The 143,547-nt window shown below is 38.9% G+C and overlaps 10 protein-coding genes across 11 annotated transcripts; 5 read left to right on the forward strand and 5 right to left on the reverse strand.

Moving 5' to 3' along the window:
• Window positions 1-13,178: 13,178 nt before the first annotated feature.
• glipr2 (GLI pathogenesis-related 2) lies at window positions 13,179-20,616 on the forward strand. The gene is made up of 13 exons (XM_079480558.1): window positions 13,179-13,289; window positions 16,615-16,641; window positions 16,962-17,171; window positions 17,419-17,496; window positions 17,575-17,757; window positions 17,860-17,988; window positions 18,406-18,615; window positions 18,697-18,774; window positions 18,850-19,032; window positions 19,210-19,335; window positions 19,520-19,738; window positions 19,850-19,927; window positions 20,107-20,616. The coding sequence occupies exons 2-13, from the start codon at window positions 16,635-16,637 to the stop codon at window positions 20,262-20,264; spliced, it is 1,659 nt and encodes a 552-aa protein (XP_079336684.1). The 5' UTR covers window positions 13,179-13,289; window positions 16,615-16,634; the 3' UTR covers window positions 20,265-20,616.
• Window positions 20,617-24,104: 3,488 nt separating this feature from the next.
• On the forward strand, window positions 24,105-26,108 carry LOC306889950 (tubulin beta-4B chain). The gene is made up of 4 exons (XM_079449351.1): window positions 24,105-24,251; window positions 24,492-24,600; window positions 24,678-24,788; window positions 24,897-26,108. Exons 1-4 carry the CDS (start codon window positions 24,195-24,197, stop codon window positions 25,955-25,957), a joined length of 1,338 nt encoding a protein of 445 aa, XP_079305477.1. The 5' UTR covers window positions 24,105-24,194; the 3' UTR covers window positions 25,958-26,108.
• Window positions 26,109-54,249: 28,141 nt separating this feature from the next.
• Window positions 54,250-68,902, reverse strand: lmo4a (LIM domain only 4a). Of its 2 annotated transcripts, XM_079451100.1 has the most exons (6): window positions 68,506-68,552; window positions 67,473-67,532; window positions 64,049-64,294; window positions 59,828-59,924; window positions 57,041-57,199; window positions 54,528-56,669 (listed from the first exon to the last, which is right to left on the reverse strand). In XM_079451100.1, exons 3-6 carry the CDS (start codon window positions 64,285-64,287, stop codon window positions 56,661-56,663), a joined length of 504 nt encoding a protein of 167 aa, XP_079307226.1. In that variant the 5' UTR covers window positions 64,288-64,294; window positions 67,473-67,532; window positions 68,506-68,552; the 3' UTR covers window positions 54,528-56,660. The 2 variants fall into 2 exon arrangements, with proteins under 2 accessions (XP_079307225.1, XP_079307226.1); XM_079451099.1 differs by lacking the exon at window positions 67,473-67,532 and having other exon boundaries at window positions 54,250-56,669; window positions 68,506-68,902.
• Window positions 68,903-70,792: 1,890 nt separating this feature from the next.
• ccn1l1 (cellular communication network factor 1, like 1) lies at window positions 70,793-75,097 on the reverse strand. The gene is made up of 5 exons (XM_079450992.1): window positions 74,825-75,097; window positions 74,016-74,229; window positions 73,522-73,869; window positions 72,507-72,709; window positions 70,793-72,412 (listed from the first exon to the last, which is right to left on the reverse strand). The coding sequence occupies exons 1-5, from the start codon at window positions 74,897-74,899 to the stop codon at window positions 72,101-72,103; spliced, it is 1,152 nt and encodes a 383-aa protein (XP_079307118.1). The 5' UTR covers window positions 74,900-75,097; the 3' UTR covers window positions 70,793-72,100.
• Window positions 75,098-84,048: 8,951 nt separating this feature from the next.
• pole3 (polymerase (DNA directed), epsilon 3 (p17 subunit)) lies at window positions 84,049-86,090 on the forward strand. Its single transcript, XM_079478362.1, has 4 exons — window positions 84,049-84,503; window positions 84,852-84,937; window positions 85,006-85,124; window positions 85,265-86,090. Exons 1-4 carry the CDS (start codon window positions 84,438-84,440, stop codon window positions 85,435-85,437), a joined length of 444 nt encoding a protein of 147 aa, XP_079334488.1. The 5' UTR covers window positions 84,049-84,437; the 3' UTR covers window positions 85,438-86,090.
• On the reverse strand, window positions 85,978-88,934 carry rpl12 (ribosomal protein L12). The gene is made up of 7 exons (XM_079478351.1): window positions 88,745-88,934; window positions 87,505-87,578; window positions 87,154-87,252; window positions 86,988-87,069; window positions 86,578-86,664; window positions 86,093-86,205; window positions 85,978-86,019 (listed from the first exon to the last, which is right to left on the reverse strand). The coding sequence occupies exons 1-7, from the start codon at window positions 88,779-88,781 to the stop codon at window positions 86,014-86,016; spliced, it is 498 nt and encodes a 165-aa protein (XP_079334477.1). The 5' UTR covers window positions 88,782-88,934; the 3' UTR covers window positions 85,978-86,013.
• A 94-nt stretch (window positions 88,935-89,028) lies between these two features.
• Window positions 89,029-99,937, forward strand: lrsam1 (leucine rich repeat and sterile alpha motif containing 1). The gene is made up of 24 exons (XM_079475067.1): window positions 89,029-89,510; window positions 89,653-89,709; window positions 89,832-89,876; window positions 90,220-90,297; window positions 90,386-90,454; window positions 90,897-90,981; window positions 91,664-91,785; window positions 91,902-91,992; window positions 92,103-92,218; window positions 92,585-92,614; window positions 92,693-92,815; window positions 92,975-93,114; window positions 93,234-93,278; window positions 93,888-93,958; window positions 94,259-94,358; window positions 94,479-94,566; window positions 95,289-95,363; window positions 95,835-95,915; window positions 96,219-96,314; window positions 96,673-96,771; window positions 96,865-96,996; window positions 97,100-97,169; window positions 97,337-97,509; window positions 98,125-99,937. The coding sequence occupies exons 1-24, from the start codon at window positions 89,439-89,441 to the stop codon at window positions 98,245-98,247; spliced, it is 2,181 nt and encodes a 726-aa protein (XP_079331193.1). The 5' UTR covers window positions 89,029-89,438; the 3' UTR covers window positions 98,248-99,937.
• A 587-nt stretch (window positions 99,938-100,524) lies between these two features.
• On the reverse strand, window positions 100,525-108,910 carry crata (carnitine O-acetyltransferase a). Its single transcript, XM_079483232.1, has 14 exons — window positions 108,729-108,910; window positions 107,818-108,096; window positions 107,538-107,656; window positions 106,860-106,913; window positions 106,606-106,771; window positions 105,299-105,473; window positions 104,946-105,124; window positions 104,554-104,654; window positions 104,333-104,452; window positions 103,411-103,533; window positions 103,196-103,331; window positions 102,904-102,966; window positions 102,643-102,780; window positions 100,525-101,759 (listed from the first exon to the last, which is right to left on the reverse strand). The coding sequence occupies exons 1-14, from the start codon at window positions 108,753-108,755 to the stop codon at window positions 101,544-101,546; spliced, it is 1,896 nt and encodes a 631-aa protein (XP_079339358.1). The 5' UTR covers window positions 108,756-108,910; the 3' UTR covers window positions 100,525-101,543.
• Window positions 108,911-109,173: 263 nt separating this feature from the next.
• On the forward strand, window positions 109,174-116,583 carry ptpa (protein phosphatase 2 phosphatase activator). The gene is made up of 10 exons (XM_079475849.1): window positions 109,174-109,366; window positions 109,925-110,034; window positions 110,137-110,223; window positions 110,346-110,471; window positions 110,876-110,993; window positions 111,393-111,492; window positions 111,740-111,864; window positions 112,126-112,226; window positions 113,856-113,963; window positions 115,061-116,583. The coding sequence occupies exons 1-10, from the start codon at window positions 109,342-109,344 to the stop codon at window positions 115,133-115,135; spliced, it is 975 nt and encodes a 324-aa protein (XP_079331975.1). The 5' UTR covers window positions 109,174-109,341; the 3' UTR covers window positions 115,136-116,583.
• A 2,270-nt stretch (window positions 116,584-118,853) lies between these two features.
• Window positions 118,854-121,142, reverse strand: ier5l (immediate early response 5-like). Its single transcript, XM_079451170.1, has one exon. The coding sequence runs from the start codon at window positions 120,941-120,943 to the stop codon at window positions 120,038-120,040; it is 906 nt and encodes a 301-aa protein (XP_079307296.1). The 5' UTR covers window positions 120,944-121,142; the 3' UTR covers window positions 118,854-120,037.
• Window positions 121,143-143,547: the final 22,405 nt, after the last annotated feature.

Raw genomic sequence — 143,547 nt, forward strand, 5'->3', positions numbered from 1 at the left:
TTCTCAAATGTAGAATAAAAGATGTATTGGCTTTAATGCCAATTTGACGACATTGAATATTAATACTCATATTAATTGAGCGAGAAAATCGTTAAGGGGTGGTTTCCTTTAGCTTCTATTTTATTCCAAGTTTAACAGAAATACAGTGGTTTGTCTGATAAAATAACCTTCGCGTGTATTTCTGGATGAGTCATCTGTAAATGTTACTTCAAGTTGGTGGTGTTTTTCCCAGCGATTTTTGTTTCACACGGTTTACATACGGTCTTGTTGTCATATGTGAAGTGTGACGAGATGTCAATTCTTGGTTTTTGTCCTAGACCTAGCTCTGACATGTCTGTTGTTCGTGAGACATGGCATTGCCCTCGGACCGGGTGCACTGCAAAACATGTGAAACTGAAATCAGCCACATCTGTGTAACTCAGACTGTGCAACTGAATATAATGTAAAAAGCCTGACTGTTGTGAAAACGTCCTCGAAACTGCGCAAAGTTTAGCAAACTCGTCTTTGTTCTCCTCTTGTGTAATTGCAGCTGTGTTTGTTAAGCTGTTGCGCCTGCATTTGCCACGGCTTTTTAAAATGGCTCTGCTGCTTCTGCATAGATCAATCTACCCTCAAAGATTCCCTCTGATTGGATTTCTTCCCAACTTGTCCCACAAAAAGAGTAGTTCTGATTGGATCTCTTCTCCATTTGTCCCTCTCTAACATATATTTTGAGTCTATGTAGGAGTGTGCTGTGGTCAATGGTGTTGAAACCAGTCTCTGTACTGTGATGTGCTCTAAATCCAGATCATATATTTTGTTGTTTAAATGCGAATTGTGAAGTCTCTCTTAGTTTTTTTCCTTTGTCAGATATAAGGGAATTGTCACATCCATAACAGATTGTCACATCCATAACAGACTGTATCTCTTTTAAATGGGCACATACCCGTAAATCTAAAGTGTAACTTGATGAAGAGCCATCCTTTCTCCATTTGTTGGGTATTATTGCTTCTGGTTTGGATATTTTAATTTTCAGAAATCCTACAAAGTATGCTGTTTCTTAAGACCACGCAGGGTCCTTTTTTGTCACATCCGTAACGCATGAATTTTTCCGTCTTTCAAAACTTGGGCATTCTCTGATGACTGCATTTAGGAAAATATAAACAGATGGTTTAATATGGTTAACAAAGACATTAAAAAAATAACACATGCTGCTGGAACTCTATTTTAATTGTAATATAGCCTTTCCTACTATTATCAGCATGATTAGAACAAAAATAAAAATAAATTGCTATGTGTGATGCAGGCTGGATGCCTGACAGCAGAGCAGTTCGTAATGGTTGGTACATTTTGCTCAGCAGGTAATGTAAGACTGCACCAGGTGTGCCGGCAGTGGTCTGTTTGAAGGCCATGCAGGACGGGCTATTGACAGCTGTCTCAATGGGGAATTTAATTTCCTCAGCTTGTGGTAAAGTAGATAGACGTTATCTGCTTTACTGCTTTACTAAAATACACTGGAATGTCTATCCAAATACATATGATTACAAGACGCAGCTGTTTAAACTTGGATAATGGAACTATACATACTCCAACAAAGTAACATTACATTTGGCTGAAGATTTTATCCAAAGTGACTTGCATTTCATTCAAGGTATACATTTTGTGTTCCCATGACCTTTGTGCTGCTAACACAATCCTCTAATAACTGAGCATCAGAACACTATGAAATATCTGTTCTTTGTCTGATGTGTGCATAGAAATATATCTCTGGATTGAATATGACTATATTTCCTGGCCTTTGTAAAGAATGAAATAGTTTAAACTGTGATATGTTTGTTTTACCCTTCCTTGAACCGCCACCTTAACGTGGTGGAGGGGTTTGCGTACCCGAGTGACCCTAGGGGCTATGTTGTCGGGGGCTATATGCCCCTGGTAGGGTCTCCCAAGGCAAACAGGTCCTAGGCGACGGGTCAGACTAAGAGTGGTTCAAAAACCCTTTATGATGTTTAAAATTACAAGGACCGTGACGTCGCCCGGTATGGCGCAACCGGGGCACCACCCTGGAGCCAGGCCCGGGGTCGGTGCTCGTATGCGAGCGTCTGGTGGCCGGGCCTTTCCCCACGGGGTCCGGCCGGGCTCAGCCCGAAGGAGCGACGTGGGGCCGCCTTCCCGTGGGCTCACCACGTGCGGGAGGGACCATAGGGGGTCGGTGCGTAGTGGATCGGGCGGCAGTCGGAGGAGAGTGCCTCGACAGCCCGATCCCTGGACACGGAAGCTAGCTCTAGGGACGTGGAACGTCACCTCGCTGGCGGGGAAGGAGCCTGAGATGGTGCGTGAGGTTGATAGGTTCCGACTAGAGATAGTCGGGATCACCTCTACGCATGGCTTGGGCTCTGGAACCACACTCCTCGAGAGAGGATGGACACTTCATCACTCTGGAGTTGCCCATGGGGAGAGGCGGCGGGCTGGTGTGGGTCTGCTTATAGCCCCCCAGCTCTCCCGCCATGTGTTGGAGTTTACCCCGGTGAACGAGAGGGTCGTTTCCCTGCGCCTACGGGTCGGGGTTAGGTCTCTCACTGTTGTTTGTGCCTACGGGCCGAACGGCAGTGCAGAGTACCCGACCTTCTTGGAGTCTCTGGGAGGGGTGCTGGAAAGTACTCCGACTGGGGACTCCGTCGTCCTACTGGGGGACTTCAACGCCCATGTCGGCAACGACAGTGACACCTGGAGGGGCGTGATTGGGAGGAACGGCCCCCCTGATCTGAACCCGAGCGGTGTTCAGTTATTGGACTTCTGTGCTAGCCACAGTTTGTCTATAACGAACACCATGTTCAAGCATAAGGGTGTCCATCAGTGCACGTGGCACCAGGACACCCTAGGCCGCAGGTCAATGATCGACTTTGTGGTCGTTTCATCTGACCTGCGACCATATGTTTTGGACACTCGGGTTAAGAGAGGGGCGGAGCTGTCAACTGATCACCACCTGGTGGTGAGTTGGATCCGATGGCAGGAGAGGAAGCTGGACAGACTCGGCAGACCCAAACGTACTGTAAGGGTCTGCTGGGAACACCTGGCCGAGTCTCCTGTCAGAGAGATCTTTAACTCCCACCTCCGACAGAGCTTCAATCAGATCCCGAGGGAGGCTGGAGACATTGAGTCCGAGTGGACCATGTTCTCCGCCTCCATTGTCGAAGCGGCCACTCGGAGCTGTGGCCGTAAGGTCTCCGGTGCCTGTCGAGGCGGGAATCCCCGAACCCGGTGGTGGACACCGGAAGTAAGGGAGACCGTCAAGCTGAAGAAGGAGTCTTATCGGGCCTGGTTGGCTTGTGGGACTCCTGAGGCAGCTGACAGGTACCGGCAGGCCAAGCGGACTGCTGCCCGGGTGGTTGTGGAGGCAAAAACTCGGGCCTGGGAGGAGTTTGGTGAGGCCATGGAGAAGGACTATCGACTGGCCTCGAAGAGATTCTGGCAAACCGTCCGGCGCCTCAGGAGAGGGAAACAGTGCCCTACCAACGCTGTTTACAGTGGAGGTGGGAGGCTGTTGACCTCAACTGGGGATGTCGTCGGACGGTGGAAGGAGTACTTCGAGGATCTCCTCAATCCCACCGTCACGTCCTCCATTGAGGAAGCAGAGGTTGAGGGCTCAGAGGAGGACTCGTCCATCACCCAAGCTGAAGTCACTGAGGTAGTCAAGAAACTCCTCAGTGGCAAGGCACCGGGGGTGGATGAGATTCGCCCTGAGTACCTCAAGTCTCTGGATGTTGTGGGGCTGTCTTGGCTGACACGCCTCTGCAGCATCGCGTGGCGGTCGGGGACAGTGCCTTTGGGATGGCAGACCGGGGTGGTGGTCCCTCTTTTTAAGAAGGGGGACCGGAGGGTGTGTTCCAACTACAGGGGGATCACACTTCTCAGCCTTCCCGGGAAAGTCTATGCCAGGGTACTGGAGAGGAGAATACGGCCGATAGTAGAACCTCGGATTCAGGAGGAACAGTGTGGTTTTCGTCCAGGCCGTGGAACGCTGGACCAGCTCTACACCCTCTACAGGGTGCTGGAGGGTTCATGGGAGTTTGCACAACCAATCCACATGTGTTTTGTGGATTTGGAGAAGGCATTCGACTGTGTCCCTCGTGGCATCCTGTGGAGGGTGCTTCGGGAGTATGGGGTCTGTGGTCCTTTACTAAGGGCTGTCAGGTCCCTGTACGGCCGAAGCAGGAGCTTGGTTCGCATTGCCGGCAGTGAGTCGGACTTGTTCCCAGTGCATGTCGGACTCCGGCAGGGCTGCCCTTTGTCACCGGTTCTGTTCGTAATTTTTATGGACAGAATTTCTAGGCGGAGCTGGGGGCCGGAGGGTGTCAGGTTTGGGGACCACACGATCTCGTCTCTGCTATTTGCGGATGATGTTGTCGTGTTGGCCCCTTCAAACCAGGACCTTCAGCATGCACTGGGACGGTTTACAGCGGAGTGTGAAGCGGCTGGAATGAAAATCAGTACCTCCAAATCCGAGGCCATGGTCCTCAGTCGGAAAAGGGTGGCTTGCCCACTTCAGGTTGGTGGAGAGTTCCTTCCTCAAGTGGAGGAGTTTAAGTATCTCGGGGTCTTGTTCACGAGTGAGGGAAGGATGGAACGGGAGATTGACAGACGGATCGGTGCAGCTTCTGCAGTAATGCGGTCGATGTACCGGTCCGTCGTGGTGAAGAAAGAGCTGAGCCGCAAGGCGAAGCTCTCAATTTACCGGTCAATCTACGTTCCTACTCTCACCTATGGTCATGAGCTTTGGGTCATGACCGAAAGGACAAGATCCCGGATACAGGCGGCTGAAATGAGCTTCCTCCGCAGGGTGGCTGGGCGATCCCTTAGAGATAGGGTGAGAAGCTCGGTCACCCGGGAGGAGCTCGGAGTAGAGCCGCTGCTCCTCCACATCGAGAGGGGTCAGCTGAGGTGGCTTGGGCATCTGTTACGGATGCCTACTGGACGCCTTCCCCGGAAGGTGCTCTGGGCCCGTCCGACCGGGAGGAGACCCCGGGGAAGACCTAGGACACGCTGGTGGGACTATGTCTCCCGGCTGGCCTGGGAACGCCTCGGTGTCCCCCCGGAAGAGCTGGAGGAAGTGTCTAGGGTGAGGGATGTCTGGGCATCTCTGCTTAGACTGCTGCCCCCGCGACCCGGCCCCGGATAAAGCGGTAGAAAATGAATGAATGAATGAATGTTTGTTTTAAGCAGTCTAGCACACTGCAAATTGCCAGTCAATTAGCACAAGCGTGTTCAAGCGCCCACAGCCTTGTTACTGTTATATGTGAACCAAATGGTTTAATGAATCATGTGTGCTCACAAGGGATACACGAGTGAATTGATTATAAGACTACTTAAAAGACACAGGGAAAACATCTTTTGATTTCGGTTACTCTCTCAATACGGGGAGAGATTCACAGAGAAGTCCTTATCTTTACTATATTACAGATCAAGCAGACAGCGGGTTAGGGGTTAACAAGACATTTATTAACAAAAGAAAAAAAAAACCCCACAAGGGTTCAACATAACAAAACCGGGACCTAGACTAGACTAGACTAGACTAGACTAGACTCAGGAACTCACCATATAATCACAATGAACCAGCACAGGACAGAAAACACAGGGGCATTATAAAGGGATCAAATCAAGAGGGGAACAGGTGTTGAGCATGAAATCGATAAAAAGTAATAACGAGGAGATGAGAGGGCGGAAACAGAGAGGAGACCGGAGAGAGTGTATGTAAAGCCATAAAGGCCATAATTGCCTCTCTCCACATAAAATCTTTGGAATATGTATTCATAAAAGGTTCCCAAGTATCAGTCTACAATAATTTTGTTATGCCATCCAAACTGTACTGTTTGTGAAACTCTCAGAATAATATTTTCTGAAGGGAAATAAAGATTTCTACATTTCCCAAAATATAAAACCAATAAAGTTAGGGGTCTTGGTGAATATTGTTTACCATGAGGATGCTCTAAAGTGATATGTGTTATTTTGAAACAGGTGCTCCCAAAACAAACAGAAACAGAATATTGCAATAGGGAGAGTTCAATTTTGGAAGTAAATTTTTAGGTTTATTATAGGGATATGAAAGAAGCAATCTATGAATATAACATTGTGGAAAAGATCAAGAAATCAAACAATTTTCAGAGAGCTGTGAAAGTCATCTAAATAAACTCTGAATTGCAAATAGACACAATAAACATAAGCTGTCTGTGCTAATACTGCTGTTTACTGCTCTGTAACCCAACAAAAACTTTAGAAACTTTAACTCCCAGACAGGTGTACACCTTACAGCTGTTAAAAATATTTTTATTCCATCTGCTCATTAAAGATATTGCAGTACATCCTGCAAACTTAAGCAAAACTCCTTGTTTTTGCTTTTGCAAAAATGTATTTGATTGGTATTGATCACAAGAAAAATATGGCACAAATTTGGCTCTTATTTTTGTGGTTCCTCTGTATTTCATCAAATAGCAGTTTATTTTTTGTTTTACCATGAAGATCAGAATGGAAGCCACATTAGTGCATCTTATCTGAGGGTAACTGGAATATAAAAGAAGGAAGAAACATTACTCGTAAATATTTTTTGCTTTACACAACGGTCACGCTCAAAGCTGCTGGGAGTACAAGGGTGTGCTGATGTTTTCAAACGTGTGACAGCCTATAAATTCTACAGTAATGTGCATATCTATATAAATTCACCACAATATGCAGTTTGGAAATTAGCTAAAATGAATTTGGTGTAAGAACCAATATATTGTGATAATTTAGTAATAAAACAATATTGCATATCTAGCAATTCCAGTAGCTCAAACAGTGGAGCATTGCACTGAACTTGGTTTGATTCCCAGGTATGACACTAACTGGTAAGGTGCATATTTGCATGCAACGTAAGTGGTGTAGGTGCGAATGCATTTACAGTACAATCCGAGCACTGGTCTATGACAAAGAAGTTTTGGAAAGCATCAGTCTGCAGAATAATGGGGGTCTAGTTTGGCGAGTACTGTACAAAACACGTGTGGTCAACATATTCCTAAGCCTAAACCATGTTGTCTCTTATTTGATAGCCAGAATTTAGATGATGTCAGTGTGACCAATGTGTGTTGCTCCAGTTTTTTGTTTCATCCTCTTCAAACACTAGCACAGTCTGGGATATTATTTTATAGTGGATAACCCTTGAGTTTCTCCAGTCAATTAGCTACAGGCATGGATTCCTTAACCCTCAAAGCACATTTGAGAGAAAAAGAAAGGCGCATTAAACTTAAAGTTAAACTTAAATAAACTTTTCAAGTTGAAATTGACTGTAAGAGATACATTTCAAATCTTTTCATTGCCAAGTCAATATGTTTATAATATCAAATAATTTTATTTATAATAGCATTTTATATAATTTAACACCACCATTAAACTAGTCATCATGATGCTGTCTCCAGGCTCTTATATATCTATTCACAAAATACTTTCACCTGCAAAACTAGCAGCTAGCAGATATCCTGGGTGGGCATACCCCAACCACAACTATGTAGCCGCAGAAAAAATTAAGAGACCATTTCAAACGTTAAAAGAATGTGTTTTGGTAAAATAATAATTTTAGTTTATTTCTGTGAACCTCTTAGTATTTATTTGCAGAAAATGAACTGGAGAAAACAGGTCAAAACAACAGAAAATATGATCTGCATTTTTAAAACTGAGACAACTGAGCAAAAAACTACTCGTATTTCCGGCACACCCCACGGTGCAACACGATCTCACCATCCAACTTGGCAATACCACAATCACTCCTTCCACAACCACCAGGAACCTCAGAGTCATATTTGAAGAACAGCTGTCCTTTAATGATCACATTGCAAAGACAAACGTGGTCATGTCGATATGCCTTATTTAACAACAGAAAGGTTAGACCCTACCTCGCTGAGCATGAGGCACAACTCCTTGTCCAGGCTCTTTTAATCTCAAGGTTGGACTACTGCAATGCTCTCCTTGCTGGTCTTCCTGCAAAGGCTATCAAACCACTCCAGCTGGTTCAGAATGCAGAATGCATGCTGACTAAATGTCAATGTAAATGTAAACAAGTTCATATTTAATATTAAGCTTCACAAAACACTGGTGTTTGTACATGTTTTCTGTAGCAATAAAGTGTCATCGCTTAACAGATGTACCAGATTTTGCATTGTAAGTAAAATCCAAATTTCTCAGTGCTTCTCCAGTTTGACAAAGCAAAATTATGACCATGATGTGTTGGCATCAAGTAATAAAAACCTTATTTGTATTAGCAGCCAGTACAACCTTCTTTCTAGTTGTTCCTTACAACTGAGTTCTATAGAGTATGTCTCCTATTGTGGTGCTCTCCAAGGTTCCAATCTCCCATTGCTACTGGTGCTGATTTATTTTTTATAAATGCTCTCACAGAATGCTGCCGACAATTTCTTCTTTCACACCTGAAATATCCCACACAAATATCCCGCAGTCTTGTGGCAGGATCATGACAGACCCACGTGTCCAGTGTATAGAGAGAGACATGGCATTGTTTGTTTTTTACACGTCTTGCACTCTCTCTGGGGCCTGTACCATTAAGCTGGTTTAGGTGGCTAGCCAGCTATGTTTCAGTTTAGTTTGTGCCGACCCTGGGTTTTAGGTACCATGAAAGTAGCTCTGCTTTCTTCGGTGTTCGTCACCATGGTATCTTACGCTGCACGGCTAACCTGCTCCGGGGCAGGCTATGTTCTGGATTCGAGATCTCAGACTGAAGTTTGACCAATCAGCTGTGAGCAAAGAAACATAGAGGTGACGTAACTGACTCACAGTGCGTGTTAGAATGGCTAGTTATTTTTTATACGGTTTAATCAAATAAAAATACTAATATAAAAATATATATTACAAATATTAATATATCAAATATTGTTTACTATATAGGTAAAATCTGATTTTCCCTTACAATCACATGAAATTCAATTTACTTACTTATATTCCACTTTTATTGTATCACATGTATTTGCATTGCATTTTTTACATTCTTGTCTGTGGTGCAGAACATCTAGGAACACTTCCAGTTTCACTGTATTAGGACATTTTTCCTTGTCCTGAACCGTAGTTTTTATTAAGGCTTCAATGAAATGACTGACCCTGGTTAATGGCACAAAGACTAGTCTATTAAAGGTAGAGGCTTATGCATTCTGTTGTAAAAGCAGGCCGTTTTATTAAGTGTAATTCTTATATTTTCTTCCGCTTCTCTGTGTTGCAGAACACACCGCTATTTTATAATTCTGAGCTCTGTTGTAGATGTAAGGGGTACTTTCTTGCTTCTGCTGCCAGAATGGATGTTTTTTGTCCGCACGCAGGTTAAAATTGCAATATGCGTGAGCTTCAATGAACATTGTTGTAATATTTCTGTACCCATGCCATACATAAAAAAAGTTGCCCGCAAGGACACGGACCCCTTGTAGTTCCACCGAGGACCCCGCGGATCCTGTTTGCCCTACAGCACTACAGTGAATGTGTGTACTATATAGTCGTTTAACTTGCACATTTACGCAATCAGCAGTGTTTCCGAAACACTTCTCTCTTGCGTAGACAGCAGAAACATATCAGTCCATGGCTGAAATTCATTTTTGTGTTCATATTGTGGAAATCGCTTTATCCATTTATAATGCGATTGGTTTAGCCATGCTGACGTCACTCGTTCATGTGCACGCGCGCGCAAACTAATCTTAGCTTCAGGATCAAAGCTTGAGTTGACAAAGAAACTCCATGAGCTGCTTCATGGTACCAACAAAGCTTGATCACGTTGGTTTGGTTTTGTCAACCCAAAACTAATCCAACTACCCTGAGTTTGTTCAGCTACGTTCATGGTACAGGCCCCTGGTCTCGTCTTAGTCCCCGCCCTCTCGTTTCCTCATTATTGATTGTTAATTATTTCATGCCTAACACCTGTTCAGACAGACAAATAACACACTTTTTAGAACAAATAACTATTCCACTATACACAATTGCCAGAATCAATAAGCATGACAATGTATACAAGATAAGGTTTTAAGTTTTACAAGTTAAAACTAAATTCATTGAGCAAGGACTACAGCTTTTCAAACAAGACATACAGTACATGCAGCATATGAAGCAAGTTACCACTCATTGCCTACCATTTTGTTAATACCTTATTATAGCTTCACCAGGTGTATCAAATAAATAATTTCAGTTGAACCCACTATATGTACTTATTCCTTCTAAATTAAAGTTGTTTTAATAAATAAAAGTGAGAATTATTGATCACTCATAATCTTAAACATGACAGGAGGTAGGAAGAATTAGCCAATACCAGCTTAATTGTGTGTATAACCAAAATAAAATATAAAACGTTATAATGTCAGATTTATTTTTATTGCAACTGTGTCAGATTGCCCACACAAACTTGTTTACAGTTTAATTTCATGTCATTTCTTCAGCATGTTGTGACAAACCCTTCTGATTCATTTGAAGTGAGATATCAAAATGTGTTGCCATTCCTGTACACCAGAAAAGCTTTGACAATAAATATTCTGTATCTATGTCTAAGGCACACTGTGCGCATGTATTTACGTTTTCAAAGTTAAGTGGCATCAATGTAACTTATTCTAAAACCATAATGAATTTATCTGAAATGATCAGTTCTCTCAGTAAACCAAAAATACTGTTTTAAAAAATAAAAAAACACTTCGCAGACTTAGACAATTAAATGAAAAGAGGAATAGGCTTCTCCTCTGAGACGCTAGATGAGACATCTGTTCAATGATAAAAAAAATCCCATAACAGAAAGCAGTTCTAGACTGAACGCTGTACTGTACAGTTTATTCTCTCGAAAAGGAAGGATAAAAGCCAAAGCTGCTTATATATCCTCTTCTAACAATGATTCAGTCTGTCAGTCACAAATTAAATTAAGACTAAACTAAAGCCTAATTAATTTCCAAACCACCCAATTACACAATTGTTCTGCTAGCAGATTAAAAAAAGATTGGAAGCAAACATACAGTACACTGTATTATTAACCTCGTAGACATCGTGTTATGTCACCCCAAAAATCTCTCATATCAGATATTATAAAATATCCACAATTAAATGGGGTTCAGACACCGACCTTATTCAGTTTGCCAAAATGTAACACTAATTGGGCTCATTTAAATGACACGGCCTGTCAGGATCCTGGTTATTTGGGATTTTTCTATTGCCTCACATCAAATTACCACAACACAAGAGGAGTTATTCTCTCATCAGCACTTTGGATAATGTGACATCAGTGACATTCGGCATTCATTAAAGCGTATGTGTCTGTGTGAGAGAGAATCGCAAATATAGAAGAGAACATAATGAAGGTATAAGAAGAAACTGGTTAAAAATAGACATACAATTTATTAGAGAGCTATTTAAAACACTGCCTGATAATGATTTAGCCTTTGTAAACATCACATCAACTTCTGTTTGACAACAAAACCCTTAATATTAAATATAAAATATCCTGCTGTAATCTACCTAGTTGACAGTTTACCGTTGACAGTAAACAGTTACCCTACCGGCTATATTAAAACAAATCCAATGCAGACGCATAACCCCTATGCAACCCAATAGTGTTTGCTGTCCACACAAGTGTGTTTTCCTAGAAACCAGTCCGTGTAATTATATCTGGATCTGTGCTGCCCACTATTGGTTTCACTATGTCATTGTCTTTACTTTATTTTAATTGTAAGTAATTGTAATATTAATCATTAATACTTATTATTAACCTCCAAAATCCTAGCTCTGTATACTGTGGTGGGCTATATGAGACCAGTTTTATTGCACTAACGCTTTTTGTTGTCCTTATGTTGTTCCAATCGCTTCTATTGTTAATCTCATCTGTATATCGCTTCGGATAAAAACGTCTGTTAAATGACTTAATGTAAATGTAAATGCATTACTAATTCAATGACATATTTTACATTTGTGTTGCAAACTGATATTTAAAGCCATAATACAAAAAGATTTATAATTTCTATAGAGAATTTCAATATAAAAAACGAAATATATTTTAAAATAAGGAATGAGAGTATCAATATTCACTGGTACTTATAGGAAAAGTCAAGTCCTTATATAAATGTTAAAAAAAGAAATTCTTTGGAAACAAGCAGTGATGTGTATTTAAAAGCACATTATGCATGTTAAAACATGTTTTAGGTCTGTCAAAGATCTGAGAGATTTTCTAAGCTGGTTTTAGGCTGCTAGACTTATTCACAAGTTCACACATATAATGGATAGGATATGAGTATTTGGTATGCTGTACGGGGGAGGGCTCCGAGCTCGGGACTTTGCCTGAACCCAGAGAACCCCCCCTGAATAGAAATTGTTAGAAGTGTGGAAAAGGGGTGGAGGAGGGATGCTAGAAAACTGTTGAGGAACAGAGGTAAGGGCTTTATATTATTACCTCTTGAGAGGAATAATTTATTATATGCTCCTCCCATGTAGTTAGGCTGATTATCTGACCTGTTCCTCCCAAACTTGGTTTATAAAACATAATTTTGTAGCAAAGTTGAAGTAATGAACCAGGACATTACACAAACTGCTCGATAATGCTTTCCTTTTTATTTTTTTCAAGCATATTATATTATTTGCTCTCCATTTTTGTCATTTGTACAAGCCACAAGGCGTTATGTTTTTTTTTGTGTTCAAATGTTTGCGTGAACTTTCTAAAACCTTTCATTTTTGTAAATTTTGTTGTGTGTTTGACATTGGTGAGTAAAAAGGAACAAAATTGTCAGTAACAACCACACAGACAGGAAGTGTTAGTGCAATAGAGTTTGGAAAGAACATTGACAAAGAGAGAAGAGGAAACATAAATGGAACAAATATATTTTACAAGATGGAAAATTGTCTATGTGTATTTCATAGCATTTGAATCACTTTGTTACGTTGGCTTTAGATCAGTTAGATAATTTTTTATAGTCCTCATAAATATAGTGAAACAGTCATAAACCGACTTGTGAGCACATTTAAATTATGGTTCTACTAAAAAGGCCAAGTCATGTTTTACTTTACAGGACATCTAATAATGTGAACAGGTTTGCTTGAGGTTTAGATGTAAAGGATTATCATTAACCTGAAAGTCTTGCCTCACTAATACAGTGAAACAAACCAGTGTATGATGGTGTGTTTGTGGTTTCATCAGCATTCTCTTTCCTGGTCTTGAGGGCGTAGCTTTTGGCAGATATACAGCACGTACATTTCAAGTCAGCAAGTCAGTCAGCAAGACAGAGAAAGGAAATAGCATTTAAAGAAGACAAATTCCTTCTAGACAGGTATGTGGAAAGAAATATTGTAACTGTGTATGCATGTGTGTGCACATTGCAGTAAAACAACATTGCCTCTTGTGTCTTTGCATTTGCAAATAGCATTAAATAGAACATCAGTTGTGACAGATTCTAGTGATAGATTTGTTTGACAACAATTGTATTTGTCGCAGCAGTTTTAACAACTTTATTTCCCTGCAACAATTTCTGTAAGAATGTTGCCAATTGTGGGTGGATGTGTTTTGTTTACAATATGCAGAAAACAATATGGGTTAAGTGTAACTCTCCTGTTCCCTTTCTATCTGTCTCATGACGCTGTGTTGAGACTGACAGAATGGGGTTTGACTTGAGAACCTATTATCTCTGATTATACTTTTGCAAAAGGCCAATGAACTTGCGAATTTTGTCCTGGCGTTTGGGACATCCCCTGGGCATTTCGTTAGTTGGTCAGAGGTGACTTTAAAGAGCATATTTCTAAAAGAGCAAATTCTCCTACAGTGTGCACATGTCGCCAGGCATGTCTCGGCGCTGTAGTCTTGGGTGCAACTGCTCATCCTCGAGCCAGACAGGCACGATACCTGCGTCACATGTCTGGGTCCCCAGCTTGGTGAGTTAGCGTTTGTGGATGTGGCATGCCCGCATTGTGAGCACAAGAGACTCCCTTTCTCCCTGGGTGCCCACGACATGCAGCAGCCTCAACTCAACGTTGTGACATGCCATTTCCGCAGCCCCTGCTCTCTCCATTCTATGGTGCGCCCGGCGGCGAAGATTTCAGGCAAGTAAGTTAGCAGACCCACTTATGGGCCTGCATAGGCCCCTATCGAGCCTCTCGGAGAACCCGATCTTCCTTTTTCACAATGAAGACGTTTCTCCTGATGGAGCTTGACCCCATAGGAGGGTAGGGGATCTGCATGCACCCTGCATCCAGCAAGTGTGGGCAACCCCCACATGGGTTAGACCCCAGCCTGGCCACGTGCCTGAAGCCCCACCACTCCCTTCAGGGACCAGTTGGGGAACTTGCAGGTGCTCCCCCCTGGGGAGGAAGACCTAACCCTACCATGTCCAGCACGCGCCTTGTGTCTCTGTTGGACGGGACGAAGAGCTCAGATGCTGTGAGCACTCGATCGCAGAAGCCATCACTTTGGCCCACCATTCCCAGGCATTGCACGCTATCAGTGACAACTTACTCCACCGGGGTGTAGCCACCTTGTGGAGGCAGCTGCAGAGCTGCGGTGTTGGGCACTTCCGCACAGGCGTAGAACCAGGTCGGACCAGGTTTTGAGCAAGACCTACGGTCGGTTGGGCGTACACCTGTGGAGCGCCTTCTCTCTTCAGGTGAATAAGAGCGCTACTCCAGCTTCCCTACTTCCTCTACTCGACAAAGTATTGACATTACATCCCTCACTTCTTGGTGGTGGGCTGAGCGGAGCAGCCCTGCCCCCTTAGGCCAGGTGTTACCTCAGCACCTACTGTATAGCTCTAACCGGACCTAGTGCTCCACATATAGTAACCCACCCACAGGGCGGTTCCATCTTATGTATTCTCATGATCTTGCTCCCATGCTGGTAGCCTATGACCTCCCCTAGGTGTGGCTCCATGCACTTCCTTACAGTCCGCACATTATTCCTATGAGTTCTCCCCTGCGGGCGAGACCATGTTGGTGTCTCCACTAAAACTCCTCCCTGCGGTAGGAAGTTGTCTCCATAGTGCGTTTCCTCAGTGAGGAAATAGCTCTTCCCAGTGCTCCTTACGTTGTTGGGCGGGCATCTCACCTCTAGAGTAACAAGGCCACCAGCCTGTATGGCTGACAGTAAGAGCCTCTCGTCGTGATCACAGAAATTGATACCTTTCTACACCACTGGATGATTACGATTTAAGGGGGAATTTAACTTTTGATGTGCCTAGGCCGGTCAGTGTCGTTCCGCTGGAAATTGTGACGCGGCGCAGCACCGTTGAGTTTTCGATAGGAAAGTGTTGGTTAAGGTTGTAACTAGGGATGAACCGAATTTTCGGCCACAAACGTTTTTTTCACGAAAGACTTTTATCACCGAAACAATACAGCCTAAATGTTGTGAAAAAAGACTCGTCTCTCTGCACCAGATGTACATGCACCCTTCGTTGTCTGATATGTTCAGTGAAATCCTGCAAGAAAGTGCCTCAAATAAAAGGAAGTCTATTCTGTTCTTAGGCATCTATATATGACTATAAGATTGTAGCCATATTTCTGCTAGATATTGTTTTTATTTGATAAAAATGTTTATGCACTGGCCCTATTTAAATACACTAGCTCAAATCTCTCTTAAATGTCAGGCAGATGACAAGCTCAACCGCTCAACAGCTAGTTGGTTATCTGTCTGAAGTCCCCAGAAGTGCTGTACATTATTATTTAATGAGTAGGGTCAAGTTAAACATTTTAGTTTAAATTTTATTTTATACTGTGCATTGTTGCAATGTGCTTAATACAAATTTGTAATTGATTTATTCTTGGAAACTCTAATATTAATTAATGCAATTGCAATGCCTTGATTTTAGTAAAGTTAACAAGGTCATAGCCATAAAAGCAAAGGTACTAATAATTGGCGTAATTTCTTTCGGTTTTTGGTATCGGCCAAGAATTTTCATTTCGGTGCATCCCTAGTTGTAACCTTGGTTCCCTGATTGAGGCGCTGTGCTGGCCGGCTGCAACGAATGAGAGTGTCCCTCAGTCTCCTCAGCCCAAAAAATGTGAATGATGGGCACGCAATCTTCCCTTTTACACTCATATGTACGGGACAGGGACTGGCGTGCCGTCCGATTAGCCAAGTTCATTGGCCTTTTCAAAAGTATAATCTCAGATGATAGGTTCTCAAGTTAAACCCCATTCTGTCAGTCTCTACACAACGTGTCGTTTCCTCCATCAGGCCATCAAGGTTACAACCGTTACCAAGACGATTTTATCTCTTTTAACTATTTCTGACTTCTGTTCTCAGTACAGTTTAATGTCACTGTGTCACATGTCAAGTGTAGCAGGTTTCGTTTCCTGTCACCCATACACAAGCATACGCATGGACACAAACCTAAAATAGAAATGAAACATAATTTATCTCAAAGGCCTTAAATTCTATTCTGTTGACACTTGATTTGGTTGAAAAGAGATATTTCTTACATTTTTACATTTTAATATAACATCTACATGAATAAAACGTCTACAATAAATGTCAAGAAAGTTTGTAAAAATATCTTTTTCATAGAAGCAATAGGATTGGTCCACATGTCTGCTAATACTTGTCACTTTGAGAATTTTTATGGTCCAACAGGCTTAGCTAAATGCCATGTTTATCTTTTTGTCTTGTAGCCTCGCACATAGTTATTTGGATGGCGGGTGAGTTAAAATATTTTCTTTAATCTCAAATTAATTCTAAAGTATATATATTTTGACTCCACTGAACCATCTTTTTACTTTAAAGGCCTGTATTATTTTACTGGGGCATTGAATAAAATGAATACATAACAAATTTCCCTGTAATCCACCAAGTGAAAACATCAAAGAGAGTGGTAGAATAATACATTTGAATCCAACTGAAAACAAGGACTACCTTTCTAAAAAAGCTTCTCAACATTTCTATTAAGTGGAAGCAATTCAAATGAACTTGAAATTGAAACATTTCAGAACACCATTACCTCTGTGATCTTATCAACAAGGTAGCAGCTTTGAGACTGAATTCCTGCATACTCATAATTCATACCGCAAGCAGCATGGAGCCCCGCCCCTCACCATAAACAGAAATCTGTCTCGTTCCTCCCAAGCATGGGCGGAGCACCTGCTGTCAATCAAGACTCTAAAGCATAGCAACGAGGAATATGGGGAAAATCTGTACTATGCTTGGAGTTCAGCAAACACAAAGCTCACAGGTCAGTTACTTCCAAAATCATTTTTAAGAAGTCAAATCCAAAATGTTCATAAGAGTATGAGGCAAATAAAAGTGTTCAGTGTCTAGTCAAGTCTTGGTTACATCTGTCTTAGAAATAACTTCACTGTACAGTACAGCACCAAATATATAGATTATTTGGAATTTCTTTAAAAAAAAAATTATTATGTACAGTCTGAGCCATTCCCCTGCTTTAGCATGCAGTATGAAACAATCTCTGCTTTGTTCAGGATGTGAAGCAGTGGAAAGCTGGTATAAAGAAATTAAAGACTACAATTTTAGCAGGCCGGGGTTCAGCTCGCAAACAGGTAAATCCATAGGCAAAAGCTTTTTGTGGCTAATTTTTGACACAACACTCTGATTAATCCTCTCATGGTTTCCCCCAGGTCACTTTACCCAGGTGGTGTGGAAGGACACAAAGGAGCTGGGGGTTGGCCTAGCCACTGATGGAAACACAACATTTGTAGTGGGTCAGTACCTTCCTGCAGGAAATATCAGCAATGCTGGTTATTTTCAGAGGAATGTTTTACCTGCCGGCTCTCTTCTGGATTCTAAGTCCACTAGTACTGGCAAGTTCGCTTACTCAAGTGCTAGTGTTTATTTTAAGATGGAAGTGTTGGTAATCATTACTAAATAGTAAATACATTTTTAATATCTGACATAAAATTTAGGCAACAAAGTGGGACAAACACATGGTGCATCTAACATGCATTCAGACAGAACACCATTACATCCTCGCACTACTGCAACATCACCACCAGGGGGAAAAGCAGAGTCTCTTGTTGGTAGCGGTTGTCCAGGTAAGAACTCAAAATACTATTTACATTTATTTATTTAGCAGACGCTTTTTTTCTTGAGGGAATTGCAATTGAGCAATACAACAAGCAACAATTTTAATAGAAATATAATGCATTACTAATAAAACATATTTGATGTCCACTTTCAGGACTCCTGTTGAGGAATTCAGGAATGTTTTTCTTTATTGCATATATGGGACACATCAGATATTCATTAATTGTAGTTAAAAGTCCCCTTTCCGCTTATTTATCTTCCTAGCCTTACTTCAGATCAAATATGTCAGTCCAATCCCTGATCTCACACAATACATTTGAAGGCATACAACTGATAATATAATAAAGTTATCATTCTTAATATGTTCTTTCAACATGGGATATCTTTGTCTTTCTGCACATCAAATAACCCTTCGTCTGAACCAGACAGAAGCTTTGAAACGGAGTTTCTACAGACCCACGCCGCATACCGCAAAAAACACGGAGCACCGCCCCTCACCATGAACAGAAGCCTCTGTAGCTCTTCGCAGAAATGGGCAGAGCATCTGTTGTCAATCAGGACACTCATGCACAGCAGTGGGGACTATGGAGAAAATGTATACTATACATGGAGCTCAGCTACCAAAAAACTCACAGGTCAGTATGTAGTGACTGGACTGGAATGTGTCCTTACCTTAGAGGTATTATGTAAAACTTTGTATTCTTTACATGTGGCAGGACGTGAAGCAGTGGAAAGCTGGTACAGTGAAATTAAAGACTACAACTTCAGCAGGCCTGGATTCAGCTCCAAAACTGGTAAATCCACCAGAAAACTGTCGGATAAGAATTGGCTAGTTATGTTCTAACGCTGACCTTTCGTGGTCTCTTCAGGTCACTTCACACAGGTGGTGTGGAAGGACACAAAGGAGTTGGGAGTTGGATTGGCCACTGATGGCCACACTACATTTGTAGTGGGTCAGTACCTCCCTGCAGGAAACATCAGCAATGCTGGTTATTTTGAAAGAAATGTACTACCAGCAGGCTCCCCAGTAGACCTTAAACCCAGCCCATCTGGTGAGTCTAGTATTAGCTACTATATTAAATTATTAAATCAATACAAGAATTTACATTTATGCATGTGGCTGATGTTCCATGACATTTGCTCCTAACACAGGAACACTGTAGACTGTAAATCATACTTTTTCGACTTTTCAGACAGTTTTAAATACACCGTATTTTGTTGTTATTTAGCTGACAGAGTTGGACAAGCACTTTCTGCTCTCAGCATCAGATCAAATCAGTTACCTTCAGCATATCATACTTCTGAATCACAAGCACATAAGACTCTCCCACCTCCACAGAGCAGTGGGAAAAAAGGTAAGTGCACTGGAGATGACATCCATCATTTATCCAAGCCTGCTTATCTTATGTGAGGTTACGGGAGAGCTGGAGCCTAGCCCAGCATCTTGGAGCACAGGGGACATCCTGAATAGATGACTAAAAGTGGAGTCTGATTACTTAATTATTTATTTGGATGACTGTTTCTCTTCCTGTAATGTAGGTCTGGACTTGTCTGAGTTTCGTCAGTCCCTCCTCGATGCTCAAAACTATTACAGAAAACAACACGGGTCACACCCTTTCTCACTGTGCCCGGTCCTCTGTAAAGAGGCTCAGGACTGGGCAGCACATCTGGTTAGCATAAACACCCTAAAAAACAGCGGCAAAGGCCACGGAGAAGCTTTGTCATACAAATGGACCTCCAACATGGTGCCACCAACAGGTTGGTTTTACAGTATACTGTATTCCTTCAATGAGGGCATTTAACTAGATGCATTTAAGAGGCTGCAGTACACTATAATGTTAGTATGTAGACTCATCTTTTCTTTTATAGGAAATGAGATTGCCGAATCATGGTACAAAGAAAAGGCAAAATACAATTTCGCAAACCCTGGCTTTCAGAGTGGCGCAGGTATGCTATTAATATTGTATTTATATAAAATACTGAAAAAGCTAAAACAGTTAAAGCTGTAACATACAAACACACAATATTTAAGCAATGTTTGTTATTTCATTATTCTTAGTGAAGTGTGTCAAGTGTGCATTTATACAAATTATCAATGCAATTATTAAAACGTTATGTTTACATAGGTAACTTCACCCAAATGATATGGAGGTCTACAGTTAAAGTTGGGGTTGGTCTGGCATCAGATGAAAAGATGTTCATCACTGTGGCCTTTTACGAACCTCCAGGCAACATCACCAACCCGGGCTACTTCCAGGACAATGTCAAACCTGCTGGAAAGTAATGTGCTGAACTTGAAGCATTTTACATCTTTAAAGAATAAATCAGAATAGATCAAATGGAATTGCATGAAAATATTTTTGAAGAATAAGCAGACAATTTGGCCGAGTTTTGACTGGTCATAGTGACAAGGTGCTGTCAAGTTCCTTAAAGGATTCAAGTGTTATAAAGGTAGTCCATACGACTACCTTCGTAGGGTATGCCACATGATAGTTTTGTCTGAGGAATAGATCAACGGTACTGTACAATATTCATTCTTCTCTGATAATGATACCTCTGTCTGAAACTTGCAACTAGAACTTCTATATCCAGCCTTTAAAAATAGCCAAATTATAATAAATACTAGTAAAATGTCAAATGGGTTTGGAAAATATTTTTGTACCTTTTTGACTCTTTCTCTGTCACACACACACACACGCATACAGTAAACCCATCAGTCATTGCCCTGGAGAGGTTAAATGGGAATGCAAAACTGGACTGGCATAGTGTCATATAACATGAACATCTCAATTTCAATGTGTTGCTATGGACACAAGACCTCCCTTATCTCCTGAGCTCAATGCCCCCTTTTATGAACACACAACCCAAACAACACCGTGTCTACAAAAGACATTAGAACCCATTATCATTTAACATTTTGTCGACTTTGAAGGTGGCACGGTGCGACAAACCCATTAAGAACAAGCAGGTTGTCATGTCGCGTCCGGTGTAGACCTGAGTACATTAACATTTATGCATTTGGCAGACTTACGTTGCATTGTACTATACATTTGTTTCAGACTATGTGCAATCCCATGGGTTTGAACCCATTACCTTGGCGTTGCTAGCGCCATTCTCTAACCACTGAGCCATAGGAAAGGAGTAAAGGTCATACACAAGTGAATGACATGCACCTTTACCGTGGTGGAGTTTTTGTACAAAACACGGAGCGATTTATTTCCACAACATCTTTATCAATAATCAACCTTTAGAATGGCCAGATGTAAAAAACAAAAACAACATTGTTAAGTATGCTTTGTAAAGCAGAATTATGCAAAACAGTTGGATGTGCTAAAGGAGGAAGTGAAAGACAATGCTTTTTTTATTAAATAATGCTGTGAAGACACGTTTTTACATGTTTTTACATACCTTAATGGATGTCTGCAAACCTAATTAATTGCTGCAGTTTTTCTTGCCACAATCACATTTGGCTCAAAACCAAACATCACTTTAGCTGCAGATTAATTTATTTTTGTTTGGTAGTATTTTTTGTATTTTGCAAAAATATAAAAATAAACATGGCACTCGCTTAGAACAAATTAAAATGTTGTTAAAAGTCCCAAAACAATTGGATTGATCACTCTTGTCTCTTGCGCTATGCTAGTATGTTAAGACAAACTTTAAAAAAGCTTGAGATACAGTAGCATAAATGTAACCAATTTAAATATTAGTAAGAGGCAATTAATGCGAGTAGTTATTTTCTGTATAGGCTATATAACCAAAATACATAATGTATTATTTGGAAACTATAACAGAAAGAATAGCTTTTGTTTTGAGTTTCCTAGGTCTCTGTATATCTACACTCTGTATCTTTCTGTGTTACTCTGAGGCTCAACTTAAGGGTTTGTATGGGAAGAGTTTCTATAACAGTGCTTCTGCTGTTTCTATAGAGCTCTTTGTTGTAGCAATTGAAGGGAGTTTTGTCTTGCTGTGTTACCTTTCCTCATAGGAATCAACAGCAACAGTATAGGTTGTTAAAAAAGCATCAAGCATTATCTACAAGGTTTGCCAAATAAACTGTAAGCCTGGATATCTATTGCACCAAAAAGAAAGGGATTGTAGTTGGTGATTTAGTGTTCCCTTATGTCAAATCATACAGTGCATATAAGTGGATACGGTGTGTTTTCATCGAAGATTAATTGTATTCGTGAACAATATTACTTTTTAATTGGTAAATTGGTGAAATTTAGGTGACACATCTTTAGTAAAAACAAGATCTCCAGATACTATTTTATTGTAAATGTTCATATTGAGGGGAAAATGTCCTATTCTTTGGCTTTTCAATGTTTCTGCCAGGCATCTTTTGTTCAATTTGAAAAGTGGTGTATATTTGCGTGTGCAAAGCAGCTGTTACCATGTTAGTGTTACACTTTGAGGGTTAATCTATAATGTAGGGTTTAGTTTTGCCTTACACCCCCTTTTCCTCTAAACACAAAGTTACCCATATACTGTACCTGTTTAGAGCACCTCAAGTTTAGACTTTCTCAAAAAAAGTTAGTCGACCATTAGTGCCCTCCTGTATCTCTGTTCTGCTGCACCATCACACCTTAAAACAATAACAAGTACAATCTGTTTTTACCTTAATTTTACATCTCAAAATTGGCAAAAAAGACCCCTTTGATCTAGCACTATAAAGACAGGTCGGACAGTTAATTCTGAAATGTATAGCAGATAATGTCAAGATGCTTTTGATTCAACAAGGGATGATCAAACAAGCCCTGCGCTAGACTGAAGCGAATATCTTCTGTAAGTTTAACACTAAAAACTTTCTAATGGTTTTGTTATATATAGCTGAAATTTGTCTGAAAATGTCTTTGAACAAAACAATAACATAACATTCATGCATAAAGTAAATACTCCCATTTAATTTTGTTCCAGCTCAGCCTAAGTCTGTTCTTCATCGCATGCATGATACGAATTCCCCATAGTATTGATGACACCTGTAATAAATAATTTACCAATCCCTTGCATCCCACTTGTGATGAGTCACACAAGCACAAAATATATTTGTAATATATTTATTTAAATATATTTTTAGTGCTTATTCAGTCACAACATTTTTTAAATGTTCATACATTTTGCTGTGAAAGATGCCAACAACCCTCATACAGTTTTTTGACATATTTATTAAAATTAATGAATATTGTTGTCACAGACTAAAAACAACACACAGTAAGTAAACAGATGAGAATTTAAGTACACTGTTTAAAAAATAGATTTACCATCTTACGTCCCACGTTACCAGGTGCTGTCCATGCGGTGTTGGTGCTGAATTAATGGATATCGATCGTTCGGCAATCAATTTTTCACTTTATACAGGGACTGCGTCACTGCGTTATGTGAGGTAGCGTCGGTCTTTATAAAAGAATCACTAGAAATAGTTGAATTTGCATTTATTATGACTGGTTTGAATAAATGGCAAACTAAATCCAACCATGGATATTATTTAATTTTGAAATGAGCATGCGAACCCGCAATCTCATGCCCAAGTGTATCAACTCGCTACACTGGTAGTATGGTCATTTATATCAAAGGTTCTCAAAGTTTGGGTCGGAGGGTTACGCAAAGCCACTTGATGTTGCGGTGCATTCAAAGAGTTTATTCCAGCAACTAACAATTGTTCGTATTATCATAATTATGTTGCTATTTTTTGCTCAATAAAAGAACGACTTATAACGTAAGGACGACGTAGCGTCAAGAATGTTCCGTGAAACGCAAATTGACCTTAAAACCAATGTAATGTACCATTCATTAAACAAGTTTAAACATGCCGTGTACAGCTTAGTGCAGGTGGTGCTTGGTAACACGATTCTCGGTGGAGAATTAGGTTTATTCGATGATAACAGCTGGTTTGTATGCGTCTCTGGTTACCAATACAAAGCGGTTTCTGGCATCTCTCGCAGTCTTGTTACTACTGGTAACCGATTACAACATTTCTCACCCAATCAAAACAAGCCAACGTCATGAGCACGCTTTTCTCTCAATCAATGAAAGCGCAAAGAGCGTGACTGACGTCTCCGTCAACCACTCGTGTTAGGTAGGCGATAGTAGGCGTTATTTAAAGCTGAACCCGTTCTTGTAAGTTTCTCAAAGTTTAGTTGGTCTGTGGCGGGACAGCTGCTACAGGAACTGATTTTGTTTTCGAGCTGTCCTATTCTTTGGTTAACTTTTCACCATGAGGGAAATTGTTCACCTGCAGGCTGGTCAGTGTGGAAACCAAATCGGTGCCAAGGTGAGTTACTCTGAACCTGGTTGATAGTCAGTGAATGATAGTCTGGTCGTGAGGGACATGCGTGGATAGTTATGTTTCAAGAGTGCTGTTTCAACATGAATATAAACATGAATATAAAGCGATTCAATTCAACATTCAGTGCTTATCCTACACGTAAGTTGGGTCGCGGAGACCATAGAAACACTTTAAATGTAACGTGACGTTTCTATTATCTTGACGGGGATTTTTCTTTGCATTAAGTTTTGGGAGGTGATTAGTGACGAGCACGGGATTGATCCTACGGGAACTTATCACGGTGACAGCGATCTGCAGTTGGAGCGGATTAATGTGTATTACAATGAGGCAACTGGTAAGTTTGCATAAAGTTTATACTCTTATAATACAAAGAGTTAAGTGGGGAAAACAACGTGTTCTGTGCTGTCATAGGAGGAAAGTATGTTCCTCGTGCCGTTCTTGTCGACTTGGAGCCTGGAACCATGGATTCGGTGAGATCGGGACCCTTTGGGCAGGTCTTCAGGCCTGACAATTTTGTATTTGGTAGGTCTATCTTATTCTTTACACGGGATGTTTTCATTTTAATATTTGCAAGTTTCGTTTGACATTTTGAATTGAACAATAATTTAATAATTTTCTATTGCTTTGTAGGTCAGAGTGGTGCTGGAAATAACTGGGCCAAGGGTCATTACACGGAAGGAGCTGAGCTTGTGGACTCAGTCCTGGATGTGGTCCGCAAAGAGGCAGAAAGCTGTGACTGCCTGCAGGGTTTCCAGCTGACCCATTCCCTTGGCGGCGGCACTGGGTCAGGCATGGGAACCCTCCTCATAAGCAAAATCCGTGAGGAGTACCCTGACCGCATCATGAACACCTTTAGTGTGGTGCCCTCACCCAAAGTCTCAGACACTGTTGTGGAGCCTTACAATGCCACACTGTCTGTCCACCAGCTTGTGGAGAACACTGATGAAACGTACTGCATCGACAACGAGGCCCTGTATGACATTTGCTTCCGTACCCTCAAACTCACTACACCCACCTATGGTGATCTTAACCACCTTGTGTCTGCCACTATGAGTGGGGTCACCACCTGTTTGCGCTTCCCTGGTCAGCTCAATGCCGATCTGCGTAAACTGGCCGTCAACATGGTGCCGTTCCCTCGTCTGCATTTCTTCATGCCAGGCTTTGCCCCTCTCACCAGCAGAGGGAGTCAGCAATACCGGGCCCTTACGGTGCCTGAGCTCACCCAGCAGATGTTTGATGCCAAGAACATGATGGCTGCGTGTGACCCCCGCCACGGCCGCTATCTCACCGTTGCAGCTGTCTTTCGAGGCCGCATGTCCATGAAAGAAGTGGATGAGCAGATGCTGAATGTCCAGAACAAGAACAGCAGCTACTTCGTGGAGTGGATCCCTAATAACGTCAAGACCGCTGTTTGCGACATTCCGCCTCGTGGCCTTAAAATGGCCGCTACTTTTATCGGCAACAGCACTGCCATCCAGGAGCTGTTCAAGCGCATCTCCGAGCAGTTTACGGCTATGTTCAGGCGCAAGGCGTTCTTGCATTGGTACACTGGAGAGGGAATGGATGAGATGGAGTTCACCGAGGCAGAAAGCAACATGAATGATTTGGTGTCTGAGTACCAACAGTATCAAGATGCCACTGCAGAAGAGGAGGGAGAGTTTGAGGAAGAGGGAGAGGAGGAGCTTGCATAAGGAGATGATCACTCAAGTTTCTGGTTACAGTTTTTTCTGTCAAATTTCTTGTTTGTTCATTTTCTCTTTGTTCTGTCCTCTTTGGGTCCAAAAGGCACATAGACATAGCTGTCTATGTGCAACTATTTCTAATAAAGTATTTTAAAAGTTCCATTTTTGTTTTTCATGATGTTTAATTAACAAAGTTCAGGAGGAGCCTTAGCATATAATCAGCCGGCTGGTCTACAATCAGCAATCACCGCACATACACAATCAGCCATAGCGAGCTCGCTCATAAATAGGGAAACCATCTTACCTGCTCGATCTCTTAAGATTAAGCATCCCTCCTCCACCCCGGCTCCTCTCCCAAACTCATTTTCTTGCAAGAACCCCGGGGGATGTGCTCTGGGCTCAAACTAGTTCTGAGCTCGGCGCACTCACCCTGACCAATTTGTAGTGTTTCGGGTTCGGATAGATCTGGCGAGCTCGGAGCCCGCTTCCCGGACAGCACGCCAAATACGCATAACCTTCATAACCAAGCTCTATCTTTATTATCCCTATCAACATCACTGTTATCTGCGCAGGTGAACTGGTGAATTGGTCTGAGAATGTGTATAATTAGCTCAAAATTTGTCTCAAAATGAATATGGCACAATGAGTTATGCCAAAACTAAGTTAAAGTGAACTTTTTATATACTTTTACCGTATACTCTATAGCTTAAAACAGAATTGGAAAATGCTAAACATGAAAGAAAATTTGTAAGTAATGAAGGACTTAAAAGAAAATCGACTTTATCGACTCTTTTAAACAACGGAACTTTACAATAAGGTTGTGCTTGTTAACAGTTAGTTACTGCATTAGCTAACATTAACTAATAATGAACAATACTGTTAAAGCATTATAAACTAAGAATAAATGCATTGACAATAACAAGGATTTTTAAATGCTGAAAAACATATTTGCTTCTTGTTAGTTCATGTCAGTTAGTGCATTTACTGTTAACAAATACAAGTTTATTGTAAAGTTTTAACAATCTTGCTTTAAATTTTTTAAAGAGTGCCTTTGTCTTCGCAGTAGCATGTGTAGATTATATGTACTAACCAGCAGATGGCGACAGAGAGTTGCTAAACTGTTCGCTCGTGAAATGTATGCTGTGAAAAATATATATTGAATTGCAGACTATACAGGTAAAATATATGTGAAGACGTTTGGAAATAAAAAGGTATGTCAGACTGACAAAAAAACACCAGGTACATAATATGTTTTACAAAAAACACCTACAATTTCTATACACTGCGGTTTTTCGTGTGGTCGTCATTTCATCAATACAGGATACGCGTTTCCGCACCTTTTTCTAATGTTAAAGGCATTTGTTAAGCATTAATAATATGAAAGAAATTAAATCTTGTCATCGAGACAGGTCTGATAATTAACTAGAAACTCTTTCAATGCAACGGGGATTGCTTTAATTAACGCGACACAACAATCTGGCTCAATTTCATGCAACATTGCAGGAATTGAGCGGAGGGAAAAGCCACATTCATTTCATCAAATAGATGAAGATTACAGAGCAAGGCTTCATTTATTGAGTAATGTTTCTAGTGGTGTTTAAGAGGCATACTCCACCCAAAATTAAAATTCAGTCATTTACTCATTCTCAATTTTTGTTCTGATGAACACAAACAAAGATGTTTTAGAAAAATGTTAGCAAAGTACATTTGGGACTACCATAGTAGGAACACAATATTAGAAAATATTAAATTATAAAAAATTTACATTTTCCCAAATATCTTTTTTTTTAACTCAACAGAACAAAGAAATATATATTTGGAACACTTTTGGGGAGGGGTAGTTTTCAGGGCTCAGATATTTGTGTCAGGTCAGTGAAAAGCAGAATTTGAGGCTCAGACATGTTATATTGTTTAAAATTCTAAATAAAAATAACAAACTATATTCAATATTTATTTTTACATATTTAGTATATGTCATAATTATTCAACCTTTTTACCATGCTAGTGAAGTTTTGCACCACTATATTTGTACTGAAGTTGATCATATAAAACTTCCATTGAATTCCATTGTATTTAATTTTATTGTTTGAAAAAGCTACCTTGACGTACTATCAGTACCACAGTCCAATATTATTTCGTAGACCAAAAATCCTATATTTAGATGTTTGCGCTGTTAAAAAAAGAGAGAACTGGTTTTGGGAATAGATTCAAAACCGATTCCATAATCAGATACTGTGTTCACAATCAAGACCTGTATGGAATCCATTCTTGCCACACCCTTTACAACCTAATGCATGCGTGTTATTCCTTTTAATTGGTTTTTCTGATTTTATACCATCCATATGGCACTAGAAAAAGCTTCTGTCTGAACAACATAAAACATCCTCTCTGTTTTAGCACCGCTATGTACACAATGTTGATGAAGCGCTCTAAACAGATGATGGATTGCTCTTTAACAGCCAAAGCAACTTCACTGTCACTGGTGCTGGAAAGAGAGAGATACGGGAGAGAGAGAGATATTATATGCTACGGGATGCAAAGTGTGGCAGCAGAAAGAGGTGTGAAACATAAATTAGGATGGTTTAAGGCTGCACAGATGGGCAGTGCACTCCATACTGCATACAAATACCTGGAGCCTGAGGTGGACCTCTTTCATTGAAACAGATTCATTGGGACACCCGTGCAAGCAGGGATACTGGCCAGTCCACAAAGATAAAGTTGACAGGAGAACAGTTACGTACAATGAAAATGTCTTTATCCACTTTGAGCCTGTAACACACACTCTGAATGTAATAAATTCATTCTTTTTTCTTTATGTGTGTCTGTTTTTTCTGGCTTTTGACCAGGTCCTTTTGGAAACCCAACCAAGTGCTATTGAAGCCATATGTGCAAAGTTTTCCAGATAAAATTGATCTGGCATAGAGCAAACATGGATGATGGAAGCAGAGAATATGAATTGAACACAGGCCGATCAACTACAGAGTTGATGTAACGGTACCAATAATTCTTTATAAGCATATTAACCAAGAGTATATTGTTTAAATGCCACATTTTATATTAAACATCTGGGGCTGTAACTGATAATGTGAAAGTGTTCTGTGCATACGCTAGATTTATACAACAGAGTATAAAAAAGTTTAATTGCATTTATTTATTAAATGTGTGCCCACAGTACTGACACTATGGACTGTCTATATGCACATCTCAATCCTTTCATGCATTAATTTAACTCTTTCTGAAACTTTGTATCTCCATGTCCAAGTCACCATGTATGTTTTGTCACTGGGTTTTGCAAAATATAAATTTTGCAAAAATCTATTTATGAAAAACAGTGAATTTGGAATTTGAAGGTTTCAGAAAGAGAACAACGATTTATGAAAATCTCAATCATGATGGTGTCTGTGTTTTGATTTTATGGGATGTCATTTGAGATTAGAATTTTTTACGCATATCTTTTCAAAGAGATTTTCAGATGTCCTTTTGCTTGCAGTATGCATGTAGTTTTTACTCAAAGAAATACTGTAGCTATCCAGAGGTTACGACCTCTATGAGCAAAAGGTGCTAAATGTTTCATACAAAATGTGGTGGCAAGAACTTGCTTTTTTACAATAATTAATTCTGACATGAAAGGATTATAAAGGGTCACAGAGCTGGTAAAGTTTTTGGAAGGGACATTTTGACATTGCCTCACTTTTTGCTTATCCTTTCCAGCACTTACACAATATCTTTACAAGTGTGCAATTGCTCCCCAACCCGGCTGGTTTGGAAAATATTGCATTGCCCTACTTGCTTTGTTCTTGACAGTTCACTTTGACGTGAGAAGATTGGCCAAGCGGCACCGTTTCCTTGCAGTCTCACTCCTCCTTGCCGCGGGCATGAGTGTGCGCAAGGAGCTGATGGCTTCCGTCGCGCAGGGTGCCGTACACGCAAAAGGGGTCCTGTCACTCACTCGGAGCGGCCATATGTGTGCCTGCGTGAGATCCATGCCAGCGGCAGAGGCTCCCGCCAGAAGACATTAGGGGAGCAGTGGGGCGTCATTACCCAGGCACCATGATTGATTAACCGTGAATCAGGAGCACCAGGACCCCTCAAAGGCCCCAAGCCGATGGGAGGAGGGAGCCCCCTGCAGATGTGGGGGTGTAATTGCATCAAGGCTTGGCAGGAGGAAAAGTAGGCAAGGGAGACAAACGCACAGATGAGTGCCCTCATTAGTGGGGGAATGAGATCAGTATTTCTCCTAATGTAAGCCGGTTGGGTGTGTGGCACTGACTGAATACAGCAATTCAAATGGTTGAGCTAATCTTTGAATGAAATGAGGCCTTTGAATGGATTCATCATTTCATCATTTCATCTACATTTTCGTCCAGGAGGTGACAAAAATAAGTGCCAAGGAGCAGCCGAGCTGATCAGGAGCCACCGAAGAATAAGAGAACCTTCCTTTCCGCTCTAACACTCTGATCCTTAGCGGTAGGGAATCTCTGATAAGATGATGATCCCTTAATGGCCCCCTGCCCTTCCTCTCTCTCCCTCACTTCTCCATGTCCCGGAGCCATGCGGCGCATTTGTGTGCTGCGGAGGGGTGACTAATGAAATCCAGCGAGAGGCAGCCAGCCCTGGGAATCCGACGCTAATGTTTTGTTTGGTATTAAGATGCGCAAAGGCAACTCAAACACCCACTGACTTGGACGCGAAAACATTTGGAATAGGCTCATCAATCAAGCCCCACCACGCTGGTCCTGTCTAATCCTGGGGTGCGTCACGAGCCGCAGCAATACGCCATACACGGCGCACACACACATTAGATGTCATTCACACATGTATGAATTCAAAGTAGCTGAGGAGCTGAAAAAGTGACTCACAAACTGACACTAGTAGAGACATTTTTGGGGTTTGTGGCAGATAGGTCATTCTCCTTCTGGAGGTAACACTGCTTTCCTGAGATATATCTGTTTTTACTTTGTATATATATTTTTCTATGAGATGACAGTCTTACCGTCTACTGTAGAGCCGCCAACTCTAAACTGTGACAGTATACAGTACTTTAAAATGTTTGCATTGGCAAGGTTTTCTATTTTAAAAAAGCAATATAAAAAGTTTAAGCATGCAGATGTAGAAAAAGAAGGCAATATTGTTTCATCAAGAGGACCAATAAATAAATAGAGGCCAATTTACAAAAAATATAATAATAATGCATTTGCGAGTATAAATAATCCTATGGGTGGCAGAGGTGATGTACTGCACATTTCCACAACAGGGTAAAACTGAATTTAAATGTAATGTCTAAAAATGTATTTTCTGTCTAAAAGCAGGGGAGGTGGATAGTGGTACATAATACAATGTTGTGCAAAAACACATCAGTTCTGTCAGTGATTACAGTCACATTTAATACATTTCACAATTGCTGTAAATATAGTATAATAATTGTATAATAAAAATGTAAACAGAACCATTTTGAATCACATCTCACTTATCCACATGCAGGCAGCAAGTTTTTTTTAGATTAGTAGCATACTTCGAAAGGCTTTTGTTTATTTTTAAATAAGAGTTTTATTTTGTTTTTTGTGTGTGTTAAACCTGATCATCAAAATACATTGGTTGCATGTATGTTAACAAAACATTCAACTTTAAAATCTTTACAAAATAATATGACAATGGGCAATGAAAGCCAAAATCATCAACAAATTAATTCCAACTTGAATGCTTTGTTTGTAGAGATCTAATATAGGATTCCAGTGTTGCCTTACTTTTTAGCAGAAAAATTGACCATCATTTACTCACCCTTTTTTCTTTCTTAAGGAGAACACACAAAAAATATTTCGAAGGAAGTTGGTACAGCACTGGCACCCATTCACATCTATTGTATGGCCACAGAACCAATGCAAGTGAATGGGTACCGGTTAACCAAATTGCTTATGCAGAAGAAAGAAAGTCATACAGGTTTGAAATGACAAGAGGGTGAATAAATGATGACAGAATTGTCGTTTTTGGGTGAACTATCACTTTAATGCTTCTGAAATAGTCCTTAAAGCGTTCAGTCCTAAACTGATTTGGAATGGCTAATCTATTCCCCTGTAAAATGCAATTTTATGAAAACAATAGATACTGTAACAGTGTAATTCTGACTACAGTTAGTAAATATCAATGATAACAAAGGCTATGCCATCTGATCTATTGACAAAACAATGAAAATAACTAAAAACAACTAACACATTAAAGAGACAGTTCTCCCAAAAAATATTTAATAATTTACTCTCACTCATGTCATTAAAAACCTGTATGACTTTCTTTCTTCTGCAGTACAAAAGAAGATATTTTGAAGAACGCATGGCCCCATTCACATCCATTGTATAAACACAAAACCAGACATTTCTCAAAATCTACAGTAAGAAATTTCTACATAAGAAATAATCATGTTTTGAATGACACAAGGTTGAATTTTTTTACTTTCATTTTTTTCAAGGTTTGTTATAGTCTACTTAACACAATTCACAGGCAACTCCTACTGAAAAATTAATAAGAGGTACTATTTATAGTAAGACAGTAATACTTCTTTTCCCCTACATCTTTATTGGATTGTCCGCCGACTTGTGAATGCAATAACGTTTGCAAAATTCCTTAAAGCAATCAGTCTCTCAACGGTTCCTGAGCAAGGGGCCGGTGCTTCCCTTGAACCTCAGTCAGCTGAGATTAGGGCCCGTGACGACAGATTTAGTCAGACTGAAGCACACCGTCACACCTCTCTGTGGTGGTCTTAATCAGAACAGTACACATCACTAATGGCATACATTGATTGATGAGGGAGCGTTCTCTGGACACTTTTCCTTCTGATTGTGACTCGCAAAACAAAGCTGACTTTGTGTTTCACAATCTGTTCCGCTTTCTTTCACAATGTAGTGTAATGAGCACATGATTACGGCGAAATTCCCATTCACTTGATTTGGTCTGCATACTGGACGGTTTCTTTTAAAACCATGAAAACGTCTGTCTGCTAAGTGAAGGATATTGCTGAATTTCTGTAATTTAGATGCTTAATTGCACGTTTGTAGGTTGAGGTTAGTTTCATTTTAATAGCAAATGTGTAGGAAATGCAATTAGTGAAACTTGACCAAAAACAAAACACAATATCAACGTTGCTTTTCATTCCAACCGTATTGCTGCAAGTTAAGCATTTTTTATGAACCCATACAATTTGTTTTGCTGCCATTATTGATTCATTAGAAACACAATAGTAGATGCTTAATGGACCCTGATGATGCACATGGCTTTGAGGCAGCATCATTTTGACCACCAGGAGGCAGCGGCAGTCAGCCAGTGGAGCGGCCTTTGAGAAACTCAGCCTTCGGTGTAAATTTGCGGCTTCTAAACATACCTGGAAAATGATCTGTTCTGGTTGTTTCTCTTTAGCAGGCCCATTTTTTAGCAGGCCCATTTTATAGCAGGAGAAAATCGGGATGTACGCAAGCCAACATTCTCAAGTACACAGAGAACGCAAAAGGTATATTGAGGCCTTCCAAATATTGAACTCAATTTTTTCCTTGTTTAATAATTGATTGTATGAATGCTATCAGTCTGGTATTCTTTTAGTTTTAGTTCTGTGTATATTAGATCAATACTGGTTCTGTTTCCCTTTGTAATGTACACTCATAAGTTGAGTGTTCAAGATTCTTCAGTGCATGTTATTCCAGCTAACTGGCTCTGTCTTTGAAAATGCCTTTTCGAATGGCGTCGCACATTTTCTGCCCTTCAACCACTTGGTTTCATGCTGGTGTTCAACCGTTCACAATCCAATCTATTCCCAATCAAATCAAGTTTCACATTTAAAGCCACAATATGTAACTTTGAACCGCTAGATGGCGCACTTTCAAAACAACAACAAAAAGCGAAGCTAAATGACGAATTATGACATGTCGCTCTCACCATCGAGAGGCATATGGAGATCGCCCATCATGTTCACGGACGAGGTAATGACTGAATTTTATTTTATGTCATCGTAATGAATTAGCTTGCAAGAAACGTGGAATGTAATGCTACGTATGCTGTATACTTCTGCTGTATAACCACTTCTGCATTTGCGTGTTGCCATAGTTTCTCCAACTGGAAACTGAGGGTAGTGCGGAGCACCGGATATTAAGTCACTGATATGCGACAAATACAAGGGAGACAAGAGACGGGCCATTATTCTAGATAGGAATTTCTCTGGATTTGCACATTCTTGGCAACAATCCGGATAATGTAAGTACACAACTGCGTGAAATATTTCACACTGTGCAAGTGATTTTTTTATATATGACAACAAAATTCTTCCATATTGTGGCTTTAATATCATGTTTCACTCTGAATATGTCAGAATTTCATTCCATGAGTGAAATGGCTTACAAAAGAATGAAAAACAGTGAATAAAAAAAATGAAATGGCCAATTCCATGCAAAGGCAGATGTCACCATTCATTGGTTTAAATACCCATGAAGTCTCTCTTAAAATTTTAAAGCACTTTTTTGTGTTTTAAAAGTGTTGCTTTCTATAGTCAGCCAAGTGAATTGTCACATAATGGTCTATATTCCTCATAAATTGGCATATGAAAATTTGTATAAAATGTTATGTTCTATAAAGAGCCATCCCTTCTCCATTTGTTGGGTATTATTGCTTCTGGTTTGCACATTTTAATTCACAGAAATCCTACAAAGTATGATGTCTCTCAAATTATGTTGTGTCTGATACTTTTTGATGACTGGAATCTGTCATCAGTGGGTTAGTAAAAAATTAAATACATACATACCTCTGAAAATGTATACTTTAGGTTTTGGCTGAAAATGGCACATCCATAATGTTGCAATTACCTAAATGTTCATAAAATCATGAAATTGGATTTCAACATTTCTATTCATCTTTCCCGATAGCCTCAGTGCATTACACTAAAAAGCTTTCTCAAGGGTCCTTCTTAAATGAAGTAAATGGCAGATCTCTGAAAAGTCTCACATAAAGCTGATTCATCTGTGCGGCCTGCAGACTGTCCAGCAAGCGGGAGGAAGAGCCTCACGGGTGAAAATAGAATAATAAAATGTGGGGATTTCAGGCATTTGACTTCAATGGCATCCTTTAAGATACCGCACCAAAGAAATGTCAGAAGAGATTTTATCAGCATACTGATAACAGAAGAGCGCCCCCTAGGTAGATCTCCACTTTTCTTGACTGAAGGTCAGAGAGAGGTCAGGCTGGCAGGCGATGGGAGATGGCAATAGAGGTCCAGCACTGGCCACCCACTGTGTAATATCCAGTTTCTGTGAAGGGATGGGAATGGAGGAGAGACCGAAGGGAACGAAAGAGATGGAGTGGGGGAGAGGGCGTTCGAATGCACCCTTCGGTCTGGAATCGCTGAGCATCCCTGTCCTACATCCGTTCACTGAGCACTCTGTTCTGTCTCTATCTCTCTCACTCTTTTTTTCTCTCTCTCCCACGCTGATTATTTCCTGGTCTAAAGCCCCTGTGGTTTCCAAATGATTTTAAAATGGATTTCATTTCCTGTTGGGGGGGTGATAGCAGTGGGACAAACCCAAATGGTAGTTGTGTGGGAGAGAAATGAGAAAGGGAGAAGATGAGTGTGTAAAAGAGAGAGAGGGTGCGTCTTTTCTTGCATATGAGGTTTTGGGTTTTGCCCTCAGGCCCTTACACCACGCAGCATTTTGTTACAATGCTCATTTCCTCTTAGAGCACTGGTTCAGAGACCCTGGACGACTCCTCTCCTTTGGCATTTTTCGTCTTTCTACCTCCCAGTTGCTTTTCTCGTCCATTGAAATGTATCTAAAGAAGAATCTAAAGAGGTCAAGTCATTTCTCTGCTTCTCATAAACATTATCTCTGTTCCTCTAATTTGCTTGGCCATGAGGCAAAGAGTGACAATATTCATGGATGGATCTGTGTTTACAGTATTTCAGATGAGAGTATATAGAAAGCGTCATTTTGACTACACTGTAAAAAAATCCCACTAAAAAAAAAAATTTTCTGGCAGCTGGGGTGCCGGAAATAAACTATGAAATACCATAAACCATTAAATCACATGTTTTTCTGTAATCTTACAGTCTTTTGACCGTTTTTTAAAAGAAACCACAAAATTTTGCTTTTTACATTACATTCAAAAAACATTCAGAACAACTGTGCATTTTTTTTACAGTGTATTGTATAACAATTCACTTGGTTGAGATCAATTTATTAATTGAAGCCTAAGCTTTTGAATTCAACCAAAGATTCTACAAAAACATTTCATCCAAATATGCTCTGACACACAACTATAGCTTTCACTCACGCTTTCTCCCACAGGTCAGAGGGAATCAACATGACATAACCGCCTTCCCGTGAGGCAGAGGTCGGAAGACAGAGAAAGAGAAGAGGAAGGAGGAAGAGAGAGAGACAGAGTTTGATAAGCGCCGCTATCAGAACGCACCCAAACACAGCGTCCGGCTGTTCTCTCCTGAGCACACAGAGGAAAACAGATACCCTTAGCAGGTTTGGGCACTTTTCCATGCTGTCTCTTCCCTCTTTTGTCACTCATTTCAATAGGTAGGACTCAGAAAGGATGTCTGTTAGGATGTCCATGACAAAGAGTAAATACTGCAATTGTCTTTTGCACAAGAGGGTTTATCATGTGTGAACTTCTGTCAAGATATAGAGCAAATGATGGCTTTGGTAATGTTTGGTAAAACGTAAAAACAATGAAACATTGAAATGAAATAAAGCATGAAGCTCAGACAGAGAAGAGTCATACCTAAAAAAAGTCATATGATTCCTCTTGACAAAATGTTTAAATGTAAATGGATACTGTAGATACAAGCATGATAGAGACTTGCCTTCACTTTCAGTTTTTTACTTTTAAAGCCCCAGATCCAACTATGAACCATCTTCTCATCCTGCATCCCCAATGAGTTGTCACTTTTGTGTCTCTTAATGAGCAAAAACTCTCTCTTAACCTGAACCACCAACTCCTTGTGTCTTACAGCTAATTACCAACGGCTTGTCACAGCTTATGCAGATGAAGCTCACTCACCCTCCCCCTCCCTACAGGAGTTTCACCTCTCACAAACTAGTGTGAAACAAGTCAGTGTTATACGTAAATGAAAAATCATAAATGAGAACCATTATCTCAGATTTTTTCCTAGACAGCAAAAATGAGAGAAAATGTAGACATTTTAAAGTAGCAATGTGGAGATTTTAGCGGCATCTAGTGGTGAGGTTGCGAATTGCAACCAATGGCTAACTGCATCAAAGCATTACAATGGCAAAGGACAACGAAGTCTTCATGTTTTCGCTTCTTTGCTGAAGGTGATAACGTTTAGGGCTACTGTTTAAACATGGCGAGTTCCATGCAAGGTGACCCACGGTGTAGGTAGATAGAAATAGGTCCAAAAAACGTAACGCTTCATTATGTAAGGTCTTTACACACCTCTGAAGACATAGTTATACAGTATATATTATATTGCATTTCTGTCAATAGAGTCTCCTTAATAGTTGTAGTTCTATATCCTATAATTTCATATTATAGACTCTTTGCACCGACGTCATGCATACATGATGGGATTAGCTGGGGCAAAACAAAGGGTATCGGATTTGGGTATGTCTCAACATCTAAAAACATTGTATGCCCACCTCAGAAACAATGGTATTTTTCACATAGCGTTAACTTTTGAACGCGTAGGGTATGCTAGCTAACTTTGTTAGTTATACAACTAGCAGTTAACTTTCTGCCAGAAACTAAACAAAGGAAACTGTTTGTGAGCTCTTTTTCTTTAGTTGTCACCAGGGCCGTTGAATATGAGAGTTATGACACTCACTTAGACCTGCATAGAAATAATAGAATGCGGTAACTCGGGTCATTGAGCCTCTGATAGTTCCAAACATTGCACTGAAGCCCATTCATTTCAGTGTCTCCCTGTCACGATTGGAGACAGAACCCAGATGTAGGCAGTGAAGGGTTAACAACTTTTATTTAAATAAACAAAAATCCACATTGGGGAAAACACAACTAACAAAACAAAAACTTCCACGAGGGAAACAAAGCAAACAATGTCCAGAATAACTATAAATAATAAGTCCAAGACACGATCGCACAGGAACAAGGTAATCCATGGTTCAGAGAGCATTAAAGATTCACAAGTGTATATTCACCTCATGCTTCAGAGTGTAAAAGGTATGCAGGTTGCTGGTGGACTAATTGAGGAGTAAAACTGTAGAGCTTAAACACTCCACTTGAGCTGTAAATTACCCCATAAACTTAAATTCCTAACTTAGTATTTCAATAGCCTGAAAATCGGAAGGAAGTTATCAACCGGTTTTGTATCATTGTGTTATGATTGATAGGTTTACAGACTTCCCTTTTAACATACAGTACATGGGCTGTCGGCTGGGCCCCCGGCTGGACAAGGCTGGAAGCCGGCTGGAAAGCTGCCTGGACATGGCTGGACATGGCTGGAATCCGTCTGGAGTGCCGTCTGGACATGGCTGGATCATCGGCTGGATGCCGGCTGGTGTTCCGGCTGGACATGGCTGGGCAGCGCTCTCTGGCGGCTGGGCAGCGTTCTCCAATGGCTGGGCAGTGCTCTCTGGCAGCTGGGCCGCGGACTGGGTACCGGTTGGGCAGCCGGACAGGAAGGGGAGGCTGTGGGTGATGTTGGCAGTCCCTCCTTCCGCTTCCGTATCACCACGTCCGTGGTCAGGAGCCCCGATGCGGAGGAGGGCGTGGGTTGCTCAGGACCGGAGGAGTCCGTCACAATCCCCCATGACTCCCTCCTCTCTCTCTTGCCTAGAAGGCTATCGTCCCAGGATGGAGCAGCGGGATCTGAGGCGGACGGTCTGGAGAGCCCCAGGGTAATAGTGCCCATCCTGAGGGCGTGTTCCTCTGGAATAGCCTCCCAGGGGGTCGTTGAGCAGAGACGTACTGAGGGGCCTGAGTACTGAGGGGGCAGAGACGTACTGAGGGGCCGTAACAGGGCCCTCAGCACCTGCTTCTCCGACTGGGAGAGTGGCTTGGTAAGGCAGCTGTTGAAAATTACTTTCAACTCCTTCTCGAAGCAGCATTGCTCTGCTGCCGTCAGGAATTCGCCGGCGAGCTAGCGGGAAGATGACACGTAACAGGTGAGAGGGATGAACACAAATGGGGTGCTAACAGAGAACAAGGGGCGGAGCTAAAGACACGGCACCGGAGAGAGAACATGGCATTACAAAACCAAAACAATGCCATGCACTTTCTTCACATAAAACACCTGAGTCTGACATGATCCTGCCACAAGACTCGGAAACCAAGACAAGGAGAGGCAGGATCATGACACTCCCAAACAGATTTGCTGTATATTTGGTGAAATAACTGCATGTTTTACATTTTAACGAGTTGAAATTAAATGTTAAAATTAAACACAAAGACTGATCTTATATTTATACTATATAACTCCCAAAATAAAATGCTGCCATTAATGTAGTCAATGTAGTAATCAGTGTACACAATGTGCTAATATTTCGCAAAACTTCTGCAAATACAGTTGATTTTATCTGTCCCGCCAACATCCATTTAAATAGGTTAACAGCTTAGATTTGTTTGGAGCTATTGAGGGCTCAATGAACAACGTGACCACATGGCGGCGAAATTGAGTGTCGTAACTCTCATATTCAACGGCTCTGGTTGTCACAAGTGCATTAGTATAAAGGGAGAGGAAACAGGTAGAGAACACTGTCAGGATTGTATTCCAGCAAATGTATTTGCTAACGTTTGCCACTGTTAGTACATGCAGGCATCCATAGATGTATACACTCTCCGTTTATCTTTAATATACACGCATGGTTTCTCTGTCTGGTAGGTGTAAGTTCTCAGGCCACTTAAGTGAAGGTATTCCTCTCAGTTTCGTAGGTTTGCACTTTTTTGCCCAACCGAACAAACCGACTGCAAATTCAAGTGGTGTTGAAAAAATTTTTCATTGGAGAGGAAATGTTCCTTTAACTTTTTAGTCAACGTAGCAAACAAAAATGCTACGTAACCTAGCATTATTAATGCGGTCAGTGGGATGTTTCTGCCTCCAACTACGCTCTGCCCACAAATACATAACGTTTACTAACAGTAAAGGCATCTATAAGGTAAGTCAGTTTAATAAAACTTTAATTCAAGGACTTTGGAAGGTCGATTTGATTTAACTTAAACATTTAAGGCAGGTTTTGATCTTGAAATCTTAACAGTAATAATAATTTACAAATGAATATTTTAGAAAGACCATATTTTCTGTATTCACATTTATTTTTAAAGGTTTTAAATTTAGCCTTTATGTGGGTCAACCTGTTACCCAACATGTTTACATGGGTGTCAACGTGTTTACAAAAATCAAGTTTTTCAACACAGTTCTGGGAAACTGCTGTCAACTGAAAACTATAGCAATCAATGGTGCTCAATATTGTCTGGTTTTCCACATTGTTTAAAATATATTTTTTTATGTTAAAAAAACAACAAAATGTTTACAGGTTTGGATAACTTGACTGAATTATGACAGAATTTTCATTTTTTTTAAACTAATCCTTTAAATCAAATATAAATAATAGTGTCTTCTGACATATTTAAGACTGGCTGTATGGACAAAATAGCTTTTCTTCTGAATGGATAGATACAAGGGACTTTCACAACATGCAAAACATGAGGCCTGGCAAAAGTTTTGTTTTGATTATCTTTCGATTTTCCAACAACTCTGTTTTAGTCAAGCTGGGAAAATTCCCGCTGCAATGGCCAACATTTTTATTTGAAACAGAACTTACCCCCATAGCTATAACACAGGAAACAAAGCCACCCTAAAAATGCCTCCCAAACAATTGCAATAAGGGCTGTCCACAAGATATTTTTATACAAGGAATTGGAACTTCTGTTGATGGAAGGAAACCCAATCGGGCATGAGCCAGAAGGGGAGAGAGCCCTTACATGAGCAAGAGAGAGAGTCCTTTACTAAGAGCAAGAGAGACAACTAATGTGTGACCTTGACCGCCAGCATAAACTGTCTAGCATCCTGTAAAACCGGATTGCTTCAGTGGTCAGCAGGCCACCAACAGGAGGTTCCCAGGTTAAGCTTCTGAAAAATGAAGGGAAAGAAACAACTCTATCGTGACCTATGCCTGATGTTCTTATCAACAGAGATAATGGATGGATGCATGGATGGATGAATGAATGAATGAAATACAGACTGTTAGTCCAAACGCAAATGGAGCTAGGTGCTTTTTCCTTTAGCGTCCTGAAGGGGGAGCCGGCATTCAGAAGGAGGACCGGCAAATGCATAAAGACCTAAGTCAGCAAGTGAAAGGTTGCTGGGATGGATGTAGGCAGTTTGGGGGTGGGGGGTGGTAGGGAGGTTGGTCTTGGCTGTGCTCGGCGGGGTTTGATCAGCCTGGCTCAGGCCTAATCACACTCGCGTTGATTAACAAGCTGCGCAAACACACAGGGCTTGATTGAGCTGCCCGGGTAAAGAAAATAACCGGCAATCTACGAGAAGCCCAGGACACACATGCCTTTCACTCGTCTGTCCTCAGCCCCAAACAGTCTCATACAAACACACACATAAGAAAACCTCTCTCCCTCCAGAGTTCCTTTAATAATAATTCTGGACAGACTTCCAAAAATTATTTTTGTTCTATCCAATCACTGTTCTGTTTAATGTGACACATGACAAAGCAATTACAAATTCTTTAGAGTTTATCATATATGGTGGTTCCTCGTGTGCTCTTTCCTCTTGACTTTTTCTCTGCGTTGTTGCCTGTGACTTGTCTCATTTTGGAAACGTCAATACACAGACTTGAGCACTGGTGGGGCACGTGTGAGGGTTAAAAAAAGAGGGTGCACCTTCGCCTCCTCACTCTCCTTCACACGCACACACATCCCGTCCTGCTTTAGCAAGCTGCAAATGAAACCAGATGGACTCATTTATTGCCAATTAGCTCCAGCGCTGTAAGTGAAGCCTCACCTATACAATTTAAACTTTTTTATTGGAACCTCCCAGCATCTCTAACACTGCATCTCAATGAGAGTGTCTAACATCTTTATAAGTTCCACCTCCCACAAAGAGAGAGAGAAAGGGATCTATGTTAAATGTGTAAATGAACAAATAAAGAGTTCAGATGCAAAACCTCTAATCTGTCAGACGATCTTTCGTATAAATTAGCGTTTTTCTTTTACTTTCAGCAATAACAGATATTTCAGACTGGTATTTAGCGGGTTTTTAAAGCAAAATAACATAACACGAGTGCACTTACTCAACAATGTATCTCAGTTTTGACGGAGAGTTGTGACTTTTAGAGGGTTATGCATCTCTTCATTCAAGACAATAGGCAATACAATAATAATCAATAATCCTTCACAATATTTGTTACCGCTCACAAGTTTTTGTTATTGATACATACATCAGCAGAAACTACAGAAGCTCTGGAGCAGCACTGAAGTTAAAAAATCTCTCAACTTTACACCCACATTATTGAGGAAATGGCTAAAGAGGGGTGAACGTGTCATTTATCCATGAAGCAACACATTTGGTGGTCCCAAGAGAACGATTTCCCATTAACTCCCTTGACTTTTAAGGAATTCAGGGCAGATGAACACTGCCCACAGTCTTGGACAACAATACTTGGCATCCTATGCAACTACTGCAATGATTTTACGGGTAAAATGTAGACTGCAAACGAAGGTTTGTTTCATCCATACAAAGTAATTGTACACAAACTATTCCTTTGTTATCATTTATTTACCCTTGTGTAATTCAAATGACACTTGTGATTCTTTTTCTGTGGAACACAAACAGATATTATAAGAAATGTCACAGATTTTGGGTTTAACTCGCACATGATTACTTTACAATTTCTTCTGATGCCATAAGAAAGAGTAATCACATACGAGATCCTTATAATATGTTAATTATTTCTCCTAAAGACATCAATGAGTTTAAAGTCCCCTGTGTCTCAGATATTTCTCCTGAGAAAAAAATCTCAATTAATGTCTCAATTAGAGTTTCGGAACAGATCTCAACAATGTCACAAACTGAGCTGAGATTTGACATAAAATTCAACATTTTTGAAGTGTTCAATATCCCAAGCATTTCTCAATAAGTTTATCCAAATCCAGATGATTTTACCTAAGAGCTTCATACTCTTAAAGTGTATGAAATATCAAAATTCTGTCATCATTAACTCACCCTCAAGTTGTCCAAACCTGTATAGTCTTCTTTGTTCTGATGGACGATGGATCTTTGCTAGAATGATACAGTACAACTGCAAAGACACTGAAAACTTGCATGTTTGTTTATAAAATATTCGAGCTCATCTGATTTTGCACGCAGCCAGCAATAAGAGTGTCCTACTCCAAGGTCTTTTTAACACATTTTAAACTCCTCTGAAACAAGGTCCACAGGCACCATCTGGACTTGTTTCATGTACTCTTCAGGTTTCAGTGTGTTTGTGGAACGTCAGAAAATCGATTAAAAGTTCCACATTAAATTGAATTAGATAAACTACAAATTCTCATGTCATACACACATCTCATGAGATTAATTAAGTTTTGGGCCCCATCACTCAGACTGACTGTAATATTCACCCTATCCAGAAATCGAGGAAGAACCTTTAACAAAAAACATATTCATACATTTGTTTAGAATGCGTGCCGATGGACATGGACCATTAGCATCATGTTCCAAGTGACTTCTCTCTCGTTTTATTTTTCTCTCCACCCTCTCTAAACAAAGCCATATGTATGCTGACTTGCATGTCACATGGCTCATTGGCACACGGCCACGCCCTCCTCTTAACATGCCCTGCCCCCTCCCTGCTCTTCTCCAATAATGCTGCCTTCACATGCTCTCGGAATTATCGGAAATATGAGTTTCCAAGGTAAAAATTGCACATGAACGCCCTCTGATGTCGCGTTTCCCACCGGGAAATAATTTTGATACCCCAGTTCCAGAGATGGGCAGGCCTTACACAATCAACATGGCGGATGGGAGAAGGTTTTCTGCTCTGACAGATATGATTTATTAGTTTTTCCGCAACAGCTTCATTGCCTTGTCTTGTCGTTATATTAATACATATTTACATACATGAATAACCATTTGAAGCAATCTGTAGGTTTTATACACTGTGAAAATAGCATGTATTTTACGAATATTGCAGAATAGTCAGCCAGCTGACTTGTAAAACTGTACAGTAGTATGTATGGTTGAAAACTATTGCCATATAAAATTTTCCCAAGACACAAGCAAGCATGGATCTGGCGTTCTCCATTCCTTCCGACAACAAAGCACATGAACACAACCAGCTCGGAATCATGACATCAGAAATGGGAATTATCAAATTTCAGAGAGCATGTGAAGGCAGCATTAGTTTGCTACTAACCCAAAACCACTGTAAGGAGCATTTGGGAGTCATTATGTCATCTCTGTTATAATGTTGTTAAAGGGAAGATTCTAGTAATCAATGCTCATCTGCTGTAGGGAATGCTGTGCAAGTGCTTAAAAAAGCGACCTACGCTTACAACATAAAGGCTGTGGATTTACATGGAACATATAGGGGCGGTGTCCAATTATTAGCTTAAGCCAGGACTAGGCCTTAGTTAAATTACAAAAAATATTACTGTGCATCTTGAGAGAAAATAATCGCATTGATATATTTAGAGATATGCCAGTGTAAATTGTTTTTGTTTAAGGCGCCTCTAACATTTCAGTTGGTCTGGGACCAGGCTTAAGCCCTGTCCGGGAATCCGCCCTAAAAACGAATAAAATGTAGATCTTGATTGCATTAAAAGTGTGAAACCAAATTCTTGAATGTAAATGACTCGGATGGGCTTTACAGGTGCACACCCATGCTTTGGTACTGTATGGAGGACACTTGGCTTTCATATTATTCTTGTCCAGGGTAAGGGGGACTCTCCACAAACGTCTGTGTGTATGTGTGTGTGTTGAAGAGAAGTGTCGTTCCAGTGGTCTGAAAATGATGAGGAAGAGGTTACTTTCAGAGGTTATATTGAGAGTGCCGCTAATTGTCCTTGCAATGCTAATCAGTTCCGCCAATCCCAAGTGGGCCAGAAAGAGAGACCAATTTCCCTCTTACTGATCTCATGAGGGTGCGTGTGTATGTGTGGTAAAGGGGAATGTGTGAAAGTGTGTGCAAATGTATGTGAATATGTGTGTAATGTTATACTGTATGTGTGTGTGTGTGTGTGTGTGTTAGATGATCCACACAGAAGTGCAAAGCACCTAAAGTGTTCCCATGGGAATGTCAGTGTAGGTACCTTATTAAATGTTGGCCTAGCTCTAAGAGGTGTGTGTCATTTTAAAAGTGAATTTTTAAATAAAGTCTGTCAGCTGGCTGTGGTGTAATTTAACAACCATTTAACAATACATTTTGTTATCATGAACCAATTCTCAATGGACGATCGGGAATTGACCTGATCTGAGAACTCAAGTGTTTGGTGGTGGGTCTAAACAGTACATTACCAGATGGATGACATTATTTCTGTAGTGTTGACAGTTTCCGTTTGGGAGCGGGGCACGGGTGAAACTAACATTAGATATTTTAAATTTGGGTACACCGTAGAGGCATTTTCAATCTGGACAGCCAGCTGGATTCTCCCTGGAGGATTTTACACGGCAAGTCCAATTTATGTCTGACAAACTATCACAACACATTACATGACTATGCAGTGCTTTATAACACAACAAGCCCGATAGCTCCTGCACAGATGTTACAATTACAGCGGCACTAGTATTCCTGATATCTGCTTTCAGCCTTTATTAAGTCCCTTGGGACACACCGAGAGTAGGTAAATTCTGAGTAGTGTGAATTCAATAAACTGACGCAACATTTACATCAAATTTGGAGGGGTTTTTTCAACAACACTGAGTATGTCACAATCATCCTTGTTATTATGATATGATTTCACATAGAATACACAGGGGAGAAGCAGCCCTTACAAGTTTGTTTCACCCACTGTTGGGGAAATAATCAGTATATTATAAGTTGTCAAGTAAAGCAAAAAATAAAAAATTGACCCTGGTAACATAAACAGACATTTCATCTTTATTATATTGCCGTGCTTCATATTAAAAAAACAATGAGTACAGAGTAGATTGACAGGCAACTGATGGAAATGAGAGCTAGAAAGGCGGATCATTAACAGATGATTGGATAAATTCACATAAATGTTTAAATCAAGAGCAAAGCATAACACATGGTTACTGATTCATTTGTAAATGATTTGGAGCTGGTGAGACCTTTTTGTTTGATGTTACTTCACAGTGCTTTGCTTTGATTTGACATTTTTTCAATCCATTCCCCCAGAATCTTGTCATAGCAACATATCTCTTTATGGATTTAAGGGAACAGTTCACCCAATATGAAAATTCTGTCATCATTTATTGACCCTCGGGTTGTTTCAAACCTGTATACATTTCTTTGTTCTGTTGAACACAAAGGAAGATATATGGAAGAATGTTAGCATCTGACATTTCATGGGACTCGGTGATGTCCCAGAATTGTCAGTTGCTAAAAGAATTTCAACAAAACAAAGAAATGTATATCGGTTTGGAACGACTTGAGGGTGAGTTACTGATGACAGAATTTTCATTTGTTGGTGGAGTATCCCTTTAAGGTAGAGTGTTTTTACAGGTATAAAGACTTTACATCCCATAATAGGTGGCATTTTGGTATTATAATCTCTCATTGGATTCTGTGCATATTTATGGGTCTTTTGGTCAAATTGTTCTTTTAAAGCAGCATTAAACTAGGACAATTAAAGGCCTTGTTGTAGGTCAGGGGATGTTTGACAGATGAGTAGGTGGTCCTATGTTGTTATCTGGGACACATAAGAACTGCATTTACAAAACAAATGTGATATGTGAACTTCCTACAAATGCAGTTTGAATGATTCAATCACAGAAACATTTTGGACCCTGTTCACATTCCTTAAAATAGATAGGCCTTAGTGTTTACATGAAGCACTTTAGAAATGTGAAAGAGAGGGTATGATTTTCTCATGGAACATTTTAAAAGTTTGATGTCTTACAAGTCTTCCTCGCCAACAGTAGTCTGTTCTGGATGATGACTATAGGGAAGATATGAAGGATTTCAAGGAGAATGGAGGGGGCGTCAGCAGTCTTAATCAACAAATGACTGTAACACTATTGTCAGCTCCGGCCTCTCTCATTAAAACATTCCCCAAACTGCCCACGTCGCCTGTAAAGTCCTCTCTTTATTTTTAGGTGTCTAATTAGGGGCCTTTGGCTTAGGCTTCTCACACTCTGTGTCGACTTTAAAGAGGTAATTAGGGAGATTATGTCTAGGCTGCTGTGAGAGTTTAAGGAAAACAGACTAAATGGATATACGGATCAAGTTTGTAGCGGCCAGAAAAGCATGAAGGTTGCATTCCTTTTTTGTACCAGCACAGAATCCCATGCCCAAAACCAGCCCCATGAACCGAACACACTGCAGAATCTATGAATGACCAGTTTTTCTATTACGGTCATGGAAAATCAAGGAGGGAATTTGTTTTTGAGCTGAAAATAGCGAGTAGCAAAGAGACGATGTTATGGTCCTGCCTTGTGCGTGAGTTCATGAATGCACAAAACGGTGCTATGCGACATACAATGTTAAAAGTGCAATTAGCAAATCCAGTTGAAATTCCTGCCTTGTCTTAAACAGCATGCATGCTGTTTTCAAATACCCAGATAAAAATTCCCAGCAATTTCCTTCAAATTCCCAGAGGGATGTCTGTGGAGGTATTCATTACAAAAGTATACACGGACGTTTTTTAAGAGACAGCCGAGTCAGGACTAAGATTCGGTGCTGAATCAGAAGTCTGTTTCGTTTGAATTCTAGTCCTAGGAGAACCAAACTCTTCATTACAAGCAAATGCCGGTTCTGGCTACAGAATGGAGGAAATCAACACAAGACAGACAGACAGAAAAACAGAAAACAGAGGGCGATCGGGGAGGATGGCGCTGGACCAATATGTTGTAATGGAGTTGGAAGTGTCTTTAATTACACATGTGGCCGTGCGACTATGCACGTGTGAGATGAGAGAGACGGAGCCAGATCTTTAACACGAAGAGAATCATCATAATATGGTAAAATTCATTGTAAATGTATTCAAACGATTAAAAATAGTATGAGACAAAGCCTGGGGACAAAAAAGGTTCAGTAGGCAGATAGAAAAGAGGGAAGAAGCAGAAAAACAGGCGGGGAGAGAGGAGTGCTGCTTGGTGTGGGCCCCGTGCTGTAAATTGCATCTGTTCCTAATTAGGGAGTGCTAATGAAGGCCTGTGTTCGTCCCGGTCCCACTGAGAGACGGGCTGGCTCACAGCCTTCATCGCTGAGATTGAAAGAGAGAGAGACCGACTTTAATATCCTTCGGTTACTTAACACAGTACCAAGTTTACTCTAAATGAAAGACTGCAAAATAATGTAGCTTGTGATTAAAATTCAGCTGCTTAGATTCACATTCTCATAATCTTACCCGGGTATCCTGTGTCTTTTGTAGCGATGGCTTGCGGGGGAAAGGCTCACACACTCGGCTACGTAGGTGTGTGCGTGCACGTTTGTAAGCAGCAGGCGTAATTAGCAGGGATTTCTCAGATAACGAGTTTTTCCTCCAGTAGCAGGGGACATGCTAAGGTCAGGCTGAGTCGGACATTCCCACACCCTGTAGTGAATACAGGTGGCCTTCCTCTGCACCACACCCTCCACACACAAATCATTTATTGGTGACCGCAAGATCAAGGGTTTTACTTGACAATGTTTTCAAATGAAAACATTGTAACACTTTGATGTTTTTGACAGTCTGTTTACACAACGATGTTGTTTTGGGTGCCAGAAAATGCCAACATTTAAAAGTTGCAAGTTTTGAAAAAGATATCACCACCAGTCCGTTGAACACCACAACATATTATACGTTCCTCAAATAATTTTGCTTCAAAACCCACATAATTCCACACTTTGCTCGGTCTGAAATAACTGGAATTTTAAATAACTATCTCTCACACTGGGCTATCAGGCAATAGTTTAAAAACAGCCAATGATCAGGGCCAATAGATATATCCTGTCAATCAAAAGTGGAAAGGAAAATGCAGTTCATGAGTGCACCTATATATAACTATCAAGTTGAGGAACTCAAAAGGTTATTAAAGTGAACACAAAAAATAAAAGCTCATTTTAAATAATAATAAAACCAAAAATGAGAAAAAAAATCTGTTTGCCAACTACTGGCCTGGCATGCATAAAACAGTGCTTTTATTCGCATTTGAAGCCTTGTTAACATGAATTGTTTTGACAACGTTGTGGTGTGTATGTAAAACTTTTAAAAAATGCTAAGGAAAACTGTTGCTGTTTTAACTACATCGTTGTCGTAAACATATTCTCAGTTCAATTTTGTGTACAGCTTTTAGTTTAAACTTTCATTCCACTCCCCAAAAAATATTTTACAGACATTTCATTGGATGGCCTGAAGTTAATGTTCATTTTTATGAATATCTTATCGTATAGTTACTGTATTACATTAAAGCCTCAGTATGTAAATTTGGACCGCTAGATGCCACACTTCCAAAACATCAACAAAAAGCGATGAATTAGTCATCGTAATAAATTAGCTTACAAGAAACGTGGAATGTAATGCTACGTATGCTGTATACAGTGGTTATACAGATGCTGTATAACCACTGCTGCATTTGCGTGTTGCCGTAGTTTCTCCAACCGGAAATTGAGGCACCGGATATCAAGTCACTGATATGCGACGAATACAAGGGAGACAAGGGACGGCCATTCATTTAAATAGGCATTTCTCTGGATTTGCACATTCTTGGGAACATTCAGAATAATGTAATGTTTGTTTATTTTGTTGACTCTGAAACCGATAGCTGAGGATAAAAATTACAGGACAGGAAATGGTCTTGTGTTGACGAAGATGATCTGAAGAGCCACTACTGAAGGATGGTATATGCAACCCAATGTGTAAAGCTACTAGTGTGGTCTGCTCACAGTCCACAGTAAAGGTATTCGGCTCTCACAAAAGGAACAGCTTGTGCACCCCCCCATCCCAATTACTGACCCTGACAGGGGTAAACAGAGTTCCCCTCCAATCTCTCCAACATCTCCAGCCACCCAAGCCATGCTGCGGTCCTTTGATCAGCCCGGAGCTCATTAATGCTCTTATCTGCTTTAATTAGCTCCCAGGGTCACCGCGGCCCCTCTAAAGCTAACCCCAAACCAGCTGTTCAAGAACTCACTTCAGCACGCATGGAGCCAGATTTGAGGGGGAGTTCTCTTTAAAAACTGATCTGGGATCAGTTTTACGGACTCTGACTTTTATTTTGTGTATAGATGTGAAACAGGTTGTCTCTGTCAACAACATAATCTTGGGATGTTTTTACTTGTCTGTGCTATATACACAGGGTCATATGGCATTCCAAATATCCAATTCATCTTTCTAATTTGACTATTTTTGTGACGCGCATGATATAATACTTGTTAAGGAGTTATTTGGAAGTTTAGCAGAATTTGAAGATTAGATCATATTAGAGACATCTCATAATGAGGTCCATTGCCTATAAAAGCTCACTAAGTTACTTAGCTGTGCCTCTGGAATTGAGTAAAAACATTTGTGCAACTCTGAATGTGTTGAGCTGTTCGTGAGTGTCCATGTATACATGTATACAAGCAGGTGTCGGTCTATTGTTGTAAACTAGCACACGACATTCTTCCACTGTACTCGCGAGAGAGGGGAATAGAGCGTCAAAACCAAAGCAATTAATCCACAGCACGGTCTCTCGCTGCTCTGTGGGACAAACTGCCTTTGAAGAAATTGAAGGCTAACCCACACAATTAACTGAAGGAATTGGGTCTGGACAGAGGCCCCAGATGCAATGACACAGGGAACTGGAATGACAGTATATGGACTGTTCTAAATGTTTTAAAGTGAATAAACAGCCATTTGAACCTTAACGTTTCCCATTCCTTTACTATAGGCCAACACTATATACTTTGCAAAGCATAAAAAATTTACTGTAGGTTCACCCAAAATGAAAATTCAGTCATCATTTACTCACCCTCATGACATGAGGGTGAGTAAATGTTGACATGATATTTTCAAGGACGCTGGTAAGCAGACAACATTGGCCCCATTGTATGGACACAAAACCAGTGAGATATTACTAAAATTATTTTATAAAATTTTGTTCCAATGAAAGAGTCATATACAGACATTTAAATGAAAAACAATTTTGTGAGCTATCCTTTTAATTACTAACTATAACTCCAAAACTCGTCTATGACATGCATAAAAAAGTACACAGTTCCAGCAACTACAAGCAAACGAAAGCAGAAGAAAGAGGAGCAGTCGCACATACAGTGCGTTCCAAAACGCACACACATCCACGCACTACCGCTGAGGTGAGTCTACACGTTTCTCTCAGAATCTGTAAGCACCTGCCAGAACTTTGTGACAGTGTATCAATAATGATTCATTTCATTAGCAGGAAGACATCTCGGGAACTGGAATACGAGAGTGCAGCATGCGTACGGAGGTTTTCGGGAAGGTGGGAGGAGGGCTGTTAAAAAAATGACGCAAAGACCCTCGATGTTGCTAATTCATTTACAGATTTAATTAGATGGATGGAGCCCCTCGCAGTTATTAAAACAGAGGGGAGAAAATGTTGCCAGCACCACAGCACTTTTTAATTATGACTCCAGATCCCTGCTTGCTGACGTCTGGGGAACTGCTTAATTAAAATCCTCATTATTTTACTTTTAATTAGTTCCCCCCTCTTTTGTTTCTTCTCACCATATGGCCGTGTTCCATGGTCAAATCAACTTAATTGAGCTAATTAAGCTGATCATTTTAATTATTCAGAGGCTTCTGATTGGATGGAACTGCTGTCCGGTATGCCTCCCCCCACCACCCCGAAACCCCTCCCCTTCACAAAGTATTTTTGTCATTCTCTTCTCCTCTCTTACAACTAGCTGTGACAAAGTCCCACGGTCAGATAAATATCATATTTACAGTATATGATGCTTGTATATTCATTTGTGGCCAATGACATCACATCTTCTCCTTCTTGTGTCCCTGAGGTACGATATCATCACATAAATCCTTTAAGCTGACTATCAAAATTGTCTTCTGACACTCTCGCAATATAGATCAGTGAATAGAGACAGACACTTGCGTTCTGATGCGTTCTGTTGTTTATGGGCGATCTGAGTGAAGAGGTAAGCTTTGGCCATGAAGTCCTCGCTATCCACTAATGAGAAGCACAAATGAGGACTGACCTGTCTCTCATTTGAGTCAATAACACCTCAAACATTCCCTTTTCTCTTCTCCCGTGTCCCGTGTTTACTTTTCCCTTTAAACAAAGATTGTTAGTTCTGGAGCTTTTGGCGCGATGCGTTTTCCATGCAGGACCCACAAAGAGACACAGTACAATCAGAATTCAGGTACGGAGTTTGGCAGCAGTCTCTTTCTCTCTTTTTTGCTTCCATTATGCTGTTTGGCACTCCTCTCCGTTGCTTCCCTACCACTGCAGCTAAACAGCCGTAGAGTTTGCAACCTTAAAACAGAACAGAATATATATATACATATATATAACCTTTTAAATTATCCAATTAACTATTAATCGGTAGGCGTTTAAGTAAATGTTGATTTTATATTTTAGTGGCTTTTTTGTTAAAAGACTGGAATCGATATTGCGTCGCCGTGAGTGCACTGGCGCTATACGTCGGCATGCTAACCACAGGGCTGTTGGCGCCGAAACAATTACAATGTTTTTTCAACCTGTCAACATTTCTTGCTAATTCCAAAAAAATATGTTTTTCTTTGCATATACTTGCTGAAATTTGTTTTTGTGTTTGCAGATATTGAATATCTAGAAAGTTCATATTCATGTTTAAACAAAAAATATGTAAAATTATTACATGTATTTTAGAATAATTTTGAAGGTTTGTTTTATTTGAAACCCGCCAGACTTTTTGTATATATGGGTAGTTGCCAAATAAACTGGACATGTTATGATGTGACAGCAAATGTGTTGACATAAGCACAAGACTTATCTTCATATGTTTTTTTTTCTTTTTCTTTAACAGATTCAGAATATTAAGTAATGTATTATTAACAGTTTGTTTTCTTGCTGTCACACCATAGTACGGTTTATTAAAGCAATAAGCCCCAAGAAGCAGTGGGTTACACTTGGGGGTGCTAAGGCGCATTAGGCATGACACGAAGCAGAGACAGTTTTAGAACTGACCATTTTATAATTGTCAACTATATAGCAAAATGTGTGTTTTATCTTACATGCAAATGTTATGGATAAAACCAAACTTTAATACACGAAGCCCCAGATCTCCACCAGCTACAGCACGAATAATACTAACCATGTTTGTTGTTTGTTTATTCATACAAAAGAAATGTATCTGCATCACATAAAATGTTCACAGAATCAAATTTTCTAATTTAAACTAAATCTTTTGGCTTAAATTTTTGCGGATACATTTTTTTCTTAGTTTTCCGTGACCTAGAATAGCAGTTCTGGCCTACTACCACAATTTGATGGTTGGTGATGCTGCACAGATGTCTACGGCCTCCCTCGCAATCAGATAAAATATATCCCTTCTTCATCTGTTCTGCTGTTTCTTCATCTTCACACAACACGAGGTGAGGAAACAATGTAATTACACCAATTTGCATGTGTTAATTGGATTAATTAGTGAATTGACGAAAGGAGAAAAAGTCTGCACTTGTGTCCTCATAGACAAGGGCTTCTCTAAATCAGTGCACTTAAAAATAAAGTTTTCTCCTTCGTTTACAAGTTGGCAAAGATGTGTGGTAGAGCTCTGATTTGAGAAACCGTTAATTGGCTTTTGAATATGTCAAACTAATTAGAAATGCACAGTTGACGCATGATTGGGTTGAATGCAAAGAGATCCTTGAATGGCCAAGGGAGTTTTTATTTTATTTTCTGAGATTCCCTAACCCCTCCCTTCGCTTATCAAGATTTGAAGATAATTGCAATTAAGATCATTTGCATAAGTTAATGAATTTCCTTGCTGCTTTTCTTAACGATGTCAGGCCACAGAATATTTATGGCACACCAACGTCTCAGTAAACGGACTCAGTGTGTTAATGTGAATGTGCTTAGAGGTTAAAAATGCTATATTAGGTTAAAAATTGGATTTGACCAATTTTCACTGGAAGTTGTAAAATGCGTATAACAACGTATAGTAAGGAATATACTATTTAAATTGAATTAATGTTGCTGGCCCTTGACATTGAGTGGTCAATAACTGTGGTTTATTGACAATAAGGTACAGCTATAATCTCTTTAACAAACTACATTTAATATCACTGGGAAGCACTTTTCTGTATGACATGTCTATTAAAGAGCATTTTTTTCTAGTCACTGTGAACAAAACATCTTTAAAAAAGCAGCTTTACACAATCACAAAGCACATTATAGCTTTAATTATAGCTTCATATAAATATGTATGATCTCCTTCGTGGGTTTGGGTACAAGCTGCTTTTGTGTTAATGAGTTCTTTAGGTTTTTTTTATTGTATTGTTATTGTACGTCTCACACCGCACACATTTATATGAATAGCCATGTGATAAAATAATCAATCTTGCTTTATATACAGTGCACTGTTAAAAAAGTATTTTCCTCCACACATTATACATTCATTCCAGTGCCTTAGAGCCGGTCCTCTAATGATGAAACCCAACGCAATGCACTGCAAAATTTAAATACAGGTGAAACAGCTGTAGAAAAATAAGGAAAATGCCTTCATATTAATGCAGTATAGTGTGTACATTCTAACCTCTTATGATCAAGCTATCCTCTAGCTCAGCTGTTTTTAATATGTTAATAGTGTTATCTGGTAGTTATTTAGATCTGGCACTGATAATATTCATAACATCTTCATTTCCCTACATCTCTATTTAACGCCATTGAACATTACACAGTAATGAGTATTCACAGTATTTAGAAATTAAACCAAGGACTGTTGTGATCTGTCTGATCTAACCTCTGGACTCTCACAAACACACACAATCCTTCAATTTCAAAATCACAGCTGGCTTTTACACCCCCACTCGTCTGCACGCTATACATAGGTAATGAGGTATGGCTGCCTTAAAAATATATATTTTAGGGAAAAGGGCAAACTTTTTTTTATAAATCGTAAAAGTAAATTGGAAAGGAACACCTTGTGATTGCAGGCCAAAGGTAGTTGAAAAAAGAGAGATTGGTTTAATTAGCTAATTAAACAAACAAGATGAGGGAATTTACTGCCAAAAAGCAATTACAGAAAAGCCATAAGAAAACTTCTCATACCCCCACAAATCAGATTTAAAGGAAGTTATGCCTGTTGAGAGGAGGGGCCAGATGAAAGCAAAAGGCGGGAATGGATCTGGGTTTTTTGCGCACAGTTAACGCAGATGCATGAGACCTCCCCTAAGCGAGACCCACAGACTGAAATCAAGGCGGGAGGACGAGAAAGTGCCAGCTCAAATGCCTTTCATTACTCTGTGTAATGATGCAGACGCAGTGGTTTGTGTTGAAATCTGCAGGGTAATGAACCATATTTTGGCTAAGAACTATTAGAGAGCCGTCTCTCCCTCCCAGCGAACGTCCAACACACGGAGCCAAAACCAACAACTGCTGATGCGCGGTGCTGTATAGACATCAAGACTGTATTTGGGATGGTTATAGTTATTTAATTAAGTACTTTTTTCATTTACAGATATCTTATAACATTTTGAATATCCTTTGTTTAAACGGAGGATACAAGGAAACAGACCAACCATTTAACACGGTACAACAGTAGATGAAAGAAATATATACAATTTTAACCAACCCCACCCCACTTTTCCCAGCAAAACTCTTGGCAGACACTGAATACCCGTCTCTATTAGAGAATATGTATACAGATGTATAATTTATCTACCTAATCGTTGAACAAAAAAAACATGCCGTTTCCTCTACAGACTATGGTGCTTTCAATAAGAACGCTTCGTACGTCAATAACTGGAGTAGACAAACAATACATGTTCACATATCTGTATTGTGCATGTGTATGATTATTTGCTAACAGGAGGTGACTGGCAAAAGAGGGAAAACTGGACATTTAATGGTTTGCGGCAACAGGAATTTATAAAAAACAATAAACTTGCACTTTAAGTGAAAAGAGCTTGTAAACAAAACAAAACCATCACTCGAACGAACCCTGAAACACTAAACAGTAATCAGCTATTGAGTGATATGCGTCATCATCCATACCATCATCCACCAGTCCGTTGTATTGGGTATCGTCCATCGTTTTCTTGAAGGGAAAACAAACTTCTTGAAGAAAATTAAACCACACCCCATCTTTAAGAACTGCTCATCGATAGAGTCTAAGGCTTTTGGGTTATGCAGTACCAGCCATAACCAAGCAGGCTGTATGGGTGTGTGTATGATCGTTTTCGTTGATTTAATTTTCCTTAGTTTAAGGTGATTGTCTCGCAAGTGACTTATAGTCCTTGCGTAGTTTTGTTTTCTTTTGAGGTGGCTGGATGCATAAAGTGGGGTGGAAGATCTTGGGTGTTGGGGACATTTACAATAACAGAATGAAGGGCAGTTGAGACACAGGGGTCAATGAGACAACAAGATGAAGAGAAGGCACGCTGCAAATTATAAATCCACGTTTCCTCAGCACACCTGTGTAGAAAAGATCAAGCAGTCGATAAGTTTCTTTGTAACTAGACATGATGCAAAATACTCAGCTGTGTCAAAATAAACTTTTATATTATAGGCTTTTTAAACAAATATTTGTTGTATCACAACACAAGTGACCAGTGTTGAAAGCATTGTAAATGGCTTTTTTGTCAATTCTAACTAACAACCACAGCATGACGTCTGGTCAACTGTTATACTTAAATGTGGTTGTCCAAAATTTTGCTCCAACTAGCTTTATATTAAATATGAAGAATGTTCTGATTGGATGTGATTTTGTCAAGTCACATTTCTAAACAAAAACAGCTTTTTAATTGCAGTTCATAGTGTTACGGTATAAAGAGTTAAGGTTTTACCTTTTGGTCAGGAAGGAGGGCGTTGCTCTGCAGGGGCGTCAGGTGACTACTGAGCAAAGCGCCACCCGGTCGGTCATGCTCACAAAAGATGGTGCCATTAACGTAGTGAAAGCGGTCCCCAGGCACCAAGCGATTTCGACATGTGGCACAAGTGAAACACTGTGGAGAGAAGCAACGTTTGTTAAACTGAAGGGAATGCAAGAGTGGCCACAACTAAAGGTTTTAGCACTGTAAAATGTTTCCAAAACGCATCTGTCAGATGCAAGATAATCTCGATTCTAGTATTCTGAAATTGCATAGAAGGTACAGTAATACACCAATATTTAAAAATTCCTATTTATATAAAGACAACCCTTCAATATGCTTTAAATTAGTTTTTAACTACTGGAAGAAGGGAAAAGAGAGACAAAGAGATGTTCATGTATGGTACATTTGCATTGTTCGAAAACCTATTACATGCCAAGCTCAGATTTCTTCAAATACTCACAAATGAGAAATTTTGTCGGGATGCAGTTACCCAATTTTGCAAACTTATGCAAAGGTGGACCACTAGGGAACCTAAACAGATCCACTCAGCTTAATCAGGGAATGGTTTCCTTTTTCAATCAAATATTATTAAGGCAGGTTGACACCTACACCACTATAATTAGGAAGGAAAGTGTGGTGTAGTTGGGGAAACGGTTAGTTGATGAGTTTCGGTAGGCATTCTCTTGAGAATATCCTGCTATCCCTGATCAACAAACGTAAGACACGAACTGTCACAATTCAAAACGAAAGACATTTCCATAAAAGCAGGTTTGTTCGGGACTTCACAGATAGTGCTCTACTAACCAAACACAGAGAGGCATTAACGCGAATACACTTGGGTCCCAAATAATTTTGAACGTCTCTTTGAGCACTTTTACAGTTATGTTTTCACGTGAGCCTGGTTCGACACGACACTATTACAAACTGTTCTCGGTTGTCTAACCGTCCTGAATCGTGCTAATGAAAGCACGCAGAGGCGTTATGGTGTTACCAAGGCCGCGCATGCGCATTTGTATTTACATTCAAAGAAATTCCGTTATCGGCCCTGTGGTGTAAAATTAAACCATTTACGTACCGGCTGGCATGGATCAGAAGCAATGAGAACGATTTGGCGCGATGGTGGAAAAGCGCTCACTGACTTCTCTTCTGGAGTATTTAGGTAAGATAAATTATCATATTTTCATATTGGAGATATGAATATAATGTGGTTTGAAGTCATTGTTTTGCAAGGCAGAGTTGTGTTTCGAGTCATTGCACAATTCTAACTATGATGACACACATAAAAACTTATGTTGAGCAATTCCTACTGGCGTTTCTCAGTAAAAAATATGCCTATGTCAAAAGGAATTAGGTAATGGCTCTTTACCAATGAAGTGCTCATGTTTGGAACGGACTCAGATGTGGTTCCTGTGCTAGTAACTGTATGAAATCTCCATAAGCAAATAATGAGTTATTCTCAACAATATTCTAATGGGGTACATTTATTTCTTAATAGTTTAGAATCACTAGGCTAATTGTGCTTCCTGCTACCACCATTTATTTACACAAGCTGTTTGTTTTGGTTTTAGTGCCCGATTCACTAAAAGATGTTTAATCATGCAAACACCTAAGAGAAAATCAATGAAATAGCGCAATGTTACCATTCACAGAACTCGGCACTATTTGCCTGGAATGAAGACACATCTATAAAAGGATGTAGATGTAGTTGCACTCATAAGAAAATAATTATTTCATTTACATTTTTTACAGTGCATCGCCCATTCAGTGCACTTAGGTAGGTGATAAGTGACAACAACAAAAGATAATATAACCAAATGCACTATAACCAATCATAGAAAGCCCCGCCTTCCAATAGACAATCCAATCGTCAATCGATAAAGTGAGGCGCTAGCCAGCCTGTGCGTATGTGCAGTAGCTGAAGCAACCTTGAAAAAGGTGATTTTTAACGCAATTTAAGCTTAGCAAACCAAAGTTATGATTTAGTCCATATCAAATATCCACCTACCACCATTCAAAGAGATAGGACTGTTGACTTGCTATGACGTAAATAACTTCCCAGATGCCTTGCAAACAATGCCGTTTTTCACTAAAATACAGCTTTATACGCAATACAGTGGCTCACCCATATACTATGATTTGTATTGCTGATTATTATTAAATATAACATGTTTGCTTTTTATTGCATTTCCATTTATTTTGTTGGTTGCTTTATTTGTTTTTCTCAAATTGTTTTTTTATTACTCAACACCATATGCCTAAACTTAGACAAATGGATTTCCCTAAACATTAACTGTCAATTATATTAAATTGTGTAATATATTAGAAACATAGTTGAATAATATATTGTTAATATATCACAATATATGAATGTTACATGTGCTACTTTTTATATATCGGTTCCATTAAATGGAAATATATTGGATAGTAATATAATGGTGTATATATATTTCATGATTTTTATTATGTGCCATATATCATTATTGATCACACTATGTTTGTCACTGGGTTTTGCAAATATCTAACCAAGTATTAAAAAGTCCTTGTTAACTTTGACAACAGTATGCAGTCATTATTTAAAGAGTACATTGTTTTTTCAATTTCCTGAAAATCAGCAACATTTGGACATACACGGTTTCAGAAGGACACCACGATATTGCATTACATGTTATAGTATATTCCCATATATATTTGTTTGTACAGGTATTTTCCCTCTAAAAAGACTGAACTGTGTGACTGTGTGCGGAGACTCTGGTTCTTTACCTTTAGATGGTAGACATTACCCTGAGCCCGCATCACCATCTCACTGGCAGGGATTGACTGTCCACATGCACTGCAAGCACCACTGTGACCAAACAATCTGCAGAAAAAACACATATAACAGAATCTGAGTGAAAAGAAGCTGTCATGATCAACATTTAAAACGCATCTAAGAAAATATGTTTAAGTGACACACGAAAAATAAACAACAACGGCATACAAAACACTTTTTGAAAGTAAAAATCCTACTGGTTATTCTGTAGTCTACTACTTTCAAATCCATACATGACGAAAACAGTTTGTATGTCTAAACAATAGCACTTTTCAACGGGTTTGTGTGTGTTTTTAAGGAACCTTACATGGCCCCGGATGTCATGGCACCAAAGCCCCTCTAGTTCTGTGACTGTGGCCTATTAGCTAATCTGGAATGGGGCAATGGGTGGGGGGTGTGGATACAGAAGCCTCTGATCCACCCTTGGCTCCTAATTAGGGTGCACTTGATCACTCTGCTGTCTGAGCCTGAGGTTGTTTTGGGCAATTTTAGGAGAACACTCAAATGAGTTTAAGTCTCGCTCTTGATGAGCTGAAGGAAAAAAACTATCGGCCGTATAAATGTACGGCAGCACACAAACACACACACACTACGTGAATGCACGTCACGCAACATACATTCCCCCCACTCGCACAAGTGCACATAAACAACTTGTTTATATTCAGAACACCCGCAGTCACCTTGTCACATTGTCGTTCAGCAGGAAACATTTCCTCCGCTTGCTCTCCAGGGTCTTTATTGTGATGGTAACCAGACCAGTTTGGCAGCTAATTCTCACCACTTTCTCCCCTTCCGTACCGCTCAGACCCCTCCCCCCTCCCCTTCGCTATCACTGTCCTAGCACTGAATGCTCGCAGTAATGAATTTTTGATCTTAATCCAAACAGTAATTTAATAAGAGAAGGCAGAAAGGAGCCCTGTTCTCCCTAATTAATGCACCCTGCTTTTATCAGACCTCAGGCTGCACGCTGTGTCATTTGGTAATGAAGCTCTGCCCTTTTGATTGGCTGTATTATACATATTTAATACACTGCGGATCTCGCTGCACCTCACAGGCTTAAAGGAAATAGCCACAAGACCACCCTTGACATGTATGATGTGTTTGGCGAATTAAAGTGTTATGGGAAGTTATTGCATAGTTTCACTGTTTAGGAGGCCTGAACTAGAGAGAAATATTGTTGGGGATTATCGTGTACTGGTTGTCAGACAAAGCAGGTGGAGACTCACCAAAAGTGAACAGTAAAAAAGAATACAATGCTAAAAGCTTGTCAGTTGCTATAAAGTAACCGTTCACAACATTATCTTGTTTCCTAGATTTGTGGTAACTAAGGCCAAGGAGTAAAATGACACAAAATGCAGAGTGCACACGATTGCATTTGGCATCTATGCTGACTGCAAAACTGAGGTGCTGACAATGACTTTCTCAAAATCCATTTAGTGTGTACAGACTTAAGGTTTATAAAAATGCATCTCTGCCTGCTTATATTTCTGTAGTCAAATAAATCTTGTTAAAGGTGCAGTAAGCCATTTCTGAGAAACGCTGTTGATATTTTAAATCAACACCCAAACAATCACCCTACCCAAAGGTAAACCAACCCTGCCTTCAGTGTTCCTCCCTCAAAATAATGAACTCTCACTCCTTCTCCCCCATAATAAGTGTATATGGCCCTATTGCTGACTGGCTATGAGAGTTGTTGTGGTGTTTGAGTCCGCTTATAATTTTTTTCCTATGGTGTGACGGCACAAATTTGGTTGAAAACTAACTATGGAGATAAATCTCTCTTATGCCATTTTATATAAAAAATGTACATTGATAATTTGTAATATTAACAGTTTGTTTTCTAAGCTTTGCAATGTCACACAACGCATGTACGATTTATTCATCAACTATCCAAATGATGGTTGGGCAATGTCTACCAAATTGGCATTGGACGATGTCTACACTTAAACATTGCGATGGATGATGACATCACCCTGCAGCGTTATAAAGTGAGGCATAAGCTGCTCAAAATACATTCTTTATACAGTGCGAGCTGGGCAGTTATAAATTCAAGAGTGGGTCATCTGTATAACGCGTGCTTCACAGTTATAAAGGGGCTTGATTGTATTGTTATTCTGCAGGGTTTTTCATACATAGAACAATTGTGGAGGCGGCCAGCTCTATCAAATTCCGTGCTGCGTCAGTCTCTCGCCAAAACGTTATTTTCCTCAAATTATTATGTTTTAATTTGCAAAGTGTTTGGTTATGCCACTTAAAGATACGTGCGTGTGTGTACAAGATAAGGATGGCACCAACTCCGCCTCATTTTGAGACAGGAAAAACCCTGTTCTGATTTTATATTCAATAAATAAGTTATACGGTGAGGCGCGTCTTCTATAAACAACACGAACAGTTCTCTTTTTAATAGAGCAAGATCCAAAGTCATAAAGTCAGGCCAGTCTGATCTGTACAGTGTAAGCTTATATGCTCCTTAGGTTTGTTCATATTTGCCTTGTCAATAACCGTGATATTAAAAACCAGGATTATTGATACTGCGTCATTTGTACACGCATGTTAATATTGTAAATTCTAAACTTTTTTTTAGCACAAAGGTTATAATAAACTCTCTCTCTCTCCGCCACACTACACTCGTATTATGAGTGCAATTCGTTGGCTAAAAAAAGAGAAGACAAACAAAAGTAAAGATTCATGAAATAGTGAATTTCATGTTGTTTATTTATAATATATACATATTGCAATAATATTGTTGACTTGAATTATTTTATGCACGATAACACTAGTGGAAAACTGGGGACAGCCCTATTTTCAACACACACACAGACCGGACCTAAGAAAATTTTTGTTTGGGTGTTGATTTTGATTTTCAAAAATGTCTCTCAGAAATTGCTTACCCCACCTTTAAACGACAATGATTGTTGCCATGCATATATTCATTTTGAATGGTGTTACCATGGTTATCACGTCATCTTTACAATTGCATTACTGCTATATTCCCTACATGCACATTTAAACACAGTGTGCGTGTGGTCTTATGTAACTATTCTGTGTCACTAGTGGATGTTTTATATGCCATGGCAGGACTGCGCAGTTTCTATGCAAATGCGCTGCGTTTATATGCCTGTGAGCCTTGAGAGCTGGTATGCCTGGCACTTCCAAAGCAATCACGGGCAAAATAACATCTGCTTGGCAATGCCAATACTCCGACATCCTTGGTTGAGGTCCAAACAGAGCAGTGTGGGTTTAACAGGCAACAATGCCGTGCCGCCACGGTCCGATGCACCGCCGCACATATCCAAACAAGCAGAGGTCAATTTCAAAGTCTCTGCGATTATAAACAAATCTAATCTCTTCACCTCTGGAAACTTTGCCTCAAAATACACAACAGGAAAAAGAGGCAAAATTCAATCAAAGAGGTATGTAATCATCATACAGGCATACAAACAATCATAAACCTCAGCTAAACCCAGCATTAAAATAAACCAAAGACTTTGAAGTTTTGTAAAACGAGGAGGTTACGGACCGGTTGATGTGTAAACCGGTCAAAATGTATGACAAAATGACAAATCTGAGCACAGCTCTATTTTGATCACCAGCGATGTGGTTAAACTGTGCTTGTTACTGCCTGGTTGAAATAGCCATCAAAAACAGGCCAAAAGGTCCAGTCGGCACATTAAAGATTTGTGGGGAATCTTTTAGGAACATGGCTGCTCCAGATGCCATGTTACACACACCCACGCACTTCCTCGTGTAGTTTTCTTGTTCACGCCGTAACACATTTTAGAATGTAGGCTTGGATAAGACTGATGTCTAATGACAGACATGGTTTTACCGTATATTAAGCCTTGCAAAATGTTCTGTCTGCTCAAAATGTACTTGAAATGAGTAGATTTGATTCACTCATTTACATTTGTGCTCATCTTGAAATTACAATTTAGGCCAAAATTTATTTCAAACACATACAGTTAAATAAACCTATGATAGTTCTTCTAAATTTGCAAAGGGGGACCAATAAAACTAATGGATATTACTAAATGTGATTTTTTTTGCAGTTTGCTGATTTGTTGCCTCTCAAATCCAAAGATTTATTGTGCCCTTATGGAACACGCAACTGATACTGTAAAAGCATTGTTAAATCTGTTGTACAGTTTGCTCAATTTAATTTCTTGTCGTACCTGATATAATCGTTCCTGCAGAGGATCATGCCTCCTTTGCTGAAGCAGGTGCTGCCGATCTCTCCCAGCTGAGCCTGACAGCATGAACACTTCAGACAGCGTGTGTGCCAGTACCGATCCATGGAGAAGAGCAGGAAGCGATCCGAGATCCGCCCCCCGCAACCTGCACAGGAGCGCACCACACCGCCACTACCTCCCGTTACCGCCACGGCAGAAGTTTCCACACGGCTGTTCACCATCGCCTGCCTGCAGAGAAGAGCGGAGAAGCTTATAAATCATAAGGTCCAATTGTTATCCAAAGTTTACTTAACTTCATAAATCTGATTTATATCACAATTATCCTGAGAACGTTTTTTTGCAGAATAACAGGACAGAGGTATTTTCCAGCTCGTATGGCAACTGTAGTGGTTTAAGTACCAATTTTAGGAGCGGTAACCTACATGATGGACTTCCTGATTACTTGATGCATTTCTTGGCAGAGTCTCACAACAGATGCACATAACCTCAGTCCGGAAAACAGTCTTCTCTTAGCAAAATAGAACCAGGTGGAATTGAAAGTAATGAATAATTGATAAAGCCATTAAGATAAACAGCCCACAATCATCATAGTTTTGCAAATGTGATATTTTAAAAAAGATAATCGTTCGAAGATGTGTTAAAATGTAACTTATCATAATGAAATAGACTGCAGTTTAGTATTTTCGTGAACAATATGGTATTACAAAAAGCTACTTTAGAAAAGTTATAAATGTTGTGCTGTTTTTTCTTCTAAAAAAATATACTAATGCTATGGAAATAATGTAGCCCACTGTTAATACTTTTAAATCTGCATTGGCCTATATCAACAGCCAATTTCCAGAACATTTAATGTAAATATGACTAGAGATTAAGTCCAGCTGGAAGCAGTATACCTCAAACCGGACCCACTTGGACAGAAACTAATGTCTTTTTCCTTTAACCGCAATCTCAAAGTGGAAATCTTGGTCCAAAAAATAATCACTTTCAAATAAGAGCGTGAATCCGCTAAATGTACGTTAAAGACGTAGGCTAGACCTAAAAACCTGACCTTGTTTTTTGCTTCATTTTGAAAACGTTATACTTGCTAGTTCACTGTTGAAGTGCTTTGCAATTGGGAGCTTTAAACCAGCAGAGCCCAACCCCAACACCAACCATCATTACGGTTGTTTGTTTTTATTAAAATTGTAATTGATTTGTGATTTCAATCAGTCATTGAAGTTTTACTCATGTTGAGAGTATTTCCTTTGTGCTATACTGGTCACCATCCGTTTCTCTAAAAGCAAGAACTATTTCCACTCTCGATAAACAAAAGCCTTATGCAGTCGGACCACTAACCATCCTTTCCACACACAAATCAATGCAGTCTAAGGACATTTAGCTAGACCTACACATTACCTTTACTACCAATCTAAAACAAGCATCCTGACTGTGGTTTACTAAGATAAAAAAACTCAACTAAGCAAATAACCTTCTATTCAAGGCAAAACAAAAATGCGAACATTAGAAAACGCTTGCATGCTTTGCTTCTAAAAATAACTTTGCGTCTCCAATTTGTTTTGCAAATAGCTAGCTTCTCGGCTGCATTCAGAGAACCTCAGCAAAATCCCAGGAGTACCAGACGGTGAACTTTTCCTTCTTCTGGAGGGGCAGCAGCATGAGGAAAAGGAAAGCGTGGCTTTGGACATCTGGCGGAGGCCGTATCACTTGTTATTTCCTCCCTCTGTTGTTCTGAAGCAGAGTTCAGTTGGCAGCAGACTGGAGACGGAGGCCAGGTTAAAGGTCACAACTCAGCCCTGTTGATTGGTAAGGTCGACCAGGGGTCAGCGACAACTGGACAGCAACAGGAAGGTTTTTGTGCCTTTGAGAAGGCATGCTTTCCTTGAGGTCCTATCTGTCTTCCGAGCCTTGTGCCAGACATGAGATACAAGCCAACCCACGTTTCTCACAAACAGGCGCATGAACATATGAGGTGCTTTACATTACAACACGCATACACCATTCAATGTGCAAATATGCAATTTTAAATGTTCTACAGAAAGAAAATACTCATATGAAGATAATATTCTAACACTCAGTTTGGAAACCAATAAAATCATGAAGCCATCTGAACTTTCTGCATGAGACCTTACACATGCCTGTGGTTTACACCCCCCTCGCCTTACCTGATAAAACTGGCTAAACAGGTCGAATTCAACGCTCGGTGCTGCATAAGCATTTCCTCCACAAAGAGAGTGACACTTTGAGAATCCAACATGAACCTACATGCCTGAATTCCTATTGGAGAATTTGCCAGCCACTGATTTTAACCAATTTCTGACACCCTTGGCCTTGCACTTTGTCATGTAGTTAAGCATATTTTTAAGACTTAAATTAACTATAAACCTGAAATTGCATTAAATGCAAAGGGACCAGCTGTATATGAGATAATAAATCTGAGCCAAACCTAAATTTATTCAGCTCTACAACACAAACAGATTTTGCCTCGGGACTTTTCTCCTTAACTGACACAGGTAACAAGCACAGAGCATTGTCATTCCCGCACACTACTCTTAAAGCAGGTTGCCAAATAACTTGCTACCAGTAATTTCATGAAAATGCAAATCCCTCATTTTTTAATCATCCATTCCTGCAGACCCGAGAGTGAGAGAGACAATGCCACCGAATGGGACCCTGAGGGAATATCACACGCTTAGGTGCTTGGCTGTTTCAATACAGAACAATTACATTATCCCTCTAATAAATTAGGTAAGTTAATCCTTCACTGGCAACAACCTTCTTCAAGCTATGGGGCTTAATGTAGTGTCTTATCACAAGGTGTCAGAAGTTTGCGAAGCTACAGGCCTATATCTGTGAAAGTGTGCGCTGCATTTGTGACCGATTCTTAGGCAAGCAAAGTTTTTCAAAGGTCAGTGTGAAGTTGAAACAAGCAAATCTGTGCATATGGTCTGCGCATTTGTAAACACCTTGATGCATTACACTGACACATTCTGCAGACACTTTTATCCAAAGCATCAGTATGTGTGTAAATTAAATCCATGACTTTTGCACTCCTAAATAGTCTAGCAGTCTATCTACCCATAGATGTTAATATATCGCCATGCACTTAGTAAATGAGTGATGAATGTTATAATAGCCTGCAGACTCGGTTTTTTTGTCTTACTGACAAAGATGTGCCATCTCTAATGCGGCTAATGGAGCAACATTACTGAAACATTTAGAAACGTGCACTTTGATAGTCCAAGTATGGATAGTTTGAAGCGAGGAGCATACTTCTCCCTCTCTCGTTATTGCAATGCTGTCACCAGAAAGGTCAGAGAGAGGGAGGCTCGTTCAGTTCCACTCGACTAACGGACTGATTGATGAAATAAGAGGCAAAAACAGGAGCTAATGAAGAGAAACACAATACCGTCGCTGTCCGAGCGCAGACTGATGGATTGGTGTCGGCTTGACGGAGCAAGTGATGGGTCTACGCCAAGAGACAAATCGCATATCATCCATTATCAAGCTAATGGTGTAAAGACCTAAAACACACACTATGGTGTTTATCATGATGCGCCTCTTCTGTAAGCGAGCGCAAACATCGTGCCAAAGTGAGAACCACGTCATGTAATATTTGAAAGCGATTTAACGAGTTAATTCGTAATCGGTTAAAAGAACAAACTGCGCACAGAGCTGGAGCGAGTCGCTCGTAATTAAAATAAATGAGCATAACACCATGGTTCACAGCCTCTAAAAATAGTAGCGAGTCCAGTGAGCAAATGACCGAACCCTGGTTGGCACCAGCGCAGATTAGCAGTATATCCTTCTCTTTTAATAATGCGCTCTGGGGCCGTATAACTACACGCTTCGCCGTTTCATTAAAACGGGTCTCTTTTTAATTAACACTCCGCGCACAACTCCCCATTGTGCACAATTCTCCGCTCCGGTGACAACACGCTTCAAGACTGTGCGTCTCATAACACTGGTTACGCAGAAAGCTTTTAGTACGCGCATTTCAACTAAACTCACTTGTTTAAATTGGCAGCTCACTACGATTTCACATACAGGCGTCAAGTGCGAATTATTGTGCGGGGAAGCAAATCATGTAAAGTTTGGGTAGCCGTTAAAGACACAAATTACTTTGTTGTATAGTTGTTAAGAGTTGAAGGTTTAAACTAACCTTACAGGATAGGACGATCCGGTAAGTTAACTTACTAAAGGGTTAGCGTAGTGTAAATTGCTTTGGATAAAGGTGTTTGGTAAATGACAAACAGTTACGCGGTGAAATAAAATGCTTTCTAGTTGTCTGAACACGCACGGAGTAAAAGGAAACTTAAAACGAGAAGACGCGAGAATTTGTGTTAAATTACCATGGAAACGTGCATCGTAGAGACAACGGAGCACTTCCGTATAAAATAGTTAAGATCTGTGTGATTTAATATTCGCTTTGTGTCACTCACCGTTATTGATTGAATGTAGTATGGATGAAGAGGCTGTAGATTGACCCTCAAAGTTATCGTGCGCTATGAAATATCGAGAGATTATCTGTCCGCTGTGTTTTGTATTCGTCCACCCGAAAATCTTTGAGGAAAACGCGCTCCTAATAATCCGGTGTCGAGTTTCCCGACAAACTTCAAACCCGTTGCTCTTGCTAGAAACGCTCCAGCACAAACGACAAAAGCATGCTAGTGTTTCATTTTCGCAGCGTATTCCTACAACTTCTAGATAATACACTTCTTCTCCTTGTGCCTAAAACCATCTACGAACACCAATCTTTCACACTTTACTTCACGCTTAAATTACACATGATGGAGCAGGGAGAATGATTTAAAGTCACTCCTCCGGTGACGTATCATAGGTGCAGCCCCCGCAGCCAATCGACGGCGAGGGGGCGTGGCATTTGACAGGATGATGGATGGTTGTTTGGGCAACTCTAAACTATTTTAAACTAATTTAAATCGCCTATAATCACCACGCCCGAGTTATGCTGAAAGGATTTAACAGCCGTCTTTAGCCGCGACGTTAAAACCTGCTGACGACAGGCGTTGTGTGAACAGTTGTATTAATTATTCACCTATACACCAACGGACGGTCCTTTGTATAGTATCAGTCAATAAATAAACCTTTAATGGACACAACAACAAACGGTAGAAATAACAGATGTGCTCACACGAGAGGGTAGGAGGAAAAGGCAGCTGTTAAATTGAATGCTGCCACGTGCTCTTACCTTAAATATGCTGCGTCTCTCGGCACTATCGAAGCTGCGAACATCTGGCCAAGATGGAAAGCCAATTACCTCTGGTGCAGTAAATCTTTATTTAACCAATGCAATACTGTCCAATTTGGCTTGATTTACCATTACACGTTTAAATGAACTGGCCTTGGCCTCTTTCTTCAGTCCGTGCTACCACTCGGAATTGCTGTGCCAGTGCTTAGAAAACACACCTGCGTTGCAGAAGCAATGCCATAACTGTTAATGGTAATATCATAATTTGGAAACTATTATACAGTCTTATAAATAACATTGTTCTATATGCTTCCCTGTTTTATCATTAGAGAAGTGTCGCTTAGAATAGCAGAAGAGTCGTGAAATTAAGTTTTATTTCTATGGCCTATGTTATAAAATTAACATTTAGAGTACATTTATTAAGATTGCAAACGTTTAACACTATGCATCAAGGCCCCAGGCTATGGCATTGAGAAGATGAATACAATGGATAATCAATTTTCGCAAACACAGCAGAACCAAAGGTTTAGTTTTTCACATATTGATGTCATCCTTTCTACCCAACGCAATATGGCCTAATATAAAACAGAACTGTTAGTGTATTCAAACTCAGAAAATTCGAGTCTTTGCCGCCATCTAGTGGAAGATTATGTGAAATGTTTTATTTGCTTTTAAACTGCATGGGTAAGTTTGGGTAAGCAGTATTTTTTCTTTGTGGAACAAATAGACGGTGAAACTATTCCCTTTACCTTTTAACCAGATTGAAGTGTTTTCTGTACTTATTTTGGACTTAATTAGTTGTTGCCATCAATGCTTACTAAGTCTTATTTTTACCGATTATGTTGTTTTAACCAACTTACACATGTCTTCAAAATCAAACAAAGATGCAATTACCTTGTTGGTAACATGCAGTATGTACAGTATTTAGAGGACAGTGGAAAGGTCAGAGATGGGTCATGAGAATATCTGCTGGTGTTCTATTCTGATGTAAGTCATTTGTTACAAAAGAAGGAGAGTCTGATTATATTCAAATATTCAAGCTCTGCATACAAAGACATCAAAGCAAGCTGTCCCTACATACACAGTGCCTTGGGGATCACCTGATCAGACAGGTCTTTGATGAGACACTGTGGAGTCCATGCCACTTTTACAAAGGTAAATGTTTCCACCTCCCTCCCCCCAACCCCCTGGAACCCAGCTCCCCGGTGTCTCCATTGTTTTATAGAAACCCAAACCTTTGCATAAGATAGAGAAAGGAAATGGATGGAAATACAGAAACCACAGAAGATGAACTGAGCACAGCAGTAAGGCTGAGAAATTATGTAAGCAAGGGAGAAAAATAAATAACAAAGAGGATGAGAAGAAGAAAGAAAAAACTGGAGATACTAATCAGAGAAAATCAGAGGACACTGGGGGATTAGTTTAGTTATCATCATGTATAGTCAATACATTGTTTTGATGCCCTCACGTTTCATTTACTGAAATTAAATTGACAGTTTTTAACAGGTAAGATTGTTGTTAATTAAATGTATTGTTTATTAAGAGTTATTGTGAGCTATCAGCAATAATAGCAGGAAGCGAAAAGCATGCGCACATATCATTTTTCTTTGACTTAGAATACAACAACTAAAAGTATGATTCTTTCAATACTGTCCTGACTGGTATCCAATGAGCAATGTCTAATTCAGTCATTTTGAATGAATTGAATCAGGTCTTTTAAAGAAGGAGACATCAAAAACATTCTGCAGCCTGAGAATTGGAGTAATGGGAGAAAATTCATAAAGATCATCCAGAATAAAAGCTGCTGTTCGGTTGTTTGAGCGTCTCACTAAATAAAGCTTCATTCATCCATGTTTTATACAAAGCAATTATATAATTTCCAATTGTGATGGAAGAGTGACCGAACAAGTAACTAAAGACTAGTACAGCGGGACAATAATCGTTTCCCCCCTTGTGCTTGAGCGCCACCAAGTGATGCTTTACTTTAACTTCAGCAGCTACAGGCACGTGAACAAAAGCGCCAATTATTTAAGGTTCTTTCTTCTTTGTGTGCATTTTTGATAAATCCTTTTTTGCATTCCATATAGATTTTATATTTAGAACTTTTTGTTTTCTTAAAAACTCCCAAAATGTAATCAACGAAAAGCAAAAACATCGCATATTATAAATAATTTGTCTCAGAATAAGCCTAAAAATGTGAATGAGTCAATGTTGACAAAATGTCAGATAGAACTTTCTGAAATTTTGGGCTGACAAAATGTGGGTTGCCATTACTGAGTCAGAGAGAGAGAGAGATGCCACTGCATGGTCTATTTTGCCATTAATCTGTATAATAATTTCATACACAGAGACGAAATTGTTATAGTTATACATTTTATCAAACAAAATCAAAGCCTGGATATGCCTAAAATCTCTATATTGCTTTTCACCTCAAAAAATTGAGGTTTAGATATCACACTTCACAAAAAATCTGTAAAGTTTGTATAAATAACACTCACATCAGCTATGTACAGTTGCATTGATACATATTTACAGTATATACAGTAAATCTGATTTTATAAAAAACAGTGAGTTGTGACGTCAATTTTGTTTTGATTCTGAATGTTAGCATACAAAATGATAAAACGATGTTTTCTCCCATTAAACCAAACAAGGTTTTGAGTCTTAATCATCTGTTTCATACATATTCATAAATCCTCTCTGTCACTTACAAAATACAAATCAATGATTGATGTGATATTATTAGTTTTGCACATATTACTGTTACGTGCGGTATTGTTTAACATTCGTAAAGATTTCTGGATATATGTAAATAAGTTCTTGAAATATCAGTGTGTGAATATATGTATATCATTTGGTAGATTGATCAGCTCTGTCTGTGAGAGCAAGCCATGTTGGTTGTTTCTTTGGCTGCAGTTGCAGCGCTGAATCCACATGAAATTACGGGTAAAATCCTCTTGATCTGGCCCCGGGCAATAAAAGTGTAGACGAACCGTACGCGTCACAGAGGGAGCGCAGAAACGACCGTCCGAGCAGGATCCACAAGAACGATGCCGGTAACGGCGAGCAGTGAAGCATCCTGCAAATGTGATCTGCATAGGTTTCTTTGGTCGTGTGGTCTTCTGACACTTCTTTCCTCTCTGAGAAATAAAGAGGGCGATGTTAACATAGGGCATGCCTCAAGGAAGCTCTTGTGCTCTTTAGCAGTGTGCGAAAGGAACTTTCTATTTTTACCTTAAGTGATGATGCAAGGTTGTCGCTACACTCTCGGATCTGACAAAGTCTAGTTTCGCTGACCAGCCGACATTCATCATTACTGTTGGTAACACGACTGGATATGCCCATTCCACAAGTGGTTGAGCATGGGGACCAGTCAGTGACCTGCAGGAAGCAGGTGGGTGGAAGGTTGACGTGGGACTTTGAAGATGTAATCCACTCTGAAGATACAATTGAGATTCATGAGACTTAATATAAAGTAAAGCAGCATTAAAATAAATGTATTGGCCAGTTATTGACCATCCCTGCTAAAAACGGTAACCATCGCAGAAATTTGAATGGATTTAAGGCCCACAATGGGAATTTATTGGTTTTAATGGAAACTATAATGATCTATTAAATTTTGCATCTCTGTTGGTAATGTGTTAGGTTCTTTTATTGGTGTGATTTTATATTGACCAACAGAACCCCATTAAAGGGAAAGTTTAGCCAAAAGAATAAAAATTCTGTCATTATTCAGTCAACCTCATGTCATTTATAACTCTTTCTTAAGTTTTTTTTAGAAATGTCTCTGTGGTCTCTATACAATGGTAGTCAATGGGGGCCAATGCTGTTTGTTTACCAGCTTCTTTAAAATAACTTATTTTGTATTCTGCAGAACATAAAAAGTCATACAGGTTTAAAATGACATGAGGGTGAGTCAATGAAGCACTCATTTTCATTTTTGGGTGAACAATCCCTTTAAAGGTCCAGTGTATGAAATGCGGCATCTAGCAGTGAGGTCGCGAATTGCAACCCTCCCTTTCGAAGCACTATGGTGGTTTTTGCTTCTTGCCGAAGGAGATAACTTATTTACGAAACACTCTCTGTAATTACACACTGCACCTTTAAATCATATTGTAATAAGGCACAAAACACAGTAGCCTGCATAAATGAATTTTTCATTGTTTTTATTCTAAACAGCTTATGATTCATAATAAATGAAAACCATTAGAATTTCTATTGTTCTTTAGAAGGGTTGTTATTCTGTTACCTTGATAGGCGACTCCTGCACTACTATCCCAAGTAGTAGACGGAGCAACAAGTAACTCGTTGCCGGTTAGGTCCGTGTGCTTACGCGGATGCGGGTCAGGCATCTGGTCCTCCTCATCGATGCGATTGTCATCATCGCACACCCACTCCTGACAGCAGCGGCCGGGCAGCTCTGTGAGGCGGTGACGGGAACAGCGCCGGTCAGGTAGAGACACGAGATGTGGACACAGCGGTATACAGCCGACTACACCATCGACACACGTGCACTGATGCTCGCAGGTCGGTTTAAAGTCTTCGCCGTGCTGATAGATACGCCCATCCAGCTCGCACGGACGACCCAGCGCTTCAGCTAGAAATTACGTTTACAGTTATCGCGAGAATAAAGATATCGCAAATATCATAAAGTCACAAAAAGTGTATACATTCACATAATATACTTTAGTGTTGTTCTGAACAGAAATTAAAGAGTTAAAATATGTTTTTTACTTCTCTTACCTCTGCACAATCCTCTCTGGGGGTCTCCTCCGGCCCCTAGGTGGCACCGCAGTCCTTTGATGTCGTCGCAGGGCTCAGTAGCGCCGCAGTCTTGGTTGAACTGTCTGGCACAGACCCGACAGCATCCACATGGGTCAAAAACCAGACTGACACCAGGAGGACACACGGGGGATAAGGATGGACATGAGCACTTGGGTGGACAGGCACCCTGAACCTTAGAAAAGGAAGAATGAATTTGGTCTGATGATAAAACACAACCAGTTTTTATTCGAGGTATGATTGGATCTTTTTCTCTTAAAATTATGAATTTGTAAAGTTTGAAATACCATATTTTTGTAATCAAGTAAACAATGTAAATGCAGTAAACTCATAAGCTTAAAATCATTATACATTCATGCTCTCTCTGTATTTGACCACATGCCAAAATAGCATTTGCTCTGCAAGCCAAAGCCTGACAAAAACCAGGCTAAAAAGCAAATCCATTGCCTTTCATCTCCAAACTAAATCACTTTGATGTTGAACATTAGCTTATCGTTTGAAAACTGACCTCGTGATTAAGCTACTTTTAGTCAAGTGCATATTGCAACAGGAAGGAAAAGGGACTAAGCACTAACAAAAGATAAAATGTCTTCTACTAGATTCCATAATTATGTATACATTTTTTATTCCTCTATAGAAAAAAATCGTACTGTATACTAGCAAAGAGAGTAGATACCAAAAACAGGTGGCAATAATATTGAAAGCCAGCAGAAATGACAAATAGAGAAAGCAGTCAGGTTCACATCCCAAAAAGCACCGAACAAACTCACCTCTACAGCAGCCCATGACAGCAGCACCAGTGTGAATACATTTCCTGGCCTCAGAATGGACCTCAAAGGTGACATTTTATCCAAGACTGAGAGGAATGTATATGAGCACTTTGGTTGATTTACAAAGTAGCTTTTCAGCTGTGGTGTTTCAAAAACGGTTTAAAAAAGTTATCTCTGTTGTCCAAAAGCTCAGTCTTATATGTTTTCCTGCAATCTTCACTTTTATCTGTTCTGAATTGTTGAATGCATGAAACCGTAAAGCTCAGCTCCACTTGATTCCCTTAGTGGCTGCCGATTTTATAGACAAGCTGTGCACAGCCCCCTCTGACATCACACACACACAAAAGTTGGCAAGCCTATTTAGACATACACACAAAAACTTTTCAGGGAAAAATAAAACATCCTTTCCAGTTAAATCAGTTGGAGGAATTAATGGGTAAAATAAATATCTGAAGATATTTCTGTGACATAGCTAAAATACTGCTTATTATTTTTAAAGAGACAGATAGTCATTGCAAGTTGTTTATTTAAGTTTTCGGGAAACATGGTCTGTTAAGAAACACAGGAAAGGTACAATCCAGCAGATTTTGGTCTGAGGAGAGTTTAGTGGTACACACATACACACACAACACACATATTGAGTAATCCCTCTCACCTCCCCTGCAGACAGCACTGGCGGTATGTCAGACGGCATTCGCCCTCACCGCAGAGTTGGTGAGACATCACACACACATGGCACATAGCTGCCATCCTGCTCTCTGACGTACTGCAAGAGAGAAGGGAAGGAAGAGGGGGAAATCATTTGCATGTAAGCTCAATAGGTGCGGAAATCTCACTGTCTGATGCTTTCTCATTTATTTATTTGAGCCAGATTCAGGTTGTATGTGAACTATATGAGAATGAAGAAGTGAATTGTAGAGCAGACTGCCATTGTGCCATTGGATGGTTCATAGTTAAATTCTTATGACTTAGTTCACAGCATATCCAGCAAATGGCTGGAATGACTGATAACAGAATTCAATTTGAACACACAAGTGCAGGGGGACACTTCTACTCTTTTTTTCAAACCTTAAATATTTTCGGGGTTACTGTCAAACAGCTGGCACCACTGAAAACTTACTGGGTGGTGTGATATATGCTGGTGTTTGAATCATTTGCCATTTCTGGGTGTTTACGGAACAGCGGGCAAATTCCCTTATTATCTTTATGTCATCATATAACAATTGATGCCAAAATTAAATGTTTATAATGGGGCCACATTTATGTCACCATAATATAAAAAAACATGTAAATGCACTCAAATTGTAATGCTGTGAGGTTTAGTGCTGTCCTATAATGGAATACCATGGGTTGTGTAGTAATAGATCCTTTATGAAAGCATGGGTGAATGTATTAACACCCTTTTCCTAAAGGAATAGTTCACCTTCAAAATGAAAATTCTGTCTTTATTTACACGCCCTCTTGTCATTTCAAACCTGTATGACTTTCTTTCTTCTGCAGAACACAAAAGGAGATGTTATTCAAAAGTCAAAAGTTGAAAGAGTAGGTCTGGGACACATTTTGCACTTTTGACTGCATTTTAAAGTGACATCACCCACTTTTAAAGTAAACACAGTGCTCTAGACTGTGACTAAAACGGTGGCAAATGCAATTATTTTTAATAAAGAGCGAGGTCAAATTTAACAGGGTCGCGTCGAGTGCAAAGAACAGATTTTTAGCCCGCCAAAGATTTTATTTAACATTTGATGTGATTTATGAATGGTGATTGACCCGCTTGTGATATGTGCAAGAAAAGGGCGAGCAGAGAGCTTGTGCACTCTCTCTGTCTCCAAACTAAAGTTTGACTTAATTCTGTGTTGTGCTGAGTGAACAGCATAAAAGCATCGCGGGACAGTCCTGCATATGCTTTTAAAACAATCTCGTGGAACATTGTGATGTCATATTCCGTTCATTCTGCGCAGCGCTAAATGAAGCCGAACATGTCAGTTCCCTCAAACGTTATCAAACGCGAGGTCGGAAGACAGAATCAATGTTTCATGTGATGCATTCGGAGAATATTTTTACATGAACTACTACTGGGTGTGAATGTGTTCAAAAAAATGTTGTCCGTCAATAATAAACAGCGTCAATGTCGCGACCTAATGACTTATTTGAACCGATTCATTTTGTCAAAACAACTCATATGTCAAACCCTGAACTCATGAGACTGACTGTCTGAACCCATCCAATCAGTGACTCAAAGCACATCAGAACACAAGCCTGTAAGATTAGTAAGATTTAGTATTTAAAGTTTATTTAAAACAATATGTATTATATAAAGTACCTATATAATAATTTAGTTCTGATTTGCTTTTGAGTTTTATGCTATATCTTATTTAAGCATTGGGCTGGTGGTAAGAGAGTTGGGCTTGTGATCAGGAGGTTGCCGGTTCTAATCTCAGTGCCAGCAGGTCATGATTGAAGTGCCCTTGAGCAAGGCACCTTATCCCTGATTGCTCTGCAGTAATGTGCCACTGTATAAAACTACTTGTAAGTCAAACTCAATATATAGTAAATGTAACGATAACCACAAACATTCTGTGTTGTCTTTCTGCCAACTAATGTCTGGAAGATTTGACAAGCATGGCTATGAAACCAGTCAAGTGAGGAGTCGGCTCTGTATATCAGAATAAGAAGAATGTCAAAACTGCATAGTTGGAAATGAGTACAGGTAATTTGTCTGTCTGCCTGAGGACAGAATAATAAAAGCTTTGCCCTAAATATAGAAGTTAAAAGCAACAAAGATTAGACTGACTAATAAAATAATACCATGGTAACACTTAGACTTGTCACATAGCATCTGCAAATAATGGAAACTACACTTTCCGAAACCAAAACAACCTCAAAACATTATGAATCAAACAACTCATTTAAAAAATCTAAGCTGGAAATTTCCAAGCATATGAGTGTTTTTATTCTTGAATTTTTTTTTCATATTTGGTAAATGATGGCGCACCTTATCAAGTGTTTATATATTGTGTTGGAGTCCACATTCTTCAAAACTATGTTCCTGGAAAGACCCCCTCATATCACACACATACAAGAGATGAAAAAACGAACCCACAAGTGCCAAAATTAACTCCCCAAATATGTATCTTTTTTTCTAAATACATCCGTTTCTCAACACAAGTTCGTCTTGTATCAATAACACCTCTTTTATGATATTGTTCAGTGGGGAGCAGATGTGGAAAATATGCCACGTTTGGGCCAACATAATCAAACTGACGGTTTTACCCCTTGATGAGTCAAAAACTCATGGGTTGAAAAATTGGCACAAAATACCAGGCATGGTTTGAAACACGGTTAGCGGATACCTAGGATACCTGACAGTTATGCATGACGGGGTTCGCAGAATTTGACATTCACTTAAGAATGCTCAGTGCTCGTAAATCACTGAGGGGGGAAATCGTGGAACGGTGGATATAATTTTTTTTTGCGGTTCAGATTTTGCTATTTGTCAGCCGGGTTACAGTAGCTGTGTTAGGTCTAGAAAGAGTAGACTCAACAGGAACTCAAACAGCCGTATGTGTGTGTGCGTGTATGTGTTTGCATGTGCACATTCTTGTCAGGATATTTGGAGATTCCTTAGATTTCCATTTGACTTGCTGGTCTTAGTAAGTGAAGGTCAGTTCATCAGAGTGTTTATCTCGGATCAAACATGTATGAATATACTTATTGCTAGAAACAATTTCAAGGGAATCCTGATGAAATACATAAATATAAATAACAAATTCGGTGTGTGGTAACCCATTTCTGTGTGATGGATGGAGAAGTTGAAGTGTTGTCTGACCCCACACTGGCTGGTCTGTATTCGGTGCTCGGCTCTCTCTGACAGACTCATGCATCATCACAGAGCCGCCTCTGTTTGTTTGCTTCTGATGAACTCTGAGCCCAATGTGTACAGAGCATCCCCTCTTTTTCCACTACCAGCGCTTTGCAAAAAGACATCCCTCAGATGACATCATTTAAGAATGCCTCATTTCATTTCCAATCTCCCCATTAATCGTATTCTTGGGCCAAGGTTATTTTTCATAGTCTTGCCTCGGACTAGCATTATCGGTTATAAGCAGGTATTAGGGTTAGGGTTAGTTAAATTGACCGAAAAAAACGATGACTGCTATTTATAGTTATTTGCAAATTGCCATAGAAGAATAACTAGTACACTGGCTGCCTTAAAATGTTTTGTTTTATTTAAACTCGTTTTAACTAATAGTTTTTAGTTTAATAAATTAAACATTTTAAGGAAGCCAGTTTACTTTTATTTTTAAGTTGAACCAACATTTCTTTTTTACAGCGTATGGAATATGAAATATTATCTGAAAGTTGTTTTCGAACTCCTGCAAAGATCATACTTAACATCTGATCAACTCCCTTGCATTGCAATGAATGGCCCCTTAACCTCATAAATAGGTCAGACGTTCAGCCAGGTGAAGGTGGTGTCCTCCACAGGTGTGTTCCAATGAGCTTCATTTAGACATTTGCTTCTCATCACTCATGTGAGCTTTTGAGAGCCTGTTATTCATTCGGTTTGATTTCCTCCACTCCCTCGAAATGGATGTGTTGACAGTCAGGGAGAACACCACCACCCTCCTCCGCTCCTACATTGGCCAAACTTTCAACAACAAAACTGTCCCCTGTGAAAGACAAGATCTCCAGGTGTGCAGTCGATATGAGGTGTAAGAGATGCATGGGTGAAGATGAGGTCCCTGCTCTAGGGAGTAATAAAAAGAGAGTTGATGTAACTGTTGTTGCAAGGCAATTTTGGGGTTTTGCTTTTGGAAGTTGAAATATTTTGATATGACAGCAAAGAACTAAAGCCGGATGAGTTTTTTCATCTGTGCATTAACATGAGGCAAAAGTAATTAATAATAAAAACCAACATTGTTGAAACATGCTACATTTTTATAGCACTTCTTGTATTATTGATGAATGAATCCTATTATATATGATGAATCGTTTTTTGTTGTTCTCACTCTTGTAAGTTGCATCGCTCAATGCCTAAATATACATGTATGTCCAATTAAGCATAGAAAAATATGATAATGAGTAAAATATCTGACATTAGATAAAGTATGCAAAACTTTTCTCACAAAAACATATTTTCACCAACGAAAACACAATGTACCACATGGAAAATGACTTTGGGCATTGGGTGGGTGGAAGAAGGCAGATGTTGTTATAAAAAGGAAAGCAAGTTATATTTTCATAATCTTGTTAAAGGCTTCCATGGTTATAATTTGTATTGATTCAATTACTTGCAGGGTCAATGAAAGCAATTGTGGTGATCTAGAGAAATGTTTTGTACTATGTCAAATAAATAACAGAAATAGCCAAATTGAAACAGCTGGTTGAGAGCAGCACAAAATAAAACAAAACAAATATTAAGTAAGCAAGCACACTTACACAATCACAGTACACACAACAGAGCCAAATTATTATGTTAGAAGGTGGACCGACCTACAGCAGGACAAAGGGGCATATTATGTTTCCATTAGATTCTCATTAAACTGTAGAATATTTACATTATGGGTGGCCATTCTGAAACTGAGAATATGCTTTAATAGTCAAATACAGGTGTTAACAGTTGCTGAAATAACAAACTACTGACAAAGAGTACACAAAACAAGAACTGTACGTTTTTTAATCTGTTCTACTTTTGGGTGACTTTTGAGAGACGGAATGTCCAGACAGGGATGGCAATATTTATGTGTTCTATTGATGGTGGACATTCCTGTTTCTATTCAGTCTTTTCTATTCAGGAAGAAATGGACGAGACCAGGTAACTCACTTCCTATGTTTTCACAGAAACTGAAAAGCGTGTGATTCAGAGTTATAATCATTATACATGATGGCTGTGGGGAAAATAGGCCAAAAGGGGCACATGTTTGAACTTATTGTAGAAAAGATTTTAGAAAGCTTTTTAAAGCAATGACAGTCAATTAAAATGAAAGTAAATTATTCTGTGTCCGCAAGCTGCAGAGTTTTTGTTTTCTTGCTGGAAATTTCTGTCTACATCTGACCCAGCCTTTACTTCTCTATTTTTATCTTATAGCAACTTTCCCATGGACGCAGTAGTGCCACAGCATTACTCATTTAAAGTGGAACAATGGGTTTTATTGTGGAATCTAGATTCTAAAATTGCTTAATATGACTGCAATTGTTCAATTACCAATTTTGTGAAACTCTTGAGGACTCTTAAATGAAGTCATGATCAGCTGGTTGAAAGGAACAATTAGACATCACCCATAAAAGACAATCCTTTTCATCTCTGGAAGAAAAGAAAAAAGTCATTAAAAATCATGTAAAAAATGGCAAGGTTTTTTATTGAAGCAGAAACAGCTATTGGTGGTCCTCACTCCAACTTTAACTAACTAGCTTTAACCCTATAAAATAAATTATTAATTTTGAACTGCGTAATGACAGTTGCCACAGGTGTGCATTTGTCTCTGTATTTAATTATCTATTAGAAAAAAATATGAAAATAGTCATAATAGTTCAGTCGATTCAAATTGTTTGTGCAGAAAGAAAGCAAGAAAGGTGACTTTTCCTTTTAAATGAAAGGTTGTTGGGCACCTTAGTCTATTGAGCAGAAATTGTGCAAACGATTTCTCATAAAATACATGTGGGAATTATAACGAGAGAGAAAGGTTTTTAATAAAGTTGCTATTACAATTAGTGGTGACACCTGGTGTTGGAAACATACCACGCTGGTACAACAAATATACAGCTAAAAGTCTATTGTTTAAAATGACTAGATATCAAGAAAAAAGAGGGGTTCTCTGAATCTATTAAATTACCATGTGATAAAAACTGTAAATTCTGTAGATTTTATACAGATACAGATTGTGTCTACAGTTCTTCTGTACTTGTGGTTCAAATGTGTAATTGTTAGAATTAGAAGAGAGAGAATTAGCCTACATTATATCATTAAAATAACCGTGCAATATAAGCTCTAGTTCAGGGAATTTTATACTTCAATGGTTCACTGGCTACGGAAAACTGCAATCCATGAATAATGTCTTATCCAAAGCTAAAATGGTCATTTATAGCACACTTTACAACCTTTACTGACAACCTCTAATACTAAATGACATCATCTATTCGACAGTGAAAAAACGTTACAACTCTCAGTAACAAGGACGACATGGCATTAAATGTTAATTGCTTTTTCAACTAATATTTGAAGCTAACCTCAAGAAATTTTGATGAGCTTCAAAGAAAAAAGGTAATGGAAATTCTTTGGCATATACCACAATTGAGGTTGACACAATCGTACGGCAAGTAATAAAATGCAAAAAGACGCCACACCCCCACCAGTTTTTCTTTATGGGTCTGTGCATATTGAATTTGTTGTGGAAAAATCACATGCAATCTGTTTTAAACTACTATTTTGGTAGTTGGGGTAGGGCCACACACATAGAGGAGTTTGTTTTATATGGTTAGGCCAGGGTTTCCCAAACTTGAGTTTGCGAACCCTTGTTGGTTCGTGAGGGAATTGCAGGGGGTTTATGAGTTGTGTATACTGCATGTCTACCAGTCTATGGGTACTTCAAATATTTCAGGTAAAATGGGTTCAGCTAACAGTGAAGTCTATAAACCCTGCATTAGGCTAATAAACAAATAACCTTTTAACCTTTAAAGGGGCGATGAATTAAGACATCAATTTTAACCTGAGCTTTTGTTATATAAGAGGTAGTCGAACATTTTAGTGTCAGAACTGAAAACGCCCTTGTTACTGAAATGACAACTGTTATTGACACCAGGCCCAGCGAACGCCAGGTCCTGGAATGCACCTATCTATGACAGCTTGAACACCGCCTCCAAAGAAGAATATCAAAGACTACTTCTCTAGCCCCGCCCACCTGTTTGCGAATGACAGCACTGAAGTAACACGGCAAGTTGCCAGAACCAAATAAAGCGAGCAAGCAATAATAATGCTGATAAAAAAGATAGCTAAATAGTGCCTGGTTGTGGAAGAACACAGTCACTGCATAACCTTCCTTTGGATTCCGACATAAGGAATACGTGGTTAAAGTATACGTGGTAAATTTGTACTATGCGTCTATTGCTTTGTTAGAGATCGCTGGATATGTCCTGATAATGTGTAACCTAAAGTTATGTGTCTAACCAAATTCACAAAAGGCTCCAACTAAGTTACCACACAAACTATCCAATAATAGCAGTGGGCGTTTACTTCCAAGTCTTCAATGCGGTACTCCCATTAAAACAGAGTTTGTCGAGCCGACCTCAAAACCCAGGTAGAAAAAATACTTATTGATTTTGATGTTTTCGAATGTAAAAACCACACGACTTCATAAGTAGACCTCAGACAACAGCATAAATAATAAAAACGGTCAGTTCAGGACACCTTTAAAATTATTATTGGTATGTTACTAATATTAACATTTATATTATTGGTAATAAAACTAAAGAGTTTAGTTAAAATCTGGAAATAAAAAAGAATATATCTGAAGAGTTTATTTCCTAGTTTAAAAAAATCTGGTATTTGTTATTGTGCATTCCAATTAATATCAACTGCAGTTGGATTGTTTCGATTTAAGCCTTAATAACAAACGAAACAAACGCTTCATATATATAAATATTGACTACGTTTCAATAAATGTAATAAACCAAAAGAAATAGCGATTTTTATATATTTTATATATAAAGCACTTCCAATATATAGAAATGTATATTGTAATATTGCATTATAATTTCCATTCCTATTTTTAAGAGGAGTGCATCATGTTATACATTCATTCTCAGGAAGGCATTGCTTTCAAACATATGTTAAAATTGGGCATGATATGAGAACAGTAGAAACGGAGCAATTAACGTGCTGAAGCGCTACGTGACTACTGCACCAGTGCTGCTAACACTGCTAATAAACACATGACGGGATTCTTGTGGGGTTGTTTTTCGATAAGAGCAAAAAACTGATTTTAGGCAGGATTTTTTCTTTCATTCAGTTTGTAATGTCCGACACCCGACACACTTTACAATTCACACGATCTGAGACGCAGATAGCCAAAACTTGCAAATCAAAATTGTTAGTACTGCCAAATCAAACGGCAAACTCGAATTTAGTATAAAACGTGTTAATTGAAGAACGTGTACACTTTAAATCTCACACGAAAAAACATAACATGTGCATGCGTTTAGTAACTGTAAAAGCGAGGCAGACTGGACGCAAACGCATCCTATTGGTTGAGACGTCAGAGTACAGAGGTGAGAGGTGAAAGGTCAAACGCATGGGTTTGGATGATCAAGCGGGCTCTGAAAGTGTTGTACGAAAGCGCTTGTTCAAGTTCTGGCTGCGTCTTAGAAGTCGAGTTCGTCTTTTGTATATTTAGCAAAGCAAAATTCAGCATTTTAGTCAGCAGTAATTTACGTATTTTGTCATCTTCGTTGGATTCACTCTTCAAACAGACGGCTAAAGCTAACGCAGTTTTCGCGGGAGTGCAGTGGTTCTGTTTGACATCTGATTACTTCGTGGTTTGATCGTTGCATTGTGCGACACTTAACGAAAATCTGTTAATAATCGTCGCAATTATTCAAGTGTTTACTCGGTGTAATGGCCGAAAGACCCGAGGACCTCAATCTACCCAATGCTGTCATAACGCGGATTATCAAGGAGGCGGTGAGTGTCGTTCGTTATAGTAACTTTATTATTGTACAACCTGGTTTGAACATACAAATAGATTAGATTCAACTTTATTGTCATTACACGTATACAAGTACAGTGTATCGAAATGTAGTACATAATAATAAGAGTTTATGCATATAAACCATAGAAATGAAAACGATGCGAGTAAATTTAACGTCATCCTACCATAGTAAGCACAAATTTAAATTGTAGTTTATAACAAACATTTTTATATATCTGCCACAACTTTAAGTACACTTACTCAAAATCATAGTTACTTTTCATATAGAATATCTTTAAATAACTTTATAATATCATGGTTTATTGTGGCGTTGTCTTCAGTTGCCAGACGGAGTAAACGTGTCTAAAGAGGCAAGAAGAGCCATTTCTCAGGCAGCTAGTGTTTTCGTTCTCTATGCAACATCATGGTAAGTCTTAGTTACTGTATAAATTTGTATTATAAACATCACCTTAGAAATATATTTTTTGACACCAGCGCAAACAATTTTGCTATGAAAGCAAAGAGGAAGACGCTCAATGCTGGAGATGTTATGGCAGCTATGGAGGAGATGGAGTTTGAACGTTTCTTACAACCCTTGCGTGAAGCACTTGAGGGTAAGTTATACTTAAGAGATATTGGATTTTTTGTTCCGGCAAGTATTGTAAACTTTGCCAAGACTAGTTTGACTGTGTGTAGCCAGTACTATATGTAGATATTGACCAGTTATTTGACTGCTTTTCATCTTTCACAACAGCCTACAAGAAAGGCCAGAAAGGCAAAAAAGAAGCATCTGAGCAGAAACGCAAGGACAAGAAGAAAAGTGGGACAGATGAGAATGATAAAAGTAGAGACGAAGAGGAAGATGAGCATATGGATGAGGAGCAGGATGGAGAGAATGAAGGGGAGGAAGAGGATGTGGAGAATTGACAGTCGGTTTCCATAAACTGTGGCAAATATTACGTTTACACTTCAATAGTTGTCACTTGGTCTGGCCATGAAATTTGTTGTAATAAATATTTCGCTGGAACACCTTTATTTGAATTTATATGAATGTGGTAACATTCCTGAAGCGGTGGTGTACATTCTTAGTGAGACCTGTATGTTAGTACTAACACCATCTAATAATAGTAAGCAAATTTGTGTTACCTAAAGGCAATCAAGAGGTTTGGGGTGTAATTTTAGAGCTGGGTGAATGCGTCTATTCAAGTTCAGGGTGATGTTGAAAATAAAACCCAATGGCAAGAGTAGTTTAAGATTTATCCTTGTTCCTGGGGTAAACAGCCACATTTAGTAAGCTGGTTCTTGGATGTTGGATTTTAACTTGAATTTTTGTACTGCAAGATATTTCAATAAATTTTGTAATGTTTTTAATTTCTCTCTGTATTGATATGTCCATTAGAGACACTTCATGAAACCCAACTCACTATTTGCACATTCATTGCATAATGAAAGCAAGATCACAACCCATGAGTTTATCAACACATTTTATTGTCTTTATTGTATTTATTCCTGCAAGAAAGAAAAATTCTGGTTAAACAAGTTTGACAACATAAATAAAATATTTGTAATGATTCATACGTACAGCTGGGCATTCAACTTTGCCACTGTTTATGTCATCAATGACATCATGGGGAGGACGACCATCAATGGTGCACCCTACAGACTGTGCAGTGCCCAGAATCTCCTTAATGGTACCTGAGAAAAAGGACAAACATTAAATTATTTTAATGAAACTCATTTAACATTTTAGGCATTTGGCAGACGCTTTTATCCAAAGCGACTTACATGGGTATCTGCAAAACCCTGGGATTGAACCCACAACCTTGCGTTGTTAACGCAATGCTCTTACCACTGAGCTACAGGAAAGCCTGTATTTTTGCATAGTTTTCACAATGTTCCAAACCTTTTGGCACAAGGTTACCCACTAGTTGAGCAGCACTGTTTCCTAAAGCTGGGTCACTATGAGCCTCCACTGGATTAAACAGTGTCACTTTATCAGACATGCTTAGTGGCGGGAGGCTGGTGAATAGATAAAATTAACGGAGGGAAAAAAAAATGACTACATACCAGAAAGCTCCCTGGCAATTGATCGTGGCCTCATGACACGGGCAACGCCGACGATCTCATCAAATGTAACACTTCCAGCATGCTTGACTATAAGCAAAGAACAAACAAACAAACGGACACTTTTAATATCCAAGGTCACACACTAGTCCAAATTTACCAACCCACATTTCAGTATCTACAAAATACAGCAATTATATTCATGCTCATAACCTTATGTAATGTTCCAGGTCTTTCGGCACAGGGTTACCCATTAAACAGGGCAGTCCTGTTTCCTAGAGCTGGGTCACTATCAACCACCACTGGATTATACAAAGTCACTTTCACAGACTAGCATAGTGGCGGGTGGTTTACAATGGCACGAAACCATTAAGCTTACATTGTGTATTTACATTAAAGTAAAATGTACTTACTGTTCTTGACCTTTTTCCTGTCACGGGGAGGTTCCTTCAGAGCCTTGATGATGAGGGCAGAGGCTGATGGCACTACCTCAATCTGAAATACAAACAAGGCATGTAAACATACTTTAGGGCTGAGTGATTTCAAGATGAAATGCATAAAATGTCTTAAGGGTCTTACTGCTGCTTGTCTGTTCTGGATGGTCAGTTTCACAGTGATACGCAGACCCTTCCAGTCACCGGTAGCCTTTGCAATGTCATCACCCACCTTTTTGGGGGACTGAGAAACGAGAGAATAAAGGGTAAATTGACATTCTGCAAGATGAACGGTTTGTTCCAGGTCTTTCGGCACAGAGTTGCCCATTAGTTTAGGCAGCTCTGCTTCCTAGAGCTGGGTCACTATTAGCCTCCACTGGATTATACACAGTCACTTTCAGACTTGCATAGTGGCGGGAGGCTGCTTTTCAAACTTCCATAGTAGGAATGAATGCTATATATACTACTGCAATGCAAACTATTACATAATACTTACAAGACCCAAAGGTCCAATTTTGGGGGCCAGTGAAGATGTGGCACCAACCTCTCCTCCTGTGCACCTCAAGAACACTTGAAATGGGAAAAATATAAATTAAAGTTATATTGTAAAACTGGACTTTAACTCTTGAAATACATCTAAAAGATATCCAACATCAAAGGCTGTCAGGAAGTATAATACTGACCTATATTTGTATACACAATAGAAAAACTGAATCTAATAAGACTGCCTGTCTTTAGCTTTGTGCATAATATATTGGAACTTAGCATTAACAAACCACACCAGGGTCAGCAAAGGAAGGAAAATGTAGCTATGCCAAGGCACGCTTTTAAAACAAAGACACAGACTGATCTAAAACCAGACAGGTCTGGATAAATCCCTTCCTATTCTCAAACGCATCCCTGTTTTGGTTGGTCGCCATCAAGATTGTTTCAATAAAGGCTGTTGGGTATCGAGTTTTGGATCCTAACCTACAAGTATTCACTACAACAGTCAGCATAAGTCGCTTATGTAGATTTGGTGCCGTGCTAAACCGTGAACAGATCCAAAAGGGACTAAAAATTGTATGCATATAATAGCAGCATTTCATCTACTCAATACATAACGTTTTAAATGTGTCAACGTTACCTAGAATATTGTAAACGGTACTCAAGCTTGCATCTTAGTTTTATTTAACCTTAAGACAAAAACTGTCAGGTAAAAGTGCAGTTAAAAATATGAAGTATCTGCAGGTCTAATGAAAGTCGTTTAAGACTAGAGCGAACATGTTAGATTTAAACGCATACCGCATGTTTTACTACACCTTTCGTTTAAAGTTAGAAAGGAGAATTCGCTTATCTCCACGTGCGTGATAAACAGCTACCACGTGGAACCGAATGAACTGCATACAGCAGTAACCCTGCATTCTGTAAATCTTTAACTTCTAATACTTCTCATAACTCAGACTTGTTAGAAACACCGTGACTTAAAGTTAACGTTTCTAAGGATCAAGGTGCTACCGATAGCATTTAAGACAACGTAAATCCCCTTGCGTGCTTACGCAGCTCAGTAGTACATGCGTCTACCTGTTATCCGGCCAAATATTTACAAATCAATTGCTTTAAATAATTCCAAAAGTTAGCAAAGTCTCTAAACGTTTACCCTTTGACTCGTTTAATTATGCACGAAAACCCCACACGAAGGCCTCACCGGGACTGATTCGTCAGTCCATCAAAACGTTACCGTATTCCACACATACCAACTTTAGTCTCGGTGGGGTCGAATTTAGGAGGCATGGCGTATCAGCTGAAGTTGAGCTCAGTTCGATTTGAATTGGTGAGGGTGTCGGATGAACCCGGATTCGGGACGACCGATTACTGTTGCACCTTCACCGTCTAAGCAAAAAGAAAAGGACCCGGAAGCGGTGCGCCTCGAATATAAAGCTTCACGAAGTATCGCGAGAAGCGAGGAACCTTTCACACTGCAGTGATGCATTACGTCATTCACAACGTCCGATCAGTTCCTTCCTGCCTGGTTTGGGAATTGGAGCTGAAGGGCTGTGTTGCACCAGACGGAGCAATACATTGTTTTAAAAAGCATTTAAGAGATGTGTCTCAATCAGCTTGTGTTTTGACGTAGTCGTTTAGATGTCACATAGACGTCAGAACTTGTGCTTTCGTCATTTCTTGTAAGGTACTGTCTTTTTTGTCGTTAATGTTAACGTTACTTGGTTTCAAAACAAATCGATTACATCAGCCTCAGACTAAATCGAACTATACGTACATGAATCTCGGATAGATGTGTGAGTGTGGGCTTAAGACTAGTTAATAAGACAATTTTATTGTAAAAGTTGATGTTTGGAATAACGTTAGTTGAACTTACTCTGCATTTACACTAAATACTGGCACTGGCTCTAGTAGCTTGACCAAGGGCGCACATAGGGATCTTTCAGAATGTTTCTGTTCTCGAAGAAGAAGAAACCCAGTGAGGATTCAAAGAAGCGACTTGAGAACCAGCTGTGCTTGGTGGGTTTGTGCATGTGTCATTGCATTCGAGTGTACACGCGTTTGTTTATGTCTTCGAGGTTCTTTATTTCAACTCTGTATCTATATATGGTTACATCTTACTGTCGCAGTGTTTGGGACCCTAATACGATGTTTTGTGCAGGCCAAAGAAGCAGGTGCAGATGATGTTCTGGATATTTCTTCTTGTGAGCTTACAGAGGTGAGTTACAGAAACTCTAATCACAAAGCAACAGTACTAACCACTTTGTGATTTATAAAAGTCTTTTGCATTTTGCATGGGGATATTTCTTACTATTGCTATCTGTTTGCTTTTTTCTGCAGGTTCCTTCATGTGCCTTCTCCCTTTGTAAAGTGCTCCAGAAAAAAGTGAGTCTGTTTACAATACTGTTTTGGTTTTCTTTGAACTGTGGTCAGTGAAAATATGACAGGAGCTATGTTCCTGTAGCTCTGTTGGGAGAGTATTGCGTAAAAGTCATGGTTTGATTCCCACGAAACACACATTCTGAAAGACAAAATATAGAGTATGCAATTCTAGTATACAATTAATACATGATACAATTAATCCCCTGTAAAGCTAATTTGGAACAATGCACATTGTGAAAAGCGCTATATAAATAAAAATGGAATTGAATTGAACTGAACTGAATGAGTAGTTTAAGAAAAAAGCATCTTCCGAATATAAATATAAATGAGTTTCCACTTATTCCAGGTGTTCATATTCCATGGAAATTACCTAAAATCACTCATACCTAAAGGTTGCTGCATTAGTGCCTTAGCAACGTTAAAGGTGAGAGAAATTAAATGTTAAGACACCAATATGAATTTCCCTTTTTGAACATCTGTACAGTAACAACTCTCTTTATCAATTTTTTAAGGTTTTAGACCTCCATGAAAATAAACTCACATCGCTTCCTGATGACCTTGGGCAGCTTTTGTCCTTGCAGGTAAATGTATTAAATATTTAAAGCTGTGAGGTGTGTTGTTGATTTTTATGTGATATTATGAAACCAATAGCACTGATCCTGAATGCTGATTGGTCAACAAACCATTCCAGCTGTGCTTAGATACAGTACGCAACAGCTTCGATGTAAACTTCCTGTTTACTTACTGCTTACCATTAGAACCTACGGTCTATAAAGGGAAACTATTAATTTCTAAACATTAAACGTCAGGAAGTATATATTAATGCTAAAATGGAACTTGAAAAAGGGCTGCATTTAGTAACATTTTAATGAAAAGTTCTTAGTAATATTTCTATTATTTAAAACTGTTACATTAAAGCAAAAATCTACATAGCATATACTGACTATATTACCAACATAGAATGGTCTCTCATAACACTTAAATAAGACATATTTAAACAATGATTCATTTTTTATTTACTAGGTCCTGAATGTTGAGAAGAATCACATAAAACAGCTGCCAGACTCTATAGGGGATCTAAGGTATCTACAGACACTTAATGTGAAAGGTCTGTATTATGCGCTTTCATCCTCTTAAAATGCCTTCATTACAGCATTGAATATTCTTTACTTTACTGATCCAGTTTTTTTTCACTTACCATGTTAGAAATTTTAACTTGCAGCTTTATAGAGCAAGTTAAAGGGATACTTTACCCAAATATGAAAATTCTGCCATAATTTACTTACCTTCGAGTTTTTTCCAAACGTGTATACGTTTATTTGTTCTTATAAACACAGAGAGAGATATTTGGAAGAATGCTAATAACCTGAATGCTGATAAGTCTCAACACCCATTGACTACCATAGTAGGAAAAAAACAATGGTAGTCAAAAGTGCCCCATAACTGTTTGCTGTTCTACATTCTTCAAAATGTCTTCTTTTGTGGTCAGTAGATCAAAAAGATTATAAAGTAATTTTTCCTGCTATGGGATTCAATGGGTGTTGAGATCTGTTTGGTTATAACCATTATTTCAAATATCTTTCTCTGTGTTCATCAGAACAAAGAAATTTAGTTACATTTGGAACAACTCGAGGATGAGTAAACAATAACAGAATTTCCCATTTTTGGGCGAAATATCCCTTTAATATAAGTGAATATATAAACATAAAGAGAAAGCATTTTGATACATATATTGCTGTTGACATTATATCATGAGTCCCATATTAAACATAATGCTTTCATTTACACAGCAAACTGTCTTACTGTGATTCCTGTGTCTGTGGGTCGCATGAGCAGTCTGCGAACACTGGACCTAAGTGAAAACAGCATCCGAGAACTGCCCAAAGAGCTGGCCTGTGTTCGCACTCTGGAAGTGAGTGTTTTGTTGTAAATGTTTAGGAATAAGTCATTTCATATAATGATGTAGACATTGATGTATAATGAATGAAAAACACTGATGCATGTGTCGTGTGTAATGTGATGTGGCAGAGTCTTATCCTGGATGCACATGTTATGACCTATCCTCCTTCATCAGTGTGTACAGGCGGCACAGAGGAAGTGCAGCGTTACCTCTGTTCAGGTGAGTCTCAAAAAGCTCTTGGCAGTCCACCTTACGAAATGGCAAACTTCATATAGATTAAGGCAATTCTGTATAATATATGTTTTATAATTTTGTTTAATATGCTTTAGAGATGGGTCTAGAGTATTGCTCTCCATCCCAGTATCTCCTGCCTGTGCTGGAGCATGATGGGATGAAGCAGGAGGTGGATTGTGATTGTGTTGACGGGGAGGAGACGGCCTGGCAGGTCAGTAAACATTATCACATCTCATGCAGTTATTGAACATATTGTTAGATGAGGTCTTGAACATTGCAAGGTTAAATGTTTGCTGTGATTATTGTTATAAATACATTTAATTGTCAAAAGACGAACAAAGAAAGAAATTGATTTGCCAACTTGTAACTGTAAACAAAGCCTCGCAAGACTCTCCGCGCCTCCGGGGTCCTCTGATTGGTACACTGTTCTGGAGCTGACATCGTTGAGTCTCTATAAAAAGCCTTTAACCTCATTTAGACGTTTTCATTCTTTTTCATGCTGTTTTACAAAACAATCATTTATCTGCTAATGTAATAATTATTTGCCAATTGTTTTTAATTCTTGCTGACACTACAGAACAAAATTATGGACTATGAGAAGAGAAAGGTATGTTTGATTATATTTTTGTGTTATAACTGTATCTTTAAATGAAATAGTATTGACGTGTCTCTGTTCCTATCTCAGGAGCAGAAAAGGCAGGAAAAGTTGATCTTTGAGAAGGAGCTAGAGGAGAAACAGAGAGAGCAAGCTCAATTTCTTGTCCTCAACAACTCTCGTAAAGAAGACATATTGTTGTCCGTCAGACAGGTAACTATGCCAACTGGATACAGCACAACTATTGAAGCAATCAGATAAACACGTATCCAAACACTTTAGATTTGTCTTTAATGTTACTGAACAGGGCAACAGATAAGGCTGCAAAATAATGAAAGCATTGAATTTTCTATGACCTTGTCTCTTTCTTAGGCGCAGGAGCGGTTAGAATTAGGTGTGTCCCAGCAGCAGAAGGCCCAAGAAGTAGAGAGGCTAAAGATACTAGATAAAGTCCGTCAGGCAGAGAGCACCTTGATGAGTCGAGTCTCTGACCTTCTGCTTGATAACAAACGGTGAGGTCACAGCGGGCTGTTTTTGTAGATGCTACTTATGCTTCCATCATGCTCAATCCAGTAGTTTTCTGTTTATGGTTTGCTATGTATTTTGAATATTTTTGCTCTGTGTTTAATAGACAAGAAAAGAGTGCTGCCTTTCTGCAAGCTCTAGAGGAGGACCGGTAAGTATGGCACGCTGCTCTCTAATGGACTGTGATCTTCCATCAATAAAGCATCTGCTAAGTGAATTTCTCTATCTAATGGAGCCACTTAAGAAATCTAGAGTGCAGACTGCACTTAGATTTGTTCTCAGAAATGTAATGGGATAGTTCACCCAAACATGTTAATTTAGTTATCATTCACTCAAGTTGTTCCATACCTGTATACACTTCTTATTTTAGTTGAACACAAAAATATTTTGAAGAATGTGGGAAACTGTACACTTCTGGGGCACCATTGACTACCATAGTAGTTTTTCTTCCTATTATAGTAGTTAATCAGGCCCCAAAACTGTTTGGTTACACACATTCTTTTAAATATCTTTCTTTGTGTGAACAAATAAATTTATACAGATTTGGAACAACTTAAGGGTGAGTAAATGATGACAGAATTTTCATAAAACTACCTCTTTAAGTTTTTCTGAACTTCGTTCATGTTTATTTTATCAACCGTTTATTTGGTTTTTAAAAAATCTGCTGGTCGGAAGATAAGTTTTAAACACAGAAAAAGTTTTTTCTTCATTTAAACAGAGATGGTTGTGGTTGTGTTTTATTGTGGGTTTTTTTTTTAAGAATACGTATGGAACACCTTACAGCCATCACACAGGAAGAAGCGGACTCTTTGAGGAAGAAGGAAGTGGCCAGTGAGTTTTGAAGATTTTAGATTTATCAACAAACCCTTTTTGGAATATAAAGATAAAGCTGTTTGGTTTTCTATATCATAGCGAAGCTCTTTTTTGGTCAGAACCATTGAGAAGTTTATTATGGTAGCAGTAAGAAACCATGAGTCAGAGTTATCTTGACACTTGTGGAATCTGTTTAGAGACTATCTAAAATTTCTAACAAAGTCAGGTTTGGATGCAATCTGTGTTGGAATGTGGTTGTACAAACGAGAAATTATAAAGATGGTAAAAGATGGTCTAAAAGTGACTGCATGTTTACAGGTGCCATGCAGAGGATGCTGTTTGAGAGTTGCTCTCTACGGTTAATGCAGGAAGCCAGTGAAGCCAGAAAACAGATTCTGGTGTGTGAGGCCAGCAGGAGGTAGGACTGTACATGCTTAAGTTGTGTCTAATTGTTGTTTTCTGTTTACTAATCTGTAGCTGAAAATGATGCAGTTATTTTACCTTTTTTCTCCTTTTGTCTCTTTTATTGTTTGTTCAGTTTGCAGTGGTTGGATAAAAAATTTGACCAAGTTTTGTTCCTGCAGCAGCTAGACAAAAACAAAGCTATTAATCAGATCCTCAGAGAGGTAATTATGCCGTATAAACCTACAAAAACACTAGCGATATGATTAAACAGGGAGGCCATTTAAAATGATTTTCCGTTTTTCTGAATTTACTATTTATAGGTATGTGTTAAGGTAAAATGGTCATTTTGTTTCATTCTGTGAACAACTAACAATATTTCAAATAAAAATATAGTTTCTACTTGCATTTATCTGCAGAAAATGAAAACTGGGGAAACGGGTCAAAATAAGAGAAAAGATTCTCAATTTTAAGCAACACCACTGTAATATTTGTACACGTATTTATGAAAAGTAAAAAAAAGTGATAAACCTGATTTTGAACACAGTTTTCCTGTGTCTTGTCATGCTGTCAGTCTTTCACATTGCTTTCAATCACTCCTGAGGTTTGATTTTATTTAAATTAAACAGACATTGGGCTGGAATGGCCACAATACATTTAGAAATGCCGATTAATTGTAAAACTGTAAATTTCTCTTAATGTTTTCCACGGCTGTATATTTTCCCAAAATAAAACTTTATTCTGCATTATTCTCATTAGAAAAAGTTAAAAACAGCTTTCATACCATTATTTGCTCTACATGCAAAATACGTTAATGAAATGCTAAATAATATCATTGTCAGACTGGTAAAATATAAACTTTTATTTTTGCCATTGGTGGTCAGTGGTAATAAAGGATGAGTTTGCCTTTTTTGTGTTAAAATGACCCTGTTTCTGATGGGCTCAGGAGGAAATCCAGAAAGCTGCTTTTGAGGCCCTTCAGCTCCAGAAGGACAGTGTGCACGCTTACATCCGCAATCAGGTATGCTGCTCTGTTTCCATGACAACAGATGAAAATAACCACATTTTCAAATATGCATTATGGGATTATTAGTATTATAAAGTAGATACAGGAGTTTATATCAAATTGCTGATTGGTTTGGTTACCTTTTATGTCAGCAAATTTAAGGATCTGTTCAGATCAATTGCAGAATATGCATGTATGAAGAAATTATAATTTGATTCTGTTTTTTCAGAAAGAAGCTTCAGGAGATTTACTAAGTACTTTATAAGTCCACATTTGAAATAATAATGTTTAAGCTAGTCTTGTCATTCTATCACATTTTGGCCCGTTCCACTAAACATTTTGGTTCTTATGCGCAGCTACAGTCAGCCCACGCTTCTCACATCCCACCTCTCATTGGACACAACCTTCACAATGCCAGATCCCAAAAGGTGTCTGTCATGTCTCCATGGGGCCATTCACACCCCCACTATATGCTTTTATCCTTAGATTAAACGGATTGAGGCAGAGTTAATGCAGTTGACAAAGCTGGAGGTTAAAAGGAGGAATTTGGACAATGAGAACCTACAGGTAAGTGTCAGCAGGAGATACAGTATGTGGTGGTTCCTGTGTGTGGTTTAGCATGCTGTTGAGAATAGAGAGGAGTGGGGATATTATGCAAGCATCTATGACTCATGGTTTAATTTTATCACTATATTATTTCTGCATAAGCCCTCTCTGGTTACTCCAAATAGTCATTCCATCCCATTGCTGTTTAAATAACACGCTCACATCGCCTCTACAAGTTGTCACAACAGTCATTCTGATAGAATAGGCATTCTGTGTAATGTTTATGTATGTATTTACAATGTGTGTGTGTTTGGGCTGTGGTAGGAGGTGCTGGCTGAGCAGAGGACAGCTCTGACAGATCTACTGCAGCAGTTATTCAAACAGAAGGACCAGAGGGAGGAGGAGCTCAGGCAGGTCCTGGTGAGTGATTGACAGGTTCTAGACAGTTCAACAATCCTGGACCAGCTTCCATAGGAGACACTGGACACTAAAACAGTTGACTGAAACATTTCACATGCTTCGGTCACAGATGTCAAACTCCCTTGCACAGGCACATTGCAGTTTATGCTGGCCAAGAACTGCCCACTTAGGAAAACTGTCATGTAATGCAACCAACGACAATTCATTTTGAGGCTGAGACTACACAAAATCTAGCGTCTTGATACTTAAAAAATATATACTAATACATAATGTTCAATTTGGCCATGACAAAGGCTACAAATGTACATACCTATTCATGTGTGTGATGTTTCTTGCCTGTGTTTTCTCTGGTTTTTAGACCGAGATGGAGCAGAAGAGTCTATACAATCAACAAAACTACTGGATGATACAATATCAGAGACTCCTTGATGCTAAACCACTATCTCTGCGTATGCAGGTCAGAAACATTAAGAGTTGTTCCCATATATAGACTAGAGTTACTATGTTTGAGGTGCCATATCATTTAAACTGTGCTCTTCTTTCTTTTCAGGAGAGTGCCGTGGATAGAGAGCTTGGCAATCTGTTGTGTAAACTCTCTGCTCAACACTACCTGCCAATCATATCTCATCATCGAATCACTGCTGAGGCCTTGCGTCACATGACCACTAAAGATCTTAGCAAGGTTGGCACTTTTAGTGATGCTGTACTGTCTGTGTTTGTAGGCATTTGTCATCATTTTCGGATTATTCGTACTTAGCTACATCTTTGCTGTGTTTTTATTACAGCTGGGGATCAATGAGGTCGGTGTGCAGAAAGCTCTTCTTCACTGGGCCAGGGAACGCACCTTTTCTGACCGTAAGATACAACATTTTTCTTGAAGACATGATATATCATATTTGGAATTGGAGCTGTGAATTATTTTTAATGTTTAAAAAATTCTCTATATATTAAAGCATTTATTTGTTTAAATCTTAATACAATATATATTAACAATATATAATCATATGTATTTGTCTCTCCAGCACTGCCTAAAACAGCCAGAGAGGAAACTGGTCCGTCTGCTTCTAGCCCCCAACTGCAACTGCAGCTCACTCCTCCACTGACACCCAACACCCCAAATACCCCCCTCACACCCACTGCCCCGAGTTCTGATGGACCCAGCAGCTCTGAGTGTGTGGTGTGCATGGAGCATGAGGTAAGACCAAAAACGTTACTAGAAACTCACTAGTATTCCCCAAATGTGCCCTCTGGTGGCTGGCTGCAGTGTAGGTCATAAACTCAGCCCTCTTAAAGGGATATTTCACCCAAAAATGAAAATCTGTCATCATTTACTCACCCTTATATTGTCCCAAACCTATATAAATATCTTTGTTTTGCTGAACACACAGAAAGACATTTGGAAGAATGTCGTATCTCACCCACCATTTACTACCATAGTAGGGAAAATAAATATATAGTCAATAAAAGTAAGATATGACAAACTTACAAATGTATTTGTGTGTGTCCAGCAAAACAAATTATTTTATACATGTTTGGAGCAATCTGAGGGTGAGTAAATAATGACAAAATTTATTAAAGAACAATTTATTTACTCCGGTTGAAACTATGTGCTTTTGTGTGTTACAGTACACACAAACAAAGAGTTATTAAAGTATATTGCTATAGAACCATATAGTGGTCAGGTAATTCTTAACTCTTAAACTGTACTTTCACAAATCCTTTGAACTTAATAAAACCTTTAGTTGAGCTTTTCAGAAGCTTTTGATATGAACTAAAAATATAACAACAATTTCTCATCTCTTGTATGTAGTCACAGATGATCTTTCTGCCTTGTGGGCATGTGTGCTGTTGCCGGACCTGCAGCGACGCTCTGCAGTCCTGCCCACTGTGTCGAGCTTCTGTATCTCAACGGATCCGCCTCTATCATGGCTGAAGCTGGCAAACTTTCACTGTGACCTTTTTTTTGACGTATGATTTATACCTCATGCATCATTGTTGTTCCTTTCCTCTCATGCATGACATTGTCGTCTGTGAACCTTCAAGCCCTTTAGAAGTTACTGGATATTCTCATACCTCCATTTCATTTCCACCATATCTAGCCGATGAAAGTGGAACCTACATGCAGCACTGCAAGACTGTTTTCGTCGTACGGATATAATCAAATTAAAAGCTAGTATTCGGTAATATATATCCCGTAACATACTAGGAAAACATATTGATATAAAAATGCACGTTTCTCCTTTTTTGTATTAGATATTTTTTAATTATTTAAATGTTTTTTTATGATTGAGGTACATCCTCAACTACATGCTTCTCTTACCCCATTTATGTCTAGTTTTGTCACGGTACAATGAGACCAGCTTCCACCCTTGTCCTACAGTAACGTCAGAAAGTATTCTAATACCTTAAACCCTTAAGGTTGCTGTTATAATTTGTTTTTATTGTTAAAATTATATAAATTTTTATATATTTTTAATTTGCAATTCAACAAAATAGGAAATAAGTTGAAATCTTTTGTGGCACTTTACGTTGCTACATAACATTCTGCATCATAAACATTTTCTGTTCTGCACTGATGGGTAAATTATATTGTTCGCCTTCAGTCACTGAACGTACTGCCCTGTTTTTGAAATCACTCTAAGTGCTCTTATATGCAAATTTCCTTTTCACTTATTTCACACAGTTGCCCATTTACCTGTAAATAAATGATATTATGGTTTTAAGACATGATATTAAATGTATATTAGCAGGCCCTGAAAATGACATGACAAACCATCGTATGATTGGTGACTATTCTGTACTGGACAATTTTCTTTGTGTCTTACACTTGCTGTTAAAAAACTTCAACATGTCAATATGAAAGCTTTTGAGTTTATGAGTAGAATGTGCAATCTTAAGTACACTGCAGTGTATGTACCAAAAACTGACTGCACTAGAAGTTAGTATAAACTACTCATTACTGTTATTAACTTTGGTAGGCTTGTGTACGTCTGCTCTTTCATTATAAATTACACACTCTCTGTGACACCATGCATAGTTGAATTGAATCTTAGTGGAACATTTATTTACAGAACATTAGTTTACAAGTATGCTGGCATTTCCTTGTTTTCCTCTGTCCACAGGACATAGTGTTATTTTGTAGATTTTATAGATAACTAACCAAAGCCCACAATGTCTGTTGAAGAACTGATCATTTTTGGCATGTGGCATGTTACTGCTGTCTTTTGGAGAATAATCTTAAACGGTTGCATGACTTTAAACATGAAATTCAATTAAAGATGTATATTATATCTATGTTATTGTAGGCTATATTGACCTGCCATGTTTTCCATTTGTTTATATCTGTATTGTAACTTTAAACATTTCATGATCATCAAATGCATCACAGCTAAGCTTTCAGTACCAAGTGTAATTTAATGTCCTGTATCCTCTTTGAGACGATAGGCCTGTTTTTACCTATCCCGAACAATGAGCCAAAAAAGTAGTGAGCTTACCTAAACAAATCTCCGATGTCTCTATTTACATTAACAGTGATTTTATTGAAAATATTAATTGTGGTTGTCATTCAGTGCTCTTCAGATTTTCTTTGCCTAAATATAAAAAAATCTGAGAGACACAATGATGTTTCACATTTATAGATTTCTAGCTGAACTGCAAACATTCATTTTAAATGCCAGTGAATTGATTCGTCTCAATGAGGGCATGACTTACGTCTATCGAGCCGTGTCTCATTAACAAGAATTTGGAGATTGAGCCAACATTTTAATTTCTTTAAAAAGAGAAAATAATAATACAATTAAAATATATCATAAAGTCGTATACATCTAAAGTGTGAGATGTCACATCTGTCATAGAGAATGGTTTTGAAAAAGTTATCAAGAAAAGGCCACATCCACCCTAACAGTGACAGCTTGACCCTTTCCCTGGATCACATCTGAAACAGGAATAGACATTTTATTAACTACAACATTTTGACTAATAATGCTGTCAAAACACGGTTGAATGACCAATTATTTAAAGGTCATTTTGAAAATAAATGTTTGCTCTGTAATCATTTTAGAGAATTCCCTCTGTAATAGCTTTAGAGAATTCCCACAACAACTGGAGGAACTTCCTTTGAACGCTTCAGCGTGGTATTTTCAGTAAATAATTCAGCTTAGCTACAGAGCTCAGGCCTGGCTTTTTCTGAAACATACATTAGAGACCAATTCTGTTGCATGTCATTTGAAAAAATCCCAAATTTTATTTTGTGCTCAGCAATCATCCAAAGATTTGCCTTTGTATTTTACTTGTGTATATACACACCTGTAGGGCACAGTCGGCATTGTGAAAATAAAGAATAATATCTCTTCTGATTCGTTATAACAGGTTAATAGTCCAATGCGGCGTCAGTGTTCAGACAGATATAGCAAACGCAAGTAGGAGCCTTATTGTTCGAATAGTGCATATGAAAACAAAATATGATCTATCATTTTCAATTCCAAGAAAATACAACATGCAGCTAAACCAATACAATGTACTCTCATAGTCAAATGATCTAAAAATCAATACAAAAAAAACATTAAACAAGGCTCAGAATCAGCTTTTTCAATGCATAGACTATACCTGTGAGGGCCAAATGTTTACAAATGTTTCAGTATATTTGTAAGGACAGTCGAACACTGAAATGGTCGTCTTCATTTGCAATGCTCATAATTAGGCATTACAGGTTACCAGGTTTCAGAGACTGAGCTTTTGGCACTGGTTATGAAAGCCAGAAAAGACTTAAGTAACTTCATATTCATCAAAAGCATGTTGTTGAGCAAATTGCAGCAGTGTATTTAAGAACTGCAAAACCACTGCTTTTAAAATGTCAGTATTTACATAATGGCATTTAAAACGGTGTTTAACAATGCATACACTAGTCGATCATTTTTTAGTAATTTGTTATATTTACTATCTAATTTCTAGAGAATAGTTTTCTTATCGAAATGCCCAGCTACGTATATCTGGTACATTGTATTGAGAAAACTATGCCAAATAAAAAACAAAACAGAAATCAGCAAAACCTGATTGACAAACCAATTTGATTTCTTGCCAGTTTGAAAAAATAAAAACTGAAGCACATGAACAAAGTTGAAGATTATTCAGGCCACTGAACATTCATGAAATCTAGTCAACTTCAGTCTTAATTACATACAAAACAAAAGTCTCTTCTTGTCGACTGCTCAATGAAATGTCAAAGTGTCCTTAAAGCTTGGACTTGGGCGTCTGTTCCAGAAGGGTCTTCATGTCTATGAGAGCGTCCATTAGAGCCTGGGCCATTTGTGATGCGTTTGTGTCCTTACAGCTGTTGAATGCAGAAACCGAGTAATTTATGTGGGATTCCATGGGGTTGTAGCACACGCCGTAACCGTCTGGTACCACAGGACCGAAGCACATCACACAGTCGGTTTTAGCGGGCACCTGGGCAAGTTGGAGAGAACGGAAGGGAAGAGACAATAGTAAAAGTATGTGGTTAGCAGATAGTTTTTTCCAAAGCAACTTACAGTGCAGGTTTATGTTTAAGCAGCTTGTGTGTTTCCTAGGAAATGAACCCATGAGCTAGGCACTGCACGTGCAATACTCTTACCAGTTGAGCTTAAGCAACTCTGCTTAGTGAAAAATGCTAGATTTTTTACAGCTAAATAATGACTGAAGATTTGAGTAACAATTAGGTAATTTAATAGAAGACAATAAAAAAAACTATAGATTTTTAATAACAGATTATATGCTAATCATTCATTTTCTCTATTGCCACCAGGTTACTTTATGTACTTAAATGTAAGAATGTAAAATTGCACTTGACATCTCAATTTATAAATCATTACTAAAGGTTTATCGTTGCAAATTAGTAGCATTTTTTATGTCCTTCCTTAACAATGTTTTTATTATTAACCAAAAAAAGTTATAGACCGTAGTTCTAAAGCTGCCATCCGCCCAACTTTTTTAAATAAACAAAAAATTTAATTCAGTACATTTACAATCATTGTTGAAAACGACCTTATCACTGTTCACAACTGTGAGCTTAGCTTATAACAATGATTTATAATTGGACTTATTTCTAAACACATGTACCTGCAATTTTATGTTTCAAACAGAAGATGAAATAGAGACAAGTTGGTAATTGTTTAACTATAACATCAAGGGTAGACACATCACTTTTGCCCAAAGGTTTTTAAGTACAGTACATTCACTGCTTTGCATGTACATATTGCAATAGGTCCAATAACATGCAGTGCAGATTCACCTGTTAAGAGGACACGGACCATGAATGAAGGCTTATAGTAAAAGCACTTTTGGGCAGTACCTGGCTGGTGGAGAGGTTGTAATGTAATGCTACAGCATACGAGGTATCCATGAATATCTCCGGCGGGGTAGCCAGGTCCTCAATAGCCTGCAGTTTCAAACCAATCAAATGTCTGTCAATGGCTTGACCTTGGACCGCCTGGGCAAACATAGGATGAAGACAGCAGAGTGTAGCAGCACACAAACAGTGACTGATACAACATGCATACTGTAGTAAAATATTAATGATGGTCTAAATATCCAGTAGTGTGCATTTACTCACCATGTCTGTATAAGCTCTGTGTGCTTTAATGGCTTTCTGCAGTAGCACCACCTTCTCTGTGTTCTGTCAATCGAAATTACACTGTCACTCAAACAGGAATCTCAGCTGATATGTTCTCCCTTACAACATATTTATGATGACGATGTATGCTTATGCAGAATTACAGAGGAAATCACTGTAAAAGTCACCGTCAGCTACATACAATGTTTGTAATACAGTCTTTCAGCAAATTACATCGATAGTTAAAGGGTGAATATGTTACAACTTAAATGTTTACTAAAAGTGAACCCACCTGTTTAGTCGGGTCATCCATGGCCTTTGTGAACCTGGCCGAGTCGATGGATGTGGAGCGAATGGTGTCTGTGCGGCCCAGTCTGAACATGCGGAGAGAGGCGCTCTCGTAGGTTGGACAGCAGCGCTTGTACATCCTGAACATTGAACATACTGAATGAGCTGAACTGATAATTACAATAACAACAAAATGATTTTATAGATTTCAAGGTTTACCTGTAGTATGCCAGCTGAAGGGCCATCTGAATAAATGCATCGGGGCTCATCTTCTGCGACTTCGGGAAATTTTTGCCAAAATGGGAGAATACATTGACTTTTATATCTAAGTCATGAACCATACTGCAAATAAAGAGACAAGAATTCATATTTGAAGACTGCGTCTCCAAAGTTTCAGACTTAAAAAAAAAATTGTATCCTAATTTAATAATTAACTTAAATTATTCATCACTTTTGTTCTTCTACAGAATATAAAAGAAGACATTTTGAAGAATATTTAATTTCCACTATGTATCTTTTGTGTCACATAGAAGAGAGAGTCATAAGGTGCTTTTCGACCGGATAAGTTTGGGAACAAAGTTCGGAAATGAGTAAAGAGGGCTATCCTATGCAAACTAAGTATTTCCACAGGCCATTTCCCCGATTGCATTTGCACCGGCAAAATAAACTATTCAGTGACGTAAGCCGGTCAAAAGCGACGACATTTAAGTGTGTCCGTGGAATAAGGACAAACAACAGAATGATTTCCGATGCAGTGATCAGTGCTGTGTTCGGCCAATCATCATTTGCTCACGTCACATGCCGTTCCTATCCTTCTAGTTTAGACCCTGCCTCGGAGAAGAAGATTATGTGTTCCTCCAAAAAGGTTCTCCCGAACTAAAATTCTGGCCGGCTCCTACTGTGCCAACAGAACAAAAAGCAGGTACTTCAATACTGTCAATTCGTCCCAGAACTATGAAATTCCTGTGGTGTGACAGACCCTATATACAGGCTTTCAATTATTTGAGATAGAATAAATGATGACAGTACATTTATTTTGGGGTGAGCTATCCCTTTAAAAAACTACACACATAAAACGAAACTGTAAGTGAGGAGAAATGCATTTTGGTCTTTCTGTGGGAAGACATTCTCAACTTCTCACATGTTCAGGTTTTGTTTGGCCTCTTCAATGTCATTTTTGATCTCCGGCGTGATGTTGAAACAAAGTTTCTGAGGCATACGCAGAGGGACCATTGGAGTACGGACCATCTCTGATTTTTTCCTGCACAAATACAACAAAAATGATAATTCTACTAATTATTTTGGGAATAAACAGTCCTAGCACATATTAAATCAGTGTTAGTCTCTTATTTATAGCCTTACGTGTATTCCACCACATGGTCAAGTAGTGCAACTATAGGTGGGCCTTCAGCAGGGGCGTGTTCATAGATCAATCCACACATCCCATCTTCTCCAATAATAAACTACAAGTACATCATTTGAACAGATTAGATTATTTTAAAAGAGAGATGATTAGAGTCTCAAACTTCTTATCATGTGGTAATATTGTGTAATATCTTCCTGGGGTGTTTCCGACTTTGCTCATGTGTTTTGTGCAATTTTCTTTGTCATGTCTTCTCACAGCTGAGCTTCAAACACACCAATGGAACATGCATACAACTTTTGTAATGTACCTTTAATAAAGTTTTTGAATAAAGAGTTAAGATGTGAATAATGCACCACTACTGTACTGTACATTAACTGGTAGGACTTACTTGCAATGTTTTGTCAAACCAGCGATTGCCACTGTTCCACCTGCTGCCCCCACCATGCAACATCTGAACTGCAGCTCGAGTCTGGTACATGTCATCAGATGCACGTGCCATTGGAGCGTCCAGACAAATTGTGAAAATGCTCTTCTGAATGGCTCTCACTGATTCTTCATTAGTCTTGTCTGAAATTAATCAAGAAAAGAAAATGAAGTACTTCAATAGAAAAATGCATGCAAGTCTGTAAAGTTACTGAATAATCACATTATTTTCAGGAGAACTGCTCAGTATTTTATTAAACCGTTGAAGCTGCTAATATGCTGTGGTAAGGACACAAAGCATTGGCAGATATTGCTAACCCTTAATGAGGTTGTTGTAGGCTTTGCCCCAGCTGTTGCGGTGGTTGGAGGTGAGGATGCCAATAGGCTCTTTGTTGGTCTGTAAAGAGGAGTTCCAGATCTTCTCCAGCTGGATGTAGATCTGATCCACTGTCAGTGGTGTGCCATCGCTATTGTACACATCCAGCACGAAAAACTTCAATAATGTAAAAACAAAAGCAATAATGATTATAAACGTTAACAACAGGAAGTGGATTTGACAAAGAAAGCCACAGTTACCCCGAAAATAAAAAATTTAAATTAGGGATGCAAATTATCAGAAACATCGGTATAGGCCGATAAATGGACGTTTTTACTGTTATCGTATTGCTCAATAATAAAATATAGGCCAAAATTATTGTAGCCGATAATTTATAAATAATTTTCTTTGGTTAAATCACTTCAGCTGCACACAGTTAAAACACAGTACAGCACTGCCTTTCTGTCATGGTCATTCGCTTACTTAGACCTGGTTATTAAGAACAATTTTCTGGGTTGCTCTGGAAGAACATATTTAATTTGTTTATAAAATAAACGTAAACACAAAGTTAAAGAATTTTGAACTAGAGCAAAGTAGGCTTGGTACACTAGGTCTGCAGCTATTGATTGTTTTACTAATCTATTATTCTACTGATTTTTCCATTGATTTATCGGCTATTCGGATAATAAGTACTATTTCTTTATTAATGAGCAATACTAAATATACAAGAGAAAAAAAGACAGGTCTCTTAAAAGGAGTTTTTCTTTTTAGAAAAATATTATTTTATTGCTGAAATTGCATATATTAATATCTGTGAAAACTAAAGTCACTTAGTACATACCATTACCATATTTAAATCGAATTGCAATATAATACAAATATATAAATAAGAAATATTAATACAAATAGAAAGAATAATTTCAAAGGTAAACAACTAACTTCAGCTTATGCATGACTCATTTAGTTTATATAAAAATAATTCGTTTCTTTTTTTAAACTATTAAATAGTAATATATTTGTCGACATAGAAATACTGTAGTTTACCAGAATTTTATTTGGCCCGAAGACGCTTATTTTGTGTGTCTCACTGTGAATGTGTGAGACTTGAGAGCCCTATAACATGTACAGAGTTTAGAGGGCTGAGCGTTAGTAATAATGGTCCGTTGGGAACACAGTGCTCCGTGTGTACTGTAGTTAAATGGATTCAACTCTATGATTTTTTGTATCCGAATTACTCAAGGAATCATTTCAGCCCTAAACTACGCCTTTAACACTTCTGCAGTCCTTGAGGTGTGTAACAGGGACTGACCTGAAAGTTGTGCACTACAGTGATATGTGCGGGGGACTTCTTGTCCAATGCGTAGTTGACAACGGTGTCTCTCTTTGTTCCAGGGATCCGACAAGATGAAAGCACCTGATAATACTGGTTCATACATAGTTGCTTTCCACCCAGATACTCCACTGGCAACGTTTCACTGATAAATTTGTAAAACATGGACCCATGTAAATTAAATAAACATTCAAAGTCATTCAACTGCTGCAAGGGAAGAAAATGTCACTTACTTGTCAATCATGGTCTTGAAATCTAAAACCCCTGCGATCAATTTAGCAGCATATCTGTAAATATGATAAAGGCTGATGTTAACTAAGCCTTTTAAAAGCCATTTTAAACACACAGTGTAGCTGATCTGTGGGCAGTTTTACTTGCCATTTTCAAAACATTTGAATCTAGTTCAAAGGGTAAGGCTGGCTTCAGGACAGCACTTTACAGGCAGCAACCACCTGCACTTTTCGCAAAGCTCAGCTTGGCAAGAGAGGGTTAGTCTGCACAAAGGTCACCTTTATGGGTAACTGGTGTGCCTCACCATTCAGATATGTTACTACGTGTGTCAAATCTGGCATTGCCTATGAATTCAGTTCAGGTAAAAACCTTTGTATTCATGTTGAAATACTAGAATAATATTTAATATAAATGTCTGAAAAGTTTTGTAACTGGCTAAGCATGGTGCTAGCAATACCAAAGTCATGCGTATAAAACTTACAATACTTCTGATGCTTTATCCAAAATAACTTACAAGTTATAGATTTCAGAAGATGTCAAATGAATGCATGGTTATTATGTTAAGTGGCACATTCCAGTAGACATTTGGTTTTAAAGGACACAGTTTTTGATCAACTAAATGACCCATGTTAAAATGTGTTGACTATTTTGGATGATACATGTAGCCACCTTGACCTGACCTCATTTGGCCTTGACGGTCACTGAACTCTAGACGAGGAAGGACGACCCCAGGACTCGAATGTATAACAACAGGCATCCGATATTCCAGGTAGGCTGTTTGCAACCACCAATCAGAAAGCTAGCAATGGGAGAGTAGCAGAGATGAAGATAAAACAAGAATCCAAAAGACGTAGCTGTAATAGATTACTGCGTAAAATGTAAAGGTTTTGTGCTACAGTTTGTGTGCCCCATCACACAAAGCATCTCCTGACTACCCAATCCATCTCCTCAAGGTCTTACCCAGTTCTCCATCTTCTTCGCTCGTCCTTCTAGGCCCTTTTGAAGTCGTTCTCCAACTCCACCTGGCTTCTGAAACTCCTCCACCAGTTTACGGGTGTGATTCAGCTCTTCTGGTTCTAAGATGGGGTCCAGGACAGCCAGATAGCGATCGCATGTCTGTTGCAGGGGTGGCACAGGTAGTTTAGGGAGACTCTCCTGGTGAGCCAAGTATCGTCCGGTGATCCGTGTCACCGACACTGGCTTTGCCAGGCTGGAAGGTTTGACCATACCAGCCTTCACCTGAAAAAACCCAAGATGATGTAAGAATTATTTATCAGTCTATAGATTATTAGAGACTGATACATTCACAGCTGATCCACTGCCATAGAAGGAAAGCTACGTTGTACAGACATTACAAGTTTATAGCATTTGTCTCCGACAGATATAACTATATTCATACCAAAGGTCGCATAAGATATACAACAAGTACACAAATATAGATCAAGCTAGAGAAATCTCATAAAATACCTATAAATTACTATCCATCCCTAAATAACTGGACATGAAAGTTTGCAGAATGAAAGCAATCAGATAGGAAATATGAGTCGGTGGTGCACATGACAGTAACGCAACATGTTATAACAGAATTGATGCTCATGTCATTAACAACCTCAATAATTTTGTTACAGTTGTCAAGACCCTTTAGACACAATACGACCAACTCCAAGCCGTGTTTAGACGCTGTCAAATGGACATGGCTGAAATGAATCGATCGATAAACCCAATACAAACGATACTTCCTATTTCGTTTGCTTTTTATTGCCATAAACACTTCGCATGCTTATTAAAACACGTCGACAAAATGTCAGTTGTTTACGTCTCTTAAAAAAGCCCAATATGCAAAACCTGCCCATAATGGCTGTTTTACTCACCATAGTCCTGGCTACAGTTCCCAACATAACGTAACTTCACTGAAACGCCCCCAAATCGGAAAGGCCTAGAGGACGGACACAGATCTGTAGGGTACGGCCAGAGTCCACTGGGTGAGTGAGACCTACATATATATTCTTTAACGCCATTACGGCGGCGCCGCTAGACGGCGAGCGCGCGCCCTAAACATAAGCTACGCCCAGTCCCTTTGCGTCATCGTTCGCTCAGCATAATTAAAATGTATTGATAATATTTTAACGTATTTATTTGAGGTGTAAGAATATTAGTAAAATGGCTAAAGTCTCATTATTTTACACCAAATACTTCACTTATACATACGTGTTTCTAACCACCTAAAACCATGGGGAAATGCAATGCACCAATTTTTTGAATAGTTGCAAACTGAAGCAAAGATATGGAGTTAAGTGGAATGTATATACCAACAATGATTTCGAAACGTTTTACTGTATTGTGCTGTTTATAATGAATGAATGAATCGATAGCTTTTCAGTTTCATGCACAACAGAAGCTTTTTTCTCACATCTTTATGTCATTTGACAGGCGCGAAAGTGCCGATGAGAATTGAACGGTCTTGTTTTCATTTTCGTATTAAACATGGCGGAGACTGAGCAGCCGTCAGGTAACTCGTTTCAGTCATACTTTCATTTAAATACGGACCATTCTAATGCGATAATACGAATAAGTCTTTATGTTTTGCACATCTGGTCCAAAATAGGTGTGCATACGTGAAACAACGCGTTTCGCCTCGCTACGCTTCTTAAAATGGATCGATGGAGTCTGCCAAGCCTGTGCTGTTGCGCATATGACGCTTAATTACACACTTTTAGGTCAAATTATCCTCTCGATTACTCTCTTCATCTCATAGGCTTCGCGTGAGAAAACCATTCGGTAAATAATTTTTAAGAAGTCATGGCCGTGTAAAAATACTTTTAAACTTAGCTAACCAACTGTTTATCTTTAGAGTAGACTTTTAAAATGTTACGTCAGGACTTGTATGTAATAGGGATGGTAGGTTTCTGCTGAAACCGTTCGGCTCATATCGCGGACTGTCGAAAAAACTTTGTGTTTGCAGGCTCTATTCTAACTTTTGAATAAATTCTTCAATTGCTATCTGACTTGATCTAAGCCTAAATTGAACACACTCATCAGTTCACTTATGTTTGTTTCGCTTGCACAGGCTCCTCTCATGAGGATGGCAAGTCTCCCAGTCATGTCAGCTACAACTTTATCGTGCCGAAGAAAGAAATCAGTATGGTCCCTGATATGGGCAAATGGAAAAGATCACAGGTATAGCATGCAACCAAACGTCACATCGTTTTTATGTCACATGGCAGATTAGCTCATTTTGTTTTCATTTTGTGTTTGTGCTGTCCTGTTATGTGTAAGTAGGCATATGCAGACTACATGGGATTCATCCTAACCCTGAATGAAGGTGTGAAGGGAAAGAAACTTACCTGTGAATACCAGGTTTCTGAGGCGAGTCATGTTTTCATTGTGATCACTACACGGCATGGTTTTTATCTGTTTTGTTGCTAATAATAATAGAGAATTCATTGATCAGTGTTTATAATTTAGCTTCTATGCTTTTTTGCTGCTAGACAGTGGAGAAGTTACTCAATGTGTTGGTAACATTGGATCGCTGGATCGATGAGACGCCACCGGTTGACCAGCCTTCTCGCTTTGGAAATAAAGCTTATCGCACTTGGTATGCCAAACTAGACCAGGTAAGCATTCGGTTTGTGACCTGGAGCTTCATGCATATTAATTTGCTCAGATTTTTTCTATGTGATGTATATGGCCCGTGTTTACCTTCAAAATCTATTAACCTCTTTTGGAATTAATTCTTGACTTCTGGCAAAAGGGGCCAAGAAAGGCAAGTATACAGACAAAATCAGTCTGTTCGTCTCCATCAGTCCATTAGAACAGTCAGTTCTTAAAATAAACAATTACAATGTTAAAGACTGTGATACCAATACTAACTGAGTGTAGTATTGTTTCCCAAATGTACTCTCTTTTTTGCAAGAGGCTAGAGATCACAGTGCAGTGTTTAAATGAAGGAACTAGTCATTTGTTTTCTTTTGCATAGTACTGTAACAGTTTCAGAGCAGCAGGTTTGTTTTTTATGCAGGAGGCGGAGTCTCTGATCACTGCTGTTCTCCCATTAGACCGTCAAGATGCGGCTCCAGAAATAGCCCTGTACTTGAAGGAGTCTGTAGGCAACTCTACCAGGATTGATTATGGCACAGGTTTGTTTGTGTGTATACAATGCATATGTTATGAGGGCATCTCTGCATGTCCCTAGTTGTCTGTTGTAAAGATATCTGAGATTTATGTACTATTTATTTTACTCCAAAGTTTTAATAAATAAAGATAATCAGCAAATATACATGAACTACGCATTAAAAATGTTGTATTTTGACATGGAAATTCTCCGCACCGGTGTATTTATGAGAATATATCTAAAGGTCAGACATTGAATGTTTTTTTACTGAATTCCCACTAGAGGGTGCTGTTGAAACACCAATTTGATTGAGGCAACAATTTATAAAGATTTTCCAAAGTGTTTTTACAATCAAATGCTACCTATAAAAAGTAGTACAATGTGTTATTAAAATGTGTTAAAAAAATAGTATGCTTGTGTGCAGGTCACGAAGCTGCATTTGCTGCTTTCCTCTACTGTCTTTGTAAGGTGGCAGCTTTGCACCCGGACGACCAGCTGGCCATCGTTTTTAAAGTGTTTGACAAGTTGGTGGATCTTCCTACGTTTTTAGTTTTTAATGTAACGCTCAATGTTATCACATCTATTAATGGTTATCAAACAAAATAAGTTCTTTATTAAACCAGCATATTTGTTGACCAAAATCAGTGGGTTAGCACACCAGTGCTGATTTTTAGCTGACACTTACTGTGATTTCAACATATGGGTAATGGTTTGATAAGGGTTGTATAGACTCATTTACACCTAAACATGCACTGTGATCGCCTGGCTTAGGTATCTACGTGTGATGCGCAAACTCCAGAAAACCTATAGGATGGAGCCAGCTGGAAGCCAAGGTGTATGGGGTCTTGACGACTTCCAGTTTCTTCCCTTCATATGGGGAAGCGCACAGCTTATAGGTAACTGTTTAGTCAATGTCTGTTGCTGCGTGGTCTCCTTGCTTATTCTTTAATAAGAGCTAAAACAATTTTTTTGTAAAGATAAATCAAAATGAAGATTTTAAAACAGGACAAATTAGCTCACCAAGAATATTTGATTACATTGAACGGCAAATCAATTACTGTATTTTAGATGGTCAAATCCTGATTCACTCTAGCTGGGAGACATCTGGTGGTCACATTGTGTAACTATGTTGTTTTAATTAAGCTTTTGTGCGTTAGACCACCCAACCCTGGAGCCCCGGCACTTTGTGGATGAGAAAGTTGTAAACGAGTACCACCAGGAAAACATGTTTCTGGAGTGCATTAAATTCATCAATGAGGTGTGTATGGCATTGCAACCCCTTACATTTTTTTATTTAAATACTAAGCCTATTTTTCCTATTGATGTGAGGTGGTAGCACACAATTGCCCTCGATGCACTTTCAACATCCAGCTTTAGACCAATTTGGGGCACATATTTATTTCATCATAGATTAGTTTGCTTGGATGATGTCTAAACTCGGGTGAATACACACAAACAACCTATTCAAGTTATTTTAAAATGTGGCCTGTTACAAGGTTCACGAACCCTGATATGTTTAGCTTCTCATACTAAGATTATAAGACTTTCTGTATCTATATTTCAATATTGTTTGCAAGCTCAGTCATTCTATTTATCAAGCTGTATGATTTAATAAAACAGCTTGAACAGAAACTTTCAGGGGTAGGTGAGAGTTGCTAACAAACTCTTGCTCCGAACAAGCAGTCTAAACAAGTGTGAAAGCGACCTGTAGCTGTCTCTCTTTCTCTTAGGGAGGTTGTGTTTGGACTCTACTCACATGAGTCATTTCCTTCCTTCCCTGCACGTTGTTGTGAATCACTGCTTGGGGCCCCTAGGGCCCACCCCCTCCTTTCCCCTCTCTCTCTCTCTCTTTCCTCTCTCCTTTTTTTTCTTTCCCTCCATTCCTCTACGAGAGGCTAGTGGGTCTCTGGAAAGTCCAGCATGATGAGGGCAGTCTGAGAATCTGTGTGTGTGTATGAAATAAAGCCACACAACACTACCATTCATAAACTTCTCTTTCCCAAGGGCTGCCCCCCCCGGCCCCTTTCTTATAAATTCTAATGAATAGACTCGTAGTACAGTGACTTGATGTTGATAATCACACTACAAATATTAAACTATTAATAAGAATCTGTTGCTGATAACCCCAGTATATGTTTGTGCATATGCAATTGATATTCTTAATATTAAATAACTGGGCAGTTTTATGCCAGTTTTGTTTTTTTACTTTTTTGTTTATAAGAGTTGCTTATTGTTTAATGTGCTTGACTATAATGTTTTTATAGCTAAAAAATAGTAGAATCTACCGCTTTCATAAACACGGTTATATTGATGCTTACTTGCTGCTGTGCTGAACTCGTGTAATTGCTAAATTAAATTTAATCCCCTTGATTTTTTCTTTGTCTGTTTTTCTGTTTCTGTAGACTTTGTAAAAGTCAACTTTGCAGGGTTATATGCGCAGTTCTTAAAGAGCTTTTCTGTGTTTTTGCTTGTTTGAGCTAAGAGCTTAATCTTTCATTGTCTTTATTATGAATAAACAAATTGTAATGAAATTAATTATTAATCCATTATAATAATATAATACAAATTATTCCAGTGGTTTTGCTTGATTTCCGTACACCTGAGATCAGTAAGGAAAAACCAACATAAGCTCACAGAAACTTTGCATTTTCGATGATTTGCTTTTGTGCCATTGATAGTTGAATAATAGGTATGGTGCTTCAAGTTTTGCTTTTTTACTAATTGTATGTTTAAGTACTATTTGTACAAATTTTTGTACAAATTTATATGAAATCTCAAAATAGTTACACATCCCTGTGAGACCAGGCTTCTTTTAGTTTGCCATTTTTGTCCTAAATTTGCGTCATCTTACATCATATTGTTCATGTTTCTATATTCTGTTCTTCAGATGAAAACAGGCCCTTTCGCTGAACACTCTAACCAGCTTTGGAACATCAGCGATGTTCCTTCCTGGTCCAAAGTCAATCAAGGTCTCATAAGAATGTACAAGGCAGAAGTAAGTATCATGGTATGATGAACACTATGACAGCAATATAAGCATATTGTGATCCTGGCTCGATTGGTAGTTAAGCCACTAAACTCTCCTTTATTGTGTAAAAACTGTTATAAACACTGTAGGTTCAAAGGTAGGATTGTAAAGCTCCTTCTAGTTTCTCTGTCATTTGAACAGAATCTTAAATACTGGAACAGAAAGAGTTAATTGAGTAAGCATGTGTGTTTGGGGGAAGAACAAAGTGCCCCACCCCCTCATTCAAAGCCCACATCCTGTGTTGTTGAGAAGACGCCTGTGTTCCCTCCCCCTTCTCTCCCGTGTGCGCAGAGCAGAGCTGAGGGGCCAGTCTGTCTGCAAATTCCCCTCCTCCTTCCCTCTCTCTCTCACCCTGTCTGTCTTTCCCCACCCCCGTATATATCACGCTCTTGTTCTCTCTCTTTGACTGTTAGCCCAGTGTGCCAGTGACATGACTTTTGCAAAAGCTTAGAGATAGCATCAAAGCTAAAAAATATTAAGATATATTTTTAGCTATCTAATAATAATGCACATTAACATTCAATTATAAAACACAATTTGACCTTCTTATTTACTGTAATGCATGCTGAGACACTTTACTTTCTTGCTTCCATTAGTCTCTTATGCAACCTATCCAATTTATTAAGAGTTTTTCCTCAACCCTGAAATGTTATTATCAAACCAGAAACTGCTGAACACATTTATTGATGAACTTTACCTGGAGAAGACCTATGACCTTATTGTTGCCCTACTATTACTAGTGTCAATTGATTTTACTCTATCCTTTTAAAATTTAACAAAAATATTTTACTACTAAGTATGAAAATTGTTGCAGCAGGAAATGAACATATTCCTTACTTTGTGTTCACTGATTTATCTTGACACAATTGTCTTTTGTGTGTGTTCACTGTCACTTCAGTCCACAGTTTCTATTTTGGGATAAAAAGCATTGTGATATTATTTTAGTTTCTTGTTTTGTGTCTTATTCAACTTGCCATGGCAAATCTCTTGAAATGTATCAAATCCATTCACTTGCAGCAGACATTTTCTGATACAAACCAACTCTCATTCTGTTGCGCTTGCAGTGTCTAGAAAAATTCCCAGTCATCCAGCATTTCAAGTTTGGCAGCCTGCTTTCCATCCAGCCAGTCAAGCCTTGAGACAAGAAGAATACACACGTTGTCAGAGAGCACCAAAACTCCAACTTCACATGAAACCTCTTCAGTCCCACTCAACCCCTATTTACAAACCATAATTTGCATCTTCTTCACCAGAGGTGCTTAGTTTTGCACCTGAAGATTTACTTTTCTCTATAGTTCAGTTCCAACTCTGCTTTTAATACACCCTATCAATAATATTGGTTTGAAACCTGAGACCTTGATTAACCGGTTCAGGAGTGTTTGAGTTGAACTAAAGTTTGCAGGTTCAGGTCTTCAGGTTCAAAATTGAACTGCCATTTTCCACAGAATCTACTAGATATGCATATGACATAGACCCCACCTGTGATGGCGATACCGCTCAAATCCTAATTGATGCAAGTTGTTTATATAGCTTAATTTGATCTGTTTCTTGCAAGCAGGAAGTCAAACTGCTCTCTAGGTGCAGTCATGCACACACATTTTCATCTGGATTGGCATTTATATTTATGTTTGTGTATATAAATAACAGAACTTGTCACAATGAATGGTTTAAGGCTTGGTTTTGGTTTATTGTGCAGGATTCCATTTTCTGTGTTCAAAAGTATGCAACAACTGAACAAAGATGTGTGTCAAAAGGCAATTTTCTGAACGTATTAGTATGAGGAGTTGTTCAGATATCAAAGATGGCTGAGACATGTATAAGCTGTAAATGATTTCGCTAAAAGTGTAATTTTTCCTGTGTAAAAAGACAATTAGTTGTCAGCCACTTAAGACTCACTTTATTTTGCTATGGCTAATCATTTACATTCAACTGAAAAAAGTCCAACTGCAAAACTATGGCCGTATATATATGCGTGTATATATGTCATTGATTGTTTTAGCTGATACTGGGTGTTAACAGTTTGTACAGTTATTTGTAGCTAATGCCGTAGTCTTCCATTTGACAGGTTAAAGCAAAAAGCAATTCAGCCATTATGCGAAAGTAGAATGAGGCTTATTTAATTTCTAAACTGTGTTCTGTGTAAATAAATGGTTTGAACATATTTCAAAACCCGAAAAAGAGTATCCTCACTCTAAAAAGAACAGTCAGGTGTTGAGACATTAATATAAATACATAAACGGCCCAAATCTTTTGATACACGAATGCTTTAAGAATTGGGAAAAATCTTATTTATTTTTCCCAATTATATATTTGTATATATATATATATATATATATGTGTGTGTGTGTGTGTGTGTGTGTGTGTGTGTGTGTGTGTGACGGATGTCCTGGATTACAAATTCACACAGGTTTTTAAAATGAGAGTAGCATTGAAACTATCCATTATTAGGGCACCCTAAATTCTGTTTATTTGACACAAGTACCTGGGCTAAACATTTTAATTTCGTTCCTTGAGCCTGGATGACTTTTTAACTGTAGGCTAGAAGATTACAGTGGAAAAATAAAATCTGCAGTGCTTTTATAAAGTGACAAAAACGTCTTATGTTACCGGTGTTTATAAAACAGTCTTTATTTAAGCACATAGTATTTTTCTGTAACAATCATTTCATTTTGTCTCCCTGACACATTTTTAAGTTAATAAACCATTTTTTGGCTATTTGCAGAGGCTTTCAACAAATAACGGTGATTCAACCTAACCCTCTTATTATTTATTAATTAAAGGTCCAGTGTGAAATTTTTTGGATGGTCTATTGATAGAAATGCAATATAATATACACATGCCTTCAGAGGTGTATAAAGAGCTTGGATTTCTAGGAAAATGCTGTGATGATATCAGATAAAAGATGACAAACTGATAAAAACAACGCTTGAATGCACTTGTAAGTCGTTTATGATAAGTACTGTGTACAGCTACAGTGTAGGTAGGAGCACAGAAGGCTCAATATTTGGAGTCGAGTCATTTTCATAAAGAAGGCAAATTCAGCATCTGCCCAGTCACTGTCATCCAACCGCCTCCCTGTGAAACTCAGCACAGCTTGCTGAGTAATTGACACAAACGCAAACGGTCGAATTTACCCTTCCACCTCCGCCCCCCCCCGCCCCCCCCCCCCGTCCTATTAAGTTGTATTCAAACGCAGGCTCCACTGCTGAGTTCAACAGGCGCAGAAGAGATGAGATAAGATTAAAGTCGTGCCTTTTGTCTTCATTAACATTTGATGTTTCAACCGAGCCCGTTTCACAAGGAGCTGCTCATTTTGGTAACGTACTGGATAAACACAAAGCATACTTCATATGTATCATGTACACCGGTTAACGGAACAAGCGCTTTCTGTGTTTAATGTAATTCATGGGTGTATAATTGATGGGGCACGGATCCTTCTATCTTATGCGTTCAATGAAAAAATATCTGCATTCATTTCACGCACGCGCTATCCGTGGTAGCGTTTCCCGCCGTCGCCACGCGGAGGAGCTCGCCATACACCATAGACTGCATTATACTTTCCCTGACAAAAAAAATATACCCAACGAATATCAAAAAGATCTATCGCCTTTTGTAAAATATATTTAATAATGTTAACTAAGACATTGTCCCCAGATATTCAGATCCGATCAGTAATGAAGTAAACTCTTTTCCACTCGATGTATTGCCGAAATTGATTTAACCTTGTTGAACCATCCGGCCGTTTTACGGATTTTGTCTCTCGCAACAGAATCCGAGCTATATGCAAGCGTATTACACATTAGCACGGTTTTCCGATGCCTCACCATAATATACATATTATACCGTGCGACCGAATTACCAGCGGTATTTAAATATGCGCAAAGTAGCCAAGTTACTCGTCGAAAATAGCCAACATAACGATTTGATAAGAGCCTATGTACGTTGGACGTTGATGTGTCGGGTGTACTGCGGTATCTCAGATTGAGAGGAGTCGAGAGGTTTCGGCTAGAGATGAGAGAGAGAGAGAGACCAGAGAGAGGACAGGGAAGGGAGGGGTGGAGGGGGTTGCAGGGAGCAGCGGATTCGAGGTCAGCCCGAGGTGCCGCTACATAGGCGCTCTAATACCTTCATTCATTGATTTGAAGAACACCACCATGTGGCATACAGCAGAGATAACACAGTCTGCAACTTTAGCAAGAGTTTCTGGGTAAAAAATGAGCGCGCCTTGAACACAGTGCCCTCCCCAACAGAACGTGACATGTGTCTCAGGCAATACTGTGTAAACTAAGATTGTTTCAGGGCAGTTCAGAACTTTGCTTTGCAAAGTGTGTAGATCTGATGTTTGTTTCAACGCATGTTTAAGCTTTTTAATGGTCTTATTCTCATATTTGGAAAATACTCTCTTCTCATTAGCCGGCCTTTTCTTGGCCTGCAGGTTACAGTGTAAAATCTCCCCCGGCCATGGCTTACATCTAAAATTAAATTTAATGTGTTCCAAAACAGGTAAACAATGGTGTGGATATTCATTTGGGATTGCCCATGCATTTGAGACACTTATTTGTGGTCAATTTAGAAAGCTTCCTACTATTTAGTTCAGTACCAGCTTTTATGAATTCTACCTTAGATGTTCAAAACAGTCAGGGAAACCATATGGCAAACTAAATCTCACTGTGAGCAACAGCTGTACAAATGATGCTGTGCAAGTATATAACCATTTAAATGTTATTTTGTAATAACATTTCTAATATGTAATGTAAGGCTCCCAATAACAACAACTGGCCTAAATTTCAAGTCAGCTGTGTGTGAATTCTTGGTTTATGAAATGGTGCAAAAGAGTAACAGAGGCAAATCCAAGTAAGTTTCATTTTTTATTAAGGTTATAAATTTTAAACAAATACTTTCTAAAACAGTTTTACCCGGTGATATACAATTTAATATGCACAAAAATACAAGAATACCAACAAAATATGGAGAATAAGTCTGAAAACGTCTTTAATTCAGTACACATAGTGCTTATATAATGTGAGGACGTATGGCTAATTTATGAGATTGCCTTTTTAGAACAAAAGGTCTAACTTTGTAGAAAATAAAGTCAAACCCACAAAACCAAGCAAATGCTGGCATCATGAATTACTGTGAAGGCTTTTCTGAGAGTAGGGGGTGGAAATATTAATGCTGAAGTCTTAATAGTCAACAAAATACCTGGCTGATAACAGTACGGCGTGCATTATGGGAGTTGTAGTGTTAATTAATGGCCCCAACGTTCAGTGCCATGAGGTGACTGGCATAGGCCAACTACAAACATACTCCGAGGAACTGGAGCTGTAGGTCAGTGCAGTCATCAAAACACACCAGCCTTTGTCACTTTCAACAACACATGTCATAGTACAGGAAAACAACAAACTAAACAGGGAGGGGGTTAAAATATTGCACCTTCATTAGCCTACGTGATTGCCTTATGTGATATAAAAAATGTAGTCTTTGTATCTTCCTGTAGCTCTACATCTCCGTAAGCACGAGCTCAGATAGTCTTGTTGTCACAGCCTTTCCTACTGAATCTGGTACGGTAAAATGTTATAAACGTGTTATTTGATGACCGAGAACACTGTGGTAGTCTATTCCGTTTGCAGCCTGTTATTCCCAACAGTACGTGGGTAATGTCATTTTACAATATATCTTTATATATAAGTTCCTTGTGAGAGAAACTGGGAAATGGGGAAAACAGAAACAATCCTCGAGCATAACATTCAAAGACTTTCCATGTTTGTGGCCATAGCTAGCAGTCTGCGTTGGGTTAAGGCAACGAAATTCAACTTCGTTAGATTAGTTCAACCTTTTAAAACGTGTGTAACATCGACATTCGTTTTAAGGGATACATCACGAGTGGCAGGCTACAACCACTGTTCGCCTCACCCCATAAAACGAAACTAAAAACAAACCGAATAAAACCGCTTAAATAACTTTCTTGCAAAAATAAAAGTCAATTTGTCTTAGACTTTGTACAATTTCGTAAAGTATCTGTATTCTCATTAACCGCTGAGTCAAAAAGCTACAATAGCTCTCGTCCAAGCGCCTAAACTCGCCAGGGCTTGCTTGCTACAGAACTGTCCGTTTAAGGCTTGCTCAAAGTCCGCTTGTCTGCTCACTAGTCCCGTAAACCCCGATCCGAAGATCGAGATGAGATTGGAAATGTTCGATGTGTCCAGTGGCTCTGTGCACGCGTATGAGTCCTCGAATTTCGCTCTTTTGCACGGCGTAAAATCCGGTACCTCCTCGATCTCGGACACGTAGTAACCAAAGTCAAGCTTGCGTTTCTTGGCCGGGCTCTGTGCGCCCTGGCAGCACTGTTGGAGCGAAGCGCAGCAGTCCTGATGCAAATACCCGTTCTCTACTGTTGTAACGACATGCGTGTCCAAATCGAGCACTGTAGTTTTGTTGCAGTGCATGCTATTTACTGGCGAAAAGTCACAGTTGGATACGGGGTAGGCTTCCGCACAACAGCTTCGGTAAAACGAAGGATCCGGAGACTTGCAGACCTCTTCGCTTTGGAGAGGTATGGGCACCGAACACGCGCTGGTGGGCTGGATGTGCTGCACCGGGGAAGCTTGGTGACTGACGGGCAAGAGCGCGCCGCAGAGGCTCGGCGACTCGTTCATGCTACCGCAGCAGTCCACCGTCTGTTCCTCGCAGTCCTCCACCAAATCGAGGGGGTTTAGCTCCTGGATCTCGTTGCAGACGGTCATCACCTCCTCGTATTGTTGCATCCTGTAGATCTCCGCGTACTTCTCGTTCATGTACACTTGCCTGGCGTTCCTCAGCACGTAAGAGACCAGTAGGTTTTTATGCAGCTTGATTCCCCCTCTCTGTGTACGGGAGTTGTGGATTTTCCGTAAAGATATTGAGATTAGACTTTGTGCATCCACCGCACACTCCATGGTGTTGATCATGCTCGGGTTCGTGATGTTTTCCCTGCTCTCCGACGGAGAAAACTAACTTTATTTTAGTCAGAATCACGATATTTCTTTCGGGGACGCAGACTTAAGTCAGCCCTGTGGAGAAACATTGAACGAGGTCGCTTCTGCCTCAACATGAGATCGTAAGCAATCATTAGCCTGCGCCTGCTGCCATAGTATATATATGGCGAAGAAGTTTCCGCCCACTTTGTTTTCAACCAAACAAAGGGCGAGAATATCATTGAGTGACAAGGAAATCCCGCCCATATGTTTCGATCTAGTCCAATCAGAAATAGGCGGTTCTTCTGTGCTATTCAAATTCCAAACTGACTTTACCAAACTGGAATGTTCTCATGAGGCGCATTGTACATAGGAGTGCGCGGTCTTGTCATATGCGCTACTTCAGGGAGAAACAAATTCACAGAAACTATTTGTGCAAAAGGTTCAAGTATTAAAACAATTTAAAATAAAAGTTAATACAACACTTATTACAGCGCACTGTATTTGTTAAAACACTCTTGCCACACCGTTTTTATCAAACAAATTTTACTCGGTTTTTAGAGAGCAACGTTTTAAAATAAATATAACGTCACAACAAAGCAATAAATGTAACCCTTGGTTGCAAATTGTGTAAATATTTACAAGTAAGACTAAAGACTATAGATATAACAGGGTTCAACTTCAGACTTAATACTAAGTTGTAATATGTAGTAAATATCTACCTATTGAATAAAAATCATGCAAAGACATGTATGCAGATTTTCATTGTGAAGTGAACTGAATTGTATGGTTAATAAATAGCTTGTTGGTTAATTAAATTTTTAAATTGTTCATGTTTGTTAAAATTTGTTTAAACATCATTGGGGACATTTTAAATAAACATTACATGTATGATAGAAATGTTAGGTTCGTTTTTAAATACAGTTAAGGTTCCATAAAAATTAGAGCATCTGGGTTGATATTTACAAAGATGTTCAAGTTTGCTCAGAAGCTATAATCTCAGCACAGATACTGACAGTGAGACTGACATGACACATATTCTATGTTCGTATAGCTCACTTAGTTGAGTACCAAATTGGCAGCTAAAACGTCTGGGTCCAATTCCTTACTGATGTATCCAGAGTTGCAGAACAAACTATTCTGAAGACTTTCACTGAGGACTGTTCATAAATTTCATCATCTTTAAAGAATGTTTTACCCAGACGTTTTTCCTTTTTACCTTAAAACTTTTTTACGAAAAGTAAGTTTGAATGACCCCACTCTATGAAATACCTAAGAAACATGCCCAAATTCCCGACCTGGATTTTTACTGTTATTAATTTTTTTTATGATTTTTAATGTTGCTACAATGCTGAAATGTATGCTCGATATCATATTAGATCATGTGCATTTAAATGGTCTTCTGCATTCCCTTAATAGATCACAGTGGTGTTTGACAGAACCATGCAGATATTCCTGATCACCCCCCATCTCTCTCTCTCTCTCTCTCTCTCTCTCTCTCTCTCTCTCTCTCTCTCTCTCTCTCGCGCTCTCTCAAGAGTGCTAAAGCTTACAGCTCTGCATCTTAACAATGCCTAAAATCCAGATCATACAAATCTTCACTATCCACTGACAGCAAAAAGAAAAAGAAAATCAATAGGCATGTGTTACCAGCATAGGCTACCAATTGTTAAAACTACATTACAAGCATATGTGTTTCCGAAAGAATAAACAGAGAAAAATTATGATATGAAGAAGTTGAACGTGTACTTTATTTGTAAAGGGCATATTACATTTTTTAAATATGGTATGACACTAATACAACCTGTTTAGAGCACAAGCACCGTTTTCTATTCTATGGTGCTTCACAAAGGGTTTTAGATGATACAATAAATCACAAAACAGTAACGTATAAAAGTGGTTACAGTAACAATTTAGAGATATGATGAGTGAAACCAGGGGATAAAAATGCACAGATACATAGTTTCATTATACAGAAAAATGCAAACTCTGATGTTCAAATCTGAGTAGTGAACCGTTATATTGACTACCTTATAAATCTCCCATTGTTGTGTCAATTTTGTCCTTTTCATACACTTATTTGTGAAGCAGTGCTCCTATCCTAATATTACTTTCACCAAGTTCTGAGAGGTAATAATAGTAAAGCTATACCAACATCATTGTTAAATCAGGACCCAAAGATGTTTTAGCACAGTTAAGACACATATACATTTTATTAACCAAAATTTATGAATATGACTGTCCTAGATTATAAAATATCCAATACCATTTTCCATTACGCAGAAGTTTCGTTATGTTATTTTAGATATTAACTATGATGACATTCTACTAAGTTTGGCATCCAGAAAGTATCAAAATACTGTCTTTAGGTACATCCTTAACTTTGAGTCTGTGTCTAAATGTTGTCTTATCACTTTCTTACTTGGGCTACCTGGTTTTTAAGTTGCCAAATTCATTTAGACGTAGACCTAATGAAATTTAACTTGGTCTAATGAAACTTACAAAGCTGGACTGTGATGCCTCCCCTCTTTTTTAGAAACATATATCTCTATTGCATATTCCTTTTTATAACCTCAACAGCATCTTTAAAGACGGTTGAAGACTTTAATGCTATACAGCATATACTTTATTTCATAAGTCTAACACTAAACTAGCATCATCATAGGGATTTAAGAATCAACCTACCACCTACTTGAAATTTATGAAATACTTGAAATTGTGATATTTATAAAATGTTGATACAACTAAATTTATGATGAGGCTCTATAGTCAACAAGATTTTTGCTAACAAACCTCAAAATGCTAACCCTACATGTTATTGATAAAGCAAACTCCAGACGCTATGGGGAATTAGCACTTTTAATCACTTGGAGCACTGTAAGACTAACCTTTTCAGATTTTCCCCTAAAGAAACTAAAGTTGAATTGTTAAGTATTCTCACGTTTGCTTTTTCAAAGTAAACTCACATTTAGGTGGTGTGGAAAGAGACAAATGCCCCATCCGGTAATTGTAGGCGTTGTCAATTGCACAATGAAGGACTTGTTTGCTAATGAATGGAACACAATTAATCAATAAATAAAATACACTACATAGAAATAGCATGGAAATACAGTTTGCATGTGTTTTATTCATCGCTAAATAATAGCCAACAAAGACCTGTATGTTGTAATAGACATGCTGTTTCTAACGCTGCATTGTCTTGATTATTTTGATAGAAATGTTACATTTCCCATATATTCTTAACCCTCCACATGGCCAATGCAAAAAACTATTGTTATTTTATATTAACTGTTCATCAAAAATGTAATAACTTTTAGTAACAGTCAATAATAATTGAGATAAAAGCACAACTTATAAGTGTCTGAGAATAATTTAGGACCATTAGTATTCAGAACAGTACAGAACCTAGTTTATGAATTAATCCTTGAAGGTGACTGTCATTAACCTTAGACAAAACATATATTTAAGACTATGAGACAAGAGCGACTTTACTTGGATTTAGTGGTGTCACACTTAGCAAAATGACCAAAACTGATAACCTTTGAAAAAACTTTAAAGAGATTAGGGTGCTAGAAAGGGCTCTTTGCAGTGCCAGCGATGCAGAAGAACCATTTTTGGTCAAAGATTCCTTGAAGAATGATGTATTTCTCTCCTAATTTTCATGCAACTCAAAGGTTCAGTAGACATTATACCATAAACACATAGCCAAATAAAAGAGTGTTTAGGAACCTTTTGTTTTTTTACCTGAATTTGACCCTGTTAACAATATTAATAAACATCAATAGTCAGTTAAATAAAACCCACAAATAAATGAACTCAAACTATCAGCACATTTTCTTGTAAATACTGACTTTAATATTCGCATGTATCCTTGAAAAAAAGAAATAGTTTGAGCTATCAACTGAAGAGCTCTACATCACAACTGTATAATTTGTCGAGCAGTTTCCTGACTACACGTTTCCTTATTTTTTTGCCTCATATATTGGTAAACAGCAAAGCATCAAAACTGCATCAGTTGATGGTATCTCTCCAATTGTGATAGAGGTCACTGTTAACAAAACGTTCATCATCGGAAAGAAAATGAATTCTTGCATAAACACTAAAAATGTATGGCAAAAAAATCTACTCTTTTATTTATTCAACCATATACTCTAAGAGATATGATTCCTCCAGACCTAAACAATTCTTTAGGCAAAAAATCGGTTACAAAACACTAACACAACAACAATGCAAGCACTTGAAGTTAAATTGTAAGGTATTTACATATATGGTTATATGCAAGTATATTTTATTCATAGTTTTGAGTTTAATAAAAGCACATATATCCCATTTTTTCTTTATGTCTTCATAGGGTAAGAAGATATCATGCTAGACTCATACTATCAAATATATTAGGAATGTATTCATTAAATATGAATCTTATTTAGAATGGCTCTAAAATTTTAGAAATGTTTAAAATGTTTAAGATGAAATATGTTATTTCACAGCGTCTTCCATTTAATTGTCTGTAGTAAATAATACACCATATACAGGCAAATATAATTTAAAGCGACATTTTTTAAGGGTTCTTCTCAATTGAAGAAATAAAAACTACAATCCCAGTTCTTGAGGCGTCAGTGAAATACTTCTTTGAAAGGAGGAGCATTATGGGATTTGAAGTGTGATTTGCGTTGCTGAGGACACTCGCGGGCATTCCGGTGGCAGGAGGACCAGTGGGTGAAATTTCAGGGCGGAGCTTCTCCTGCTTGGCAGATGGATGCCTTGTGAACTTAAAGGCAAAGTAATCAATTTAACATAAATCGCAAGATGCAATTTCACAGGGTCGGACGCCACCATACGTTCTAGGTTGTAGTAGACATTTCTGATGATCTTTGTATAGCTTGATTGATACTGCTATTGATGTTTTCTGAAATCTTTAAAAAACGTGAATGAATAGCTAACCTACGAGGCAAGTGCAGTGATCTGTAACGTGTTTTTTTTGTTCTTAATCGAAGTATCGTAGATTAAACATGCGGTATGACGCGATGGTGAATTGCACGGTAAGATGCTTCTGTCTGAATATCCTTGTGGTTTATACAAAAGAAATCAACTACGTTTGTAATCGCTTTAGACTATTTCATTTCACGGTTAAGAGAAATGTGATTGGTCACGTCATTTCATGCCAAAGTAATAAAACGTTAATAATACATATGCGCTTGCAAGTTTGTTTATTATCATATTTATTTTTAGAGAAATTATGTTAACACATTGGCAGCCGAACTTTAGAATAACAAATGTTCTTTGAGTTTTTTATAAATGTAAAATGCAGACATATTTTACACCCTAACACAACTGGTAGTATGTTGCGTTTGGCTGTTGCGCAATCCACTTTTTCATTTCTTGCAACGTTTAGTGCATACGCAGTCTGCCGAAAACTACAACATTGTGCTAAATACGAATGCATATCTTAAATTCGGGCAGCATTTTGACGTATCCCGAGCTCAAGTATTTTTAGCCCCAGTTCATAAATAGTTTTTTTATTTCCCCTTTAAGAGCATGAACTGTGTTGTGAGGGAGGTGTCAAGCCCAGAGGCAGAATTTCGGCCAATTAAAGTCGTCGACCACCTTTGCAATACGTCAGTCCGCTAAGGGAGGGCTCTGAGCTTGAGCGATGTGTGCGGTTTCTAAGGCAACCACTTGTCCTGACCTCCCCATCCTCCTCAGGCAAGATTGGTTTCCATGGTAATGATTGTATCTCCCCGCATGTTTCTATTCCCGTAAAGCAAGCCGGGCCCGAGTGAACAGTCGGAAAGTAGCCTGCTTTCCTCCAAAGTCTTTAAGATGTTTTTTATTGGTTCTGCAAGAACATGTATAATTTGAATATGGTGAGGAACAGTCAAATATCAAACATTTATTATTTCACTACTAAAAAGGTCCCCTAAACAATGCTAATGTAATATAGTATTAATTCAGATAGGTTGCTTATTTTCTCATATTTAAGTTGTTAATGGGTTGTAATTCATTATTCGTTATTTTTCTTTGTAAGAAAATACAATGAACTTCTTTAAAGGTTTGTTCATTAAAGCCAGCCCTTCTGTTGAGATGTTTTGCAAGAGAACCAATGACTTTCTTAGGAAATGTTACAGAGTAGATGTCATATGTGACAAATTAACTCACTGAAAACTAGCCTCTGTTCAGTTCTCCTGTCTGAGCCTTTCAAGCTCTTCTGGAATTTCAGCTTCCTGTAACCTGTTGAGACTCATCTGCATGCCAGGGACTGAGGGTGTGTTCACCAAAGAGATGGGGGGTGGGGTGGGGTGACTGGAGAGATACAGAGAATGAAAGAGAGAGGGAGCTGTATCTCTCCTTCACACAGGTGTACACGCACACTCAAACTCTCTTTTTATCATCAGCACAAGTGCAAACACACACATAGCCTTACACAGTCTTTAGTATTTGCTCACAGCCTATCTTCTATAAAGGACACATTGCATTTGTGATTCCCTAGCTATTGAAGGGCCTTCACAGAATTATGTATACGTATCTCAGGAACACTTCCAGGCTAAAGTTGTATTAATCTTCAGTTACAGCATATATGAATAATATTAAACTTGCATACTTGCTTTTAAATCTGATATAGTTTTTATGTAAAAGAGCTTGAACCATCTTCTACTAACACCTTCAAACTTGTTTAAATTATCAGATGTTTGATGTTTTGTTGCTATACAACTATGATTGTATTTCCAATCATGAGATTTGGATAAAAACATCTGTCAAGTCAACCAAATAATCTCAATTTAGATGAATACATTTTTAATTATTTAGAAGTACTTGATGGACTTTTTTTACAACATGTGTCTTTTACTCAGTATTTTGGTGTTTATACATCTCACAAAGGTAACTTGGTAGACCATGTAATGTTTCTGCTGTACAGAAATACACAACCTTACCTGTCTTAACAGCTAGGTTTTTTTTATTAGGCTTTTTATTTAAAAAAAATCTTCTCACTTCCCTCTTTAGTCGAATTTTTAAGGGCTTTTAGGTGGATGTATGGACAGAGGTGCGGGCGCGCGCTGACATAACTTGTGCGCACTCCAGTGTAATTACACAAAATTTGATAATATATAAACAAACAACAGAACGTATTAACACATGCATATATATTTGAAGTATTTCACATGTTCAAGATTGAAATGTACAATTTCAAGGTTAAAAACTCAAACGTGCTTTTGTCGCCTGCTTTTGTCAAAGCAAACATTTCAAACAAACTTAAACTTTCAAACTAAATCGTTCTCGATCAAATGAGTTTGAGTCTGTTGTTGCTCATGTCAGAGTAGGCTACGTGTTTTACTTGCGCGCCTCGTCCTCCCCTCCAGCTCAACGGAGCGTGCTCGAGCTCGCCTGCGTGCGCGCGCTTCAGGTTGACAGCGGAAGACAGAGGTTGTGCTTGCAGCACGCAATACTTCAGAGGTAAAGAAATGAGCGCAAATCGTTGAAAATATAATTCTCCCCTCCTAAAACTCTAACTCACATCGGTCCGTTTCCACTGGAATCCGAGCAGTCGTAAAAGTGTGAGGTAGATGAGCGTTCTCAAGAGCATAGCTTGTGCCCTATTTTTATCCTTCAGCTCGTGTGCGTCATGAATCTAATGGCTGTGGCGACAGTTTGCGTTGATTTCGAGGTTCGCCTACTAATGCTCTCCTGCAGAGGGCCCATTTCCCCTTGAAGTGCTAGACTTGTGTGTGTGTGTGTGTGTGTCAGGGAGTGGAATATAAGAACCAACAAAGTTATGGTAAAGTCTGCTTTAACAATTATGTCGTATTAAAATAACCAAAAAGAAAAAACTATAAAAAATGTTTATGGTTCTCCTATGTATATGCACCCCAAATACAAAATTAAACGTCTCCTTTAAACATACATGTAAACACACAGGTAAAGTAACAAAGTAAATTAGAAGCATTTTAGACAAAGATGTGTATATTACTTTCAGTGCAAGAATGTTTATGATAATCTATTTTACTCTCTGATGGTCCTTAAGGGATTTTTTTTAATTCAATTTTTAGATTTAACATATTTTTCTCCCTTTGTTCCTCATATATTAGCTTACCCCTACACGGAACGTCCTCTTCTTCAAAATCCTACAGTATGCATTGCCAGTTACTGCTGTAGGTAGTGTCTCTATAGGAAACACTTCTCAGGAAGTGGCGCATGGGTTAAAAACATGTACAGTCCACTCTTCATATACCCCATCCACTGGTGTCCACGCTGTCACTCTCCCAGTTGGATTTAGACATATATTATTGTACAGCACGTGAGGATGGGAGTGAGAGAGTGTCTGGATGGGAGGGGAATGTGACTGTTATCTCGTTGTAGACACCTGGACTTGTTTATTTATTCTTATGTTTTACTTCCACTCTGTTGTTGTTTTAGACATGCATACTTACATGGATGTTTAATTACATGTATTATTTTAATATTATATAATATAATAATTGAAGTAAATTCTGGTTTCAGAACAGATATTTTTAAAGACAATGTGTAGTACAAAATAAGTATTTCCTGTCCATAGTTTTGTAACCAGAGGGATTAACAAGACGTATCTGTCTGCTGAGAGTTGTAGGGAGAGACAGACAGATAGAAGAAGGGGGATCAAATGCAGAAATGTAGTTGTGTTTCGTACAAGACAGCGCTTTTGCAAAGTTTCCCTTTCATTTATCAGCAGAAATATAAGTTGCATATTACATAGAGAGCATCTATGTAACATGCATTCACTTTTAAACACTGGACTTTTAAACAATGGAAGAAAAAGAGACATGTCTTGGAGACGGTGGAATCAGGTCAAAGAATTCCAGAACCATGTTCGGGAAATATGGAACACCCGGAATTCCAAGGGTGGGGCCAAAGCTAGAGAGAGAGAGAGCACTCCATAAACAAATACTCCAGCAAATGTTAATCGAACACACATGCTCTCTCTCACAAAGAAGAGGGAAAGGAAAGGGGAGGGAGCGGGTACTTTCCAAGTCTCTCTTAAAGAAAATCTCCCTGAGTTTGCAAAGTTCTTGTTAATAATGTGCCCCCACATTCTGTGCTGTAAGGAACAGACCCTTTCAAAATATGTGAACCTTTTCTAAATCTATATCTGTCGGTCTGTCTGTGTATAATGTTTCCTCACTAATACTCATTCAGGTGAGCCACCAGATTTGTCCTTAATGACTGCCCAAATTAAATATTATTTCATTTTCCTCAGTCTCAATTTCCAAAGCAATTTGCTCTAAGTTTGTTGCTGTATGGAGAGCTCTGGTGTGGGTTGCCTGAATCTAGGGCAGAGAGTAAGAACTCCACTGAAGTCAGCACTTAATGTAGCACTAGCAAGCTCTCTTTTTCTTATATAAACCTGCTGTCTAACTCATTTTTTAGTGTTAGAAGTTCATTCGAAATTAGTTTTTCATTAGAATTTAAATAACAAGTTTTTATCACAAATAATGCGTTTATTTTAACTGGAGGCCCACATGAATACAATTTCACAGCTTTACTTAACTGTAGTTAAATACACCTGTTATCACATATCTAATGTGTTGCTCCTACTAATCAAAGGGATATTTCATCCAAAAGTTGTCTGTCTGTCAATGGTACCCTAAAAACCTCAGAACTTTGCTAACATTCTTCCAAATTATCTTTGTGTTCAACCAAACAAAGAAACTTTTGGTGAGTAATGATGATAGAATAAAATTTTTGGGGTGAACTATACCTTTAAAGACATATAGTGCGGTTTTGATTTAAAGGGATGAAAATTATTTTACTCACTCTCTAGTTAATCTGTATCAATTTCTTTGTTTTGTTGAACACAGAGAAAGATATTTGGACGAATCCTTGTAACTAAACAGTTCTTGGACCCCATTGACTACCAGAGTAGGAAAAATTACAATGGTAGTCAAATGGTGTCAGAACTGTTTGCTGTCCTATATCTTCTTAAGTGTGCAACAGAACAACGAAATATTAAGTAATTTTTCCAAGAACTGTTTGGTTATACGCATTCTTTCAAATATCTTTCACTGTGTTCATCAGAACAAACACATTTATACAGATATGGAACAACTCGAAGGTGAGTAAATGATGACAGAATGTGTATTTTTGGCTAAACTATCACTTTAATTCAGTTCTATTTGTACCTCTATCACTGTGTTCTTATCTGATTAGATGTTTTGCCTATGTGTAAAACCGTCATAGCTGTATTCAAATACACTTAAATGTCAAATAATTAAAATTACTCCCATTACGATTTCTAGAAAACGTCCAACAGACTGCATAACGCTTGAGATCACTATATTCAGAGTCTGTGCATGTAGTTTTTGTGTTTGTGTACATGTGTCTGCCAGTGTTTGTGCTAGTATGTGTCTGTGCTATGTGCAGCTCCTTCAGTGCTCCACTCACAGGGTGTGGGTGAGCTGTTTGAACTCAGTGGTTAAGCTGGTAGACTGAGATGAATGCAAGAGGAGCTCAATCTCCTCTTTGAAGCTTGACACAAGGGGGGTTACCCCTCCCACCAGGAGGGGCTTCGGCAGAGAGCGAGAACAAGAAGGGGAGAGGGAAAAACTTTGTTTTTTGTGAGAAACACTAGAGGTCCAGCTTGACTCTCAGATTGTCGTGAGGTTTCTGCTCAGTTTAATTATACCTTCTCAATAACAGCCGTTCTGTTAAGCTGTCACTTCTCACAAACCAACCTTTGAAAAAATCTTTTTATTTTTAGAAATATGAATCAACACACAATTTTATGTAATATTACATTTTTATTTGCGTTTTAATATGTGGTATGAAAATGTGTTTTATCATATACTGGGGAATTCCCTTTTTACACGAAGACCTCTCACTGTCACACACGTGCACGCACACACACACACACACACACACACACACACACACACACACACACACACACACACACACACACACACACAGGCTATCATCTATTAGACTTCAATTGTTTTCAAAACTGATATTTTTTCTTCCAACATCTTACAAAAAGCCACTGACATTATTACATGTAAATTTGATTAGGATAATTCATAAGTCTCTTCTACTATTTAGGACCACATAAAGTCAGTTTTTACATGTTTTTTTAAATATCACTATATTTCTAAGGATATTTACAACAAATTGTCCCACACGCACACACCTAACCTACACATGCTACATGCTGTATCGTGTCTAGGAGACATCTAAAAGGCAGGCCAGGCCAGGTGTGCAGCAGGGACGGAAAATGAGACAGGTATGAGCAGGCCCTTAATGAATCCAGCCACAAACGGAAGGACTTTGCTCTGGCTTGTTATCCCTCATCTTTCTCATCCTTCCTCTCTTCGGTTTCATTAAGAATATTCTGCTCGTTCCCAGTACAAATACAATATTGACACGCTGGCAATAATATAAGGTAATGCTGAAGCTTGTATTTTTCCATCCCCTCAGATCATCACGATAAACAAAATAAAGAATTCTAGTTTGTCGTGCAAAAATAAAAGGATGGAAGAGAGAAATATAATCAGAAAATTATCAAAAACTCTGTATTTGAACGTCACCGGACCCTAATAACCAAACTAAAGTGAATAAATGACTATTTGTGCAATTCAAATCTGAATCTAGGAAAACCTGTAAATACGTGCTATGCATTTGTATCTGCCAATGTGTTTTGTAAATGCCAGCTTACACATTAGTGATTTTTTTAGCAACTTCAAATTCAGAGAACATTTTGTCGTAGAGTTGTAGAGCTAAATGTTAGGTCATTGATGAAACACAAACTGAACCAAGTTTGTCAAAAAAAAATGTTTTGAATAAAAGTAACTATACTGTAACATAATTTGAACGTAGAAACAAAAATGCTGTGTCTCATCGGCTGTAGCTACATTAGCACATTGCATTGTATATTTATTTGGAATTATTTGTTTTATGTTGCAGTATCTGATCAAGCATTATCATGTTTTTAGGCTTGTGCCACACCCTCACAGCCCAGGGACCTATGGGTCACCCTATCCCATTGTCTTTGTAAACAGACAAAGACTTCTCTAGGTTCCCCATTGTATGACGCATGACAAAGGTCTCAGTTTTCTTGTTAGGAGGGAGTGGTGTGGCCTTGGAGCATATTTTTGCCAACTGACAGCGGCAACACATCGAAAACAATATGTAACAGACGCTGCCATGTGTTCACAGGTTTCTTTAACAAAGAAAGGTATACTAATTGAACATATTGCTATGAAATTCACAACTTGATCTATGAGTGTAAAAAAGGCAAAGAATGTATTCGAGTTCAAAATAAAATGATCTCTTTAGCAGTTATTTTCTGCGTTTTGGTTTATATTATTTTGTAGATTAAACAGAGTATCCATACATCTTGTATGTTGCATATTTATGTTTTCATCTTACATGTACTCTATATGGGTTCAGGGATGTGTCAGGTGTTTACACACATTTTATGAGCAGTGACTTTGGTGCCTCCAGTGGCAGATTTATGATGGTGTCTTTTAAACAGTAAAGGAACAGGCAGGCACACACTGACATACTGCTCTGTACGGTAGGTTCCTCTGACTATAATAAAAGTATAGATTACTTTTATTACTTTAATAAAAGTGTAAATGAAATTTCCTAATTTACTTTCAAAACGTAACTGTGTATAATAATGCGAAATATTATACAATAAAATAATGTGCATGACCTTCTAGTTTGTATGTTTTTTTCAACATGATACTTTAGCCCTAACATTTTTGAATTGTGTATCTTGTCTCAATGAAACCCAGAATGTTCAGTGCTTGGGCTTCTGGTCCTTTATGATAAGACTGACACATACTGAGTGAGCACAGAGAGAAGTAATACAAAGACACAAATCTTTTTCTAGCTTACTGAGAATTTGGCCATAGAAATAACACTGAATATCTATTTTCTGCATGTATTTAAAGAGAGTGAGGGAATGGCAGAAACACACAAAAAAGTTTAGGTTTGATAGAATTACCATCAGTACATAGTAGGTTGATTGACTACCATAGTAGGAAAAAATACAATGGTAGTCAAAAATGCCTCAGAACTTTTTGTGCAGACATGTGCTGTGTGTACATAATCTTACCGCATAAAGCACAGTAGTGAATATATATTTAGAAATTTTGCAAACCGTATTGGGTTGCTTATATTTATACTTGGTAAATGTTTCCCTGCTAACAACAACTGAAAAAAACGGAAACAATGACAAAAGTAAAAACTATGTAACAAGATGATTTACTGAAAAGTTTGATTTACAAAGAACAACGGCTTGGCTGTTGTAGTACAAGGTATCTGTGTGGCACTCATAAGAAGGGGCAGGTCTCATTAATCTATTTTACAAGCCAGAGATGGGGAAGGACACATCACAGACCTGATTTACAGCATGCAAGCTTCAGTGAGTGATAAAATATGTTTACTATCCTCCTAATGTAAACCCCCTAACTGTAAACAAACAAACATCAGTTTGACTGGCATTGCTGTAATGCAAAAACTTGAACTGCTAATAAAATTGTTATTTATCCTATAGAAGAATCAGATTGAATTGAAATGTTTAAAATTAAAAATATTTGTAGGCACGTTTCCGGCCATTTTTGTTTGCGATTGTGCTGCATCCACTCACAAAAATAATGTATTTGCACTAGGAAATCTACTTAATATCCCCATGGAATATGATCTGTTCTCAATATCCTAATGATTTTTGGAACAAAAGAAAAATAATAATATAATCTTACAATGTTAGCTATTGCTACAACAATTATACATGTACTGGGTCCAGGGTATCAAATTGCTGGACCCTAAGCCCTGCAAACAAGGCATTTTTCAATTACAACGAGAATTGGGACTAAATAAATCCTTTCAAACACACAGTAAAGAAATCTGATTTCAGAACTTGAACAAAAATATTGTAGTCGGAGGAGTTAATGTATTATTTTGTGTGTGTACTGAATCACAGAATAGTTTAAGCAAAGATTGTTTTGTATTGTTGACTGTACAAAATTTTAAATTAAAAAAGTAAATTTCCAGCATGCATTGCAGCACATTCAATTCTGTGGTTAAAATGATTATTCTAAGTTTTGCTGACTTTTTTATTTATTTTTGTTGTTGTTGTCAGTGTAAGTTGTCTGTTGTATAGAGTTTTGATGAATGATGTTTGTTGGTTGTCACCATGATTGAGGTTTGAGGTTTGCAGTGTTTAGGTCTAAGTGCATGATGCTATGCCATTGCTGCTACAAAGTGTTTGTGCAGTTATTTGTCCAATGTATTTGGTCTATCTTGAGTCAAGGGATATGTATTATCTAAAATTATAAACAAGTTAAATAAAACCTCAGTTATACTGGGGTAAAAAAATCTGGATTGCATGCATGAACAAAGTTAATTTGACCAAACGTTAAAACAGTTGTTAAGCCAACTCAATAATCTTACTGCTTCAGGCTGCCCCTAGACTGCTATTTCACATGTTTGATGGATAGTTATTAGAGAATAAAAACAGAACCGGATGCTGAGGAGAGCTAAATCTGAAGGTGGTTGTCTTTATGAAAAAGGCAATAGTGCCTGTAAAAAGATGTATGAGTGAAATTCTGATTTAAAGATGGGACAAAACAGTCTTCTCCACTCTAAGTAGACATTTTCTTTGCCAGAAAAGTTGCAATACAGACCAATACTTGCAATACTTTTGCCATTTAATCAAAGGTCTGTTTATGTTAGATCTTGCCCTGTATATCAGTTCCTCCATACTATGATTTCGTTCTCTCATTCTTTTTCTGTGCCTTTGGCTAAAGGGACAACCTCATCCAGTTGGGCACCAATCACCCATGAATCTCCAGCAGCAGTGGGGGAGCTGGAAATAGAATGGAAGGCGTTAACCCGATAAGACCACTGTTGCAGACCAGGGACACTCTTTATCTCTTCTTCCTCCCTACTTCTCTTGCTCTCTCTGTCACTCTGCATCTCTCCATTCTTCTCTCTGCTTACATTTGCTACAGCCTCTTACATAAGCCAGTTGGATATTTTCAGCCTCTCAGCAAAGATGCAGTCAAGTTGAAGAGAACACATTAAATATTTCATTTTTTCTCCTCCCCAACCTGTCTAGTTGGGATGAATCAACATTATAATACTACGTTGTTTTTATCTGCATCGCTGTGCCTTGTTTTATGATGGCAGGCATATTTCATGCTTTTTTTGTTTAAATGTGGGCCAAAGGAAGAAAACAGATAGCGAAGGGATGGCAACGGGAGGGAAACGCCATTCGATTCTCTCTGCACATTCTAGTCAGTAAACTGACCTACATTTAAAGGCACCAAAGCCCATTTAAATGCTGTGTTTAAATAATATTTTAGGATTCCTATAAAGACAGGTTATTCCTAAGGTCTTCACTGTATACGAGGCTGAAGGTTGTTAGGTTGAAGAGAAACATGTTATGTTTACATGCCACACTGCCTCCATTGGTATTTTACTCACTGCCGAAAGTCACAGATGCAACGTGATGGAACATTGAAAAAGAAAAGGAGGAAAATGGATTTAGAAAACAGCCACAATATACATGAACATTTGTGTTTCCCCTCTCACAAGACACTAACTTAACAAATTGATGGTGCATTTCTTGTATTATAAATGTGTAGGGTCACCTAAACAACTATAATATTCATCTCTTGTATCACTTGCAATTTTTATGAATGTATTCACTTCCTTTCTGTTTTGTGAGACTTCGTTTTACAGACGTGTTTCATTTGAGTCCTCATTATTCACCGACAACAGAATCAGAGACTTTCAAATGACTCATTCTAAGAGGCTGTGATGGCTTGGACTGAATTCACATCTCTAACTCAAAGGTGTAACTGCTGCAAACCCCGAGTTAAGATATCTCAAAAAATCTGTGGAAACTTATTACCTCAAAACATTTAATTTGATAACTCAATTCACATAAGAATAGTAAATTCTAAATAATTTGTTTTGAATAAACAAACATTATTCCATTTGACTTTCACTTTGAACAATTATCAATGTTGTCATGAAGGAACAACAGCCATTTACAGCTGTAGCATTTTCAATGAATAATGCCTTCAGATCAAACAATTAAGATTTGAAATGAGTCTGTTTTCCTCCTAAGCAAATGCTCTACTTGTCTGCACAATATTAACCTAATTGAAATCACTAATGTTTCAAAACTCTTTAAATAATAGAATATTAAACATTTATAAGCCTCCTCCCGTTGTACATTTTGATATGCAGTGCATCCGGAAAGTATTCACAGCGCTGCACTTATCCACATTTTGTCATGTTACAGCCTTATTCCAAAATGGAATTCATTATTTTCCTAAAAATTCTACAAACGATACCCCATAATAACAACGTGAAAGAAGTTTGTATTAAATCTTTGCAAATTTAGCAAATGAAAAAAGCACATGTACATAAGTATTCAGAGCCTTTGCCATGACACTCAAAATTGAGCTCAGGTGCATCCTGTTTCCACTGATCTTCCTTGAGATGTTTCTACAACTCGATTGAAGTCCACCTGTGGTAAATTCAGTTGATTGGACATGATTTGGAAAGGCATACACCGGTCTATATAAAGTCCCACAGTGAACAGTGCATGTCAGAGCACAAACCAAGCCATGAAATCCAAGGACTTGTCCGTAGTCCGCCGAGACAGGATCGTGGCGAGGCACAGAGCTGGGGAAGGGTACAGAAAAATGTCTGCAGCATTGAAGGTCCCGATGAGCACAGTGGCCTCCATCATCCGTAAATGTAAGACGTTTGGAACTATCAGGACTCTTCCTAGAGCTGGCCGCCTGGCCAAACTGAGCGATCGGGGGAGAAGGGCCTTAGTCAGGCAGGTGACCAAGAACCCGATGGTCACTCTGACAGAGCTCCAGCATATCTCAGTGGAGAGAGGAGAACCTTCCAGAAGAACATCCATCTCTGCAGCACTCCAGAGCGGCCAGACGGAAGCCACTTCTCAGTAAAAGGCACATGACAACCAGCCTGGAGGACTCTCAGACCATGAGAAACAAAATTCTCTGGTCTGACGAAACAAAGATCGAAGAAACAAAGAAACAAGGCACTGGTGGCCCAGCCGGAGCCCAGACTTGAACATCTCTGGAAAGATCTGAAAATGGCTGTGCACCGACACTCCCCATCCAGCTTGATAGAGCTTGAGAGATCTTGCAAAGACGAATGGGAGAAACTGCCCAAAAATAGGTGTGACAAGCTTGTAGCATCACACTCAAAAAGACTTAAGGCTGTAATTGGTGTCAAAGGTGCTTCAACAAATTAAGGAAATGCTATTAATACTTATGTACATGTGCTTTTTTCGTCTTATTTTTAATAAATTTGCAAAGATCTCAAACAAACTTTCATGTTGTTATTATTTGTTATTGTTTGTAGAATTGAAGAAAATAGTGAATTTAATCCATTTTGGAATAAGGCTGTAACATGACAAAATGTGGAAAAAGTGAAGCGCTGTGAATGCTTTTCGGATGCACTGTACATACATAAAAATAACACTTTTTCTTCCATGATTTACTTCCATTATCCAGACCACACAAAGGATGCTGGGAAATCCAGTGTTTGGTGTAACTAGTTACTAAGTAATACGTTATTGTAATTTAAGTAAAGGAAGGGATTACTCTTATTTTTTTCTGCAATTTAATTAGTTACTTCGGATGTAATTGAACTAAATACTGCAATGAATACAACAGTAGAATTGACATCAAAATGCCAAGTCTACCTAAATGCATGCATTAATGTATCTTTCTCACGTTTGGAATACTTTAGTTGGTTAATAAGAGTACTTTATGTGGTTTTATATGATTTATTTGAATGAATTAAGAGTCATTTCGTGTCTATCCATGAATCACTTAACCGATCAAGGTTGATGTAGAAAGTAATTAGTTACAGGTAATTAAATACTTTTTGGAGAGAGTAATTTGTACAGTAATCTAATTACACTATTAAATATGTAATTAGTAACTAGTAATTAATAACTTTTTCAGAGTTCACCCAACACTGTGAGAATCACTCTGACATCATTGGAAGATATAATTAAATTGTTTGAGTTAAGTGACTTTTGATTTTTGTGTCCCTGGAACTCAAAATTTCAAAAAAGTTAAACACACTTAAAAATTGTAAGATAAATGATCTTTCACACAGTTTTGAGTACAGTTTGCTTATTTTGAATGAGTAGATTATACTGTTCAGGAATACATTAATTACTTTTAGGAATCATCTTAAAGTAATAATTAATGTGGAATTTGTGTGGAATAATCAGGTCAAAGAGGTAAATAAATTGTGGCTACATATTGTTGGTTTTCAAAATAGAAATATTCTGCTAAGAGAATAACAATCATATGAATCATTTTTCATTTTCAAACCCATCGACAGCATGTATTGTGTGTGAATGGTACACTTTATCTGTCTATATGCAACAAGGTAATTTCCTTAAAATGCAACATAAACACCAAACATGACATGCAGACTTGCCGATGCAGTGATGCAGGTTTCATGTTTTAAGGAGACAGCTAGACCTTAGGAATGGAGCATCTCTGGAATGACCAATCATTTATGCACTTGTTTTTCACATATTGGACTTGACTGCAACATCTGAATGTGTGAAAAGGATTTCAAAAACAATGCACGCTCAATCTATACTTCTCTTTTGCTGTATTACACACATCATAGTTGGTCTGTCTTTTCTTGTATCTTTGCAATTTTCATATTCTTCAAAGGGAGATGGTTCACACTGTGGGCAATTGTAATTAGGTCATCTTCTCTTCTCCCCCTTTCTCTCTTACCCTCACACTCCATCTTTTCCCTCTTTCGTTTTTATACCATCTATCGCTATTTCCCGCATTCATGCACCTTCCACCCTCTCTCTTCATATTTTCTTGGATCGGTTTACAATGCGAGTGGTGAAGAAGAAAGCAGATTAGATGCCCCTTTTGCAAGACAGCTGAGGGGGAGGATACGCGTTAGAGCTTGGGAGCTGGAAATAGTCGACTATATTTGGTGTTGCAGAATGTGTTAGGCAGGAGACGGAGAGAAATTGCAATCCTGTTAACAAGGCATGGAGGCTGGGTACCAATGTGGGGTCTAAGGATCTTTAGGTCCTGGAGGCCCCTCTGGTCTTTACGTCTCTGGTGGCTTTGGACCTATGACTGACAGCAAAACTGCCTTTTTACTATGGACACAGATAAAACATTTTACATTTACATTTATTCATTTGGCAGACGCTTTTATCCAAAGCGACTTACAAGTAGTTTTCTACAGTGGCACATTACTGCAGAGCAATCAGGGGTTAGGTGCCTTGCTCAAGGGCCCTTCAGCCATGACCTGATCACAAGCCCAACGCTCTAACCATTAGGCCACAGCAGAGTACAATAATTATTTGTATTGTAATTAGAAAGTGTTTAAATATAATAATATTTGCAATGCGCTAAAATGTAACTTACTTGAAGCATAACAGTGATAGCATAAGTGACCACAGATAAGGGCTGTCCACACACACAAAAAAACCAGTAAAAACAATAAACTAATTCTAACTTTAAGAACTTTCTAACAGCCCACTTGACACAGATGACACAGAAGAACAATATCATTGAGATTATCACATTCAGATTAGATTATAATTTCTTACTTCAAAATTAAAACACTGACTGTACGCAAATGCAGTTTATGATTAAATAAACCCACAACCTTTTGCAGAAAAAAAATGATTCTTAAAGATTAAGATGCCACAGCATAAAAACGTAATGAGATTAACGTTTTACTGTTGATCAGCAATAAAAAGAGTGATTGAGAGAGAACTGGTTGCTTTAATGCATAATCTATTGCAACATCTGGAATGTGTTCAAATTGCGATTTTAAACAAAATTTATAGACTGGACCTTTTTTGTTGCAGCTCTTTACATCTCTAATCATCATTCCCTATTACTGAATCAGCCGATATATGTTCCTACACTATAATCTTCCTATACTGTAAAGGTTCATTACTATATATATATATTTACAGTATATAACTAAAGCTAAAGAAACGAAAACTTGTGCGCACCCATTGCCAACAAAAAACACAGGCATCTTACTCAGATTGACCTACCGCACGCGGTTCATGTCCGTTTTTTTTTGTGATGGGACCACTCCATCTATCAGTTTCAAACAATCTCCAAATCCAGCATTATAGCCACCGTTTATATAACATTCCTCACCAAAACAAGTTGACCATGTCAAGCATGAGAAGACAGCACGTTTAACATTGTAAAGAAGTCACAATGCATGAAACACCATTGCACATTTAGGCAAAACTTTTGTAAACATACAGTGTACACTGCAGTCGATCACGGAATAACCAGGCTCAGACCACTCCCTCACGATCCCCGCCACCCAAATTTTGATCACCGCCACCTGCACCTCGTCATCATCCTCATCAGCCCCAGCATAAAAGCCCTGCTCACTTCCTTAGTCGTTGTCTGGACCATAGATGTGGATGTTTATGTTTGGTGCTTACATGAAAGTACAGTCATGTATGTTACTGTTATTGCGTCATTGCCTGCCAAGTTCAAGTCACATATCCGTGCTGCATTCCCATGGATTTTGCAACATGAGTACAATATTTACCATTCAGTTATCAGCACTGTCTGGAAAGCATCAGTTTATATCAGCATGTCTTGTTGTTTAGTGCTGTTTACTGTTTAGGAGTAGTGAAGAGGACTCCTTAGTCACTAAGACCAAATCACAATAATCCTAAAATGGCTGTAACACCGGCAGTCTACCTTACAACGCAATCATTTTAGAAAGATTTCATGACAATTAACCATAAAGACTACTAATATCTGCTAACTGAGTCAAATTTTTTTAAATACACTTTAAATGAACATTTTGCCAAAGGGCACTAATGAAAAAAATCATGTTGTTTATTGTGTTATGTTTTTATTGTATTACGTAGCTGTATTTTTAAAGTTATTGATACTTAAAAAATAATAATAAAAAAGCAAACAGTTTGATTAATATGAATCGGAATGCATAATACCCCCTGATCTGAACCCGAGCGGTGTTCAGTTATTGGACTTCTGTGCTAGTCACAGTTTGTCTATAACGAACACCATGTTCAAGCATAAGGGTGTCCATCAGTGCACGTGGCACCAGGACACCCTAGGCCGCAGGTCGATGATCGACTTTGTGGTCGTTTCATCTGACCTGCGACCATATGTTTTGGACACTCGGGTTAAGAGAGGGGCGGAGCTGTCAACTGATCACCACCTGGTGGTGAGTTGGATCCGATGGCAGGAGAGGAAGCTGGACAGACTCGGCAGACCCAAACGTACTGTAAGGGTCTGCTGGGAACGCCTGGCCGAGTCTCCTGTCAGAGAGATCTTTAACTCCCACCTCCGGCAGAGCTTCAACCAGATCCCGAGGGAGGCTGGAGACATTGAGTCCGAGTGGACCATGTTCTCCGCCTCCATTGTCGAAGCGGCCACTCGGAGCTGTGGCCGTAAAGTCTCCGGTGCCTTTCGAGGCGGGAGTCCCCGAACCCGGTGGTGGACACCGGAAGTATGGGAAACCGTCAAGCTGAAGAAGGAGTCTTATCGGGCCTGGTTGGCTTGTGGGACACCTGAGGCAGCTGACAGGTACCGGCAGGCCAAGCGGACTGCTGCCCGGGTGGTTGTGGAGGCAAAAACTCGGGCCTGGGAGGAGTTTGGTGAGGCCATGGAGAAGGACTATAGACTGGCCTGGAAGAGATTCTGGCAAACCGTCCGGCGCCTCAGGAGAGGGAAACAGTGCCCTACCAATGCTGTTTACAGTGAAGGTGGGAGGCTGTTGACCTCAACTGGGGATGTCGTCGGACGGTGGAAGGAGTACTTTGAGGATCTCCTCAATCCCACCGTCACGTCCACCATTGAGGAAGCAGAAGCTGAGGGCTCAGAGGTGGACTCGTCCATCACCCAAGCCGAAGTCACTGAGGTAGTCAAGAAACTCCTCTGTGGCAAGGCACCAGGGGTGGATGAGATTCGCCCTGAGTACCTCAAGTCTCTGGATGTTGTGGGGCTGTCTTGGCTGACACGCCTCTGCAGCATCGCGTGGCGGTCGGGGACAGTGCCTCTGGGATGGCAGACCACGGTGGTGGTCCCTCTTTTTAAGAAGGGGGACCGGAGGGTGTGTTCCAACTACAGGGGGATCACACTTCTCAGCCTTCCCGGGAAAGTCTATGCCAGGGTACTGGAGAGGAGAATACGGCCGATAGTAGAACCTCGGATTCAGGAGGAACAGTGTGGTTTTCGTCCAGGCCGTGGAACGCTGGACCAGCTCTACACCCTCTACAGGGTGCTGGAGGGTTCATGGGAGTTTGCTCAACCAATCCACATGTGTTTTGTGGATTTGGAGAAGGCATTCGACTGTGTCCCTCGTGGCATCCTGTGGAGGGTGCTTCAGGAGTATGGGGTTTGTGGTCCTTTGCTAAGGGCTGTCAGGTCCCTGTGCGGCCGAAGCAGGAGCTTGGTTCGCATTGCCGGCAGTAAGTCGGACTTGTTCCCAGTGCATGTCGGACTCCGGCAGGGCTGCCCTTTGTCACCGGTTCTGTTCGTAATTTTTATGGACAGAATTTCTAGGCT

The sequence above is a fragment of the Barbatula barbatula genome (assembly GCF_947034865.1).
Source record: "Barbatula barbatula genome assembly, chromosome: 2".
NCBI lineage: Eukaryota > Metazoa > Chordata > Actinopteri > Cypriniformes > Nemacheilidae > Barbatula > Barbatula barbatula.

Bases quoted from the DNA above. Each gene is read 5' to 3' on its own strand.
- glipr2 (XM_079480558.1), top strand. The intron at 17,758-17,859 runs GCAAGTTCGCTT...CATAAAATTTAG, and splicing joins TTCTAAGTCCACTAGTACTG to GCAACAAAGTGGGACAAACA. The intron at 18,616-18,696 runs GTCAGTATGTAG...TACATGTGGCAG, and splicing joins AGCTACCAAAAAACTCACAG to GACGTGAAGCAGTGGAAAGC.
- LOC306889950 (XM_079449351.1), top strand. From the start codon at position 24,195: ATGAGGGAAATTGTTCACCTGCAGGCTGGTCAGTGTGGAAACCAAATC. The intron at 24,601-24,677 runs GTAAGTTTGCAT...GTGCTGTCATAG, and splicing joins GTATTACAATGAGGCAACTG to GAGGAAAGTATGTTCCTCGT. The intron at 24,789-24,896 runs GTAGGTCTATCT...ATTGCTTTGTAG, and splicing joins GCCTGACAATTTTGTATTTG to GTCAGAGTGGTGCTGGAAAT.
- lmo4a (XM_079451099.1), bottom strand. From the start codon at position 64,287: ATGGTGAACAGCCGTGTGGAAACTTCTGCCGTGGCGGTAACGGGAGGT. The intron at 59,925-64,048 runs GTACGACAAGAA...TTTTTTCTGCAG, and splicing joins TGCAGGAACGATTATATCAG to ATTGTTTGGTCACAGTGGTG. The intron at 57,200-59,827 runs GTAAAGAACCAG...TTCTCTCCACAG, and splicing joins GTAATGTCTACCATCTAAAG to TGTTTCACTTGTGCCACATG.
- ccn1l1 (XM_079450992.1), bottom strand. From the start codon at position 74,899: ATGTCACCTTTGAGGTCCATTCTGAGGCCAGGAAATGTATTCACACTG. The intron at 74,230-74,824 runs GTGAGTTTGTTC...TCCTTTTCTAAG, and splicing joins TGTCATGGGCTGCTGTAGAG to GTTCAGGGTGCCTGTCCACC. The intron at 72,413-72,506 runs GTAAAAATAGAA...TTTATTTCTCAG, and splicing joins ACCTTGCATCATCACTTAAG to AGAGGAAAGAAGTGTCAGAA.
- pole3 (XM_079478362.1), top strand. From the start codon at position 84,438: ATGGCCGAAAGACCCGAGGACCTCAATCTACCCAATGCTGTCATAACG. The intron at 84,504-84,851 runs GTGAGTGTCGTT...CGTTGTCTTCAG, and splicing joins CGCGGATTATCAAGGAGGCG to TTGCCAGACGGAGTAAACGT. The intron at 84,938-85,005 runs GTAAGTCTTAGT...TTTTGACACCAG, and splicing joins GTTCTCTATGCAACATCATG to CGCAAACAATTTTGCTATGA.
- rpl12 (XM_079478351.1), bottom strand. From the start codon at position 88,781: ATGCCTCCTAAATTCGACCCCACCGAGACTAAAGTTG. The intron at 87,253-87,504 runs GTAAGTATTATG...CTCGTTTCTCAG, and splicing joins AAATTGGACCTTTGGGTCTT to TCCCCCAAAAAGGTGGGTGA. The intron at 87,070-87,153 runs GTAAGACCCTTA...TTTGTATTTCAG, and splicing joins TCCAGAACAGACAAGCAGCA to ATTGAGGTAGTGCCATCAGC.
- lrsam1 (XM_079475067.1), top strand. From the start codon at position 89,439: ATGTTTCTGTTCTCGAAGAAGAAGAAACCCAGTGAGGATTCAAAGAAG. The intron at 96,315-96,672 runs GTGAGTGATTGA...TCTGGTTTTTAG, and splicing joins AGGAGCTCAGGCAGGTCCTG to ACCGAGATGGAGCAGAAGAG. The intron at 97,170-97,336 runs GTAAGATACAAC...TTGTCTCTCCAG, and splicing joins GGAACGCACCTTTTCTGACC to CACTGCCTAAAACAGCCAGA.
- crata (XM_079483232.1), bottom strand. From the start codon at position 108,755: ATGTTGGGAACTGTAGCCAGGACTATG. The intron at 107,657-107,817 runs GTAAGACCTTGA...TCCCATTGCTAG, and splicing joins CGAAGAAGATGGAGAACTGG to CTTTCTGATTGGTGGTTGCA. The intron at 106,914-107,537 runs GTCAGGTCAAGG...TCATATTTACAG, and splicing joins GACCGTCAAGGCCAAATGAG to ATATGCTGCTAAATTGATCG.
- ptpa (XM_079475849.1), top strand. From the start codon at position 109,342: ATGGCGGAGACTGAGCAGCCGTCAG. The intron at 111,493-111,739 runs GTTGGTGGATCT...CGCCTGGCTTAG, and splicing joins GTTTTTAAAGTGTTTGACAA to GTATCTACGTGTGATGCGCA. The intron at 111,865-112,125 runs GTAACTGTTTAG...TTTGTGCGTTAG, and splicing joins GGGAAGCGCACAGCTTATAG to ACCACCCAACCCTGGAGCCC.
- ier5l (XM_079451170.1), bottom strand. From the start codon at position 120,943: ATGATCAACACCATGGAGTGTGCGGTGGATGCACAAAGTCTAATCTCA.